Source organism: Pithys albifrons, chromosome 15 (assembly GCF_047495875.1).
Source record: "Pithys albifrons albifrons isolate INPA30051 chromosome 15, PitAlb_v1, whole genome shotgun sequence".
NCBI lineage: Eukaryota > Metazoa > Chordata > Aves > Passeriformes > Thamnophilidae > Pithys > Pithys albifrons.
Window position 1 is genome coordinate 18,975,099 of NC_092472.1, and position 115,334 is coordinate 19,090,432.

At 49.4% G+C, this 115,334-nt stretch overlaps 4 protein-coding genes across 8 annotated transcripts; 2 read left to right on the forward strand and 2 right to left on the reverse strand.

The window, feature by feature from the left end:
* The first annotated feature begins 7,833 nt into the window (after positions 1-7,833).
* Positions 7,834-26,901, forward strand: RAD50 (RAD50 double strand break repair protein). 3 transcript variants are annotated; one of them, XM_071570134.1, is made up of 26 exons: positions 7,834-7,937; positions 9,472-9,648; positions 10,051-10,134; positions 10,370-10,521; positions 11,298-11,486; positions 11,626-11,830; positions 12,183-12,311; positions 12,567-12,732; positions 13,388-13,581; positions 14,116-14,322; positions 15,166-15,348; positions 15,540-15,697; positions 16,254-16,429; positions 16,518-16,755; positions 17,239-17,428; positions 18,200-18,326; positions 18,558-18,751; positions 19,052-19,162; positions 19,696-19,788; positions 19,869-19,982; positions 20,722-20,849; positions 21,632-21,856; positions 23,986-24,071; positions 24,496-24,638; positions 25,979-26,112; positions 26,446-26,901. In XM_071570134.1, exons 2-26 carry the CDS (start codon positions 9,520-9,522, stop codon positions 26,633-26,635), a joined length of 3,945 nt encoding a protein of 1,314 aa, XP_071426235.1. In that variant the 5' UTR covers positions 7,834-7,937; positions 9,472-9,519; the 3' UTR covers positions 26,636-26,901. The 3 variants fall into 3 exon arrangements, with proteins under 3 accessions (XP_071426235.1, XP_071426236.1, XP_071426238.1); XM_071570135.1 differs by having other exon boundaries at positions 11,301-11,486; XM_071570137.1 differs by lacking the exon at positions 25,979-26,112 and having other exon boundaries at positions 26,446-26,607.
* A 15,545-nt stretch (positions 26,902-42,446) lies between these two features.
* KIF3A (kinesin family member 3A) lies at positions 42,447-62,414 on the reverse strand. 2 transcript variants are annotated; one of them, XM_071569950.1, is made up of 19 exons: positions 62,329-62,414; positions 60,805-61,087; positions 59,132-59,276; positions 58,806-58,890; positions 58,229-58,334; positions 57,344-57,483; positions 56,516-56,713; positions 56,004-56,178; positions 54,784-54,885; positions 53,133-53,204; positions 51,300-51,308; positions 49,553-49,709; positions 48,581-48,761; positions 48,199-48,309; positions 47,318-47,443; positions 46,622-46,675; positions 46,419-46,487; positions 46,092-46,216; positions 42,447-45,569 (listed from the first exon to the last, which is right to left on the reverse strand). In XM_071569950.1, exons 1-19 carry the CDS (start codon positions 62,332-62,334, stop codon positions 45,521-45,523), a joined length of 2,193 nt encoding a protein of 730 aa, XP_071426051.1. In that variant the 5' UTR covers positions 62,335-62,414; the 3' UTR covers positions 42,447-45,520. The 2 variants fall into 2 exon arrangements, with proteins under 2 accessions (XP_071426051.1, XP_071426050.1); XM_071569949.1 differs by lacking the exons at positions 51,300-51,308; positions 53,133-53,204.
* An 8,796-nt stretch (positions 62,415-71,210) lies between these two features.
* SEPTIN8 (septin 8) lies at positions 71,211-105,768 on the reverse strand. 2 transcript variants are annotated; one of them, XM_071570646.1, is made up of 10 exons: positions 105,605-105,768; positions 88,322-88,439; positions 86,225-86,420; positions 85,396-85,582; positions 81,608-81,769; positions 80,091-80,187; positions 79,604-79,772; positions 79,219-79,351; positions 78,436-78,626; positions 71,211-72,219 (listed from the first exon to the last, which is right to left on the reverse strand). In XM_071570646.1, the coding sequence occupies exons 1-10, from the start codon at positions 105,632-105,634 to the stop codon at positions 72,165-72,167; spliced, it is 1,338 nt and encodes a 445-aa protein (XP_071426747.1). In that variant the 5' UTR covers positions 105,635-105,768; the 3' UTR covers positions 71,211-72,164. The 2 variants fall into 2 exon arrangements, with proteins under 2 accessions (XP_071426747.1, XP_071426748.1); XM_071570647.1 differs by lacking the exon at positions 71,211-72,219 and adding an exon at positions 73,399-76,227 and having other exon boundaries at positions 105,605-105,760.
* A 6,016-nt stretch (positions 105,769-111,784) lies between these two features.
* On the forward strand, positions 111,785-114,325 carry SOWAHA (sosondowah ankyrin repeat domain family member A). The gene has a single exon (XM_071570091.1). The coding sequence runs from the start codon at positions 111,952-111,954 to the stop codon at positions 113,341-113,343; it is 1,392 nt and encodes a 463-aa protein (XP_071426192.1). The 5' UTR covers positions 111,785-111,951; the 3' UTR covers positions 113,344-114,325.
* Positions 114,326-115,334: the final 1,009 nt, after the last annotated feature.

Sequence of the window (115,334 nt, forward strand, 5' to 3'; positions counted from 1 at the left end):
ACAGATTTCCCTCTGTGGATGGACCCACTGCAAGGTACTGAGGAAGAATAGTGAAAGAATGCACTTGCACCTATGAGCTGAGCTGATGGAAAGTTGCATTAAAATATACCTTATATAGTGATGCCCTCTGCCCAGTTAGTTAATTTAGCTCCAGTGTGGTGATTTAAACAGTCAGTAACATTTTCTGCTCTTCTGATGAGGTTTAGCTTGGTGTGGGTGAGCAGCACTGTGCCCACAGCACACTAAAACTCACACTTTCAATGGGTTTTAGCATGGTTTGGAAGGACAGGTGAGTTCCTAGTGTGACTGTGGTAACAAGACAGTCACTCAGCAGTGGTTGGTGGAAAGAGGTTTGTCTTGATTAAGAGTGTAGAGTTTCTGCAAGCAGTGTTGTAAAATGCTGACTTCACTGCTACTTTTCCATTTTAAGCAGAAAGCTGGAATGAAACACAAAAATGATAGAAAAAAGGGGTGCTTTCCAGGCCTGTCTCAATTTTAGCAGCTGTGCATCATTTACAGTCCCTTGTGAAATCAGACGTGCAAGTATTTAATAGCTGCTCTGCATGGGGCAGGATTCCCAGTTTCCCACGTGTCCCAGGATGCGTTGTTGACTCCCTGGGAGATGTGTCAGAAAGGCACATCTGTTTAGAGAGACACCTTCTCATGTTTGCCCTTTAGAGATTTCACATTGTCTGGTCTCACCAAACCTCCGGCAGTGACTCATGGCACGGGCTTGGCTTGTGGGACAGTGGTCCTCCTGTCTCCCCTTCCCCACTGTAGCTGTTCCCTCTGGAGATGATTTATGAGTTTCAGGAGGGACAAGATTAGCCACTGTCGCTGCTACAACCGGTGTCTGGATGGATCCTGGCTGTTCACAGTCACCTAGCCAGGAATCTCTTTGCTGGACACCCTTCCCTTTCTTGGAAAATCTTGTCCGTCTGTTACAATGTGGTGGTTCCTTGGACATAATTATGCTCGATTACTTAATCCTGTTGTTTATTTCATCAGTGAGGGTCCATGACTTCCCAAAAATGTGTCTATGCCAAGCACTTCTGCCTTAATACTTACACAACGTCTGGCTGGGCAGGTCCTCCAAGTGCTTCATGGCCAGAGCCAGCTCAGTGGACCCACTGCACTTCAGCTGGAATCCAACATATGCTTCCATACATTAGCAAAGGTGTTGTTTGCCTCTGACACTTCAGATTTTTAAAAATGTAGTATTTTTATTTAGGAAAAGTAGCTTGTAGATCTGTTCTTCACTTCATGAAAAATACAGCTTAATGCAATCCAAAAACCCAAATCCAGCCTAAATTAGACTTTCTTTGCTACCACCACTGTTTCAGTTTACTGATTACCATTACCATATTTCTATGGAAATAACCCAGAGACCTCCTTAAAGTTTCATTTTGTCCTGTCACTCAGCCAACAAATGCTAATTCCTCACTCTTTGCTTCAAGATACCACAGGTATTAAAACAAGTATGATCTGCCCTCACACTAAATATATTAAATAAAGAAAGAATATGTATCATGCTGATATAGTGCACTGCAATTATGTTGTGGAATTTCAGGAAACCACATTGTTTTCAAACTTAATTAGGCACATATCTAAAAGACAGCCTTTTCTCCTTTTCTTCTCCTGCCTTCAGAAAATAAATATTTGACAATTTTGTAAGTGCCTGTAGGAGAGCACATCAATGGATCTGCCTCTTAATCTCTATTCCTTTAATTTCATTCACATAGACTTGGCTTATCCTCTAATTATTATAGTGCACAAACACAATAGAATTAGTAATTTCAAGTTCTTTTATTCGTGATCACTTTGAACATTAGGACTCTGTACAAATATAAAAGCTTTCTATAAATAAAATAAATATGTTAGTCCCTGCAATAAGACATAAATATCTGCTAATACACATATGAAACATTCGTGCTACTGTTGTGCTGTCTCTTCGTGGTGCTCTGGCAGTCCCAGCAGCAGCAGCAGCTCTAGTGTTGGGCAGGAGGTGTCTCTGGGCACGGGGTGCCAGCAGCTCTCACCAGGGCCCCGGGCACTCCTCGTGCCGCTTTTCAAAGTACTTCTGGAAGTGCCTCGGGACTGTCCTCCGGGGCAGCTCTGTCATGGGGCAGGAACTGTTCCCCTCGGGCTGCTGGAATAATGGGAATAACAACAGGGAATAGTGAGAATAAGGGGGGAAATAAGGAGAGCATATTGCTGAGAAGCTGTCTGTGGTTGGTCAAGGGGATCTTTAATCAAAAGGAAGGATAGATCTGCATGACTGTACAGACAGAAGACATTTGAGTATTGGGAATACTTGTTCCTGGCTGACTTCGCTTACTGAGATGTGGTTTAGGGCCTTTTCTGATTGATTTCCTGGCTAATGAAAAGTTCCAGGATTTGTCTACAGGGGATGCATCTTTCAGAAGACTCTAACTTCCACCCAGAGTCTATGAATTACAGGTATTTTCTGCAAAACCTTTGCAGAGCAGCAGCTACAATGCTCAGCAGTGCAAAATTAGGAGTGTTCAGAGGTGGCATCAAAATTTTGCTGTTGACTTTACTTGACCAGAATGCTGAGTTGCTCCATTTCATGGTTCAGAGTAATCTCACTTTTTTCCTGGAGTGTCCCTGCCCAAGGCAGGGGAATTGGAACTAGAAGAGATTTAAGGTCCCTTCCAACCCAAACCATTCCACGATTCTATGACTATAAATAATGGATGAGAAACTTACTGTATGTCCTTTATTTAAAGCTGATATTATGTGATTCAGGTTTTTCTCCAGCCGAGAAATGCGTATTCTGCATCTTCTCGTTTGATCATTCTTAAAAGAATCTTTCAGCCCTTCTATGGTTCTTTTCAGTTGACAGGGAACAAGGTTGCACTAAAAAAACCCCAACAAACAATCAAATAGCAGCAAAATTATATTCTCCCAAATGAGTCAACTTTTATCTTTCAATAAATGTCATAACTATCTACAAGCACAGCAGAAACAGAAAGCAGTTTTGTCTATTTCTATACAATCAGAGAAAGAGTTACTTTCTTAGTTATCTGGGGTTTGATAAAAAATCTAGAGCAGGAGAGGAAAAAAGCATATAACATTTTAAAAACTGTTAGAAAGGAAAAATAGGGGAAGAGTTGTAAAAGCAGATTGGAATCCATTGGAGTTGCAGTTTTGCCAAAACCACACTGGGTAGCCTGAGGAGGTGAGATCTGCCTATTCCCTCTCCCAGCTACATCTCCACACAGAAGGGCAGAACCACACACTGTCCTGTCTGTGAAGTGCTGCTCTTCACCTTCCTTAAAGCTGCAAACTCTAAACATTTTTTGCTCTAAAGACAAGACCTCCCAACAACAGGCTGCCTGTTCTTAGTTATTTTTCATTAACCTTTTTCAGTTCACAGAGCCCAGAAATCTGCAGAGCACAGGCTGAATGCACTGACCACCAGGGCTGTGGGCAATAATCCATGCCAGCATATTGCTTCCTTCAGACACAAACTCCACGATGCTTTATAACACTCAGCTCTGTTAGCCAAGAGGTGAGAAGGTTTTAGGGCTTCAAATAACAAACATATTCACCACCTTTGGTTCTAAGGGACAGCAGGTGATGTCCAGGATCTGTACCTCACAGAGGAACACTGAGAACAGCCTCAGTAGCAAACTCTCTGCAAAAGCTCCTGGGATTGCCTTGAGCAGGAGTCCAACCAAGTACCACAGACGGTGGCCACAGAATTGGTTATTTGTTGCCATAGCTTTCCATGCAGGGAAGTTCACTGCCCATGAACACGCCTTAGCAGATGTATCCCCTTTTAGTGAGATTCAGTCTTTTTTAATAATCTAACACTCTTTTCCTCAAGATCTGCTACAAAGCATCATCATTCTTCAAATAATTAACAACAACGGCAATAAAGAAGTTTAAAAGCCTTACCTGAAATTTCCCAGTGGGTACTTGAATCCAGGCCTAAAATTTTAAAAAAGAATATGCTGTTAGAAGGTATTTCTCCTCTGAGTGACTGCCACATTGTTAAACATTTCTAAGTACATATCATCTTCATCAGGTTAGCTATTTCTGAACTTCCTTTGGGGAAACAATTGCAGCACCAGCTGCTGAGGAGAGTTTGATACGCAGTGCCTTGAGCATCTCAGCTTTAACAAACAAAACACAGGACATGCAAACTAGAGCTGAAAAAAGCACAGGCTTCACATTTCCATTAAAAGAACTGCAGAAAATGAAGAAAAAGAGATAATGACCCACCTCCTTGTTCGTTAGAGCCAACAGAGCCTTGAGGTTTTCTTGAAATTCTTTTATTGCATCTCCCATTGAGCCAGGTAAGCACCAACTCATTAAGAAGATATAGAGCAACAGCATTTTGGCTTCAAGGAAGGCTGTGTTTGATTTATGCACTACACACTGCCTATATATACTCATGTACACCTTGAATATTAAATGAAAGGGAAAGTTTTCTCATATAGGAAAAGGCACAAGACCATAGTGCAAATTATCATAGGCACTGTGGGATGCCTCAGTGGGGACAGGGTGGGGGTTTCCTTCCTTCTGACATCAAGTAAGGGGAAAATACCTTTGTGGATAAGAGGTGTCATTTTCTTACACGATATCAAAATCTCATCACAGGAAATAGGAGCATTCCTTGTATAACACAGATCTTTATGTGGTTCTATTCTTACTTTTGCACCACATAATCAGAGAGATGGAGATCTGAAAAGCTCAGTAGTTTTTACATCCCACTCAGTAATATGCCATCCTTAGTTCAATGGGATTTTCTAACATGAACTGCAGTTCTAGGCAGAGTAAAACACAATAGCAATGTCTTAGACTTACACAGACTGTAACCCCACTTGTCCAACTCGAACTCTTCAGCCTTCCTCCCTCACTGCTGTGTGAAATTCAGCACAGAACACATGGCTGGGAAAGGCATGGGTTTCGCTGCCCCACAGTGCCCTCGTGGCCCCATGGGCATTCATGGCAGAAATTAGCTGTCCTGGCACCGAGGGAAAACCTCGTCCTTCAGCGTAAGTGGAAAAACTCTATCCACTGGAAAACACTGAAGCACTTAAAAATGGCTGAAATCTACTTTTAGATGCCTGCCAAAGGCTTGTGAGAGGGTAACAGTCACTCACTGAAAGGTTACAATTTTCCAGCAAAATTGGACAAATCATTCAACAATGTGAGAAGAGTCATCTGATTTTCCACAGCTACCTGCTCGAGAGTCAGAGACAGAGAAGACCTGGGGCACATCAAGTGATTAATTTCTCAACAAATAATTTTATGATCAGATCCGTGTAAGTTTTGTTGAAAGCACTGCTTAACTAAGGTTTTTGATTCTTTCTTTTCTAATTCTAATCCTAAAACTCCTCAAGAAAAGCATAACTACAGGTTAAAAAAGCCCTCTTGTAAGGATCTTCTGATCCTAACTGAAAAAGCTCATGGTAAAGCTTTTAACACCAGGCTTACGGAGCATCCTCTTGCAGGGCACATCCAAAGAAACACAAGAGATGCCCAGATGAAAATGTTTGGTTTCTAGAAGAGCATGTGGGAAATAACACAACATATACTTACATTCCTCAATAGAAATCAGCATTTGACTGCTCTTACAGTGGTTTAGGCTGCAAATACAGAAGTTTGTAACCCCTATTTGTTCATCTACCTAATGTTCCAGCCAGATTGACAGATTTCTAGAAGGCATGACACAATAAGATGCACTGCAGGAAACAGTGACTGAGGCAGTCCCTTCTGCTCCTCAGCCTTTCATGTTCACACTTTGCATTTGCAGATTCATAGACTCTGAAAGGGTGATAACTGTGTTGGTCAGAGGAGATGAATCACAGGGCAAGATATCATTCCCACTAAACCATCCCACATTAGTATAAACACACACACTCATCAGAGAATAGATTTCATATTGCAGGGGAAATGGTGAAACAGAAAACTCTTAATGGAAACAATGCCAATAAGTGTCTCCGGATCAACAGCTTCTAGAGAACATTCCAGAGGTCAGACTGGCCACAGAGTCAGGGTGTGGTCTGGGCATCATCTCAAAAGCAATGTGGAAAAGTGCTGCAGTAGAGAAAGCAGTGCCAGCAGAGCCTGATGGCAACTGTGCTGCTGAACAACCGAGTCATGTCGAGGCAGACACAGGGCAGGAGGTAACAAGAAAAATGGAGCACAGTCTGGTACCAGACCTCCAGAGGAGTTGTGTTTGCTTCTGAGAGACAGGTGTGGGTTTTATCTTTGACTTTGGCAATATTTTTACAGCCTGTCGTGCCAATATGGACATTAACTTCTTCTTGTTTCAAAGCCTGATGTGGCCACAGTTCATGCTTTGTGAACCTTTCTCTCACTCATAAAAAGCAGGGTTATCACCCGAGCACAATTGTAGAGTGAAAGCTTGAACTGTTGGCCACAAAACCACCTGCTGGCTGCCAGCTCTTGATAAGGCCCGGACCTACTTCAGCTATCATCTCTGTTACTCAGTTAATTACAGATGACGCTGACAGTGAGCACAAAGGGCTGCTTTCCAAGGGTTGCCTCTGTTACATAACCAGCTTGATCTGATACAAGACTAGCTGTGTTGTTTCCCTTCACAGAGGATGCACTGAAATATGGTGGTGATGTTATTGATCAGTTTTGGAGCAGCCTGAGAGGGTAGACAAATTGGATTCCCAAGAGTTTTGACTCATACAGTGACTCTGAGACAGCTCCTGCCTGGCCGGGACTGCCGGGTTGGGGCAAGGGTGTTCAGGGCACCCAGAAATCGGGTCCTGGGGGCACTGCTGGTCCTCGGGAGCAGGATGGGAGAGCTCTGGAGAAGGGGAGGAAGGGGCAGTCCTGTGGCTTGGACATTTGTCCAACTGGAAGGTTAGAGGTGGCTATGAGCAAGGAGGAACAGGATGTGGAAAGACTGGGGTGAGGAGATGAGGGCTTTGCTGGCCCAGGGGACAATCAGAGATGGGGTGGGGGCTCTGCTGGCTCAGGGGAGAACTGGTGAGACTGGTATGGGGGCTCTGCTGGCCCAGGGGAGAACTGGTGAGACTGGTATGGGGGCTCTGCTGGCCCGGGACAAACCAGAGATGGGGTGGGGGCTCTCTGCCCCGGGGCAGAGCCAGAGATGGGGTGGGGGCTCTCTGGCCCGGGGCAGAGCCAGAGATGGGGTGGGGGCTCTCTGGCCCGGGGCAGAACCAGAGATGGGTTGGGGGCTCTCTGGCCCGGGGCAGAGCCAGAGATGGGGTGGGGGCTCTCTGGCCCGGGGCAGAACCAGAGATGGGTTGGGGGCTCTCTGGCCCGGGGCAGAGCCAGAGATGGGGTGGGGGCTCTCTGGCCCGGGGCAGAGCTCGGGCAGCGCTGCCCTCCCCGCAGGCCCAGCAGCAGCTTCCGCGCTGGGAGTTCATCCCTCCTCAGTGTCTGGCTGATGTTGTGGGGTTTTCAGGCGTGTTTATCCCAAGCCAGGCGGGTTTTGTTGTGCCTCCTGCTGTGCCAGCGGGGTGCAGGAGGGATGCGGAGGGTGAACCAGGCCTGCCCGAGGGGTTCGTGGGTCACTGCGGGGCTCGGGCCGGATCGCACCGCGGGGCTGCCACCGCTCTCCGCGGGGAGCCATTCACTGTGCATCGGCTGCTCGGGGCTTTTCGGTCCCTTTTTATTACTCTCACCAATATTAGTTACCATTATTACTGCATTCTAGCGTGATCCCAGCCCTCAGCCCGCTCTCCCCCAGCCCAACCCCGCAGGCCGGGGCGGGGCGGGCCCGACATGGGCGGGGCGGGCGCGGGGGATGCCGGGCCGGGAGTGGGACCGGGCGGGATCGGGATCGGGATCGGGATCGGGGCGGGACTGCGGCGGCTGCAGGTGACCGGGGCGGGATCGGGAACGGGAAACGGGAACGAGAACACGAACACGGGAACGGGGCGGGACTGCGGCGGCTGCAGGTGACCGGGGCGGGCGGGGGCACCGGGGAGGGGAATGGCCAGGCCGGGGAATGGCCGGGCCGGGGGCGGCGGGTTCGGCTGGGTCCGGGCGGGGGGAAGGAGAGGGACAGGGGAAGGGGAAGGGCCGGGGCCGCCTCAGGGCCTGTCCATGGAAAACGCCCGCCCCCGGCGCGGCTCCGGGCGGGAAAGCCCCGCTGCCCCCGCTGCCTCCGCAGGAAATGCCCGGCCCCGCCGGGCACCCCCCGAGCCGCCCCGGCACGGCCGAGCCCCGGCCAAGGCACGGGGGAGCCCGCGGGGCAGCGCCGAGCACGGGCCGGGGGCGCGGGAGCATCCCTGGGGGACACGGCCATAGACACCCCTGGGGGACACGGCCCGGCGCATCCCTGGGATACACGGCCCGGAGCATCCCTGGGATACACGGCCGGGAGCATCCCTGGGATACACGGGCCGAAGCATCCCTGGGATACACGGCCCGGAGCATCCCTGGGATACACGGGCCGGAGCATCCCTGGGATACACGGGCCGGCGCATCCCTGGGATACACGGCCCGGCGCATCCCTGGGATACACGGCCCGGCGCATCCCTGGGATACACGACCTGGCGCATCCCTGGGGGACACGGGCTGGAGCATCCCTGGGATACACGGCCGGGAGCATCCCTGGGATACACGGCCCGGAGCATCCCTGGGGGACACGGGCCGGAGCATCCCTGGGATACACGGCCCGGCGCATCCCTGGGATACACGGCCTGGAACACCCTTGGGATACACGGCCGGGAGCATCCCTGGGGTACACGGCCTGGAGCATCCCTGGGGTACACGGCCTGGAACACCCTTGGGATACACGGCCGGGAGCATCCCTGGGGTACACGGCCTGGAGCATCCCTGGGGTACACGGCCTGGAGCATCCCTGGGGTACACGGCCATGGACACCCCTGGGATACACGGCCGGGAGCATCCCTGGGGTACACGGCCTGGAGCATCCCTGGTGTACACGGCATGGACACCCCTGGAATACACAGCCAAACACTCGTGGGACACTCCTGGAATACACATCCATACACACATGACACAGACGTGTTTGCCGTGGGGCAGGGATGGGCTTTGGGGTCAGAGTTGCCTGCCCTAGACCAGGGCACAGCCCCATGAGCTGCTCCTGCCCCATGGCCCAGGAATGCTCCCAAAGGTTCCCCCTCCCAGCAGGAATCAGGACAAGGTGATGCTGGATGTACCTGTGGGAAACCACTGGCAGTGGCAGAGCTTGCATGGTGTTGGGGATTGCAGTACAACAGTGGGTATTAAAGGGAAAAATATTGGGTCTCTCTCATGTTTGGGGTGTTCTAAAAGCATGGGCATGGCTTTGGAATTTAAATAAGAGTTTTCTCTCCATATGCTTTATGCCTTAGACAATAACTGAAGACCTCAGTTGTGTTTTTAAGTATATTCATCATATATTGTGCTTGTATAGGTGCTTAGTCAGCTCTCAGTGATCTTGATTTCTGCCTGCTGGCTTTTTCATAAAGCTCTGTCTTACAGGATTTACATTTGCACCTCTGACTTTGGAAGAGAAAACATTCAGCAAAAATGTCGAAGATTGAGAAAATGAGTATCCTCGGAGTGAGGAGTTTTGGGTTAGAGGATAAAGACAAGCAAATTATCACTTTCTTTAGTCCATTAACTATTTTGGTGGGACCAAATGGTGCAGGAAAAACGGTAAGGCTTGCTCTGGGTTTGGGTTTGAGCTGTAAATAGGTCTGGAAGGCCTCAACATTTGCATAATGATCTCTACAGAAAGGTATTAATAATATTGCAGAAGTTGTGCTGTTTACTGCACATACTGTGTTTGGCATTATTAGAGACCTGCTTTCATGCCTGGATTTTGCAGGGTCCTTGTTGATATTTTTCACAGGAAATTGATTCAGATCCTTATTAAAACATTTTTCAAAGTACCATATTTTCATGATACTCAAAAAACAAAATGTTATTTCTTATTTCTCTCTCCCCACATCATTAACTCATTGGTAAATATTTGGGCTATTACTGTGGTATTGCCTGTAGTCCATCTTGGTTACTCTAAATTGCCATTATAACTATGTATTTATTTCTGTTTCCTAGACCATCATTGAATGCCTTAAATATATATGCACTGGAGATTTTCCTCCTGGCACCAAAGGGAAAACATTTGTTCACGATCCAAAGGTAAAAGTCACAGTAACTAAATTTAATGTGTATTTACTCCTAAAAAAAATACTTTGCAGCACTCAGGGTTGTGATGGAAACAGGAATGGTGAAGTTGTAGGCAGATTTGAGCTGACTGTTATTTCAGGAGAAGCAGAGAGCTGGGGAGAGTGGAACATTCCCCACAGCTGCAGAGGCACGTGCTCATTAGGACCTTGAGGAGAATTTTCCTTACTCAGGTTTTGTTTGGCTCAAGGTTGCCAATGAAACAGATGTTCGAGCTCAGATCCGGCTGCAGTTCCGAGACGTGAACGGGGAGGTCTTGGCTGTGCAGCGCTCCATGGTCTGCACCCAGAAAGGCAAGACCCCGGAATTTAAAACTCTGGAATCTGTCATCACAAGAACCAAGTAAGTTTTCAAGTTCTTTTTCTTACTTTGGCATGAAGATCAGTTTGGGTTTGGTGTATTTTTATGCATAAGACCAAACTTCATAATGTATTCCTTGAAGTAGCTACCAGTGCTTTTAGACTGAAGGTGTGTAGTTTCACCACCTTGTCTGTTAGGTGATTGAAACATCTGACATTTGATAACCTCTACATCAAGGAATCTTTGTAACTATTAATTTGAATTTATTGTAAAATTGTATTAACAATGGTAGTGGTGAGGCCCTGGCACAGGATGCCCAGAGGAACTGTGGATGCCCCATCCCTGGAATTGTCCCAGGCCAGGTTGGACAGGGCTTGGAGCAGCCTGGCCTGGTGGCATCCCTGATTATGGCAGAGGTTTGGAAGAACATGAGCTTTAAGGTCCCTTCCACCTAAAACCATTCCATGATTCTATGATTGTGTGATACACTTCAAACGTAATATGGAGTGTGTAGGCTTTACTCCCTTTAGAACATTTGCAGGTCGTTTTCAGCCTGTGTTTGACTCCCATCTCCACTGTTTTAAGTGTATTCTCTTTACTCAAGAGGGTTTTGCTCCCTCTGGTGGTTCCACAGAATTTTAAAATGTGAAACAGTCAATCTACAGTCTGTTGAACATGGTAATGATGGGCTTAAAAATTGTTACTTCTGAAATTTTTGAATCATTATGTTACAGCGAGATTATGCTGTTAAAAGTGCAGTTTGCTTTTAAAAGAACTTGTCAGTAACTTCCTTGGGGGTTTTCTTTGTCTGTGTTTAGCAGGCACGGCGAGAAGGTCAGTGTGAGCTCCAAGTGTGCAGAGATAGACCGGGAGATGATCAGCGCCCTCGGCGTTTCCAAGTCTGTGCTGAGCAATGTCATCTTCTGCCACCAGGAAGAGTCCAACTGGCCCTTAAGTGAAGGAAAGGCCCTGAAACAAAAATTTGATGAGATCTTTTCCGCAACAAGGTTTTTCTTTTTACTCTAATTAAATAAAAAACAAGTAAGAAAATGTCTTCTCTAATAATGTAGGTGTTAATGAGAATGTCTGAGCATTTTTTGTGCATCAGTGTTGCCAAAGGATCTGAAATTTTGTCTTTTTTTAAAGGTATATTAAAGCACTCGAAGCTCTGCGTCAGGTACGGCTGAAACAAAGCCTGAAAGTGAAAGAGTGTCAGACAGAACTGAAATACCTAAAACAGAATAAAGAGAAAGCACAGGAAATCCAGGGTCATCTTAGCAACAGAGAGGCTCAACTGGCTGCTTCTAAGGAGAATGTGAAAACAATTGAGAGCCAGCTTGAACCTCTGAAGGTAACTTGCATGATGATTATGTTAATACTTTAATATGAAACAATAAAAGATCTTGCAGTTTTATATCTAATCCTTTGCCCTGAAGCAAACTCAAACATACCTAAACTCACCTGACAGAGGCTGCTCTAATCTGTAAATCTCATTGGAGATTTAAGAACATGGAATTCTTGTGGCAGCATTGGCTTTTTGTTGCTTGATTGAAAATCTCTCTCAAATTTAGCTGATATCTGAAACTAAAATGAAAACTATATTAAAACTTAGCACACCCTATTTTTTAAAAATATTTTATAACACTGAAGGGTGATTGTGGGATTCATGAGATGTTTTACTTCCAGCATTCTTTCTTTTGCAGAGTTCCCTGGCAGCAGTTGAACAGAACCTCACCAAAGTAATGAGGCTGGACAATGATGTGAAGGCCTTAGAGAGCAGGAAGCAGCAGATGGAGAAAGATAATGAAGATTTGCAACAGAAAATGGAAAAGGTTGCCTTTGTGACAAAAATTTAGATAAATTTGTTTTATCAACTTAAGATAAATAGATATTTTTTTATCTACTTTTGATTATAGCATATTAATTTTTTCTCCTTATATGTCTTAGAGAAATTCTGAATGGGAGATGTTTATCTGTTATTTCTTAAATTCTGTTATGGTAAAAACTGTACATTTAATAAACATCAATAACTGACTTATAAATGTAATTAATACAGAGTAAAGTGAGCCTTTGTGTTTGCTGCACAGGTTTTCCAAGGAACAGATGAACAACTAAGGGATAGATACCAGAACCACCAGAGGATAGTGAAGGAGAAGGAGAAGAGATTGCTGGACTATAAACGTGAGCTGGACAAAGCCACTAAAGAGTGCCAGAGATTCAACAGTGAGAAATCAGAGCTGCTTGTGGAACGAGGTATTTCAGACTTCTTCTATAATCTTGTGTTTATTTTTTAATGTTTTACAATCTGATACGAAACTACTGATAATAATTGAAGGGATCTGAACTGGACAAAACTCCTAAAATGTGTATTAGTTTGAGATCAGCTGCACACTGGGGTAGGAGCATCTCACACGTGGCAAGGTGTTGGTGTTTTAATCCAGGAGTTTCTCATGTCACTTGTTCTGAGCTCTAATTACAACATGTAGTACATCTTGTCTTAGAAGCAAAGAAGACATGAAAGCTGAAAGCTCTGTGTCTCACCTGGGGAATGGGGATGAGTCAGGGGGCTTTAGGGTAGTGTTCTTTCGTATATTGTGGATTATGGGAATTTCAGCAAAGCTGTAGTAGTTGAGGCACAGAATATGCACTTGCATAAAATACATTTGGACTTTGTTTTGTTATCAGAATAATATTTTCTCTGTTTTAAGAGGCTTGCTTTTAAATCTCTAATTTATTTAAGTAATAAAAATTTAGTTACCTGCAGTAGCAATCTAGCACAGTTTGTTTTTACTCTGTAGCTGTTTGAGTTGTTTAAAATGCTTCAGTTTCAAAGGCTTTAATAGTAGCAACTGCCTTTGATCCTAATTGTATCTTCTGCCTGGGGTTTGGAACATTCCTGTCACTCCAGGTCGGCTGCAGCTGCAGGCAGATCGTCACCAGGAGCACATCATGACAAGGGACTCCTTGATCCAGGCCTTGGCAGCACAGCTGGAATTGGATGGCTTTGAGCGAGCACCTTTCAGTGAGAGGCACATTACCAGTTTTCACAGGCTGGTGAAGGAGAGGCAGGAGAGAGATACAGAAGCTGCAAATCATTTGATGGTAAGAGTTTTGTTGTTTCTGTATTGCCCACTAGTGTGTTATTGGTCCATCCATGTCTTTAAGGTGCTGGGAGGAAGTGTTGAGGGGGGAACTGAAGCCATTTTCCTTCTAGAATTCTTCCTTGTGGGTTGCCTGAGTCTTTCCCTGGAAAGTGGTTTTGGAGCTGGGAATGGTCATCAAGGCTGTTGGACAGGCAGTTTGTCAGACAGGTCTTTCCAGCAGCCCTCATGGTGGGTCACTGACAAGCTCAAAAGCCTGAGGCAGAATTACTGTGGGCAGCTGGTTTAAAAACAAGCAACTTTCTGTTGGAGTCACGTTAAACACAGAGTTCCTCTCACAGAACACAACTGCTATGATGCATCTGCATTTTCCTATCAGAAACATTGCAGCAGAAAATTTTGGACAAATTCTAGTTTTCTCAATATTTCAATGTCTTGTATTGCAGTGGTGAGTGTTTGCAAACTAGTGTGAAAAAGTGTTTTTCAATATTTTTTGTGAAAATAACGAGTATATTGTCACTGCCTTTTTTTCTAGAGAGAATTTACACGAAAGGAAGCAATGAAACAAAAACAGATAGATGATATAAGAGACAGAAAAACCGGATTAGAAAGAACCATTGACCTGAAATCAGACATTCAAAATAAGAAACAAGATGAGCTGAAGAATGTCAAATGTGAATTGCAGCAGTTGGAGGGGTTTTCAGACAGAATTAGTGAGTTGGATGAGGAGATTGGCAAGACGGTAAGTTAATGTGTAACAAAAAATTATAGAGGCTTGAAGTGAAAACTTTGGGCTTTATCATTAAAAACACTGATAAAACCAAAAATAAAATAAAACCCCCTTGGTCTTTACTCTGTCAGCTGTGGGTTTGCCCTTTTAATACCCTCTGTTCTTTGTCTAAATAGTGCACCCTCTGGGGCAGGGTCTGTTCCCTGCCTTGTTCTTGCACAGTGACACACAGAATATGCTGCTTCTGCTTGGTGAGTTGTAAATACAGTGATAGGAGATTAGTCACTCTGAAATGATTGGGCCAGAAACTTTGATTCAAAGTGCCACACTGCCTCCACTTTTCAAGATAATTTGTCTGTGAGATGGACTCGTTGGTTAGAAGTGTTTTACCTGATGAAGTATCGTAAAGTTACAAGAATTTTATGTTCCAGCTGACCAGCTGGTTCTGCCTTTGTAACCAAATATGTTTGTTAGCAGGACATGAATTCAGTGCTTGATTTTTTCTGGCCTCCTCACGAGGGTAACTCCAAATTTAATATACAGTAGAGGTTAAAATACAAAAAATGAAACTAAACTGAGGGAGCTTCCTGAAGCTCCATTATGTGGTTATGGCTTCTGGTGAAAGCAGGAGAGAGCTGGGGCAGCACTGCATTCCAGAGCAGCATCCAGTGTCTGCCTGGGGCTTCCCTTGCCCCACACCAGCACCACAGCCTTGGTCCTTTTACGTGTATTCCTACAAATCCTGTGTCATTCCAGTAACAGCTACTGAGCTGAAGAGCTTTCTGCTATTTCCTTTAGTGAGAACATCATTGACTGTCATTGTTTATGTTTTCTGGTCATTTATTTTTTGTGTAGGAACATGAGCTGGAGAAGGCTGAGAGCACCAGCAGTGTAGAAACACTTGAACAGGAAGTACAGACTCTGCAGAATGAGAAAATAAGCCTGGACAAAGCTCTTAGGAAATTGGATCAAGAGATGGAGCAGTTGAACCTACACACCACAACAATCACCCAGATGGACATGCTGAAGAAAGACAAAGTAATTTTTATACCAATATCTCCTGAGAGAGGGACATAACATTGGTACAGTCCCTCCAAGATTTGTGTATTTCAGGTGTTATCAACAGTCATCTGTAAGGCTTTCAGAGAAGCCACTGGCTTCATGAGTGCACTGACTGTTGCAAACCTGGAGATAGGAAAAATTTAATTTAAAATGCTTTATTTCTTCAGGCAGAGAAAGAAGAGCAGATTAGAAAAGTAAAATCAAGACATTCTGAGGAACTAACATCACTGTTGGGATACTTCCCAAATAAAAAACAACTTGAAGACTGGCTTCATGGTAAAAATAAAAAGATTAATCAGACAAGAGATACTCTTGCGAACCTTAAGTAGGTATTAATTTAATGGATTATATCTCCATAAGTATTTATGGTTTTAAGTGTTGGAAAGTTTAAATATGCTCAGCATACTTTTTACCTTAATTGAGTATTGTTTATTTAGCTATCTGCCAAATCAGAGAAAGCATCCTGCAGAGTTCCTGTAATGTGGAGCTGATAGAGTTTGTGCTGGTTAATAAAATCACATTTGTAGAGTGTCAAAGAGTGCCAGCAACCTTTGCTGGGGAGGTTCAGTAGTATCTGATAAGCAGTAGTTGCTGTAGAGGGAGAAAGTTGATATTCTGTATGTTTTGTAGGGTTTTATTTGTTAGAAATGAGTTTATCATCATAAGCACATAGAAAATTAAAAGGGTATAAAATAAAGTTCTTATGCTCTCCTTTGACAAATAAAAAGTTGATGCTATAGATTGTCTGAAAAATCATTAAAGAACTGGTGAACAGCTCTGTGATACCTTTTTCAGAGTAACTTCCCATGGTTTTGTTTCTGCTTAAGCAGTTTAAATCTTTGGGTTTGGGTAATAAAAGAGTTTCTGCATTGATATTTCAGCAAGAGACTGGCATTGGTAGAAAATGATAAAACCTATGCCAGTAATGAGCTCAAAAGAAAAGAAGAACAGTTGTCCCAGCATGAAGCAAAACTTTTTGATGTTTGTGGAAGTCAAGATTTTGACAGTGATCTGAGCAAACTTCAAGATGACATTGAAAAAAGCTCCAAACAGCGAGGTAAATTCATATTTAGCTTTACTTTTTTCCCCTAAAACCCTGATTATGAGCTGTTTATTCAACATAAGTCTGCTTGTTTCTCACCCAGCTGTGCTTGCTGGAGCCACTGCAGTGTATTCCCAGTTCATTACCCAACTGACAGAGGAGAGCCAGTCCTGCTGCCCCGTTTGCCAGAGAGTCTTCCAGACAGAGGCTGAGCTGCAGGACGTGATCAATGACCTGCAGTCCAAGCTGCGCCTCGCCCCAGACAAGCTCAAGTCAACAGAGACTGAGCTCAAAAGGAAGCAGAAAAAACGTGATGAGATGATGAGTCTTAAACCACTGAGGTAAAGTACTAAGCAAACCACATTGCTGCAAGCTGTTCTCTTGCAAATGCTTGGGGTTTGATGATTAAAAGCTGTGCAGATATCAAGGAGGCTTTATTTTAGGAGTAGTTAATTAGTTTAAAAAATCCCATTGTTAAGATAAATATTTTGAGAGAATTTGAAAATACCTGAGGATGGAGCTTTCCTTCACAAGAGGGCACTCTTGTGCAGTGGATTATACATTCTCATGGGCACTTGATGTAAGTTAGAAACCAAAAGAGATTTTGTTTGCTTGTTTATCTCCCCTGTCCAAAATGAGGGATGTATTACCCAGCTGGGTAGGTAATATAATAGGTGAGTAGTAACATAAGCTTAGTTAAAAGTGGGCAAGGTTTAGGGGATACTTAATCTTCCATTATTAAATCATAGCACAGATTTTGTGATCTTGAATGTCTTCAATTTATTTTGACAAAGGAAATGTTATGTATTCGTATTTTATTTAAGGCAAACTGTAGTTGAGCTGCAAGATAAGGAAATTCCAAACCTCAGGAACAAGATCCAGAATGCAAACAGAGATTTAACAGGCCTGAAGGGTGAGATAGAAGAACATGAATCATTCCTGCAGACAGCTTTGTCTGAGGAGGGAGGTGCTAAAGCCTGTTTACAGGATATAACCCTGATGGAAAGGTACCAGGTATGCTTTGGTAATTTTTTAATATATCAAATGACATTCACTTGCTATTAGTTAAATATATAGTTATTCAGTAATATAACTGTCAATAGACAGTATAACATAGATGATCTTGGTACTGATAAAACTTCACATTTTACATCATAATTTTTCATTTGAAGGATCACAGATTGCATTAAGTTCTGGTTTAATTCTGTAGTAACTGGAAAAAGAGGTATAATCCAGCCCATGAGAATGACCACAAGTACACCAAAGTGCTTCCATTCAGATGGTTCTGTGCCATCCCAATATATGGGAAAGAGAAATCCTACACTTCCTCTTATCCTGGTATAGAAGATTGTTTTGAGCAGTCATCATGCCTTTATTACCAACACCAAGTCTTTGCTCAACAAACAACCTTCAGAGAAACAATCAGGCAGAGCCCCTGGGGCCAGGCAGAGGCCTGAGAGCATTTCCCCAGAGGGAGAAGGCAGCAGCTCCTGAGGCTCCAGCAGTTCTGGTGTCAGAGGGACAGGCTGCACATGTGACTGTCCTGGGGTGGGCTGGGAATATTGGCTGATTTCCTCCACATTTAGGAATTCCAGTTTCTAGCAGCCTGTGGCTGACAGAACCCTACTGCTGACAATGGGACATGGCTCCAGAAGAGGAGGTGAATGTGGAGCTCTTGAGTCACGTGTGCCTCAAGCCCTGAGCTTGCTCTTATGTGCCAAGGATTAAAAAATGCACTGTTAAGCACTAATACCACAGCAATGATACTTTTCCTCATACTTTCAGACTGATATTAGGGATGTTGAACGAAGAATTGCTCAGCAGGAGGCTAAGCTGCTGGGGGTTGATGTGAGTAGAACTGTTCTACAAGTAAGCCAAGAGAAAAAAGAGAAAAAGCACTTGTGGGATACAGGTAGGTCTTACAAAACTAGTATTTCACTTTTATACTGAAAATAATGTTCCAAACTTCCTACCATTAACATTTTAGTTTACTTACTTGACATTTTGAAATAACTGTATTCTCCTAGTTTGTTGTTAGAGGTTTTTGGACTCATTCTGTCTTAATTTAGAGTTACATTTTCATAAGGAAGGCAGTAGGAGTTTTAATAGCAGACTGACCATTTCACTCTGCTTTGATCTGCAGTTACAGGCAAAATTGAGTTCAAACAAAAACTCAGGCAGGACCAGCAGAGTCAGATCCAGCAGCTGAAGAGCACAGTGAACGAGCTGAGGGCAGAGAGGCTGCAGCTGGTGAGCAGGATGCAGCGCCGGCGGCAGCTGGAGGAGCAGAGCGTGGAGCTGAGCACTGAGGTGCAGAACTTGGGCAGAGACATCAAGGTGGGAAAGACTCTGAACTGATTAACCCTTAGCTCTGTTGTGCTTGAAATCAAAAATAATGATCTTGTCATGTTTGACATTGTCTCTAATCCTACCCAGTGAGGTGCATTTTTAAATGTTCGTCCTGTGCTGCTGTTGTGTCTCTTTGGCAGTATCCAGAAATTTATTAGTACATATTTTCCCTTCTGAATACACCCAAAAATGAAAGAAAGAACCACATTACTCTTTTTAGCACTTGAAAAATTATTGATCTTTAACAGAATGTGAAAATAAAAAGGACTTTTTCCTACTGCTTTTCAGGAAGCAAAAGAACAGGTATTTCCATTGGATGCAACTTTAGAGAAACTGCAGCAGGAGAAGGAGGATCTAGTGAATAAAAGGACTGCAAGTAACAAAGAAACACAAGAGAAGGTTTGTTTGCTCTTGGCACAGCTGGGAGACAGGATTAGACTGTTTTTCAGGCATGGTGGAAGTCGTGGTGATGAGTTTTCTTTCAGATGCTTTAGGCTGGTGGAGTGTTTAGGGAAGAAAAGGAACATAAGTCAGTCAGGACATGAACTCGGTAGTAATTAACCTTTGGCAGTGTTGGCAAAAGGTTTCTTGGGACATTTGGCAATATTTGGTGGCTGGTGGCATTCCAAAGCCCTTCCTGACAGCCCTAAGAGGAATGGCAAGGGTGGCTGTCACCTGTCAGTGCTTTTCCCAGGTGAAGGGCCCTCTTGTGTAAGCACAAATGAGCCATTCACCATTTGTTCTGGGAAACATTTTCATGGTTATAAGGATCATGTGGATTTCAAACCTGAAGTCTTTATTAGAAAATTAAAGGGAGTTATGATAAGGAATTGTACTTTGGCAGTAGTGTGATCCAGTGTCTCACCTTTGATGCAGAGAATGTCTGTTCTTGGACATAAGACCACATTTCATTTGAAATCTTTTCCCTGCAGATAAATGGCATAAATGAGAAAGTTAAAGATATAAACAAGTATGTGAAAGAAATTGAAAACTATATTCAACAAGGAAAAGAAGACTATAAAAAGGTAATCTAAAAACCAGTCAATAAAAAGTTAGCATCAAAAGTACTTCTGTGCTTAAATCATATCCCATTTTATTTCTGTAGCAAAAGGAGGCTGAGCTTGATGAAGTAAATTCTCATTTGGCTGCCTGTGAGAAACAAAAAGAAAAGATAAATAAAGAGATGGAAATAACTCGACAAGATATTGACACTCAAAAGGTGAATGTATTGTTTAAAGTTTACTTTTCATAGTTGAAATAATTCCTGGTTTTGGTTTAAGTCTGCTTAGGTCTATAGTGGTGCAAAATTTGTTTCCTCCTGATTTATTTAATCAGAATAGATGCTATACATGCATTAGGCTGATAAAAGTCTTGAGATTTGTGCATGCAAATTTAAAAACCATTTACCTCTAACTACCATCTTACAGTATGTCCAAAAGGGTTAAGTCTTTGGGATAGTAGCCAGCATTTTCAGGAGTATCTTTGTGTGGGGACAACGTGCCTTTGTAAGTAAAATACCAAAAGCTGCTTGTTGCTCCAGAATTTATCATGTACTTTAAATTTTATATTTTATATATCTTGAATACTGTTTACATTCTTCATAGGAAATGTGTCTTTCCCCATTCTACCCCTCCACTTACTGCAGAGGTGAGATACAGGACGTGGTCAGATCTCATCCTAAACTACTTGCCCTGTTGGAAACCTTGGTCAATACTCACACACAGAGTCACTCTTGTGTTCACCTGTGGCAGCAAATACTGTGTTATTCCAGATGAAATAATGCTGCTGATTTCCATTTACTCCCTTTCTAGCACAGGATGAGTTCTCACTGTGATGGTTTTTGTTGTTGTTGATTATTTTACACTTGCAGCATGTTTAGAGTTGTGCAGAACTCACACAGGGTAATTGAGAACCAACATACTGAGCCATGACACCCCTTCTTGCTTTCTGTGGGCCAGATACAGGAAAGGTGGCTGGAGGACAATCTTACCTGGAGGAACCGGAATGAGGAGCTAAAAAAAGTTGAAGACAAGATAAAACAACTTATGAAGGAGATGGGAGAAATGAAAGTGCCCCAAATGAAAAAGTAAGCCCCTTCCAAACAGAGTGGGATGCTCTGCACAAGGATTCATGGAATACCTGGGTGCTGTACTCACTGTGCTTTGGTGTGTCCTGCTCCTCTCTCCTCCCCATTCATGTAAACCACTTCCTTCACACCTTTGTTTGCTTCGTGTCCCTGTGGCAACACCATAAATGAGTCAGGGAAATTGCCCACTGCTTCTGGCTGCAAGTAGAGGTGTGTGCTCATGCCTGCTCCAGTCTAGTCCTTTGTCATGATGTTCACAGCTAAATCCACATTTAAATAATTCATGCCTCTGCATAAGAGCATTTAGTTTTCATTTGCAGTCTATTCCCTTAGGTCCCAGGACCAAATTTCATGTTTACTTCAGTAGTTAAATACTAATTGCTCAGATAAGAAACACTTTTGAAAAGTAGTTATCCCTATGCTGGTTCTTGCATGTGAACTATTTAATAAGCTTGCTAGAGCTTACACAATAATTCTTCTTATTTTGCACAGTGTCCTACTTTAATTCCACCTATGAAATTAATTATTTTAGTTAATTATATTAATAGCACTTTAGCATTTGAACTTGATAAATTGCTTCTCCCTCTCAGAATAGTGATTTGAGTATGTTCTTAAAAAGCTTAAAAATATTTTAATTTCAATTATGTCTTTGTTTCAGTACTATAATTGTAACTTTAGAAGTACAATATAATGAGCTACTGCCTATCATAAATGAGAACCCTGATTAAAAAACTGTGCAACACTAAATTGAAAAGACTTGTGTATCAATTGTGGTTTCACAGTGAACAAAAGCAGTTAGAGGAGCAAATTGAATGTCTGAAGAGGAACCACCACGTTGCCCTGGGGCGCCAGCGAGGGTTTGAGGAGGAGATTGTTCGGTTCAGGAAGGAGCTTCGGGAGCCACAGTTCAGAGATGCAGAGGACAAGTACAGGGACATGATGATTGTTATGAGGACAACAGAGCTAGTCAACAAAGATCTGGACCTTTATTACAAGGCTCTTGATAAGTAAGTATTGTCATGGGAGGGTAATTTTGATGTGTTTTCATCTTTATTGATAACCTTGGTTCAAAAGCAGCTTTCAATTTCAGCCCTCTGGGATAACTTAAATGAGTAAATTGATATAATTCTTTGAGATATATAAAAATTTCTCATTAGACATTCTGGCATTTAAATATTAAGATAACAAGGTACAACTTTTTAAGTAAATTAATGAAACTACACTAAAAACTGCACAGGACTGGTATGATGTAGGATATTTGTAAGTCAATGTCGACAGTGTAAATACAGTAAATGTATTTGGTAATAATTGGATTTTTCTGACAGTCATAGATAAATCTGATGATCATTGTAAGTTTATTCCCAGTTCTCTGTAGGCCTTACTTGTATGGCTGTACATGTTAGGACTCACAGTTGCAGTGCAACATTTGGAGAGAGAGATGGAAAGGTGAAATCCATGTTTAAATCCTTTGTTATTGATCTGGGCCTTTCTACTTTCATTTCTAAAGCAGGACATTTTAGCATCTTCTGGTCATATCTTAGCATGAATAAGATATGCCAGGTAGGTTTCTTGTTTCCCATGATCATCTGCTGAGATAAATAATTGTGTTTTAATGAAGAGTATTACAATGTAGAGGTGCTTTCTCCCCTTCTCCATGTGGGTGGTTTTGTGCTTATATCAAAGAGGGCAAGACCATAAGAAACACGTCTGGCATTTGATGGAAAGTGTAGCAAACTTTGGGATTGTTTCTGTTTCCATGCAAGCTTATTTGCTGGTCCTGGACTGAGGCCAAAAAGGGCATCTCAGAATTTGTGCCCATACACAAAATAAACCAGGTGGCTCCCTAAACCCCTGTTTGTTCAGGTGCAGTGGGGGAATAGCTCTGAGCTGTGTATAATTCTTCCCTTTCAGCTGTAATGGAAATGCACTCCAAGAATTTCCTTTTCAGAATGTAGACTCTTTTTGTATGCTATCAAATCATCTATTGTTTCTATTTAAGGCTAAACAGGAAAACAGCCTTGTAATTTCAAGAAAAATAGATAAGCATCACTTATGGGTAATCGTCTGAAAAATCGGTGAGACGAAATGCGAACTGCAGTGGCCAGAGCTGGGACAGGCTGGGAAAGCCACCCCTGTGGGTGTTCTCTGCTATCAGCTGATCTCGATTGACTTTATTTAGAGGCTTGTGAGAAATATTGATGAGGAATGCATTCTTGGGGTTAATTAAGTAAATGGTTGAAAGCACTTCTTTTTGAACTTAACAAATTCCTACTAGAGTTGATACCCCCCGGTATTCCCCAGAACAGGTGGAAGAGCAGAGGTGGGAAAAGTACATGTAAAGTCCATTTCAGAAGGATATTTTATTTCCACCAAGGTTTTTGAAAGCAGACCTTGCCATAAAGTGATCAAGCAGTTTATTACACAGTAGGTTTTCTTTAAAAAGCCAAGTTAGAAATGCAGAGTCCTGTCCTGTCCTTCCCTGAATGCTTTGTGGGGTTCATCTGTTAATGAACTAGAGTCATGCTGATACATTAACCAGGGAAATTAAATTCAAAATTATTAATGACATCCTCTGTCACTCTTGCTGCTGAAGAGAAAGGCAGTTCTAGTCATGATGCCTGTTTGGGTAGTTATAAAATTATATTCTCAATAAGAATTCTCTGCTCTGGGTTTTGGGTTCTCCTCTCCTGCTGCTGTTGGCACTGTTGGAACTGCTGTTGGCACAGCTGGTGCCAACTGTTGGGGGACTGTGCCAAAGGGTGGCACCACTGCTGTGCTGGAAGGCTTAACATCAGATTCAATTTGTTGGTGTCAGTTTGCAAATATACCCACACATAAATTATAAACCTCTTAAAAAGTCAGGTAAAGTCTCTCTCTGCTGAGTGGCTGCAAATAACTTTGTCTGCATTACTTTCCTCCTTCTTGAGGCTGAGCTATTTCTGAGACCAGAATTACTTACACAACAGAGTCTTGTTAGTCTGTAGATGCATTCAAGCTGAACTAGTATTTACCCTAATTTTAGTAAAAGTAATTAGGGATTGGAGAGGGAGCTGCTGCCTGCCCTAAAGCCCCTGTAGTCCATGGCAGTCCCTGGCTGCATCTCTAACATTTTGTGGGTTTTATTGCTGTTCTTTAGAGCAATAATGACATTTCATAGCATGAAGATGGAAGAAATCAACAAAATAATTCGTGACCTGTGGCGAAACATTTACAGAGGACAAGGTATGTAAATTTTTTATTAATTTACCCCATATGTATCCATTTGATATTGAGAACTGCATATGGAACAGTGTTCACAAGATGGAGAATCCAGAATCTGAAAATAGTTGGTGTTGTTTTAAAGGCTACCTCTGTTCCTCACCACTATAATCTGTTTAATTGCACATTATACAGTAAGTTGCAGGAGAAATGGAATTAATTTTTATTTTTCTATGTTTTCAAAAGGTAAGGTTTCCTTGAGGCAGAGGAAATGCATGAGCTCCTTCTTCGTATTTTGGAAGAATTAATTTCAAAGATGTATCTATTAATGGGAGTTCTGAACCGAATTTTTGTTGTTGCTGCATATTACACCTTTCATCTCCTGTTAATCCTATGATACTTTTAAAGATTTTTGATAATGTACAAACTGTCTCCTCGTCGTTTCCAGATATTGAATATATAGAAATTCGTTCTGATGCAGACGAGAACGTCTCAGCTGCTGATAAAAGAAGAAACTACAATTACAGGGTGGTGATGGTGAAGGGAGACACGGCCCTGGATATGCGAGGGAGGTGCAGTGCTGGGCAGAAGGTAATGGCTTTGGGGTTCAGGGCCAGGGATTCTGGACACTGATCCTGTGAGTGCAGGGGAGTCATGTCCAGAACTGACCCAAGCACAGGAGGCTCCAGCTCTGGTGGATAATTGTGAACAACTTTCCCCCACTGTGTCTGGGTGTTGCTGACAATGCAGTACATGATTCTGAACATCTGGGCCCTACTTTGGGCTGCCAGAATCCATTGTTTCAGTTGGGCACTGGACTCATTCCCTGCAGCAGTGAAGGCTTTGGCTTCCCACTCTCCTCAAGTTCAAGTTCCTCCCAGTCTGTCTCTTGCTTGTTGCCAGTTTCAGGTCACTTCATTTGCTCCCTTGTTTTTTGTCTCCCTGAGCCTTTGGTCTTCTTTTTGCAACTCCATCTGCCTCTAAGTTGATAGAACCTCTTTTCCTCCACGTTTTGTTTCTCTCTCCTACTGCTGACTGTACCCTTTCAGTTCATGTCACCAACATCACATCGAGCCATCCTTCCAGGTACTGTGTTTCCTTCTGTGCTGTCAGCTCACACTCAGCCTGCCCATTCGGGTCTCAGGGCTTTAATGACACTCTGGCCTGCTGTCACCAGCCACGACAGGCCCTGTGGTCAGAAGCTCATCACACCTAACCACACCCACACAGGCTGGGGCTGGAGGGTTGTTTCCACCTGTCACCTTCAGTGTGTTGTCTCCTGGAGCAGTTTGGGCTGTTGCACTGCAGTCCTATGTAAGTGAGAGTGAAACTGGTGCGGGTTTCTGAGCTGATCTTCTGAGAATTCTTTGATCACGAACTGTGGTGCCAGCAGTCGTGATAGCTGGAAAATATTTTGGGCAGCACAGTTTCCATTGAGTGATCTGTAATTTGCACCAGTTCAGGAGATCTTGTAAGTATGATTAAGCATGTTGATGCAAAACTAACATGTCAGGTGGTAAATCCTACTGTCTTCAGTTTTAGTAAGTAGTTGGGAATTCAGTAACTCAGACTTAGTGATGTGGACAAATTTCCACCCTCCCTGTGCAGCAGGATGGGCCTGACCAGAGCTTGGAGGGAATGCAGATGGCAGTCTTGTAGCTTCTTTACCACAGATTAGAATTCTTGCTTCCAATATCTCCTGAATTTTGAGTGCTTGACTGCTTTGTGGAGTCGATCTTTCAATTCAAACTTGAGAGTTTTAATGTAGTTTTTCAGTAACTAATTAGTTATTACCATTTTGTGAGCTACCAGCACATTGTTCTGTAAACTTCAGTAGCAGTTTGTAATGGAATTAAAAACAGCTCAGTACATGTAGGTGCTCTTTATTTGAAGAGTGAGATTTGGTGTTGTGCTTTCCTTCTCTCCATTAGGTGCTTGCTTCTCTCATTATTCGCCTTGCTCTGGCAGAAACATTCTGCCTCAACTGTGGCATCCTGGCCCTGGATGAGCCCACGACCAACCTCGACCGAGAAAACATCGAGTCTCTGGCACATGCCCTCATGGAGTGAGTGAGCTCCTGGTGACACCTGAAGATGGGTGTTGTTCACATCTCCAGAGTAATTGCCAGTGGAGAATCATATTTAAGATGGCACATCTTGGCATCTGCAGATACACAGCAAAGCAGTAGCAGTCCTATCTGGAAAAGAAAAAATATTATTTAAATAATTTGTTGGGATTTTTTTAATGTGGGTAAAAGGAGTGGCTGATCAGCATTAGATTGGTTGATGGGTCGTGTCATCCATTACTGATAGTTTGGTTTTTGTGCTCTGTGCTCACAAGTTCTCTAAAACTGGCACGTGGTTTAGATAAACACACACTAAGTAAAATCTCCCTGCAGGATCATAAAGAGCCGCTCCCAGCAGAGGAACTTCCAGCTCCTGGTGATCACTCACGACGAAGACTTTGTTGAGCTTCTGGGCCGTTCGGAGTATGTGGAGACGTTCTACAGGATCAGGAAGAACGTTGACCAGTGCTCTGAGATCATGAAATGCAGTGCCAGCTCCCTGGGCACCTCACAGACAGCCTGACCTGAGACATTCTCACTGCCTGCCCTGTTAGGGCTCAGGTGAAGGGGCCTGACAATGTAGTTCCTTCCTACCATATTCTGTTGCAGATTTGGAACAAGTTTAGCCAGAGTCTAAAGCTCTAAGACTTTGAAACTTCAAATCTTTCTACATAGTCCTGTGCCTGGGCATGGGAATCACCATGAGTTGAAAGAATTTAAATGAATACCATGAAGTTCCATTTAGATGTATTTTATCCTTAAAAGTGGAAATAAAGTTGTGATATTCTTTGTGTGTGTCCTGTTGGGGTCATCCAGTTGCAGATTCTGTGGCACAGCTGCAGGTCTGTCAGTGGAACAGGGTTTGTTCTCCATGCAGCATCAGCCTGGATGGGTCTCTGGTTCCAGGCATAGGCACAGCCACCCACCTGGTCTACCCAAAATTCACAAGCTCCAAAGACAACCTTTACTACTTTCTCCACAAGTTAATCTAACTCTCACAATCTTCCCCATGTCTAACTGCTTGTTTTAGAATAAAGCCAAGCTGCACCTCTAACTAGAGGAGTGAGTGAATTCTCTGAGCTCAGTGAGAGTTATGTCATGTTGTGACTCTTGGTGGCAGTGCATGTGAATGTGAAAATGGTACATAAACCCCTCAGGGTGTTAATTTGTGTGGATGCTGAGCTTCACCTGCCCCCTCCGAGTTCTGAAGCTCGTTTCCTTGGTGTGGCAATACCCCAGGGCCCTGCAGCAGGGCAGGCCCAGGGGAACCTGCTGCTCAGTTGAAGTGACACTGGAAAGCCAGAGGGATGTCCTGTTTCAAAATGCAAAGGGCCTGACCCTCACAAGTCCCGGGACTGCAAACGAGCTCCTCACAACGTGCCATCCAAGCCCTGAGGGAAGGGACATCCAGGTCTGTGTTTCTTTGTACCCAGGTCGGGGGTCACCTCTTCTGCCTTGAACTCTTTGTATGAGTTCACAGGCAGAAGCTGGACTTGCAATTGTTTAAATCCTTGCAATCAGCAGTGACCACCTGAAGCTCCTCAGCAAACTGTATTCAGAGGAAGACTCTTTAAACCTCATGAAAAAAACATTAATTTCTGTAACATCAGAATATTTCTCTCTGGCTGAGAACACTGCCCATTGTTTTCCTCCTCTTCCAGGGTACAGGACTGCCCTTACTCTGTGGGGCAGGAGCAGCTGGCAGGGATGGGGGTGCAGGCAGACCTGGCATGTGTGGGCAGTGCCCGGGGCTGGCTGAGCCACAGGCCGAGGTCCTTGCCCCGGGAATGGCACAGCATGGCCCTGCCTGCCCAGGACGCTCTGCTGGGGCTCCTGCCTGGCCCAGCTGAGCCCCTCATGTCACATCAACAGCCCCAACACCACCTGCTGAAGGGTCTGGACACCTGCCCGGGAAAGGACGGGACCCACCATGGCCCAGCTCTGGCTCATCTCCATGGCAGAGGCTCCCCAGCCTTGGCTGCCCTAGAGGGTACTGGCAGAAACCAAGCTCTTCAGCTAAGGACTATTTCCACCTAAATTTTCTGAAATGCAAATCACTGGGGTCAGGGTGGCCTCAGTCAGGGGAAACTACTCAAAGATAAGGGACTGAATGAATGGGACTTCCGAGCAATTGCGTTTTCACCAATTCCCCCCAAAAGCAGTGAACGCACAAGTGGGGAGGGAGGGGGAGAGTAGGCAAAGGAAAATGCTACTAACATGCATTATGTTTGCAGTTTGAAATAAGAATCTTCACTGACTCTAGTACTACTTCCTGAAGGGAAATTTTTTTAAAGATACAATCAACAGAAAAAAAAAAACCTTTGAAATTTCAAGTTTTCCTGTGCAACCTGTTTGCTGTGGCATGACATGTACACCCCAGCTCTGCACTGCCTTCAGAAGCAACTCCCCAACCTTTGTGTGTTCTGTGCTGCTTTTTCCCCCAAGCCAAAACCATGACTTGCAGTTCATGAAGTATTTGGCCACATTTTTGCCTAAATCAGCCTTTCTCTGTTCATTGGCTGCAAAGTTTATCTTCACACATGCATTAAACATTTCTCCAGATATTGGAAAAAATACAGAAAACATGGTTGGAAACCAACCTCTCCCATGTCAAGTAAATGAAAACAATAAAAAATAATTCACTTAATGATATAAATAATCTGTAGGCCACTTGGTATCCAACAACAGGGGAAGAGATTCCATCAGTCCCGTGGCTTTTATATGGACTTGAAAACAAAAGGAAAAGTACTTGGGTAGATCAAGTGTAGAGGAAACTTTAAACACTTCTCATGTTCTGCTGGTCGTGAGCACTTGGGAGAGTGAGGACAGAAGAGCCAAGCTGTGCCAGGCCCTGTGGGAGCCACCCCAGTGCCCACAGGCACCCCAGTGCCACACTAGGGAATTCCAGTGCCACATCAGGGCATCCCTGCCTGGGCACACGGGGACAGAGCCTGTGGGCCCAGCCACCCCTCCAGAGGGCAGAGGGGAGGGTGGCAGGGGGAGCAGGACACCCCAGAGAGGAGCTGTTGGCCCTACGTGATGCTGCCCAAGGTGCAGAACCAAACAGAGACTTCTCAAGGCAAACAAGGCACAGATTTACTGTGGTAACTCACTGGGCAGGTGAGAAAGTGGTGAAGAAAATCTGCCCACTTGTCATGTTGGTTGGAGTTGGGGTGGGTTTCCAGCAGAGAAACCCCAGCACAGGATGCTCTGCAAGCAATCCATGCTCACAACTTCACAGGAATAGGCACACACTCAGATACAACATGATTAAGAGCCAAAACAAACAACTACAAAAATAATAAAAATAGAAAGTGAGTGGAATTGCCATAGGATCAGGAACTGGGCAGTTGGCTGGGATGGTGTTTGCAAAGCAGGCAGGCACCCAGCACCTCTCAGAGCACCAAATACCTCCCATGTCAGTGCATGTTGGCCTGGAGGGGCTGGTTGGGTGTAAACCCCACCCAAGGGATTTGGGTCTGGCTGCAGCCTCAGCCCTGGGACCTGCCATGGATGGATGGAGGGTCTGCCATGCACAGCTCAGGCAAGAGACTCTCCCCCTTCTCTGTGCTTCTCCAGTAGCAGGGTTTGTTTTCAGTTTATCTGCACTTAGTGAGCAAGGTGCCAACGACTTTCACTAGGGAAAATACCCAGAGGCCTCTAAGACATCCCTGTCTGAACACCTTGTTCTAAGTGGCATTTAGGTCAGCAATAGCAAACCAGTAGTTCCATTTTCTGATGCTTCCTTCAGTGGAACTTCTGCACTCCAGCTCTGCTTGCAAACTGCTGCAGCACCTGCCCAAAAGTACTTTGGGTTTACAAACTTCAGAAAAGAGAATTTTTATTTTTTTAAACCCAAACTGCTCTCTGACCTGCCTGAAGTAAAAAACTTCCAGACACGTATCTCACTTCTCCGCAGTTTCCTCCTACATGGTGTGTTTTAGCCTAAAAACTTCTGCATGCCCTAAAAACTACATTAAAAAGCCCAAAGAGGTACGATTATCTACAAATAAACACCACAAACCGAAGCAGTAAATACAGATGATGCTTTCAAAAGCTTAATCATTTGTTGTCTCCCTGCAACTCTGCATTTAAATGTCAGCCGGGTATCGGCTCATCTCTCTCGGTATGACGGGTTTGCTGCCCCCGGGCCAGGTGCCAGGAGCCAGCGCTGCTCCCTCCCTGCTGCTGCTGCGGGACCCACCCTGGGAAAGCCCTGCAATCCCCTGGGTCCCCTTGCCTGGCTCCAGCCTACCTGTGCCACTTGATTTATGGAGGAGGAATGGAGTGCTGAGCTGGAGTGCCCCTTTCCCTCCCGCTGCAGGGCAGGGGGAAGCAGGTTGGCTCCAGCGCAGGACAACACTCAGTGTTTGTAAACCCAACCACTGATTCAAGAGATACCACATGTGCTGATGCTACACGTTGCACCATGACCCACATTTGGGCTTTTTTTCATGTTATAAAGTGTTTTATTGAATTTTTCTGTTGTCTTCTGAAAATAAGGAACAGCGCCCAGGAGTGAAGGGCCTGGAAAACGTGTGGTGGCTTCTCCATAAGGATTTGGTAAAAGGCGAGGCTGGAATAGTGTTGGAAATGAGAAAGTGGTTGGGAGGGTCGTCCAAAATCAGGCCCTGAAGAACAACCTGAAGTTATTTTTATCACCTCAGTTTAAGCATCCACTGGACTTCTTGAGTTCTGACACTGTTTCTCAACGCCACAATCCCATCCTGTCCGCCCACAAACCCTCCACCTGCCACAGGGATGAATTTGGTTGCCAAAGCAAAGGTGAGGGGGTGACTCCATTGCCTCCCTTTGCTCAAAGTGCCAGGGAGAGGCAGCTGGGCACGAGGAGACCGTGGGGGAAGGAAAGGCCCCTGGAAGAACCAGGTGCCCTCCCTGCCAGCAATGCCAGGGTCCTCTCCCCATCCTGAGCCAGGGTGGCCAAAGCAGCCCCTGGGAACTGCCACCTACCACTGTGGTGGCCCAGTGCCAAGATGAAGCTGCTGCCTGTTCATCTGGGGATGCACAAATTCAGCCCAGCTAAAATCATGGACTGGTGTTCCCCTATTTCCTACAGAGCCAGGGCAGAGGAGGGGATGCTGCCACAGGGAGCTGTAGCCCCTGCAAACCCAACAGCCATTGGTCATACCTGTTTCTTTCCACTCAATTCCATCCATTCCAGTATCTTGGCTCTGGGGACCCAGAGACACTGGGTTTGGGCAGGCAGACATACACACACTTTGAAAGAAAAGGTTTAAACTTAAATGTTTCAACATTTTCTAAAATAATTCAACAGTTTACACTATTTATAAACCTGTAAGTAGGTACCAGGTGAAGCCAGACTGCCCTGGATGGGGTCAGCAGGACCACAGGGAGCTGACAACAGCAGAGCCATGAGGTGCTTCTTCACCTCTGTGTGCAGGACCATGAGGCAAAAGGCATTTGAGCATTTGGGGAACAACTGAGCCATTTGACAAGTCCATTTTTCCCCCCAGAAAAGTCCTGATGACAACACAGCTCAGTCATGGTGGGATATAATTATGGTTTTGTGCCTATTCTTTTGCCCAAGAATGTGGTGGTTTGAATCTCTGAGCTACTGTTGGTTTCCTGATGTTCCCTGGGGTGGTGTGGGGCAACATGGGATGGCATAGGATGGTGTGGGATGGCATGGGATGATGTGGAACTTCGAGCTGGGCACTGCAGGAGTCGTCCTCACACACTTCCACAGAGCTGAGGAAGTCCTGGTTAGAACCAAACACCCACATGCCAGAAAACCCCACCACAGCTACATCTTCCTTTACATGCAAGAGCATTTTTTTTGTCTTTGCAGATGTTTAACATCTTGATAAAAGTTTTGAGGTTTTCCTTTCTTTCCAATCTTTGGCTATGTGAGCTTGCTCAGGCTCCTCAAGGCCAAAGGATGTGAAGTTTTCTGACACAGGATTCAGCTCCTCTCCAAGAGCAGCTCCTTCCCTGAAGTGCTGCCACCATCCATGATGTCCTTTTCCTGTGGTGATGGCCAAGCTGCACCACAGGGCTCTGTGGACCCAGCATGGCCCCAGGGCCACCACTGGAAAGAAGGAGCCTTGCAGGAAGAGGGATCCAGATCCTTGCTGGGGTCACATCAATCCCCTTGAGACATCAACACCCAGGGCAGGTGGCTGGCAGGCACCCAGCCATGCACATTCCAGAGCCAGTCCTTACCATAACTCTTTGTCTTTTCCATCATGGAGGCCAGGAAAGCACCCATGGGTGTTTCTCTGCCCATAAGATTGAGCCTTGACTTTACTCAAAACTTGCAACGTGCTCAGTTGGGTCCTGAACATGGTCATGGTTTTCCACACACAGCACGATACAAATGTGTGTAAATAGATCCTCAGACATCAAAGAGAAATTCTCAGATTCTCATCCCAGTATCTCCTCATCCGTCAGTTGGGAGATTAAAATCTGCATGTAGGTGAACAAGAGATAACAGTATTCAACGTATAGAAAAGTCTCCCATCATTACGTAACGTCCCTCCTTGGGGTGTCACTTTCCACTGCCAGCAACACAGGAAGACACCTATATTTGGCAGTCCATGGAGATGCAGGTCCTTCTTCAGGCTATAAAAATGGTGCTGTGCCGAGCAGCGAGGCAGAGAGGCCCTGGCCAGGCAGCCCGGGACGTGCAGGGACAGCGGTGGCAGGATGGTCCCCTCCCTGAAGGCTCTGGTGGCTCTGCTCTCACTGCTGCAGCTCATCTCCTCCACCTCTGTGACCCACCTGCACATGCAGACGCTGAAGGAGATCACCCACCAGGTCCGGCTGCTCAACTCCAGAGTGCAGGTAAAGTGCTGCTCGTCTGCCTTTGCTCTGTTACCGACCACAGGAGCTTCACTGAGGAGGAGGAGGATGATGTTCCTCAGTGTCTGGGGCCAGGCACTGGCACTGTCACCTAAGGGACCCACCTGGGCCTGCAGGAGCCCTTCCCACTGCTCAGTGCCCCCCGTCCCATCTCCAGCCTGGGGCACCCTGGCCCACCTCAGCCCAGACTTTGGGTGATCAGCACTTCACTTGGTACCAGCAGCTGCTGGGGTTGGGTCAGGTGGTTTTCCACCTAACATTGGGCACATTGCAGGCAAAAGTGCTGAGGAACAAGAAAACCTGCTGTGTGAGGGTGACCCAGGCAGCTTGGAGATGTGGACATGGTGGGCTGGGGCAGTGTGGGCTGCCAGGGGGTCCCTGCTCTGCTCCCACTGAGCACCCAGGGACCATCCTGCTCCTTCCCAAACAACTGATGAAAGTGCTGTGCAAAGTCAGGTCCTGTGTCCAGGAGCCTGTTTGAAAACAATTTGCTGAAAGGTGGATCTCAGTGGTGGCAGCACCAAGGGGGGATCCCCACCATTGCCTGCTGGAGAGAGAAGGAGACACAGTGCCCTTTTTCCTGATGATGTCTTGGGGATGATATCATGATGATGGTCTTGTAATGCTGATTCTCTCCTGTGTCACCTCTCCAGGTCCCCTGCAATGACACCCGAGTGGCACAGGTCGACTTCATGGATCCAAAGGTAAACACCCGTGGAGACACAGGCAGAAAATGCAGTTATGACAAACCCAGACACAGCCAGTGCCCTCCTCCCCCCGAGCACAGCCCGTGGTAGCTTTATTAGTCACCCAAGAGCTGCTCAGGTGTCAGTCCCTGGGCCAGGCTGTGCCTCCATCCAGTGTCTGCCCTCCCAGCCCCAGCCTGGGACCACAGCCCAGGGCCCGAGTCACACAGGGGGCTGAGATTACATGAGAGCAGGTTAGGAACTCACTGTGAAACCTCCTGCCAGTCCTGCACATCTGGATAAGCAGCTTCAATTTAAATGGGCCACTTGGTTCTAATCCCTCCCTCTGTGTCCGGCAGCTGTCGGAGCAGGAGCTGCTGTGCCAGGCTGCCAAGGCGCTCACCAGCGTCACCAGGTGCCAGAAGGACTACGAGCCACTTGTCAGCAACCTGAGGAGGCTGCAGGGCAGGACGGTAAGGAGGGGAACCCACCCGCGGGTACCACGGGCTCACCACGCCAGCATTTGCCCTCTTGGATGGCACCAGAGCTGGGCAGTGCAGGATAATCTGTCTCCCTGGGAGGAGGGTGATGGTCCCGGCCATCCCCGAGCAGTGGCCGTGGGGGTCCCACCAGTGGCCGTGGAGGTCACATCAGTGGCCGTGGGGGTCACATCAGTGGCCGTGGGGGTCACACCAGCGGCCGTGGGGGTCACACCGGTGGCCATGGAGGTCACACCACGGGGTACAGGGAGTGGGTGTTTGTTCTGAGCAAAATACAAACTCCCACCCCCCGGGGCAGCATCCTCACCGCTCTGAATTATTTGCTGAATTATTTATATGACGATGGAGGCAAACAGCCCATGTGTGTGGGCTGGGAACTCGGCTCTCCATGGTCCTTGCCGGCTCTAATGTACTCACGCTTTTCCTCCTCCAGAACTGCTCTGCCAGCAACGAAACCGAGCTCTACCTGCTCCACTTCTTGCCGGCGCTGGGGAACTTCACGCAGGGGCTGTACCGGCGGCGCTCGGTGGTGCCCGCCCAGTGAGGCGCTGCCAGCCCGGGGCTCTCCCCGCCGGGAGACCCAAAATAGGGTTTGCAGAGTGGGGTTTATTTTGCTCCTCGTCGCATGCACTTCGCCTGCCCTGCCCCAGCCCCCTAAACCAAATTCAGCCCTTCCAAACCCAGCCCAGCCCTCCCAGCGCGGCTCGGAGGGAGCGCCGGGCTGGCCCGGCGGCGGTGGGACATGTCACCTGCCCGGGGTGGGCTGGGTCGGGTGTGACCAGCCTTGGCAGCCTTGGCAGGAGCTCTCATGGCTCGGACAGGCTGCGCTCGGCTCTCCCTTCAGCCCTGCGGCTCCTCGGCCGGGATGCTGCGCCCGCTGCCCGGGAGAGATGCGATCCCCAGGCCGGGCTGTGCCAGGGTTTGCCCAGCCCGGGGCAGCAGAGCATCCGGGAGGGCATCCTGGAGAGCATCCTGGAGAGCATCCTGGAGAGCATCCCGGACCGGCTGCTCCTGACTCATTCATCTTCTCCTGCAGCACCTGCCAAAACCAAACCCAGACGGTCTGCTTCCTGTTCCCCTCAGTGAAGAGGGGTTTCTTCGCAGTCATCTTCCCTTCCTAAAAAGATCAAAATCTAGTCCGAAATGATGCATTTTTCGCTAACGTGTTGCTAAGCAGCTGAGGGGGGACGAATTCTGGGGGCAGAGCAGGGGAAGTGCAGCTTTCGGGAGCAAAGGTGGGAGGGGAGACAGGGGGGGACGGGGCTGGAACTGTTCCTGCAACTTCAGTGTGTGTCTTCTGTTGTCTGTGGCTTTTAAGTTATTATTAGTGAAGACAGGAGAGTCTGTAGCATAACTTTGGATCTAATAGGTGGTCATCAGCATCATGCTCCTGGAGTTTATTTATTATTATATGTTATTTAAATAACTTATTTTTGTAGTGTGTAATCTAAAGATTCAAGAACAAAAAGTGCAGTCTGTTTAAAGCTTTTCTTTGCTTGGAACGAACCCAAAATAAAAAGGAAAAGCCAGTATTCAGATGACTTGTTTTTAATTTATAGAACAGTTCTGTGGAGTAGAGTCATATTTACACAACTGCTACCTCATTTTAGGGAACCTTTACTGCCTGATTGCCTTTGCACAACAACAAATGAACATGAGCTGATCCATAATTTATTGTTTTTCCCTCTATTTAAAACATTTGTATTATGAGAGTTAATATATTCAAAGTATCCTGTATTTGAATGTCTTCATTTTGATTTTTGTCCATATTAACTATGCACAGATGTTATTAAAGTGTCTCAGGGCTTAAGCAATAAATGACTGAAAAAGGAGCTCTTACTGTCCATGGTTTATGTGTTGATTCCCTCTTACCTTCAGCAGTTAATGAGGAGCCTTAGGGGGTGTTGCCCCTTTGGTCAGTTGGCATGGAGGGATGTTCTGGGGAATACTGGGGTGTTTTGGGGCAATTTACAGCAAATTTCCCCAGTCTGCCACTGAGAGCAAGGCTTCAAGAAAGCAAAAGGCACCGAAGAACCCACCTGACTTGTGGCACAGGAAATCCAGAGGGACAGGAAGGGCTGGAGGAGGAAGGTGAGAGCCCTTGTTTGGGAAGAGAGCCCTGTGTTGTGGGGCAGACTGTGGTCTGGGGGCAGGGGGGACTGGGAGGGGAGCCAGGGCAGCTGCAGGCAGGGAAAAGCTGTCCCAGGGCAAGGGCAGGAACGGGGCTGGCTCAAGAGCCAGAGCCTGCTTGATGCCAGGGACATATGTAGGAAATAAATCCACAAAATAACAGCTGGAAATTGTTAGAAATGCAGGAAGTTGCTCTAAGTGCATGTGATGGGGGCTCAAGAGCATCCTTGGGATTTGCTCTGGATTAACCCATCACTGTGAGCACCAGCATGGCAGCAGCAGGAGAGCAGAACATCCCTGCTGCCAGCACCCACCCTGGGCAAACCCCCCTGGGCCTGTCAGGGGCTGCCCCGGCACCACCCCAGTCCAGGCCAGAGAGGGGAGAGCTGAGCCAGTGCCTGGGGCTCTGGGTGGGGCCTGGGCTCAGTGGCCACAGGGACGCTGGTGCTGGGAGCCCAGGCAGCATCCCTGTGGGGTGAGAGATGCTCCAACTCAGGGACCAAGGGGCAGAAAGCAGAGGAGGAAAGCTGAGGACACATTTCTGAATCGAGCACCCTCTTTTGGTAGGGAAAATGGGCAGGTTCATCCCTCCTGGATGGTGGCTGGGCTGAAGGCACAGCCCAGGTTCCAGAGACAGGGGGGACACCCTGGGGCTGGAGCTGTCCCTGAGCTGAGTGATCCATCACTGCCAGCAGCTGCATTCCACCTTTGGGAAAGGACATGGGAATTTTTTCCTTCACTGTTATGTTGGACTGACCCCAGATGGACACCAGGGTCCCACCAAAGCCACCCTGTCACCCTCAGCTGGGCAGTGGGAAGAAAATAAAACCTTGTGGGTGGGGTTAAGGACAGGGAGAAAGTACTGAGAAATTACTGTCATGGGCAAAACAGATTCAATTTGGGGGAAAAAAATTTTATTAATGAATTAAATTAATTGCCAATCAAATCAGAGTAGGATGATGAGAAATAAAAACTGAATCTTAAAACAATTTTGTCCCACTTCTCCCATCTTCCCAGGCTTGGCTTCACTCCTGATTTTCTCTCCCTCCTCCTCCAGCTGCAGTTTTGCATGGTTTTCCCTGTTTGAAATACATTATCCCTTATCCCTCAGTGGGTCCTTCTTGGAGGGAACAGAGGAAGCTTCTCACAAAACTGACCCTGGAGCCTCCTACTTCCAAAACGTTGCCACGCAAACCCAGCACAACTGGTGACCCTCCCATCACACAGTGATGCACTTTTCCCCCATGATTCAGCCTGCGTAGATCAAAGGTTAACTTTTTTTGTGATTTGAGCATTTTCTGTGATTTGAGCTTTTTGATACCCTGGGATTAGCTCAGTTGGTCAACACTTGGTTGTAATAACACCAAGGTCATGGGTCAATCCCCTGTGTGGGCCATTGACTGAAGAGTTGGACTCGATGATCCTTCTGGGTCCCTCCCAGCTCAGAATAGTCTGTGATTCTGTGATTCTGCTCACTTACTCCAGCTTTAGAGAGTCCCACCATGATCACTGGGGAAATCACTGCATCTGCAGGATGGGGCTACTGACTCCATCCCCTTTAGGCAGGGATCCTCCCACCACCACTCAGCCCAGAGCAGTGGGACATCCCAGTGAGGACCCACCCTCCAGGGAGCCCAGGGATGCAGCCCTGTAGGCAGAGCTCCCTCAGCTGCCCTCCAGCTCAGGCAGGGCAGGCAGGAAACAGCTCAGCTCCACTGGCAAATCCCTCACAGAGGTCTTTCTGAGTCAGTGGCTTTGTCTAACCTCATCTGGGGCATGTTGGAATTAGACAAACAAAACTATTCTCAGTGTGGCTGCTCCTGGATTCATCGAGTGCTCACAAGCTCTTATCAAGCATCTGATGGCGAGTTGCTGTTTGAGTTAGAAAAATCCCTATTAGTTATTACAAAACTCGGAAGTTTCTCAGCTCAGCTTGTTTCTCAGTGCAGTTTCCTGGGGCAGCACTGGAGGGTTGGGGGGGCCCAGCACCCAAAGCTGAGGCTGTTTCCCAGCAGGGCAGGATGGACAGGGCAGCCTCCAGCTCTCTGAGGTGCTGCTGGTGCTGGAGCAGGGCCACAAAATCTTGTTTTTCCAGCTCTGACAGCACAAAACCACCCCTGCCAGCTCCCTGTCCCTTGCACACATCCTCACAGGGTTCCATGTGGTTTTGGGGGGGGCTGCCTGGTCAGGAGGGTCCCAGCTGCCCACAAACCCCCCAGGGTGATGCCCTGCTCCTGCCCAGGTGGGTTTGCCCCCACATGGCTCTGCCACACTTTCTGTCCCTGCCAGGGACAGAAACCACTCTGCAAACAAAGGATGCTTTCTGTGATCTGGAGATATTCAAATGAAATGTGGTGAAAGCACATGCAGGATACTGAGAGGAAAACAAAAAGCAAAGCTCCATTATTGGTGTGTCAGAGCATCACCTTCTCCAGTTCAGCCACTTCTAGCTCGTGGAGCAGAGCAAGCCCTGGGGATGGAGGGGTGGAGAAGCCCCAGAGCAGCAGCTCTCACACTCCTGGGTGTGACCTGACTCCTACCACCGTTATCTTACGGTGGAAATTTCCTACATTGAAACATAATGCAAGATCAGAAGAAAATTTTGACTTGCACAAAAAAGACCTGTTGGGTCCCCCTAATTGGGAGCAACTTTGGAAAGTGCAGATAAGGGAAAAATAAATTTTTTCCTTCTTGTTCAGCAATTTTTACAGCCATAAATTGAGGTGTTTCCTCCAGAAATGCACACACAGGTACAGATCACCAAAATATCCAGAGACTGTGAGCTGAGAGGGTTCAGCCAATGCAGGCCATGAGCATCCTGGGCCGGGTCCTGCTGTCCTTCCTGGTGCTGGTGGCCTGCCAGGGTGCCATGGTCACTCCATCAGCACACCCACTGCGGACCAACATGCTGAAGGAGAGCATCAGGCTGCTGGAGCAGCTCCAGCAGACAGAGGTAGGGCTGGCTGTGCTTCCTCTGCTGCTGGGAGGGCCAGGGAGGCTCAGCAGGATGGGCAGAGCTGCTGAGTCAGAGCAGGGGCTGAGCTCCCAGCGTGTCTGGGTGTGCATGTGGCGGGAGGGACCTGGGCAGGGCTGCCTCGAGCCTCACTGCTCCTCTCTTTGTCTCTTGGTAAAGGTTTCCTGTAACCAGATGAATGTGACAAATATTTTTGCAGACTATGAGGTAAGAAAGAGAACCTACCTTGTCCTTGTTCAAAGTCAATCATACAAGCCTGATGGCCACGGGGGGAGGATGTTTGGGGCAGCAGGGGGCAGGTAGGAAGCCCAGGGTGCTGTCTGCCCTGGTGTGTTGCTGTGGAGGAGCAAGGAGCCCACTGTGAGCCCCCAGCACCCATGCTGGGCTGCCCAGTTGGTCCTTGCCACTCCCAGTGCCCTGCACAGGTGCCCTCACCCTCCCACAGCCACCTCCAGCCAAAGCAGCATCTGTGGCTTCTGGGCGCTCTGGGGACAGGGAGAGGGATGGGCCTGTGTTGAGGGGCTTCACCTTTCCAGAAAGGCAGGGAGGGAGGTGTCCTGTGCCTTGGAGTGCTGTGGCACAGCTCAGACACCCACAGCCTATCGCAGCATCTCCAGTGCTGGTGAGACACTGCCCCCCTTTAGCCCCTTATCTGGGGGAAGGCTCTTCAGTTAGCAAAGATTTAATAGCAGATAACGGAGCTCTGAAAACGCTGCCTAAGCCCAGCTCTGCAGCCCGAGTTGCTGTTTGCACAGAAAGCCCAGGCAGTGGAATCTCAGGGCTACAGGAGCCTGTCCTGGGGCTGGGGCTGAGCCCCTCGGGGTCCACACACTCCTCCCGCTGCAGAGAGAGAAAAGAGATGCCCAAAATGCCACACAGCCTCACACACAGACCTGCCCGTGCCCACAGGGTCAGTGGTTTGAAGGTGCTGCTCAGGTGAAAGCTGAGGAGGTGGAGCAGGCAGAGCTCCCAGGGACCTGCCCCTGAGGCAGCACCAAGAACATCCCACGGGGAGGAAAGCCAAAAGGCTTTCTTACTGCCACCAGCACTTCACTGATTAGCTCCTCATCTTCCTTGTCTCTGCTTCAGGACTTCCCAAAGCCCCTAATGAAGGCAACCCTCTTTCCAGGCACTTCTGTTCCTCCTGTAGCTCCTTTGCCCACTCAGCCCAGCTTCACTCCCAGGGAAGGGACAGGGAGCAGCTCCCAGCACAGGATCCCACAGATGCTCCCTCCCAGGGTGCTCCCGGCAGTGCCAGGCTGTGCCACAGCTCCTGCCAGGGGTGCCAGCACCCTCCTCACCAGCAAAGGGCAGGGAGCAGAGCCAGGTGTGCACAGATGGGCTGGGAAGCTTCAGGGAGGCTTTGGCAACTCACAGTAAACTTTGCCCCCCTCCTGTAAAACAGAAATACACTACTTGGAGTGTTTTAATCTGTTGCTAATGAAGCTGGGACTGTACTGAAGAGCTTCTTTTGCCCAGGGAGGTGACACCACGGAGATCCTGTGCAAAGCTGCCACGGTGGCTCGGGAGTCCAGGAGCTGCCACAGGCGCCTCGAGGGCATCTCTGACAACCTGCTGGGGCTGCTCTGGGGGCACAGGATGGAGCTCAAGGTGAGGCACAGCTGCCCCTGCACTGCCCTCACTCACCCTCACCCTTCTCCCTGGTCACTGCTCTTGTTTTACTCTCCCCTCACCATTAACAGCCAAACCCCTCCCCAGCAAACTTCCCACCAGCCCTTCTTCCCTTTCCAGGGGCTGTGTCCTGTGGCTCCAGGAAGCACCACCTCCCTGAAGAACTTCCTCAAGGAATTACACCAAGTCCTTCAAAAAGAATTTAAGAGTCCAAAGTGAAAAGACCACCATTTGGTTCTTTTGTTTTTAAACTATGAGTCTATTTTTCAAATACTATTTATAATAATACTTTAAATAAATGTATTTTTGGACTAAATTTGCTGGCATTGCATAGGAGCAACAGTTAGGAGAGTCTGACGTAGTGCTGTAAGGAGTTGCCAAGGAACTTGTCCTGCAATGGAATTAAGGCTTGTGCCAACATAAGAAACACAGGTTTAAGCAGAGGGAAAAGCCCAGGAGAAGGCAGAGGGGAAAAGCCAGGCCACAAATGGGACCTGCTGCTGAAAACTGTGAGCTCAGAAGGGCACACTGCAAGCAAGCCCTTAGTTCTCCCTTCACTTTACTTACAGCCTATAATATAACTCCATATTTACACATATATGGCACTTATACATGGCACAGCCCTTTGTGGCCCAGGAGTAAAGAGGCTCCAGCAGGACCAGCAGTGAAACAGCAACGAGGAGCCAAACCTCTGGCCTGGGGAGGGTTCCAGCCTGGAGCAGACCTGGGTGGTGGTCAAAGTTCCTCTAGGAGGGACTGGAGCCTTCCAGGTATTCAGGTGTCCCCCACTTTGGCACAGCCTGGGAGAGCCCTTGGGAAAGTGCCAGGGCTGAGCAGGGTTTGGTTTGTGCACCAGCTGAGCCCCAGGCCCTGGGGGAGCTGCAGCATTTGCAGACACAGCAAACCTGTTCCTGACAGTCTGGGGAGCTACAGGCACTGAGAGCACCAACACAGCTCCTGCAGCAACACAAACACAGCTGGACATGCCCCATCCCCACGGGCAGATTGACCCTGTGAGCACCCTCTGCAGGGCACACACCCAGGGCAGGCAGAGCATCCATGGGGCCAGAAGCTGCTCCCGCAGTGCTCTGGCTCAGCTCAGGCCCACCCAGAAAAGGATGGGCATAAAGAGGGCTCAGCAGCTCCTCAGGCACATCTCCTGACCTGCACACTGCCCTCACTCCACTGGTTTTCTCTGTACTCTTGCAAAGCATCCTCTCGTTCTGCCCTGTGCCCTCCACCACAGGGTCACACTGCCCCATGCACTGGGCTTGGCAACGGGGTCCCCACACCCCCACACTCCCCGCTCCGGCCCCTCCACCCTGCCCCGCTCCGGCCCCTCCTCGCCCTGCCCCGCTCCGGCCCCTCCTCGCCCTGCCCCGCTCCGGCCCCTCCTCGCCCTGCCCCGCTCCGGCCCCTCCTCGCCCTGCCCCGCTCCGGCCCCTCCAGAGTGCTGTGCATCCCAGGGCTACACAGCCCCTCCTACCCACCCCTCCTCACCCAGCTGCTGACACAACTGACTTAGAAAGAGGTTGTGTATAACGTTATTTGTAAGGACATGTACAGAGGTGGAATTAGGAATCGAGGATTTTATTTCATGGTATGAACATGCTCCAGGGACACAATACTGATATTTACAGTATAATGAATTAACTTGAATCATAAAAGAAAGAATATTCAGAAATAAAGAGTTAGAAAACCAATAAATAGGAAGACAAATTATACAAACAGACTACCAGTTTTTCCCTCTATACAGGCCTGGCTAAGCAGAACTGTGGAGAAAGGTGAAAGCTGGACATGTGCAGACAGTGTAGTCAGTGAAAGGCACTAAGGACCATTTCCCCTTCTCTTAAAGGATCAAGAACAAGTTAAATACAAAATAATTCATTTACACAACATTAAACAACATAAAGCAGAAACCTCAATTAAGGTCAGTGTTCTGGAACGAGGGAAATCTCATAGCAAGATGCAAAGTTGAGCACACAGCATATGTTAGATAATACAAGTTTTGATAAGTACTATAGAGCACAGACTGACCTGGGATCACAAGGGCTGTACCGAGCTCTTAAAAACCCCACACAAACCAAATCCCTCATTAAAACACCTTGTGGGCCCATTAGACATTCACAGATTGCCCAGGGCTAAGAAAGGGCCCACGTGTAAACCTGCAAGCCACTCCCTGGTTTTACAGGAAACTTCCCAGGACTCCAACAAAACACCAGTTAGAGGGCAAGCCAAGCTGACAGGGCACAGGACCACGAGAGTGTCCCACTGTAAATAATGTCCTCTTAAAGAGCAGCAAATTTGTTCTTCAAGCCTCAGTAACAGGATATAACAACCAATTTCTCCAACTGGCCAATTCAAGGTGTGCAAGCAATTATTTTATTTCTCTGCCTCAAGGCTCACTTAAATATGCAGAGTACTGTTGTTTTTAGCAGCAGGACTGTAACATTAATTGCAAAGAATAAGCCTCTATAGTTAAGTTCTAAGTATTTTAAATGCAGTGCCATGGTCCACAGTGGCATCTTTAAGCCACTGATGTCTGTCAGGTAAAAGAATTTTCAATGGTCTTTTTGAAAGCACAATTCAGGAGAAACTCCCTTAAAACCAGATCGTTTAATAAATGTTAGCACAGGATGTATTGTAACACAAAAAAGAAACACAAGTTATCCCTGGCTCTGAGAACCAGCACAGGTCACAGCTGTGCTTCCATCTGCTTGGACTCAGGACTGACAGAAGAGTGAAAAGAGCATTTAAGCCATTTCAGTCTGTTTTGTTTGAGAAGTACAGAACACGAGATAACCCAGCTCTGTTCAAGCACATTCAAGATACAGTCAGCTCTTCACAAGCACAACCAGCTGCAGCTCAGATCCAGAATGTTCTGAGCATTCACCTCCAAGTGCTGTGCTAGAGGAATCAAATGCCAGTGCTGTGTGAACAAAGTCACACCTTATATGAACTCAGGTGACACTCCCTCCCCACAAGAGAGGGCAGTATCTTCTTCCAGGTCATGACCCTGAAAAAACACATTGAAAAAACAGGGAAAAGCTTACAGCTCGTTTAGAATAGCAGTGACTACATCCTCCAGAGTAAAATATGCCCTTACAAGACCAGTTTTAAACACTACAGACCCTGCCACAGACCTGTTACAGAGCTCCGAGGCATCACGACAGCAAGAAAGGGCTACTGACTTTTAATTACTCTCAGTGTACAAGAACATTCTGGCAATTGAAGAGGTGGCTGCTAGCAAGGACTCAGGACACCTGAGGAACTGTCCTGTGTTCTGTCACACTGAAGGATCCCATTTCTCCTGTCAGTAATCACAGCTTTTCATCCCCCAGGTACCCCAAGAGGCCAGGGAGGTCACAGCTCACCCCCCTCCATGGCACAGGGGCTGCTGAGGTGCCACAGCTGATGGCATCAGTTATAGAGCACATCCAGTCCAAAGGAGATGCATTTTCTCAGTGACACAAAAGCAATGTATCAAAATGATATGTGTCTATTAGCAGCAAAAACATCAACGAAAAAGAGCAGCCATCACAAATAAATGGTTATTATCAAAGACCAGAATTTTTCTCCTCTCATCAGAGCACAGCCAGAGACCTGACAGTTTACACAGGAACAGAGACAGCAGCAGCTCTTTCAGGGGATGTTACTGTTCTTGGAAACTGAGCAATTCATCCTGTTTTACTCTAGAAGAGTCAAATTCATCCTCAGTGTAGAGCACTGGCCCAGTGCCTGTAGCCAGGGCTGAGAGAAGGGACCCACAGTGCTCACAGCACAACAGCTGACACCCCTCCTGGTGCTCCACACCCCCTTCCATCCCCTCTGCTGCTCAGGTCACAAAACTGCTCATTTAGAAATTCCAGTCCTGAAGCACAGGGAGCAGCCAAAGCAATGCTGCAACACAGCCTTAAAAGAAGGAGAAAAGCTCTCTTTGCCTTCACATCCAAGGTCTCGTTCTCCACAGTGCCAGCAGATCTCACACAAACTGATAAAAGCACTACTAGACACACTTTGTTTCTGCTGCACTTCAACAGAGCATGGTCCCTTCTCAGACGTCTCAGGTTTTTAGTACATGTTTCTCCTGCCCAGCTACTTCCTCTGTACAGCAAGACAGCAAAAAGGGAAAAAGACTGTGTGTTTGATACACAAGACTATCAGGTTAACAGCCACAGTGAGGAATATTAAATAAAAACATTTGATGTTCTCACAGGTTTGCAGCAGCCACGTTCAAACACAGCTCAGTGCACCAGGGGACGGCAGTGAGAGGGCCAGGAATGTGCAAAGCAGGGCATGAATCAGGTTTACCAGCCTTAACTTTAGGATTTTACTAACTCTTTAAACTAACATGTCTAGCACTTAAACACACATCTAGAACCCTTATTTTCTATACATTCCAACAAGGATAGCCAACAAGTTTCCCTGCACAACACGTTTAACTCATGGAATTTCACAACCATCATATATACCAGCTTAATATTATGTTAATATAACATATAATATACAGGCAACTAAAGAAAAATACATTTTTTAAAATAAAAAAATGATAGCCATGTCAAATTGTGCCGTCTGTTGAATCCCATATTCTGGCCAAAGCACATACACTCACTGACTTTTACAGGAACTCTGACCAGGTCACACTACTGCAGCAGGGAGTCAATGACAGCTCCTGGCTTGGCCGAGCGTTTTCTGTTTGGAGAGCAGAAAGGAGAGGGAGAAACAACACCACACACACATCATTATGCTGTCTAGGAAAGACAGGGACCAGCCACATTGCAAGTCAAAAACTACACAATGTTACTCTTTCACAAGCAAAACCAACCAAACAAAAATCAGCAAGAAAGCCCAGGCTGAAATCTCCCCCACAGGACTCTCCTCTCCAGCAACACCAGTCTGTGCCCTGCCAAGGCGTCACACTGTGTCAAACTGGAACATGGAACACAGTCAAAGAAAGCAAGAGGCTGGAAGAGGGGAATGCAGCAAAAGAGCAGCAGAAAAATCACCAGACAAGTCTTTCTGGACAGGATTTACTGCAGTAAAGAGATCTCAGCTTGGTTCTGTCACACTAGTAAACTACACCATGCAAAATTTTAGTACTTTGCCTTCTAATTAAGGAAACGTTTGAAGACTTAGGGTAAGTTTGCATAAACAAACTAAAGCCTTCCCCTGGGTAAGTCCCTCATTACATTCAGATACCCCTGAGTTCTTCACCTTCTCCCTGTCTTGGGCCTGGATCTTCCTTTTGCAGTCCTTGGCCTCTCCAGCTTCATCAGGGATTGCCTCAGGCTTTCTTCAGTGTAAGCTAAGTAAACGTGGGAAAGGTCCACTTCAAAGGGCTACAAAAAACACCAAAAAACCCACAGGACAAAACCATCAGAATCATGTTATACACTGATCAGTGGTGCTTTTGTAACAGCAGACAGACTCATCTCAAAAGAGAAGAAAACTGCACAGTTTGGCTGTAAGCAGTGAGTGGCAGGCACAGGCAGCAGCACTGGGACCTGTGCAGCTCAACACATCAATTCAAGAGTAACTCACATCTTTCTCTTTTTTATCCAGGACAGGTGTCTGCTTCCTCATATTGTTTCCTGTATATGCGACACATTTCTGTAAGAACAAAGAAAGGTCTCTTAGTAAAGTCTGCTGTGCACAGTAAAATGGCTGCAGCTTTGTGAGGTTCTTGCTGGGCTCAGCTGAGCTCCTCAGAAGCTCATGCTGACACTGACCACAGCCACTCTTACCAGCTGCCACTCCCCTATGTCTTCGTTCCAGTGCACGTAGTTTTCAATCATTTCCTAGAAAGAAATCAGGACAGGAATTGTCAGATTGCACAATCTGCCCTCCAGGTGCAGTTTCTGGAACTTGCATCCCTCAGGCCTGGACAAGCTGCTTAAGAACAGTCTTGACCATTCCAAGTTGTTTATCAGGACAGCAATACCACGTGCAAAACACTATTTATACCCTGAAGACTGCAGAAGAGAAAATACCACTCCCAAACTGCATGTCTTGGAGTGCCCACTAAAGCCTGGTGTGCCCCTTATGCCAACACCATCAGGACAGCAATAAACACACACTGCAGCAACATGGAAAAATAAAAATTAAGGGGAATTGTTTATGTATTTTCTATTAAATGGTGTGCATTATATTTAAGCTCATGAATTTTCTGTATAATGGAGTCTAAGAAAACGAGATGTGCAGAGTTCCAAATTCAGCTTTACTAGTTTGTGTTAATGTCAGACATCAGCAAGCACAACTTCAAGTACAGCGAAAAAAGACATTTTGAACAGATCCAGAACATGGGCACACAGTGAATATACCAGTTCAATACACGGTGAATGTGACTCCATGAGTTTCAGACCATTAGGAAAACAGGCTGCAAGAGAACAGAGATTAGCAGGGCACAGCCCCTGTGCCAGGCTCAGGTGCCCTGCCCTTACCTGGTAGTCCTGAGGAATGAAGTTGTCTATGATGAGCATCTGCAGACGAAGCTCCCGGCTCAGCTGCCGGATATTCTCCAGTAACCCTTCAATCTCCCTCTGATGCTCTTGCTGCAGATCTGCCATCTGAAAACAAACCAGGCATCTCAGAGGCATCACAGCTTAAGACATGGCAACACCCTAAAAGACAACAGTCCTCTGTCTGAACAAGGTTTTTGGGAAACAAAAGCAAACTCTGGTTTTAAGTACTAGAATATTTATCTCTGAAGAATAAACCATCTGAAATGTTCCAGCTCAGAGATGGCTGAAAACAGCATTAAGTTCTCAGTTTCATAAACCCAAAACTGGCCTTCTGCCAATCCCAGCTCCAGCTAAGAGCAGATGAAGAGCATGCAGACAAGTTACATCCCTGGCGAGGTTTCAAGGAAAACCTCTGATCTTCAAGACCAAATGCATTTTTCATGCAACAGGAACTCCAGCTACCAGCCAAAGGACACGCTCATCCAGTGACTGAGGAAGAGGTAACAAGGGCACTGCTCAGAAAGGACAGACAGCTCAGAGCAGAGGAGCCTTTGGGCTGCAGCAAAGCAGGAGCCAGCAAACAATGAAAAAGAATAAAATTCTATTTTATTTCAGAAATAATCAAAGTTTTTCCTTGGAGTTGTGGGTATCTTAGGGGCTCTCACAACCCTCCTCACATGCCACTGTGAAACTCCACCACCAGACTTTATTAGATGTTTTTCAATTATGTGACCCAAGTAGACAGCACAGAAAGACATTTCTAAACATGTGGCACTTTTTCCAGCATTACAAAGCTGATGGTTTACCCTTCCCAGCTCCAGTCCCTCACAAATCACTGGCTGAGAACTTCAGACACTAACCTCTGATTTTGCAGCCATAAGCATGGTCCAAACTTTCTTCAGCTTTTTGGTCTTGCCCTGTGCTTCCTCCTGGAGGTTGGTGTACTTCTCCTCAATGTCCAGGCGTTCTTGCTGTGTGCAACATTGAGCACAGACACCCACACATTAACACAACCACAGAACTCTCTGCAGCAGTATGAGCAGGAGGAGAAACTGCTTGAACAAACAAAGTGTTTGCCAAGAGCAGAGCCCTGGCATAGCCAGGCTGGCTCAGCCCCACAGTGGTCACAGTGGCCTCTGAAGGGGGTGGCTTCTGCAGTGTTTGCAGAGCAGAGCACACCAAGGAGCACCCCACGGTTGTGCTGCCATTGCTGAGCACTCCCAGCAGCAGCACAGAACCCACCTCCTTCTCCTCGAGCTCCTTGCGAAGCTGTTCTGCTCTCTTCCTTCGTTCTTCCAGCTCCATGTTTGATTCTTCCAGAAGCTTTTCCTGCTCCTCTGCTTTGGCCAGCAAGTCCACTCCTCCTACAATCACCTTCTTCTCCAGTGCAGACAGTTTCTCCAACAGAGACTGGTGCTCTTGCCTACACAGACAAGTAGGTGTGAGAATTCCTACTGCTCACCAGGCAGCAGGTCCAGCCTGGTTTTATAGCCCAGACAGCACCCACAGGGCTGGAAAAACTTGCCGTGCTGTAAAGGTTTAAGTGGGGGTGAGGCACTGCAAGGGAACACGGGGAGTTTCCCAAGGCCCAACTCCCATCACTGTCTCTCAAGCAAAACCAGGTCAGCAGAGAAGTGTCTTCTGCTGTAGGTCACCCCTGCAGGGGCTGCAAGGCAGGGACAGCACTCGGGGCACCCCCTGCCAGCACAGCAGTACCCAGAGGGAGCTGCTGAAATGGAAGGGAATGAAGAGAGATCAAGGCAGAGCAGCTGAGATGCAAACTGGGAATGCTGGGGCAGCCTCTTGGCAGCAGGACTGTCCCACCTGCACGGGCACAGTGTGACCTCAGCAGCCTTTTGGCTTCAGAGTGGAGAGGCCCTGCACCCAACAGGACATGGAAACCTGGCCTGCCACACAGCAGTGCTGCTGCTCCTCACAGGTCTTGAACATTCTGTTATGTTTCCAGGCTACCTTGCACAAATAGGTAAAATTAAGAAAATAAAGAAGTGGTCAAAGGGTGGAAGTTTGTCTTTTGCATCTGCTCCAAACTCTGAAAGCAGACCAAGTTCCTCTTTCTCCCTGACAACAGCAAGGGCTGGTGTTCACTTTCTACACAGTCTGACAGACATCTCATCATGCACCTCCAGATATTCCAATGGTTAAGTAAGGAAAAATCCACACAACCACACAAACGACTCAGAGCACGGTACTCACTGAGCTTTAAGCAAGTCTTTTTCTCTCTTCTCTAGTTCAGCTCTGGCTTTATTTCTTTCTTCTTCTTCCATATCAAGCTTAGTTTCAAGAGCTTTTCTCTCCTCTTCAATCTTTGCTTGCATCTCCACCATCTTATCAGGGGAAACCTTCTTTTTGCCTTTTGGAAGAGAAGAAGAAAACAAATTAGTTCACTGAAAAATAAGACAGTCTGTGTATCACAGCTTTTTTTTGGAGTTCAGATTCAATATCTGAATTTAGCAAATATTTCATCAGATGTCAGGTTCAAAATAGGCACAACTCAGTCTTTCACATCTCAATTGAACATTGACCAGTTGTCACCAGTTCCTACAGAGAAGCAATGCTGCATATCTGACACTAGAACACAACGACCCCAAAAGAGAAAACATACAAAGAACCCTGGAGAAGGAGCACTGCCTAAAGAGATGCCTGAGCTGGAAACTCAGATATTCAAACTATGCAGATTAGGCCAGAGGAAGGAACACACAAGACTGCCTTGACCTACAGCTACAAGAGCTCAGCTACCAAGAGTCACATACTCAAGTTTCAGATTAGCATCTCCACCACTGCCCTTGTTCACTGCCCTCCTTACAGGTTTACCTGTCCCAGAGTGAGCACAGAGATGTTTTTAAGAACACACTACTGTGGAAATAGATTAGAGAAATTCAGAACAGCCCATGAAAACCAGGCAAATAAAAGAGACTTCTTGATGGTTACTTGTCTATGGAACAGTGACTACCCACAGACTGGAAAGCAGCAAGGTTTGCTGTGACTTACCAGCTGTGTGTTTACAACAGAACGACTACAGCAGCACACCAGGGCCACAGAGAGCAGCCAGAACAACTCACTGAACTTACTGACCTCAAGGGCTGGTGTCAAACATGCCAAGTTTGAAACAAAGTGAGGCTGCTGCTCCTAAAGTCACTCTGCAAGTCTGGAGTCAACTTCCACTGTAATCCCAGGAGTACCCAAGGCAAGTGAACAGAGATCCCTGGGGGTTATGTGGAGTGAGAATGCCCAGCCTACACGCATTTCCTCAAATCCACAAGTCCTAAATCTCCCTTTCTTCACAAGTGAATCCTTCGTTTTCTTGCTTTACTCTTCTCCAGTCATGAAAAAACCCCACCCTGGAGAATCCAGCTGCCTTGTGACTACCAGGAGCCCTGACTGCCAAGGGACTGGTTTGCACAGTGCTCAAGGAGCTGTGCAGAAAAGGCTTCTCTCCCTTCAGTCTTCCTGGCATTCAGCTTCATTTACATGCACATATGATATGCATTTTATTTACATACACACACATATATTATAGACACACATACTCCAGCACAGACAAAATGCACAGCATGTGTGAACATGCATGTACATGTCACACCCACATACGTGTTTGTTCATGTGCACAAGAGCATTAATTAGTTCTGTGGCAAGGCAAGGACTTCAGCACCACAGCAAACCATCTGCATTTCCATCTGCTAAACTTTAGAATCAGATAAGTACTTCTTTCTGGGTTTGTGGTGCAAAAATCTCTCACTAATTAGTCCTTGAGTAGGAAGCTTTCTGGAAATGCTCTACAGAGCTCATTGTAAGAGATGAGCCAGATAAAGGTTTCTGACTGTCAGGACATAGCCCTGTATGGTCTCAGTTTAGGAGAAAAGGGTGAACTGAAGGCAGTGCTATGATCCTTCCACAAGCCCTGCAGTTGTACTGTAAGGAGGTGAAAATCAATTACACCAACCTGCTTGATCTTGCATTAAGAGGAAGTAGAAAGCAAATCGCAGAGAGGCAGCAAACACATGAAAAGAGGAGGAAAGAAAATAGGTTATTGCTTTGATCACTTTGGACAAAGATCATTAGCACCAGAACAAACATTAATTTTATATGCATGTTTCTAGACTAGAAAACACGGGATAATCATCCCTAAAACCCCCTCCATTAGAGCAAACACTAATGAGATTTTATGCTAAAGCAGAGAAGGTTTCTGTACTTCAGAGTGCTTTGCACACCCAGGGTAATGTTGAGCTGACTCTGGCATTCTCCTGCCCGCTCAGTGCGATGCTGATCTGAGCACAACACTCGGGGCCTGCCGCAAGGATCATGCCCTAAGGAACAGCTCAAGGGGGGATTTCTCCTTCAGGTACAAACTTAATGCTCCCCCCACTCCAAAGAGCCAATTCTGTCATGTTACCTGTACAATATTAGCAGACAGAATACATGTTCTGAGTTTTAACCAAGTTTCCAAGCCAATTCTTTGCAAGGTACATGAGAGTTGCACACAGGGAGTCTCAGCACAAGATTTCTCCATTTAATTACACAGGGGATTAGTAGGTTAATTTGCAGTAACTGGTGCTTCCATAGAGGTGTAGAGCCACTTCCAGTTATTCAAGCAAGTGCAGCAAAAAAGGCAGAACAGGAGAGGGATAATGAGACACCACATGCAGAAGGGTCACGCTTGAGGACAGTTAATATCCCAAACCACAGAAAGCCACACTTCTCCTGATTGCCAAAAGCCCAGCACAACTTGCCCGGCAGAGCAGCCTCCAGACGTGCAGGAGGTGGACTCATCCACCCACTGACACAGCAGCAGTTTGCTATTAACTGTCCTCACCCAAATAAAAGACTCTGGTTCTGAGCAAGCTTTGAAAGAGCAAGACTGAAGCAAGCAGATTCCCAGGCTACCATCCTGTGTTCCTTCTAAACCTGCTGCCACTTCTCTCTGTGCTGGTGCTTTCCAAATGTGGGCAATTCCTTCTACACTCTCTCCACACAGGGAGGAGACTGGACTGCATCTATCCAGGATAACCACAACAGTGGATGAAGTGCCCACGAGCCAAGTCCCGAGATGTGATTTGTTTCTCCAATCCTCACTTACTGTAGGGATTTTACAGGCACAGAGCCCTCTCTGACCAGGGGCAGCCCAGACTTTCCTCACCACTAGATCAAAATTTGGATCTCTTGTTCCTCTGAACTCTCTGAACAGAGATCAAGAACTTAATGTCATGGGGCAGTTAAACCCCAAGCACCAAGGATATTTAAGCATCTGCCAAAATAAAGGCAATCAACCAAGTGTTGCCACATTTTCTTTGCCAGTGTAAACCTCGTGCTGTTTGACTCTTGACTGCTCCATTCATTTTCTCCATAACAAATTTTGAGAAGGCAGAGTCCAGTATAACATAGCACATTTCACATGTCTAGCTGTCCTTTTGATGAACTCTTACTGCAGCAATTCCCACAAAAACTCTGCCTTAGATTTTTCCCCATGTTTTAGAAGGTGCATTTAGTACAAGTCACAATCTGGGATTTTTAACCTATTATTTTTCAATTGCCTTTAAATCTTGCTCAAGCAGCACACCACACTGCTCCCTGTTCTCTCACAGATCTGGCTAACAGTGTGCACATTGAACAACTGTTTCAAGCATGGAAGCAGCAAAGGAAGGGCATGCTTTAGCAGAGTTACAGCTTCAGGTTCATCTTTCCAACACACAAAGCAGGGAAGAGTGCAACATTGCAAAATGGAGTGTGCAGATCATGGAAAGGCCAAAGCTTAAAGGACTTAAGAGCTCCCACTCACTAGTGAAGGACTTATCCAGAGGTTTCTCTATGACAGAGCATGTGGAGTCTGAACTACTGCTGCTGCTACTGCCTGGAAAACAGAAATGCATCCCACAGGAAAACCCAGAGAGGAAGAAACATGCAGATGGGAAGTTAGTTCTAAAGGAAAGAAACCCAGAAGAGCCAGCAACCTAGTTCAGAAAAGCACAAGTTCCCATTAGGAAGCATTTGCTAGGATCCCTCCCAGATTCAGCTTGCAAAGCCACCATTTCCCAGCACAAAACTGCATGCTCAGAAAGACACTTGAGTTAAAACCCATCTTAACCAGACTACAGCTTAAAACCACATGCCAAGGCAGCTTCCATTTCAAGCAACAACAGCACAGAACACCAGGTCACAGTGGAGAAGGCTGTGGGGATCTGCCATGGCAGAGGATTCGGTGCCCAGGAATCCTTTCCAGTCTCAGGTACATGGCAATGTACCTCTGGAAGGCAGAATGAGCTCACACAGGGACAGTCACTGTGCACACCCCTGCTGAGCAGCTCCCTCAGAGAACTTAACCAGAGCAGCTTGTCTGGGAGTTGAGTCAGGCAGTTATTTGCCCTTCACTGCTTTTTGAAGCTGGTCTCCTCTTGGGAGGGCATGTGGGCACCACTTGGATCTTGGACACAGTGGTCAATCTTTGCACTTCTAGAGATAACCAAAAGGTGAAAAATTAAGTAAAACTTGTTACAACTATCACCAAAGGTATGACAAAGGTCACTTATGACTACTTGGACAGGCACCAAAATGAAGTGAGTGCATCTAAAAGCAGGAGTGCTTAAAAAGGATTTTTCCCAACAGATGTGGCTCCCTCAGGACAGGAAGGCACTTTGCCAAAATGAGTTTACTAGAAAAGCTGGAAGTTGGGGTGTAGAACTGGGCTTGACTTCTCTCTGCCCATGAGGAATATCAGCCAGGTTCCAGGAGCACAGCAAGCTCCCAGGGAGCCACAGCATCCCACAGTACAGTGACCTGCAGTTCCAGGGTCACCGACTCCCCCTGGGGTTCAGATGTTACACAGCAGTTGAACACTGATGTACGACCAAGAAGCCTTGGGGAAATCATGGGATTTCCAGAGTGCTTCCAAACAAGGGATGTGCAGCTCCCTTTTCAGCTAGCACAAAGACACCCAAAGGTCAAGTTTTCTCTCTATCAACATAAAATAGGACACCAGAAGAGTCAGTTACTGAAGTTACTGTCCATAAGACAGATGAATCCTTTGCCTAAACCACAGCCAGAATTCCCCTTCAAACATATAGTTTATAAAACCCACATCTGCCTACAAACGATCTTTGGTGTCTCCTTCCTCCCACCGCTGTGAGCAGGGGAAGTTCCACACCACCAGTCACAAGCCATACACAGCCACCTTGTGGCCACCAGGGAGCCACCACAAAGGAGGATGTCACCACAAGCACAGCCACCCGAGTGGAAGCAGGTACTACACAGGTTGGAGCTATCCATGTACAGAGAGGGCACCAAAGGCTTTGTTTCTGGGAGAGGCATGATAATTGCAGCGGCACAGGGCAGCTCTACAGCTCCACTCGTCCCTGCCTGCCTCTGCCTGCAGTTCCTACACCAGCTCCTGGGCAGGAGGCTGGGGGCACTGCCAGGACTCTCTGCAGCCTTACCCCGTCGCTTCTTCCGCTTCTCCCCATCCTCTCCAATCTCCCCATCGTCATCTTCATCCTCCTCTTCAGAGTCGCTGCTCTCAGAACCAGATATCTCCTCCCCTAGAACAGAAGAGGGTGCTTTGTGATGTGCTTTCCTTCACCTCCTACCAGTTTGTTACTGTGACAGCAGCATTTGTCCAGACCCAGCAGTGCCTGACATCGGCCTAGGAGCACCTGCACAAGTCCCGAACTGTTGAGCAGACAGAGAGCTCACCATGGCTCAGGAAACTTAAGAACAATCAGGATAAGCAGCTGAATGTTGTAATGTCAGTGTATATGGGTTAGGGCTCACAAGGCTGTTTTTCATGGAAAATAAAGCATCTTTGCACAGCTGAAGCTGCAGTTTGTCTAGCAGCATCCCATCACACCTCCTCTTCCATCCCAGACTTCTATCTCCCAGGAAAGAAAAGAAGCATTTCTGATCATTTCCTGCTTCTCCTGAATGGGGCAGATGCCAAACAGCAAGTCATGTTGGAGTTACTGCCACAGCTGTTCTGTGCTGTATCTCTGAAGAAAGCTGTGCCAAGGTCACAGTTTAGCAAGCATCCCACTGGCAGGGTCACTCCATGTTGAAGGACTCATAGAGACAAAAGGCTATGAAGTTATAGAGCTTAAAGAAGCTTCTTGATTCTCTATACAGTGTTAGAAAGTCAGCCCCAGTTGTAGCTCCACAAATCTGATGCATTTTTCCTCCCAACAAATGCATCTCTCTCCTCCTCAGTCAGGGAAAATGCCTGACCTACTGCAAAGATCCCTTTTAATTCCCCACACTGTGTGAGCCGTGCCCAGAGGCCCCTGCTCGCCAGGGAGCCCGGGCACACCCACCCCAGCCCCGAGGTCACAGCTCACCCCAGTGCCAAGTGACACCTGGTGGGCACGGCCGGGCCACCCCCAGCACCCTGGGACACCCTCCTGGCACCCAGCACTGCAGACAAACCCTGGGACACCCTCCTGGCACCCAGCACTGCAGACAAACCCTGGGACACCCTCCTGGCACCCAGCACTGCAGACATACCCTGGGACACCCTCCTGGCACCCAGCACTGCAGACAAACCCAGGACAGCCCCTGCACCAGCAGCCAGCCTCATGGGACAACCTTCAAGCAGCAAAGAACATTCCTGCTCAAACAGAACAAGTGCTGGTGCAGAAAGGAACACGAGGGGGAAGGAGAGTCTCACCTTCTTCCAGTTTTTTCTTAAGCTCCTCGATTTCCTTTTGGAACTGGCGGAGCATGGCGTCCTTGGGATCCTCGTTGATCCTGGCCTTGTTCTTGATGTTCTTGGCTCGGTTTGCATACCTGAGGGTGCTGATGGTCTCATCATAGTTGTAGTCTGCCGGGCCGATGTTTGCACACTGCAACACAGGGACAGGTCAGAGCCCAGGACAAGGCCCCATAGGGACCACCCAGCCCTGAGGCTCACACTGCCACTCTCTCCCAAAGCCTTCCTGCTGCTTCCACACTGGGGCTGCTCTTGGCTACCTAAGCACAGCTTCTATTTGATCTTATACATGTGTGTACACACCTCTGTCCAGAAGCAAAGGGAAAAGGAAGAGAAACAGACAGGAGGTTCCCTAAGCTGCAAACAGCTCAGAATGAGAGAGGTAAATTCCAGGCAGTTCAAGTCACTCTGCTATCCCTGTAAAAATGCAGCTCCACAGCTGGCCCTGGCGAGGGCAGGTCTCAGCTCACCATCATGGTTTTGGAGTTGCCCCCCAGGGAGTCCTGCAGGAGCCGTGTCAGTTTGGAGTTGCGGTACGGCACGTGGGTGCTCTTGCCATCCACCAGCGCAGAGATGACGTTCCCCAGGGTGGACAGAGACAGGTTGATCTTGGTGGCTTCCTTCAGTCGCTGCCCTGTGGCGCCAGTTTTGGTCTGTCTTTCAGAGCCCTACAAAGGGAACAGCGAGCTGGAGTTAAATTCCCTGATACATCTTCTTCCTCCAAACAGAATCAGCTACCCCTGAAGTCTTGCTGGAAGCCGTGCCAGTAACCACCTGATCTGTTTTTAGAGAACCTGGGTAAGTACCTCAGGCATTGCTAAAGAGAACAGTCAAGCCTTCAGTGCCAGCAAAATCTGCATTTTTCAGACTAATGCAGCTGGAGAAAATGGAGGTTTTGCCCTCATGAACAAGAATGTCATGGTAAGTCAGTCAGCAGTTAAAGGCACCTTGGCAGGAGCTGCTGACCACCACCTACAGATCCTACTATCAGCAGATCAAGGGAGGACAGCAACACTGCAATTATTCTAAAGAGTTTCATAAAGCATCCTATCCACACACCATGTAAATAAGTTAAGACTGAATGCCTTTAGTCTTGCTTCTCCTGCATCCTCTCCAGGGAAAAGCACCCCAGTGTAAATCTTGGGCTACAGACTCATTTTACCAGCACGATTACATTGGTTCACAGGGAGGAGACAGGGAGAGAACCTGCAAGTGATGAACTGCATGGCCACAGCCCCCCAGAAACACTCAACAAGCAAAGCCAAGCCTGGTGCAAAGCCCCTGTGGGTCCCACTCACAGCCAGATCCACGAGGTGCAGCTTGCCCATGCGCACGTGCATGTTCCCGTCCACGCCCTTCTCGCTGCACTCGATGGTGATGGTGAAGATGGCGTGGGAGCGAGAGCTGTGCTCGTTCATGTTGGTGGCACCCACAGAGCCTTTGCAGAGAGAAACAGCAATGACATCTCCAGAATAAATCACACACTCCTCTAACCCTTCCTGCTCTCAGAGAAAACTCATCCCCACCTCTTTACCCAACCCTGTATTTCAGAAGATGGCAGAGGGATGCTCAGACTCAGCACAAAGTGTGTTCTTGGGCACTGAAACTTCAGTACACACCCAACCTGGACTAGCAGAAGTGTTACAGCTGCTGCAGCCCCAAGCCAACCACAGACTCCCCAGAGCAGCAGTTGTCCTCATCTCTTTCTTTAAGGCTACAAAGACCAGTAGCCTGAGGTGTTCAGAGCTGATCCCAGAAAACAGCTGCATTTTGAGAAATAAGAACACAGCAATCCATGCCAAGAGCAACAGTAGTCAGAACTTTAAGTCATTAAATAATCTGAGCTTAATTAAGAAGTCTTCCAGAACACTTAAATCACATCTCCACTCACAGCCCAGAGCTAATGTTCATCTTGATCAGAAGTGGAGCTCAGGAGACACTGTAGCAGTTCTGACAGCACTGCCTGCCCTCACCACACCCTCCCTTTGCTGGCAGAGGCCAATGAAGGAGGCACAGCCTTCCTTACCTGCTCCTGCACAACAGGGGTTCGGGAGGAGAAACCCTTTCTGTCCTGCTCAGCTAAACAACCCTCTCAGCAACAGGACTGGGATCTCTTACTGTGGTCTGTCACCAGCCCTTTGCTCTGCCTGAGCTGTAAACCTGCCCACAGCAAGCCTACGTACGGTTCTTGTGGCCCAGAGTCATGATCCTGTCCATGTCGTCTGCATTGTTCACGACGTAAGCTGAGAGGTCTTTGATATAAACTCCCACATCAGGTCTCTCTTTAACCTAAGAGAGAAACAGTTCAGACTGAGCACCCCCAAGAGACCCCAACAGCAATTCTCAGTGGTTCTGTAACAGTGCAGTGAGTCTCCTCTCCAGGTCCTGGTTTGCACATAAAACCCTCCCCTCACAATCAGAGCAGATAAGGCACAAACACTCATAGGTGATAACATTCCATGGTTTGCCCCTGGGGGCAGGACATGACTTCAAATCTCACTCTCCAGTTCCTGAACTGCTGAGGGGCCTTTGGGGCAGCACTGCAGGTACAAAACTGGCTGGATGGAACAACCAGTTTCTCACTATGCAGCTGACCCAGTGGAAGAGATTTGGAGAAGCCAGTACTGATATCCAGCCAAAAGGAAAGAGGATTGCTGAGGAACCCAACTACCCCTTCCCTTCAAGTCCTTCTCTGGTCTTCAGAAGAAAATATTGCTCTCCGAGTCCACGCAAACACCACGTTCAGAAGAGCAGGCTCACCTCCAACCTCTGTGTCTGGTCCTTTCCCAGCAGGTCCCTCACCTCCTCATTGTAAATCTCCAGGTAAGAGACACGAACCAAAAACCTGAACACGAACAGTTTGTTTAGCAAGACATTTGCTCAGGTCCCACAACCCCAATCACAGAGGGCAAAAGAAATGAGTGAAATACAAACACAGTCCTGCTGCCCCCCCCGCCCCCAGAACTGCCTAAGTGGGAGCCTTTCAGTCCAGGCCAGAGGTGCCACTTCAGCTGTCACTGTCCAGGTCAGGCTCCTGTGACATGGACACACACACAGGACAGAAACAGGGAAGAGAAGCTGCTTACCTTGTGTCCCCCTCTGCCTTGGCAATGTGACCAAATATATGAGCAAAGGAGTTGGGAATGATGCCTCTGAGCTCAGGAACTGCTCTGACTCCTTCCATGGTGAAAGTCTTGCCTGTTCCAGTCTGCCCATAAGCAAAAATAGTACCTGAAGGATAAGATAAATGAAAAAACCCTAAGAAATTGCAAACTGTGGTTTTACTTCATCCCTTCTTAGCCTGATAGCACTAAACTTCTCTATCCCTATGGAGCTGAAATTTTCCACCCACTCCAGCAGGTACTGACAAGGCTTGAGCCACAGGCATGCTGGGCCAACACAGCAAACAGGGCTCAGCCACTGTTCAATCTGGCCTGCAAGGTGCCTAATAAAAAGTCAGCTGGTTTTAATTGTGCAGAGTGATTAAAGCATGGAGTGCTGTACATTTAGGTTCCACATACAAACAATGCAGGCAAGCCCAATTAATAGCATGGCCAATTAGCAGAAGATGAGTGTGTACCAACTGCAAATGCAACTATTGCTGGCACTCCAAGCCACGGCAGGAATGGTGTGAGGCTCCTACAGCACAGCCACAGACAAGCCCAGCTCTGAACCTGCAGCTGCAATTTAGACCAGACAGTCAGCCTGCACAGGAAGGCATCCACAAACATTACTGAGATCTTTGACTCTGAAACTGCAGCAAATATAACAGTTCTTAGCTTTAGAACAGCACTGCTGAAAACTCAAGTTTTCATTGTCAAGCCAATGACGTTACAGATTGGAAAAATGAAAGGAATATTTCAGGAGGAGGGGACCTACAATGATCATCCATCCAGTCCAACTGCCCAACCAACTCAGGGCTGACTAAAAATTAAGGATGTTGTTAAGGGCATTGTTCAAATAAACACTGACAGGCCTGGGGCATCAACCACCTCTCCAGGAAGTCTGTTCCAGTGCCCCAGTAAAGACACACTTCCTGATGTCCAGCCCAAGCCTCCTGAGGCACAGCCTTGAACCACTCATTTGGGAACCCCGAATTTTAATCAGCTGACACTCCTGTGTGTGAGCACAAGAGCTCATTGGGCATTTCACAAACACTCTGCAAACTGCTGTTGTTTGTGCCACACTGCTGAGCAAAGCAGAAATCTGCCTTCCTTCACATAACACATTTACATGCATCACACCCCCCAAACCATGGCCAAACTCCTCCCAGCTGCAGGAAGCAACAGACCATCTGTGAGGTAGGGCAGAAATGTTTAAATAATCATCTTAGTTCCAACCAGCAAAGTTCAGAGGCAGAGAAGCAGCAGCTCCTGCAGAGGTGTGTGCACACCCAGCACCTCCAGGGCCGTGGCAGCTGCCTGGGCACCAACACTGCACAGGGAGGAGCTGCTCAGAGTTCTGATAATGACATAAAGTGCATATTTTTGCAAAGAGATGCAGGACAAAACATACAGCCCACTGACCTCAGCTGAGTCTTGTTCATCACCAATCTCCCACTGCTAATGACTGCAGTGGGTACTGAGCACTCAGAACAGCAAGTCCCTTCAGGCTATTTTAAGTTCAAGGCCACAACAGAAACAATACAGGGCCACAGCCCTGAGAGGGTGAAACTCCCTCAAACAAGATCAGCAGGAACCCCAACAATGCAAAGAACAGGAGATGGGATGGGATCCTTCACTTAAAACACAGGACTCACCATTGTACCCCTCTAGGACAGAGTCAATAATAGGTCTTGCAGTTAAATTATAGACATCCAGCTGTTTACTCTCTGGTCCAAACACTGTGTCAAAGGTAAATGTCTTGGGAGGCTCATTGGAGGAGTCTGTTTTATGCACAGTTATAGTTCCTCTCATCTCATCCACGTTCACAGCCATCCTGTAGCCCGTGGCTCTCTCCCTGTCGTTGAGAGGCCGACACCGAACCACCACCTTGACATTGTCACAGCTCTCTGGCCTGTCTGGCTTCTCAGGCTTGTTGATCTGGAGGGGTTTAAAAAAGGAAAAAAACACAGGCTGTAACACTGTTGTGAACACAGAATGACAGAAAGGTTTGGGTTCAAAGGGACCTCAAAGCTCACCCAGTCCCATCCCTGCCATGGGCAGGGACACCTCCCACTGTCCCAGGCTGCTCCAAGCCCTGTCCAGCCTGGCCTTGGACACTCCCAGGGCTGGGGCAGCCACAGCTTCTCTGGGCACCTGTGCCAGGGCCTGCCCACCCTCCCAGGGAAGGATTTCTTCCCAATATCCCATCTCACTCTGCCCTCTGGCAATATAAAACCACTGTGTGTTTAAGCACAAACTCTGTTGAATTGGCTCGAGCAGCTGCACACACAGCCACAGATCATGAACTGGGGGACTTAAAACCTGAGCCATTGTACAGTTAAAGCTGAGAGAATAAGACACATTTACTCAGTCACTGCAATCTCTTGTTTTCCACTGTAGAAACTGAACGAGTAAACCTTCTTTTTCATCCAACGTGATCTAAGAATTTCTTCAGACACACTTTGATGCCTCAAGCAGCCTGCAGGCAGTTTGCTGGAACTTCTTCTACATTAACACTGACCACACACTGCCAAACCCCACAGATAACGCCAGTGGACACCAGGGAGCACTGGCTGAAGGGAATTAATTTCAGTTACAACCTTCAGTGTATGTAACTGAAAAGTAATAGTTGAGAAATGTTGCATTATAAAACCTCACCAGCCTTTTCTCCCATGTAGTTACCAAAACAAACCCTGACGCACGGCTGATGAGTCTGATGCCACACGCCGCTGCTGATTAAATAAATCTAAGCCCATTTGCTGTGGTTAAGCCTCAGACACTCCCCTCGCGAGAGGAGCTGCGGCGGAGCAGTTCCCTGCTCCTGGAGCAGCCCTGCCGGACACCAACCCGAACCAAGCCCCGTCTCCAAGCGCCTGTGCCCCCGCCCGGACCCCTCGCAGGCCTCAGCAGAGGCTGCGGCCGCCGGCGGGGCGGCTCAGCCCGGCCCGGGCGGGACAGGCACCGCACACCAGGGGCGGCCAGCACCGGGGCGGGATTCAGGAGCCACCACGAGCCCCCGTGATGGGCAGAGAGCCCCTGGGCGAGGCGGGGCCTCCCCGCCCGCAGCCCCGCATCGCTGCCGGCCCCGCACGGAGCGAAGGCGGCGGGGCCTGTGCGCCCCTCCCGGCCCACAGCGAGCGCGTGTCCGGTGTCCCGCGAGCCGTGCCCCCCGGTCTCACCGGCATGGTGGCGGTGGCGGTGGCGGTGACGGTGGCGGCGATGGCGGCGGCGGCAGCACCGCCCGGGCGGCGGCCCCGCGGCACAATGACCGCACTGCGCCTGCGCGCGCCCCGCCCCGCCGCCAATGCCCGTGCGCTGCGGGACCCTCTGGCCAATGGCGAGCGAGGGGAGGCGGGGTCAGAGGGACTCAGCCAATGGCGAGGCGGGAGCGTCTGGGGCAGGCGGGGCGTCCTGTCGCCATGGGAACGGCGGGGGGGCGGGCCCGGACCCGCCCGGGCTATGCGGGGGGAGTGAGGGGGGAGAGGGGGGGGCTGAGGGGGCTGAGGGGGAAATGAGGGGGAAATGAGGGGTCTGAGGGGGAAATGAGGGGGCTGAGGGGGAAATGAGGGGGATCTGAGGGGGAAATGAGGGGGAAATGAGGGGTCTGAGGGGGATCTGAGGGGGGGCTGAGGGGGGGCTGAGGGGGAAATGAGGGGGATATGAGGGGTCTGAGGGGGATCTGAGGGGGGGCTGAGGGGGCTGAGGGGGAAATGAGGGGGATATGAGGGGTCTGAGGGGGGGCTGAGGGGGCTGAGGGGGAAATGAGGGGGATATGAGGGGTCTGAGGGGGATCTGAGGGGGCTGAGGGGGAAATGAGGGGGGTCTGAGTGGGATCTGAGGGGGGTCTGAGGGATCTGAGGGGGATCTGAGGGGGGCCTGAGGGGGCTGAGGGGGAAATGAGGGGGGGCTGAGGGGCTGAGGGGGAAATGAGGGGGATCTGAGGGGTCTGAGGGGGATCTGAGGGGGGGGTCTGAGGGGGCTGAGGGAGAAATGAGGGGGATCTGAGGGGTCTGAGGGGGATCTGAGGGGGCTGAGGGGGAAATGAGGGGGCTGAGGAGATCTGAGGGGGATCTAAGGGGGCTCTGAGGGGGATGAGGGGGAAATGAGGGGGATCTGAGTGGGATCTGAGAGGGCTGAGGGGATCTGAGGGGGCTGAGGGGGCTCTGAGGCGGTTGAGGGGATATGAGGGGGCTCTGAGGGTCTCTGAGGGGGCTGAGGGGGATCTGAGGGGGCTAATCAGGGCCCAGGGGTCTGAGGGGGCTCTGAGGGGATCTGAGGGGGCTGAGGGGGATCTGAGGGGGCTGAGGAGGATCTGAGGGGGCTCTGAGGGGATCTGAGGGGGCTGAGGGGGATCTGAGGGGGCTCTGAGGGGATCTGAGGGGGCTGAGGGGGATCTGAGGGGGCTCTGAGGGGGGCTGAGGGGGGTCTGAGGGGTCTAAGGGAACTCTGACTAATCACCACCTTGTCAACTAAACCAGAGCACTGACTGCTGCATCCAGTCATTTCTTCAACATTTCCAGACAGTGACATCTCCACCTCCCCGGGCAGCCCCTTCCGGGAAGAAATTCTTCCTAAAGTCCAATCTGAGCCAGTATCTGAGGAGTAACATTGCATTGTAAATACTGTGGCTTTGCACAGTCTAAAAATTGCACCAATAAGAGGATTTATTCTGCTTCACTTTGGATTTCTTCTATTTGTAGCTTCTATAGCTAAACTAATTCAGAAGCAGCTGTAACTTAAATGAAAGTTTGAAACATGTGTCATAGAATGCAATTATTTCCCCCAAGACTCTTCTTTACTCAGTGTTTTCTTCTCCCTTCAGGCCAAATTAAAATACCTGCAGTGCTTTGCAACTCCCTGCCTTGTCCTTGCACAAAAACCAGTGAAAAAGACGAGGTCTGTATGTTTCATTTCAGATACACTAAAAGCTGTTTGTGTTTTCAAGTCTTTCAACAACTTGGACATAATGAAAGTGTTTATTTGTTTACCCTAAGTAGTCGTTAAGAGGTGGCAGTAACATTTTCAGTCCTGTTTCATCACTGCTTGGAAGAACTGTGACCTTTACAGGTGAAGGACTTGTTTTTGTTTGTCATGGATGTTTCCTCCTCCTGTCTCTAAACCTCTCTCCTCTCTTCAAAGTCCAGAGTTCACAACAGAGTTTAGTCTGGGGGGACAATAAAGATGCACACCCAACATCAGAGGGCAATAATTCCCTTGTTACAGCTCCTGGGAGGGCAAGGCAGGCGTGACACAGCAGAGGGTCTTCAGAGGAAGCTTTAAACAGGTGAGTTTCCTTGGAGTAAAATGGTTTCTGGACCTGGAGAGGAACTGACTCAGGTCTGCACCCCAGGATAAGCAAGGAAAATCAGCAACTAGTGAGAAATTACACAGGGCAGCTCTTACAGCAGAAATGCAGTGATAGACTTCTTCAGGCTTTTACAAACATCTGCCAAAAGCATTTCAGGTTGCATTCCTCCTTTTCCCTTCATTCTGTTTTGAAATGGAACAGGAATCCCAGGAGCTGGAGTCGCAGGTCCATGTCTGTCCAATCAGGGGCTGCTGCAGGGAGTGCATCTCACAGCCCCCCTCAGGCTGCTGCACTGAAGTGACTCTGCTTTTCCTCTCGGCTACAAAGAAGCCGAGTCAAAGACCACAGGAAACAACCACAGCAAGCCCTGTAGAACAGGCTGATAGGAAACCTCCTCTGAGCCTGTCAGAGCAAATTAATGAGGGAAGGTGCAGCCTCAGGGGGTCACAGTGACCCAACAGGGCCATGGCATCACTGGTGCAGCACTCAGGGGGTCACAGTGACCCAACAGGGCCATGGCATCACTGGTGCAGCACTCGGGGGGTCACAGTGATCCAGAGGGGGCATCACTGGTGCAGCACTCAGGGGGTCACAGTGACCCAGGATGCAGCACTCAGGGGGTCACAGTGACCCAGGGGGCATCACTGGTGCAGCACTCGGGGGGTCACAGTGACCAGGGGGGCATCACTGGTGCAGCACTCGGAGGATCACAGTGACCCAACAGGGCCATGGCATCACTGGTGCAGCACTCGGGGGGTCACAGTGACCCAGGGGGGGCATCACTGGTGCAGCACTTGGGGGGTCACAGTGACCCAGGGGGTCACAGTGACCCAGAGGGCATCACTGGTCCAGCACTCGGGGGGTCACAGTGACCCAGGGGGCATCACTGGTGCAGCACTCGGGGGGTCACAGTGATCCAGAGGGGGCATCACTGGTGCAGCACTCAGGGGGTCACAGTGACCCAGGATGCAGCACTCAGGGGGTCACAGTGACCCAGGGGGCATCACTGGTGCAGCACTCGGGGGGTCACAGTGACCAGGGGGGCATCACTGGTGCAGCACTCGGAGGATCACAGTGACCCAACAGGGCCATGGCATCACTGGTGCAGCACTCGGGGGGTCACAGTGACCCAGGGGGGGCATCACTGGTGCAGCACTCAGGGGGTCACAGTGACCAGGGGGGCATCACTGGTGCAGCACTCGGAGGATCACAGTGACCCAACAGGGCCATGGCATCACTGGTGCAGCACTCGGGGGGTCACAGTGACCCAGGGGGGGCATCACTGGTGCAGCACTCAGGACACTCACATAGACATAAACTTGTTTAGCCTTGTCAGAGCCCTTCACAATACACAGAAGCACACACAGCACTGTGTAGGATGTTGGCTTCTTTATTTTTTGAAGGTTTTTATGCTTTTTTACAGGTAATCCCATCGGTGCAGACGCTGGCAGTGCAGAGAGGCTGTAAACGCTCTCCAGCTGAGATCTTGAGAATGGAAAGGATTATCCTGGATAAGCTTCAGTGGGATCTTTACACAGCAACACCAGTGGATTTCTGTAACATTGTCAGCACTATGTTCTGCAATTTTTTTCTTTAAAGAAACAACTTATCAAAGAAGACTAGAAAACATAGATGCGCACACACACACACACACACACACACACGCACACACACACATCCTTCCCAAGATGCTTGGCAAACTACCTGCTCCTACCTATCTGCAAGTCTTTTAAAGAATATTACAGTAATTTTCTTTTTAAATTAATTTTTAAAATTTTCTACTATTTAAAACCTTTCCTTTTGCTCAAAAAAATGTACTCCCATCTTTAAAGGACAACTGAAATGGACATTAAAAAGATTCTTATAATGCACAACTATATGCCATTTTTATTTTTTTAAATACACGCTGCAAAAATATTTCTAACTATTTCCCTTCTATTAATACTGTACATAGAAAGCTGTCAGAGTTTTGCTACATTTCACACACAGGTTTTTTCTAAAACCATTTTCCTTTTCATCCCACTAATTATTCATTTATGCAATGAGACTACCCTGATCTGGCACTTGGTTCACATTGCAGTTACTAATCATTTGTTAGAAACAATTAAACTTTGTCTTCAAGAAACGATCATGTGCTAGTAAGGCAAAATTCATGTGATATGAACACATCCTGGATCCCTTTTTCAAGGTTATGTGCAAATATTAAGCCATTTTAGGCTGCTGATTGTGAAAACTGCCTTTCGTAGGTGCTTGTTTCCTCGGTGAATTCAGAGTGCACTTGGTATTTCTGGTTTTGCTGGATCTGGAGCTGCTGGCCTGAACTGAACCTCCTGGGCAGCAATCTGGGCAACGTAGAAACTTCAGAGATTGTTGGGAAACACAGACCTCGTACATTCATTAGCAGTTCAATGATTGGCAAGTACAGACACGAAACACAAAGTAAAAGGTGGGGGAAGCCTTCAGGTTTCCTGATAATGAGATGAGATTTGTATTTCTGGGTGATGACATATGAAAACATACAAACTTCACTGACCTCTGCTTTTCTTTATATATATATTTATATATATATCTGTACACTTTCTCTTCCCTCCAGTCCATGCCGTGGTGATGTCCAGCCGGCCCCGTGTCCTGCCCAGCCTCCCTCAGAGGAACCCTTCCCTCCACGTGGCACTCTTGACCAGGCAGCTGCAGCACTGGATGGCCTGCCACCAGCTCGTGCAGTTCAGGGGCTCCACGCTGGCCTTGGTGATCAGCACCTTGGAGCTGGACAGGCTGACTCCTGGCTGGGTTCCTATTACTGATCTGCTAAAAAAGCACAGGTAGGAAGCAAAATGGCCCTTGGTCACATATCCTGAGGGCAGGACATGATAAATTAACAAAGCCACGTGTATTTACAGCCAACATTGCACTTCAGCAGCTCCTGAAACTTGTGTCCATGTTCTGCCTTTGCTGCAGACCTTGGTGGTGACAACAAAAGGGAACAAAACTGCAGCTCATGTGTAGGACTGGGGAGAGAGACATCCCTCTGGCAGAGAAGGAAGGCTTCCAAATTCTTGGCCACAGACCCTGAGCCAGGAGAGATTCTCCCATGATGGGAGAGTCTAAGAGCACTTAGAAACCTGCCCAGTGTGCCCAGCCTTCCACTGAGCACTGCAAACACTTCTAAGGACAGTCACATTGCTCTTAAAATACAGTCAGTTTGACTTCTAATGGTTAAAGGTGAGCTCTGGGGTTTTTGTGGGACTAGTGGAGCACTGCAGGTCCCAGCAGAGGGAGCAGCCAAAACAACAGGGCAAATTGTCACTGTGCTTCTCAGAGCATAAAGACAGTGGGTATTATCTCTCTAATTTTTATGTCCTTCCTAAGCAGCATGTGCTACCCCTCACTTTCTGTCAATCCAGAAAGCAGGGGACAGGAGGGACTCAGTGACAATCCTTCAACTCAGAGATCCAGCTGGCAGCCACCTACAAACTGCAGGGAAAACCAAATGCTTTTGAGTTTATTTTTGAAATAGCCATGATGAAGTTTGACAGACTGAGCCTTTCATGCAGCTCTCACCATTGTCCTCTCATTAGAGCTGAGCTGGCTCACCCCGTGGGAGTGAGAGCAGGAGCTGCTGTCGAGGAACAGAACAGGGAGCCCCCACTGCTGCCTCTGGAAGAGCTCTTGGATGGAGCCAAGGATTTCAGGCAGCAGTGAGAAGCCTCAGTCAGACCTCCAGTTTTCCTTAAGGCCTTACCCTGGAACCCAGGGGCTGGGATCTGTGCTTCTTCCTGGTTAAGTCATTAAAGACCCCAACACAGTTCCTACGAAATGTAGGAAATCACTTCTTGCCCACCATCTCCATTGCCTTGGGCCCTCCCCAGCCATGTCCTGGTCAGGGTTCTGTAAGTTTATTCTGTCTTAGCAGACTGGACAATACAAAATGCCCTGAATTAATTCCACCACAACTTATTAACTGCTTACCTCCATAGCACAGCAGTTTAACAAAGGTCAGATTAAACCTCTCATGCACTTCTGAAAACCAGCCTCACACATTATTTTAAAATAATTGGGGGGGTTGATTTTGTTTTAAATAATAAGGCCAGCATTTTCAGGTGATTGTTGCCCTGGTTTGAAGGTACAATCCAGCCAGTACAGGATGGGTAACACTAAACCTGCAATCCTGCCACAGAATGGGAAGGGGTTTCAAATGGACTGACACAGGCTGAATACTGGGCAGGAGTCTCATGGAATGACATGGGATAAATAATTTGGGGACAGGGATGGGAGAGGAGCAAGGGACCTTCATGATGTGTAACAGCAGAACTCATCAGTGCAGGAGGAAAGTTTCTGGCCTTCCTCCCCTTCCTCACGGTCTTACCTTGTAGGAGAGGAATTCCTGAGCCCCCACCTCGAAGGGCTGATGTGCTGAGCAGCTGTTCACACTTTCTCAAGTGTTAAATCTGCCAGAGCTCTCTCTAAGAGCACAGAGAGGTCTCTGTGTGTGCACGACAAACTCACACTGCTCTTCAAACTGCCAAGAAACTGCCCAAGTGTTCCAGAAACTTCCAGTACTGGAGACTTAGTGCAAATGACACGTGTGCAGAGACATGCCCTGCACCAGGAGGGAGCTGCTCTTGCAACAGGACCGTTCTTGTAACAGCAAGGCATTTTGGACAGTGAGAGCTGCCTGATTCCCTTCTCTCTGGCAGCAGGGGGCAGAGGCTGCCAATGCCTTTCCCCTCCCTGCCTGGACAAGCAATGAGTGACAAGGTGAACATCCCCACAGAGGTGACAGCAGTGGCAGGAACAATCCTTTTGCCCAGCTGAGGTGCAATGACCATGACCCCTCTGTGCCTGCCTGTTTGCAGTGTGTGCACCAAACACTCCAGACCCAGGTTTATCCCACCTGCAGCTGAGCTCCCTGCTGTGGCTCCCATTTGCCACACCCCAGTTACTGCTGGGAACGTGCCCCATTCAGCGAGTGCTGGTGCAGGTTTGATGTGGTTGTGGCTGTTTCTGTGAGGATTGCTGTTCTGGGGAATGTTCAGTCCCAGGAAGAACTCCAGAGAATGTTTATAGAGTATTTTCAAAGAGCTCTTATGGTGCCCCATCCTGACCCAGTAGGTCCCATCCCTGTGGGGTCTCAGCCCAGCTCCCAAACCCAGACTCACTTCAGGCCAGATTTTCAGGTGCCTGAAGGTGCCACCACTTTGCAAACAAAGCTGCAACTGCACCTGAAATCCCCCATGGTGAGCACCCTGAGAAATATTTTCTGTGGCTGCTTTAAACCACCTACAGAAACAACAAGGCAATTGTGAGCCCCCCATCCATCACCACTGCCCCCATTCATGAACCCTCCCCGGGAAGGGACCCTGTCCCAGCTCACAGACACCCAGGAACCAGGACAGGGGAGGAGGGAGCTGCCCCTCTGCCAGCCAGGCTGGGTGTCACTGCTCACAGGGGGCTTGCGATGACCTAGAGAAGAGTTCATACACACATTTACATAAATAAAGAAACTCCTGTGGTCAGAGGATTGATCAAGAAACAAGAAAATTGCAGAGAGAAGAGTAATGCAATAGTTATACCTCATTTGTGAGGTTGTGTCTATACAGTTTGGAGGGTTTTTCCTGCTAATTGGCTTTAGTGCATTAAATTCAATTTGACCAGTACTTACAGTTCAGTTCTGTAGGAAGGCAGAAGAGTGCACTGAGATGGAATGATGCATTAACTCCTGGCTGGCCCCAGAGCTCCCCCTGCTCCTCCTCAGCAAGATGTGGAACTGGAGCCCCTCTGTGACCAAACTATGGTCACGACAAACAGAACTTAATCAAATCTGCTGAGCAATTTGGAAAAAGAACAAAAAGCTTTTATTCCCAATCCACCTATCCAGCTGGGAATCCAACCTGACAATAGCTCCAAAACGGATGAAAGCTTTGCCAAAGAAATTAGACTGGTTGGCCTCAAAAGAACACAGGCAAGTTTCAAACAGTCATCAAAGCAGCAGCAAAGGCTGTTTCATGGCTCAGCTCAGCTTCCCCCTGTTCTGTCCAGGGCAGCACAAGATGTGAAGACAGACAGAGCCCTCCTAAGCTCTGAATTCCTGGCCCCTCAGACACAGCTAGGGCAGAGCCTGGTGCCTCATCCCTGCCCACCATGGCATGGGATGAACAACATGGGGGGAACAGGTTTGCCAGGGGGCTTTGTCCCTACTGCCTGCACGTGGCAGGAGCCCCCAGACCTCCTCCATGTGCCCAGTGGGGTCATTTTCAGGCCACGTAGCTGTTACAGCTGAGATTTATTTCCAAGTTCTAATTTATGCCAAGGGCATCAGCCTCTCTGTCTTGGGAAACTCTTGAGGGTTACAGAGACACAAGTGCTCAGTGGGAGCCTTGGGGGGCTCCTGCCACACTCACCCACTCCCTGTTCGCAGCTGCCTCTCACCCCTCTGGTCTCACCATCCAGCAGGAGGCAGAGGCACAAGGTGAAGCTTCCCTCAAACCTGCCAAGGGCTGTATTTTGGCAGCAGGGAAAGGAGCAGCAGCAGCCTGGAGATGCAGAGAGAGGCTGGGGCAGCAGCTGCTCCAGCACAGGGGGGCACAGGGACATCACCCTTCAATCACAGATACACAGGACAACGGGGTAAGAAGGAGAAGTGGGGATCATGTGAGGGTTGTGAATTTGGACACAGCATCTTGTTGTTGCAGGGGCTATACCTGTACAAATCATGGTTTTAACAGATGTTTGTTAAACAAGTCAGTTTTGTTTTTATTAAACCCAGCTTTGGTACAAGTAGGTCATTCCTGAGATTCATTTACAAGGTTGTTTAAAACAAAGGTAAACTGGGGCCTCTCCCTGTTCCTGTGTGAAGTTACTGGGGCACAGACATCACACTTTGTTTTTCCCCCTTCCTTTTTTTTAAACAAGTATTTGTGTAAGGGGAAGTCAGTCTGTAACAAACACAGAACTCCCACCAGGAACACCGAGTCTCCAGCTTGAAACCATTTCCCCTCCATTAACATGTAACATTTAGTTGTCCTTTGAAAGGGTTCCCTCCTCACCCATCACATCCCAGTGGGATGAGTGGCCTGGACTGGCCAGGAGGGTTGCCCAGCCCCAGGCAGCAGATGGGAGGTGGGCAGGGAGCTCTGGGGAGGGGTTATGGGAGAGGCAGCACGTGCTGCCCTCAGAAAACTGAACAGATGAAGGTTGGGGGGTTTTGGTTACAGAACCTGTAAGTACAGAGAAGTTACTGCTGAAAGGTGAGTCCAGCTGAAAGATTAGGAATGTCAGACTAAGAATGTCAGGTTAGGGACATCAGGTTCTGCAGTTACACCCCAAAACCAGACCAAGCAGAGGACCCAAAGGACCCTGTTACTGTGGCAGCTCAAGCAGCAAAGCCAAAAGCTCCTCCACTCCTCCAGTTTTATCCCCTGTCTCTCTGGAGTCAATCTGTGTTAACTGCTTTGGAGGGGCTCACCCCAAAATTAGCACTCTGGGTTTAGTGCCAGCCATGCAGCAGCCTGAATTAGCAGTTTACCTTCTGGCAAGTACCTTGGACTTCACCTTTACCAAGAAACCTGATCAAGCAACTGTTCCCAATCAAAAGACACGGTGCATTTAGTGCTTGCTACATATTCTCTTCTGTGCAACATACTGCAAGCTTAAAGGTGAAAGCACCAATTGATTTCTTCTGCATGAGATGTTTTGGCCTTAATAAATCTTCTAATTAACATATCTTCCTGTAGTTATGGAGTACGCACTGGGAAGACTAAAAAAGCTACAGAAAGAACAAAAGAGAATATTGTATAAGTTTCAGTTATTTACATTAAGCAAAGAGCACCAAAGGTCAAAGTACCACTTTAACCCACACTGGGGCTGGGCACAGACATCTGAGTTTAACTTGGAGAAGCTCTCACAGCCGCCAACAGCTTGTCTGGAACTGGCAATCAGAGGATTGATTTAAACTTTTCATGAGGAAAGACTGATGCTGGAACACCTGGGAAGTTCCACGTGATGGAGACCAAGGATGGGAGAGGTGAGGAGCTGTCCCCAGCCTGGCCAGGACTGTGGGCACTGCCAGGCACACGCAGACACTGCCAGGCACACACACAGCTGGGGCACTGGCTTTGCACAGCCCTTGCCTCCTTACACCCCCCCCAGCTGCAGTTCTCCCCATGGAGCAGCTGAGCACAAGGAGACAAGGTGGAGTTTGGTTGTGCCCTGAGGGAAAGCACCAGCACATCACAGGGCCTGGCACTGGGCTGGGGCTCTGGAACTGCAGGACAAGGGCAGCACCCACCTCACTGCTGAGCTGCTGCTCCACCAAACCCACCTGGGTTTGTTCTGCCAGCTGGGGCTGCAGGAAAACCTCCCACCAGAAGTCACAGCACTGGTCTCAGTCCAACCCCAAATAAACCCCAGAGGGACCCAGCATTAACTGAATGTAACTTTGTGTGTAGCAATGGCCAGAAAAGACACCGAGAACAGGCAGAGCTGACTGAAGCTGTGCCCTTTTGTTGGCCTCAACACAAACATTTGATGTGCTCCTCCAGAAAAGGCACAGCTTTGGAAGCAGCACCAGGAAACCCTCCAGTTCTGCTCCCTGTTCATCCTGCCCTTACATCCCCCTTTGGGCACCAGCACAGCAGCTGAGCTGGGTCACCAGATCCCACAAAGCAGATGCACCAACAAGCCCCTCCTGCCCAAACAGGGATGCCCTTTGCATTAATATCTTAGAATTTCTCCCCACATTACAGATGAGGTGCATTTCTGCATGCTCTATGATTAGCTAGTTGTTATTAATTAGCCAGTTATATTTTTGAATGTTCCCAGTAGTCACAGACAGCCTGTGCCTGGTAAGCTTGCAATCACAACACATTATTGTTTTGACAGATGATACAGACAATGACCAGATAGCACAGCAAGAGCACCACGAAATAAACGACACCACAAAAACTCAAAATACGTGTGAGATTTAATAAAAGAAAAAAGTACAAAGTGAGTGGAAAGAAATGAAAGTAAAAAAACCAAACAAACCACAAACCCAAACACGCTGGGAATGACAAAGCAAAGGGATGCAGCACGTCCCAGAGGGTTGTGTCCCCCAGGAAGGTCCCCAAGGGCCTCCCCTGCTCCAAACCAGCCACCCCATCTCCACCTGGGGCACCCACCACAGCCAGAGACCCACAAAACACAATTTAAATTAGAAAGCAGACAACATACAGGATGGTAAATGTTTAAATGATAAAAAATTGAGAGTTTTTGCCATTAACACCAGTCGTGTACAGATAAATGTATAGCACAGCAGAAGGATGTGTCACTGAATAGTTTCAGTCACTTCCGAAGGGGTTTTCTTTCACTCCTTCCAGTCTACAAGACCTAAGTCTTCAGACTGGATGGGATTGGCATCACCAGGCATTTGTAACTTGTTAAATAAAAATAAGATACAGAACTACCCTATATACCACAATGCTTAAATCTTGTCTCAGCCAAATGGAAAAAAAACAAGTACTGGGAAAAAAATGACAGTCTCATTGGAGAGATTGTGACGTTGAACAAGCAACTACAAGGACAAGGGATGTCCACCACAACATAAAGTCAAATAATATAATAATCATCATCATTAAAATATTGTTACATACATTCTGAATGTCTTCTTCAGAAAAAGCTGTAAATATCTCCACAATGCCCATGGATTGGAAGGTTTTTACTCTTTGTTATCATCATTTTTCTCAACTACCTGTTATTCTGGGAAAAAAGAACTGATCTCTGATGAGCCAGGGCAGAGAGAAACCATTTGCATAGATCTTGCTGGCAGCAGCACGAGATCAGGAGAGAACTATTGACTGGGAACACACTGGGGGGGCAGCTGTACCACCAGTACCACCACTGGTGCCCACCAGTACCACCAGTCTCTGCTCTGTGCCACCATTGGCCTTGAGAAGCAAACACTGAACCAAATAGGCAATTAGTGCACCAGAGTTTCTCTCATTAGGAAAAATCAATAACAAATAATTTGCTACATGATTGGACTGTAGTCAGAGGTGAGCTGGAATTGTCTTCCTGCACGAAACAGAGGGTTGGGTTCCTTGTGTGTGTTTGAGATAACCACACTAATCCTCCCCACATGTGACAGTTGCTCTTTAAAATACACCTAACCTGGAGGCACAGCCTTAAAAGTTAAATGTTCAGCTTTCAGCAGACTCCCAACAAGTGCAGAATTTTTACTCTTTGAACAACAGCTTGTTCTAAAAGGTACCAGTGAGATCTTTGTGAGGTTCTTTCCTACAAGCATCAAGTAACTGACACGACTGTCAGTGTGTCCACAAAAAGGCCAAGAGGGAAACAGTTTAACACCTGAGCATGTATTTAGAGAGGGGAAAAAAGAGCTGCTTTAATGGGATATGCAGGTTAAAGAACCTCAGATCCAGCCAAATGCTGCCCCCCAGCACCCAGGGACAGCCCAGCCCCTGCACCTCCCTCTGCAGCATGTCAGGAGCCTGCTGAGAGCTTAAAGACAAATCTGCAATAAAAACATCAGAAAAATCCTGTAACAGTAAAGAAAAACACACACTCACAACTAACACTTAGCCAGCCAGTGTTTTCATAAACTCTAAAGACACGATGTGAGGGTTAATATAAAATATTTCTTTTTGTTTAGCCTCGGATCTGATGGATGGATGGAATTGGGTCCAACTGTTTTTCCATGACAACATAACTCTCTGTTCAGTTATTGTCCTGACTGGTCACAAAATGGTCTGAGTGGAAAAAATTAATATTGATCCTAATTATTGCTCTAAGCTCAGTTGCCCAGGAAACAAGGCTGTGATTTCTAGGCATGAGGAGTGTCAAAGGAAGCACCTTCTAAGAGGACCAGAGCCTGTCAGCATCAACACAGTGCTCAGGGGCAGGGGATTCTCCCTACAGGCACATGGTAAGCTTAAGGTTAAAGAGTAAAAGTTCAGCTGATGGCTTAAATAGCTTCCACAACAGTAAATACATTGGTAAGTGACAACTGGAAAGTCACACTAATCCTGCAGTTCCACATTATACAACAAACTCTCATCAAAAATCTTTTTCTATAAATTTTCTAATTTAGCAGTAAAGAAAATTCAAAACATTGTCCCACAAATTTTATTAACCATTCTCTCTCTCTCCTTATATATATATATATATATCTATAATAAATGATGTAGAAACTGTTTAGAGTAATTCAGGATTAAATACAGAATTACTGGGACGAGGGTTACTCTGACTAAGAATCCCAGGGCAGAAAGCCTCAGCTTTGGGGTTTTCTACCCGTTTTAAAAACTTATTTGAGAATTTTGTTAGAAAAATAAATGTCTCAGCATTTCTCATACCACTCCTCTCACTGTGCATGCACAGGGGAAGGTCAATGAGCCTCGAGCAGTCACCTTAGCCAATTAACAAAAACATAAATGTAGGAAGCAATTATTTAGCTGGTGGGTAAGATGAGCTCAGACAAACAGTTATGGGCAGGTCACACCAGGGTGCTCAGTCACTGGGTTCAGAACAAAACGTCTTGCTTGAGGGATTAGTTGGCTTTGTTTAACCAAATGTGCATGTCAGGTCACTTCCTGCCAACCTCCTGCTAACTGTGCACAGATAACAGCAGGTCTTTACTGCAACCACCGGAGATGCTCAGTTTCTCTCCCTTTGGTCCACTCACACAGTTATGAGAAGGGTCACGGGGTGGGACACTCAAGCAACTTAACACATGAAAGCACCAAGTCCACTCTTGGCCTGAAAGTCTGTGTGTGATTAACTGAAAGAAACAAAACATAAAAAAGCATGAATTAAAGTTATGAAAATTAAACAAAAGCAAAGTGTAGTGAAATATGTTAAAATCAAGAGAGGAGGAGGAGGAGGAGGAGGAGGAGGAGGACAAATGTTGCTGGGGCAGCTGAAGGCGTCGGGTGGGAGCAGCCCCACAAACACTCTTCTTCCCCAACACCTGCAATCCTTCCATCATCAGAGCTGCCAAACCCATTGCCCTGAGCCAGGAGATGGCAAAGGGTTCAACCAGCTCTCCTGAATGAAGAAGCAAGAAAACACATCCCTTCTGCAGCTCACAGTTCCTGCAAGGTCCTCATGCCTCACCCACAAACCCTGGACACTCCTCCACTCCCATCCCATCCCTGGGGAGCATGAGGGCTCTCCTGGCAGTGATGCCCCCCAAGGACCCCCTCAGGGTCCCACTCCCCTCACGCTGCCCTGGGTCAGCACCTTTTGCTGGCCAAAGCCGTGGCACAGTCCCAACCAGGGGCTGAGGGAAAGCACAGCCAGGCACCAGCTCCCAAAAACACTCTGAACCAGCTCCCAGGGATGCAAAGGAACCCACCCCAGAGCCATCCTGGCCATGGTTCTCCTTGTCCAGCCCTGCTCTGGAGCTGCAGAGCCCCCACCGTGGGTACCCCTCAGACCTGGGCACACCACTGGGCTGCTCCCCTGGCCCTGCTCCTGACCATGGCTGGTTTATGATGCCCACCCAGAAGAGGAAGGGTCCAGGCTCCCACCTGCAGGTGGGCTAAGCCCAGCCAAGCCCAGCACACCCATTTCTGTGGCACCAGGAGCAGCCAAGGGGGAGCTGCACCCCCTGCACAGGCACAGCTGGGGCTCAGGGTGCTCCCCCTGCCCAGAGCAGTGCCCAGCTGCCCCAGGGCTCAGCCCCCCACTCACATGGCATTAAACCCTGTTTTCAGCAAACTCTCCTACAAACCATTTGGACTCTGTGTGAGTTGGGCCATGCCCAGAGCACGTGGAAAGGTCTGCAGAACAGAGAGATGTGCTTTTAACACCAACACATTTACACTCCAAGGAACGACTTCAATAATCTCCCCTGTTATCTAACACAGGAAGAAACAAATTGCCGGGATGTCAGTACACAGAAGGAGCTCCTCTGGTGCTGCAGTTGACAGCAGGGAAATGACAGAGCACAAGATCTCCTCGCAACGTGAAGCCAAAGGCTGTGCTCTCAGGCACAAACTGGGGTGTTACTACTCTCTGTGGTCCTTTTTTCTTGCCATCATTAAGAGGCTTAGAAAGCCTTGCCACCAGTCTGTTCTGGGGTTGACAGAATGCAGTTCAGACACTTGAGATCCTTCAGGCAAAGGGAAGAAACAAAAGCTGCTGGAATGGCAGAATTACCAGCTTGCATGAGGGTGCATCTCATTTTGCTCCCTGGCCACAGTTCCTCAGAGACTGCCTGGAATGGAACCAGGATCACCTCCTACCACCTTTTCTTTTTCAATCTGTTTGTCCCACTCCTGCTCTATCATTACACACCCAGGTGCTTGAACAGCATTATTGCCATGTCCTCACTCCTCCTGGCTTCAGCAATGCCAATTAACTTGGAGCAAGCTAAGATAAGAATCCTGCCTTTAGGGGAAAAAATTTTCTTGTAATCAGAACTGTCTTGGGGCCTCGTTTCACATGGAGCCCTAATGAACTTCCTAAGCATCTTCACTCTAAGCTGCTGTTTCCTTCTTTACAGCTCTGCCTCTAAAAATAAAGCAAGTGCACAGTCAGAAGAGAGCCCAAGCCCAGAGACTGCAGCCAGGCAGTGCCTGGTGGGGGCCTGCAGCCAGGAGACCCTGGGGCTCTGCCAGGGCTGTTCCCACTCCTCTCTGCTGGGGAGGAGATGCAGATTATTTCCAGTCACCTTCCCCCCTGTCTCCAGGAGCAGACAGCTCCCAGGACCCCTGAGCTGGCTGTCCCAGAGACCCAGGGGACCACCAGCCTTCAGAGAACAGCCCCACACTGCAAGCTCCTCCCACCTTCTCCTGGGCAGTGCCCAGACATAGGGGGCCCCATCTCTCCTCTGCTTTAAGCAAAGACTCAGAAGGATGGGAATTAGGATTCCAAACCCCCCTTCTGTGTGTGCTGCCCAAGCAATGGACCAAACATTAAAGCAGCTGAGCAGACCTCCAGCTTCCCAGTGGCAGAGGAGGAAGACCCCAGTTCAGACACTTACTTTTTCTTGTCTTTGTCCTTCTTCAGAGCCTGCTGTGAGGTAGCCTGCAGGGACTGGGACTGCAAGGTTTCCACTGCGACTTTCCTCCTGTTGAAGGCATTCATCTCCTCCTCCAGCTCCCTCCTCTTCTCCTCCACCTTCCTTTTCTCTTCCTGGTGTATCCTTTTTAAGTGCTCAAATTTCTCATGCAGCTGGTAGGAGACAGATCCCTCAGCATCATATCCAGCAGGACATTGGCCTGTGCTGCCCCAGGAGCCCCTCACACCTCCCACCCCACAGGGTGCTGGGCACCCAGTGCCCACCAAAAGCAGGGAGGACACAAATCCAGCTCTGCCTGACACCCCAGAGCAAACCAGGAGGAAGTGTGAGCCCTGGACATGTGCCCAGAGGATCTCTGCTCAGCCTGCAGCCCTGCATGGGGTTGGGGACATTGTGGCTTCCTTTGTTCCTCACTGGTTCTGAGGATGGCCAGGCCCAGCTGCCCAGGGAGCTTTGCTGTCCAGGGAGCCCCAGGAGCAAATCTGCCTGACATGGGTGCTCCCCTAAACACTCTGCCATTGCCTTTCTCTGCCCAGACAGCAGCCACACGTGGTTCCTACACATGGCACAGGGGAGGGAAGGCTGCATTCTGAGGCACCTAACCCAGTGATACACACGTGTGTTCGTGCCTTGGCTGGTGAGTTCTGCTCCACAGCTGCCTGTGCTGCCAGGATTCACACTGCCCAGACCCACATTCCCTCTGGGCTGTGCTTTGGGCTCCTCACAGGTTTTTGGCACACCCACCTCTCTCTCCTTCTCCTTCAGCTCTGCCTCTGTCTCCTTGACTTTGTTAACAAACATTTGTCTCATTTCTTCCTCTTTCCTCTGGAGCTCGCCCAAAAACTCTTTCCTTTTGGTCTCGTACGTTTCTTGGAGGCTGAGGAAGAAAGTAAATGAGATCCAGACTCTTGGACACCGATGAGTTAGGGATGGGGAAATGCATGCCTGTCTGTGTTGCTTAAAGACAAACAGGCAGGGAAGGGAACATCCAAGTCAGCTGCAAAGTTCAAACCCAGGCCTACTATTTTCCAGCCCAGCACTGTGGATACCACCTACAGAGCAACCATTTTTGGGGCTGTCAGTCCCAAACTATGGCTGTGAATTGCTGCTGGCTGGGCAGGCTGCTCACCTGAAGGGCTGGCTGTCTGGATCTGTGTCCTTGAAGCCCATCTCCTCCAGCTTGCACCTCCTGTACAGCTCGTAGTGGCGGGTGTGGGTCTGCTCCCGCAGGTCCTCCATGTTCACCCGGATCAGCATCTCCCGCAGCTTCACAAAGTCACAGTGACTTTCATTCTCCACTGAGGGAGGGGAGGGACAGGTCAGCAAACTGCAGACATGGTGGGGAGCACAGAGGCACATACAGACTGACTCCAGACCCTCCCAGCCCAAGGAACTCTGCCTGCCCCCTGCCCATGGCACACACAGCCCCTTGGCTGCAGGGACCCCCACTGACCCTCCCACCTGCTGCAGGAATGGGAATTCAAAGGGAGGACTGGCCAACCCAGCACAGGCTGCACAGGACAGATCTGCACCGTTCAGCCACCAGAGGTGCTGGCAGGGCCAGTGTGAGCAGGGGCACCCCGGGAGGTTTGGGGTACCCACTCTCAGCCCCTCACCTTGCACCACTCCCCACGGGTACTGCCGAGCCCGCACCAGCTTGTTCCCAACCTTCACCTCCTCCGTGCTCCCGATCACAGCAAAGGGCAGATGAGCCTGAAACAGAGCCAAGGGCAGGGACTCAGAGCATGGGGGAACCCTTGGAGATCAGCCTGACCTCACCCCCTCACCCAGGCACAGGGTCTGCTTCCCAGAGTCCTCCCCCTGAACCTCACGATCTCTGATACTCGGAGAATCTCCGCTCTGAACTGGGATGTTACAGAGGAGGGCAGAGCCACAGCACAGCTCCCCACAGTGCTGGCTGGGCTGAGCCAGCTGGGGACACACTGTGGGAACACTGTGGGCATCCCTGCCCTCCCCTGCCCGTTTGCCAGGCTGCTCTTGCACGTGCCAGGAGCGGGGCACTCCCTGCCTTGCCTCAAGCACAACCAAGGGCATCCCAAACAGGCCTTGGCACAGCTCGGAGTGTGGGCACTGCCAGGGACATGTGCAGGATACAACGTGTGCTCACTGCTCTCCAAGTCTGCAAAGCACCAGGCACAGCAGGAAACGGGGCCCCCTCCATGGACTGCAGGGAAGGAGCTCTGGAGTGGGCACCAGGGGAGGGCAAGGCTGCCAAAACCCTTCCCACTGAAGGGGAGATGGATCCAGCAGAGTGGAACTGCTGCAGAAGGGGCCAGAAATATTTCCACTGGGGGAAGGAAGGAGAAAAAGAAAAGCCAAGCAAGCATGACTCCTGTTTTTCTCTCCAGTGCATACAGCTTGCAATTATTATAAAAGAGTGAATCCTCCACATTTTTCATAATTCAGAGAAAAAGAACTATTACAGTGAAAATACATATCTAGTTGACCCAGAAATCAACTGGTGACTGAATTTAAAAAAAAGAAAAAGAAAAGGGAGGGTGGGAAGGTGAAAATAAAAATGAAGCATTTAATAAGAAACAGCTATGCAGGAAAAAGTTTATTTTGACAAAAAAGATACTTTTGATTTATAAAATTAACATGGAAACATTTCAGCTGTTTCTACTGCAATAGCTGCACTCTAATTTGGGAGACAGGAAGCTTGAAAGTGTTCTGCACATGCTTCAGCCAGCTCTGAATCTGATCCTTGAATTTCAAGAAAGACAAAATAGAAACCAACAATTTTTCCTCTTTACTTTAATTGGATTTTCTCTGCTCAGCCTCCTTAAGTCAGAAGGCCAATACAAATCTCAACTGTCACATTTTTACTCAAAACTTCTCCTTCCTCAAATGTAAAGTAGCCTAAGAGCAGACAGAAAGCATTTTCCAAAAATTCAATAAAACAGATTTTAGAGCTGAGTTTCTCCAGAGAGGCCCCAGATTAAACACGAGCCACATTTGAATTAATTCTGTGTGCAACAGCCTTCTGTCAGACCCACAGCTTGGCTTTCCCACAGTTCAGTGTCGGGACATTCCCAGTGAAACTTGCCTTTCAGATGCATTTTTGGGCAGCAGTTGCAGCTGTCCCAGCTCTTGGCTGGCCAGTGTTACTCACGTTCATCACAGAGTTGATCTCAGCCACCGCCTCGTCGTCCGTGGGGAACTGGTAGATCTGCACCCCGTTGCTGACCAGCTCGCTCATGATCTTGATCTTGAACTTGTGCAACTCGCTCTTGGAGATGGTGTCTGCTTTGGCAATGATGGGGATGATGTTCACCTGCAGCAGCAGCAGGGAAGGAAGGACAAACCCCCGGGTCAGCAGCGGCTGGGGGTGCCCCAGGTCCTGCTTCACCCTCCCACAGCTCTGCCGTTGGCACAGCAGCTGCAGCCCAGCCCAGCTGAACACTAGAGGGAACAGTTTTCCAGCACTCCTTCGGCTACAAGACTTCAGATAAACCAAACACTAAGTACACAAGGAGCAGATCAAAGCCCCTGCTCTGGCAGATGTATTTTGTTGCACACGTCAGGGAGGCAGAGACTCACATCCTGCTGTCACCCACCCCCTCTGGCTGTGCTGACAGGCCCTTTTGCACGACACAAAGCATGAAACGCTCACTGAGCTGGGGAAACCTTCCTGTGCTGAAGCAGGGGCTCCTCAAGACACCCTGACAGCAGCTGTGGATCCTCTCCAAGGGCTCCCTGAGCCCCTTGGGGGGGTCACAACCTGGGGATGCCATGAGGGTTACACGGGCACCCAGCAGAGGTGCAGGGGGCCCCAGAGCACACAGATTTGCCTTCCTGCTGTTCTTGCTCAGCTTTGGCTTCACATCAGCCAGCAGTGCCCACACCCCACACAGCTCCATCAGCCCAGGCTCCACAGCCACCCACAGGCTGCAGGTGGGGAGGGGCCCCTGTGCCCAGTACCCCCCAAGATCAGGAGTAAACGAGGGCCACATCCCACATCCCTCAGCAGGGATGGGGCTCACTATGGCCTCGTGCTTGGGAGAGCTGCAGCAGGGCCAGGTCTGTCACAGGAGCCTCTGACAGATAATGCTGCTGTGCCCAGAAATGCCAGGTGTGGTACTGCCACACAAACAGCACCAGAACTTGTCTGTCTGAACAGCAGCCAAACTCAGAGCAGTAAAACACAGGAATTCAGACAAATAAGGGCAAGGTCTGATCTCCCATCTACCATTTCCCAACAGCCAATGCTTATTGTCCTACAGAGCTGAAATTTGTAGCAGCCAGTTGGTCTGCAGCGGGTGCCCATTACAATAAATGGCCTTGCTTTCCCAGCTCAAGTTCTCTTTGTAGCTCAGTGTTTTTTCCATTCTCCTTGGGCTCCCCACCCCCTTCTCTGGTTTAGCACTCAGTAAACACAAGAGCATTTACTCACTGCAAATGAAGACAGTCTTAATTTCCTCGTTGCAAATTTATCTGATAGAATAAATTCCTCTTTTTCTCAGCCACTGACCTGACCTCTTTTACCAAGGGCCACAAACCCTCACAGAACAAGGTCTGCTGCTCCCTGCACTGCTCAGCAGGTCCATGTCCTCATTACAGAGGTGAAAGGGCCACGAGCACAGCTGGGTGTCTCGCTGATCTGCCTGGAGCAGCAACAGCTCCAACAGCACATGCTGATGGAAACCACGCAGGGATGAGCAGGGAGCCCCAGGACACCCACAGCAGACACACTGTGCCACCACTTCCCAGGACAGGGCTGGATTTTAAATCAATAAATCACCTTCTCATCTGATACAAATGCAGTTTTATTTATCTCCTCTTTTCCCAGGTTAAACCCAATGGAAAGCCAAGCCCTGCCAGGTCCTACGTGCTTCCCACAAGGCACATTCCATCTACCTACAAGCACTTCTGAGGATGCTTCTGCTCTCTGCCTGAAACTAAACATCCCAAACAACAGCTGGCCATGAGCTCAGCCAAACAGATATTGTTTTACAGTACAATGGAAGATTTTGTTTACAAAACAGCTTTAGCCAGAAGGCATTTGTAAATTTTACACTAAAAGCAAGATCTGTTCCAGAAATCATCACACAGATTGCAAAGCCTGCCCAGCACCTGATGCAATGCCACTGGTGGGCTGAGGCAAAGGTGTCCCACAAACCCCACTCGCTGGCCCTGTGTGGAGAGCTCAGAACTGCCTGGGGAATGCTGACACCCAGCTCACTGCCCACACACTGCCCCCAGCACCAGGGAAAGGGGCTGCCATGCACAAACCTTCAGGAATGCCAGGGAAGCCCCCTGATGGCCTGGGATGACACCAGTGCAGAAATGCAACGTGAATCCCTGATGCCCAGAAAGTGTCAATGGGCTCTACTTGCTCATTCCCTGCCATGTGCCTGCCTGAGCGAGGCCACCACAGCATGAAATCCAGGATGTTCTCATGCCTGGCAAGAAAGGAGATGAGAGCAAAGGGATAAAATGCCTCCAGAGAGGACTATTTAAGTGGAAGTTTAGAAATATAAAAAGCTCGTGTGTGCAGAAAGTTTTCATCTCTCCACAAGTACAAAGAATTTATTTTGGTACTACCCAAGGACCACATAAAAGGCAGCCACAAATGTGAAAAGTAGGGAATGCAGAAGGAAAAAGAAGAGAAATGCTTTGTGGGACCACCAGCACCAAGGGGAATCGTGCAAATCTTTCCTCCAAACATATTTCTGGGAACATGTAATGCTGGCACTGCACCAAGAGACAAGACTTTATTAAGGGAAAGTTTTCAGATTCCTGATGAAGTCAGTGTAACAGGCACTAAGGTTACAAACAGCCCACTGCAATGGGAAGCCAGAGCCTGCTCTGGACTGGGGCCAAGGAAAAGCAGGCCATGAGCCCTGGGTGGTGAGGGCAAGGAGCAGGGACTGCACAAGGGGGAACTCAACCCGCCAGGGAGGAGATAGAGCTGCATGTGAACAGTAGCAGAGAAGAGAGTGCTCCCTCCTGTAATCCAGGGGATCCCAGCTCCTGTGGGGTCCCAGCTGCCCTGCCTGCCCCTCTGCAGGCTGGTCAGCATCTGCCACCTGAAAGGAACCACCTTCCTGCTACAACACTGCTCTGAAAGACAGGAAGTCCTTGTGAAGAAAAGAAGAGATGCTGCTGCCACCAGTGACCTTTGGAGCCTCCTGCAGCTCCCTGGAAGGCAGCTGGAGCTCCCAAAAGTGTGTCAGAAACTTGCTCTGAGCTGCAGGAGTATCAGCAAGTCACTGGTTAGGTATCCCACTGCCCACTAAGGCAGAACAGCTTATGGACAAAGAAACAACTCCCAGCGAGACCCTCTCATGACCTACTTTTAGGATTCCTATGACCCTGAGAATTCTTCACCATAATTACACTTTCAGAGACACTGTGACCTCCTCCCCACATCACCTGGTGCTGCCAGCAGTGACAGCAGTGACAGCTCACTGCACCAGCACACACAACCAAACCTTCTCCCCAGCACTGACCACCACCTTAGGGCTGTACAGCTTTGCTGGCTCTCAGCCCCTCTGTCCTTGCTGACAGGTTGGGACAGCAAAGGTGGCCCCACAGTTTTCACAGTTCAGCTGCTGGAGCTGGAAGGTTTCCTCACCTGCACAGCTAATAAAGCTGCAGCCAATGGCTTTATAAATATCAACTCATCTAGGCAAGGTTGTCACAATGAGGGACACTCTAGAATTTACACAGCTGTAAAATAGGATTTTCCTGTCATTTTTCAGGAAAGTCAGTGAGAAAACAAGCACAGGACCTCAGCAATCACCAGGGCAGATGAAGCTTTACCAGAGTCCTAAAAATTCCCAGCTGCCATGCAGGAAGGAGCCCAGCACTTACATGAAAGGAACAAAACCTTGCACATGACAATCAGTATCACCAGAAGCATTCCAGAAAGAGGGACCATGGTCTGCACTGCCTTACCTTGCTGTCCAGCTTCTTCATTGTCACCAGGTCCAGGGACTTGAGGGAGTGGCCAGTGGGGGTGATGAAGTACAGGCAGACGTGGATCCTCGTGTCGTGGTAGTTGAAGAGGGACCGGCGGATCTTCAGCTCTTCTTGCAAATAGTTTTCAAACTGCGTATCAATGTACTCTACTATCGGCCTGTAACTAAAACCATCCCATTAGCAACCCAGGGACTGCACACCAAACTTCAGCAGGTTAAAGGCTTAAGTTCTCCGAGACATTCCAGGCTACCCCTTGAAATGGAGCTACAAGACTCAAACAATTTAGCCTTACAACAGGAAATGTGTGGCATTTACACAGAGACCTTATAACCCAAAGGCTGCTGGAGATTCCTGAGGTTGCACTGAAAAGCCTAAGGACAGCAGAGCATGGAAAGACAACTCCTTCCCCAGACCAGGGCTGAGCCATCTGGCTGTAGCAATGCAACAGGACCAAGGAGAGACCTTGGAGTCCCACAGCCTTTACCTGGGGCTTGAACAAGACATCTGTGTAATTAAATGAGACAAGTCCAGAAACACCAACCACTGCCAGAACAGACAATTCCTGACTGCACTGAGGACAGCTTGCTAACTGCTCACGCTGCTGGAGGACACCACTCCCTGCTGGAAAGACCTCCTGTGACCTCTCTTTTTGGCTCTTCACCCAATTCCCTCTACACTCAGTCCCCAGAACCGGAGCCACCACTACTCCATTGCCAGAAACACGGACACCCCTGCAACGCTGCAGGCAGAGCTGCAGGCAGCTCGTGCCCAAGCCTCAGGGGGCAGCAGATGGCACGAGACCTGCCTTTCGTCCTTGTTGATCTGGTCCCCGAAGCCCACGGCGTCCACGATGGTGAGCTTGAGGTGCACGTTGCTCTCCTGCAGGTCGTAGGTGCGCGGCCGCAGCCGCACGGCGCTCTCGTAGTGACTCGCCTCCTCCGTCTCGAAGGTGGTGTTGAACAGGGTGTTCATCAGCGTGGATTTCCCAATGCCAGTCTCACCTAGGAAGGACAAACCCTCAGCTCACTGCAGCACGGATTTGTCAGAGGTACTTCAAAGCACACTAATTAGAGAGCAGAGCTAAATCACACTGCGAAAGGTCACTACAAATTGCTCGTGGACAGACACGTAATTGCCACCCAGGTATCTGCCTTCCTGAAGGCCTCCCATGCTTAATGCAAAGCCAACACTTGGGTCCCATTTCCCAGAGACTGTCACAGAGCACAGCAAAACACACCATCTTCCTTTCCATGTCCCCTGACTCTGCTTGGGATTCTGCACCAGAGAAGCTGAGCAGAGCACCATTTTAGTAGCCCCTGAGGGACGCCTGGGATGCATCACAAAAAGCTCCATCCCAGAATACTTGGCTGACAAGCTGTTTGCAAGCCAGAAGGGGTTTGAACTCTCCCTCCTGGTAATGAAACAAGACTCTGATAATTTCCAGACTGGCCTACTAGGGACCCCATGTGAACTGCTCATTCACTACACACAGCACTATTGGCCATGGGAGAGGACAGAGGCAAAACCCAAGGAGATCACCTGCTGCTCCCTGCTCATTTCCCAGGCAGTCTGTCCTGCTGCCACTTCAGCAGAGGCAGGCACTGCTGAGGAGCCCTGCAGCAGATACACTGGTGGGAGAGCAGGAGGGGGAGCAAGGTTGTGTTCCAGGGAGATGCCGTGCCTGCTGCCAAGGGCTTGGGACTCTTTCTCTCTTCCAGCACCACAGGCTCTGCTCTTCACAGGAGAACAAACACCTCTCGGTGCTCAGAGTAGGGCAGAAGCACATCCTGCTTCCTACCAGCTGTGCCTAAGAGCTGTGCAAGGAAATAAAGCCAGCTGGTGCTCTAGATGAATCTGAAAGGAGACACATATAGAACTCACTCTTGATGTCAGCTGCATTCTCCTCTTCATTTGTGGGCACTGTTGGGAGTAGGAACTAGGAACAGGGTGGGGCTTTTGCTCATTTGTCAAAAAAACCCACAGGCCAGATGAGAATGGGGGAGTATCCATTCTGGTACCCCCAAGAACAACATGAAGTAAAACCATATTGCAAATAGTTACCTCTGCTGCAGTTCCCCTTCTGCTAAGGAATGCTCCTTACTTATGGTGTGGATATGCAAAAGTGACTTGGGGATGGCACAGGAACCTTGTCAAAGTTGTCAGGTTGTCACTGCACAGTCTATTCAAAGCCAGAGGAGCTGCTGCCTCTGGTGTATTTTTGCTGGTCTAGCAGGTCACAATACTCCAGACCTCATACACCATACACTAGTACTCCAGCCAGACTGCCTGCTGGATCACATCAATACCAAAATTAAACCCCACAAATATAATGAGGTTATTTTCAAGTCAGTCCCTTGCACCTGCTCACAACCTCCAAGACAAATACTCTCCAGTCAATAAGAAGAGGAACACTCCCCCTTCCCTTCCCTAGCAGAGATGACCCTGTTCAAGCCCCCTGACTCACCTGGGAATGCACTGACCAGGCACAGCTCAGACACCAACCTCCTATCCCCAGGTTTGGGGTGCAGGTTTACACTCAGAAATGACCAAGTTCTCACCAGCAGCTCTCAGCTAACCCACGGTGCACCTGACTGCATCTCCCTGGACAGGATACTCACCAAGAGCTGCTGTGCCAGCCACCCCAGTTTGCAAATGGGAACCCTTAACTTGCCATGCACAGTCTTCCCTTAGTCCTTCCTCTTGCAAAGCCACTGCAGGGGAAGGGATGAGCAATTCCCCACTGAGCATGGAAATTCTCCTGGTTTGACTCAATGTGTTTTTTGAGAGAGTCTGGCATTTCTGACTGGCTTAAAGTCACTGCCAAGGCTTGTGGCACAGCAGGACACATGAGAACCCCTGGCCCCAACCTGAGCCCACGTCTGTTAGCAGGGACAGTGCTCACCCACACAGAGGATGTTGAAGCTGAAGCCTTGTGTGACAGACTTGCTGACCAGCTGATCAGGGAGGCTGTCGAAGCCCACATGGCCCCCCAGGGAAAGGTTCCTCTTCTCTTCATTCTGCTAAGGAGAAGAAGCTGGATTAGCAAACTGCACTGAGGTGGCAAATCAGATTGATGAGATGCAAGACCATGACTGCCCACCCTCCTGGGCACTGCAGAGCCACCCACACAGCCCCAGCACTGCCCTCAGGAGCTCATGGTCTGGCACAACCCTCTGAAGTCACCAACAGCAGGAAGGAGAGGAGCTGGGAGAACTGAGCTACCAGGCTCCAAAGAAAAGCAAACACTAATGTGAGCTCCAGCCCCATGGAGCTGGGAGGGATTAGCCAGGCAAGATCCACCACTGTGTATTTTAGCACTCATTTCTCCTGCACCTTTTTGATTTCATTTTCTTAAACCTTCCAGCACTGAATTCAGTTGGACAGACCCTGCATTTTCCCCCAAGAGCTTCTCTCTTTTCCTCTGCTGTTGCCACCAGCAGGGTGGTTTGTGTGCTCAGGCACTGGGGGTGCTGGTCCTGCAGGCAGGGCGAGGCACCCTCTTGCTTTGCCATCTGTGACCACACAGCTTCCCACTGTTCCTCTGCTGTTCCTGTTCCTGCCTCCCCCGTGTGCACTTTGTCCTCCCTTCTGTCTCCTCCCTCCCCCAGATCACCTGTAGGAGCTTTGCTCAGCAACTAAGACAATAAAATCCTAGGAGACAACTGCTCTATGACCTGTGCTATAGGGAAAGGCAGAGCAGCTGTAAGTCCAGCAAAAAGAAGGTGACAGAAGGATGGTATCTATTTCTAGTGGTTAAAACCAGGGAAGTTTAGATTTGCACAAATAGTTCACCAGAAGTGCCACCCCTGCACAACCAAGCAATGCTGTCTGACCCCAGGGGCCAGACCACCCTCCCTGCAGCCCCTCAGGCACTCGTACCCATCCCTGGAGGAGCAAGGAGACAGCATTTCAGGGCCCCAGTCATTCACCCTCACAGTTCCTTTGCTAAATGTCTGTTTTTCTTAATCACCAGCACACACAGAAGATGGGGATGGAACAAATGTCTGCCCTTGGCCTGGCTCTGTTTCTTCTGTCTGTTCCTGACAACTGGAACTTAACGTTTCAGAACTAAGTCTGTGAGACAGGAGCATCCCTGAGAAGAGCTAAGCTGCCAGTCAAACTTTAAATTAAGTCAAGAGGAAAATAAAAGAACTGACGTGATAAGCTTTGTGTATTGCTCTGTGCCTGCAGTGAGATTGTTAAACAAAACACAGACCTTTGTTAAACTGCATCTTGAGTCAAAGCCTTCCTTAGCTCTGCCTTTGGTAGAACAAATATTCTCAGCTTTGTAAAATAAACCATTAAATCACAAGAACAACTTGTGAACAGCTGAAGCAGCTCCTGTGCCTCACATACAAACCTTCTGGCTGTCCTGGTGAGCATTTGGGACACACTTTCAGATGATTTTAGCCCAGTGCTCTCCTGACAGAAACACAACCAAATCACAGCTGGGCTCCTGTGATCCACCCTGTTTCATCCCACCAGGATCCATCACACTCACTAAGCAGAAACAGCAAGCAGTTAAAAAGTCCCTGTGTAACCTATGGCAGTACTAAAGGTTTAAAGGTAGCCATGAGTTTAGGTGAATTAAAAATAGAAAATGTCCCCTAAACCAGAGAGATCTCCAAGTTTAACTTTCTCCCATTCATCCCTCAGCACATGGAGATGCTAAAGATCAGACCCCAAAACAATGGGGGGAAAGTGAGTCTCCAGGCAGCCAAATGCTGAGCTGTGGGTCTGGCATGGGATGGTGCAACCCCCCAGGCAAGGGGAACTGGGCACACGTGTGTGCTGGGAAGGGACTCACAGCTGCTCAGCTTTGCTTTTCCCCTGAAGGAAGAGGCTGTCACAAGGTGCAAGAAGCACCAGCAGAGCTCGGGGGCTTCCTCTCAGCACCCCCCTCCTCCTGCCCGTGTCCCTCTGAGCCACCACCTCGCAGAGCCTGAAATGCCAGTTCCCACCACTGCAATGCGGTGCCAGCCGGGAGAGCTGTTCCCACAGCCAGTCACCCGGTCTGATGGTGACACTTTGTGTCTTTTCCTTTTAAATAATAAACAAAAACAAGCAAACAAAAACACAAACCAGAAGCCTGGGATGACATTTTGGATGGGAAATAAATAAAGGCTGCCGATGGCTATGATTAGGCTGAAAGTGCCCGAGGCTGGGAGGAGGTTTCCAGGCAACAGGCAGCACCACTGCTCGGGATTTTAAAATAGGCTCCGGCTCAGCAAGGCTGCATTTAAATAGGCTCCAGCCAGGCAGGGCTGCATTGAGAACTCAGTCATGCTTTGGCTGCTGGAAACCCAAACGTGGCCACACAGGGCTCCTTCTCTTCTTTTCTTGGCTTTTGGTCGCTGTTCATTACAGGACAGGAATACACTTAACCAGAACTGCTCCCATCTCTCCAAGCTGCTGAACCAACGAGACAGATTTCAGTGGAATATCTTTTACCAGTGACCTTGAGATGCAGTTTCCTTCTATTTCTGTAAGCAGCAATAATAATCTGGTTCAAGTTCAAGGCACTGCCGACACCAGAGCAGAAACCCATTTGCTGTGCTTGCTGTTCAGCTGCCATTCAGCTCCAAGGGGATTTTGCTGTGTTAGGACAAACAATGCTAACAGCTGCTGGGAAGTAATGAGATTAAGAAAAGAAAGAAAGGGAAAAAAGTTTTCCCTGTTTTATTCTTTCCCTCCAACCCATCGAGCTGACAAACCTGCCAGCCCTGGGAACACAACCACCACTCCTGCTCACTTGTGGAGTTTGGTGTGTTGTCCTGCCCTGGAGAGGAGCCTGCCCACCTCCCTGAGGATAACCCCAAATAACCTGCCCTTTGGCAGCTCCCACACAGCCAGGGTGGCTCAAGGACAGCTTGACACAGTTCACCTGCTGGTTAAGGCAAGGTCACCTCCACACTGAATCCTTTCCAGCAGGAGCAGCCAGGCTGCAAGGCTCAGCATAAATAATCAATCCAGAACACAAATGCTGCAATAAATGAGGGCAGCAGTCATGCAGCAAAGGATTTCAGTAGGAGTTTTTCCAGACTTCGTGCCAGTGATGAGACTGCCCTGCAGGACTGGAGCTGGCAGGCTCTGTGGCAGAGCCAGATGGGATCAGCCCTGCCCTTTCCAGTTGCACTGGTCCCTGCACCCTCCCCAGCACCAGGGGAGAACCAGGTCCCTCATCTCACAGCCAGGAGAGACCACTCTCCTGCTTCTCACTGAGCAGGACCCCATCCTGCAGCTGCAAATAACCACAAGGCAGCCAACCTTTCCCAAAGCCCATTTCATCATTACACAACATGATAATTAAGAGTTTGCAATGGCTCTGAGTGGGAACTCCCACCACAACCAGCCACTGCAGCCCTGAACATCATTTCTCGGGTGACTAATGGTATCCTATGATGGGCAACTACCAGGGTTTAACTTGCACCCTTTGAACGTGCTCTTCAAAGATTTCTGTGCCTTGAGCTGATCTTCAGGCTTGAAGCAGAGAGCCAAGGGGATAATTCATATTTTGAATCTGGAAGTTTGTGGGAAATGAAAGATTTGTCATGAGGTCAGAGCAGAATTTATGTATTTTCAAATCCAAAGTCCTTTAAACAGTTTCACAGATGCTCTGCCCAGGCAGCAGGCACAGGAATTGCATCTGTGGGCACAGCCCCAGGAACAACAGCCATCCCAGAGGGGCATTGATCTTTAGCTCTGGTTTGACAGAGCATCACAGAACCCTTTCCTTGGCATGCAGCAGAAAGGCAGACATGCCCGTGGTAGCACAGATGGACACCCTTAGCTGAGCAGCACAGGAACTGAACAAAACCCCCAAACACAGTGTTCCACATCAGCTGCAAGGCACAGACACCCCAGCCCCCCGACACGCTCCACTGGAGGCCAGTGATGCCTTTGGGATGCCCAGGGGCACACCAGCCCGTTCCTGTGGCATCACCAGCACAAAGCTGCCCAGGAACCAAAAAGTGCACTTCAAACCCACACCAGCCTCCCAAGCCCATGCCCAGCAGGGTCCCCCAGGCCATGCCAGGCAGCAGGACTGCAGGGCTGGGAGCAGATGGAGCACTGCTGTGGGCAGCTGCCCACAAACCACATCCACAGTAGATGGTGTGTTATTTGGCCCTTTATTGCAAGGCAGAATCAGAGAGAACGAATCCAGATCCCCATAAGAAGGTCAGCACAGTATCACATACTAATTAGGCTCTTCCTCATAGGCAGAGTGATTAAAGAAACCTGTGAGGAGAAGTGCACAGGGTACAGCATCAAACTGTGTGCCTACGACTCTTCAAAAAACCAAACCCGCTCACAGTTTCTCTTCATGCTTCACCTCCCAACTGGCGCCACTTCCAATCTGCGTCATTGCATTTTTCAGTAGCTTCTTCCAGGAAAAGTGGGTTTGTCACTGCCTGCACAGCCCAGGGGGGATGGCAGTGGTGGCACCAGCTCTGTGCCAGCTGCCCCTCAGTGCTTTCAGATGTGCTGCTCCTGCTCCCCTTGGTTTCACCAGGAGCACTGTGAACAGGCTGGACCTTGCATAGAAAAGGCCATTCTGACATCAGTTGGTTAAATTAAAAATAAAAAATAGATCAGAAATATCATCTTCCAATCAATCCCACCCAGAAACCCTCCTTGGTGACATATGCTTGTGTTTCCTGCCTGAGACAACCCTCGGTTTGTTTTCCTGAGTGACGCAGGTGAAAGCATATGGGTAAACAAAAGTGTAAGTCAATGCCACAATCATAAATTGTGACTTTTTTTTTAAAATGGTAATATTTATTTTTAAGAACTTGGCATGATGGGAGCTGAAATGTAAACCCTGGGCCCTGCTACAGCAGACTCAGCGTAGAACCAACTGGTGAATAGAACCGCTGGGGAAAACCAAAAATCACATGTTTTAGCTGATAAACAGTGAAGACTCCTGGACTTTCACCCAGAGGGACAGCACAGCACCTTTCTGTGTCTGAGGTGCCCTTTCCCATTTCTACATCACAACAAAACATAAGTGACAAAAATGAACAGCTGACATTTTCCAAGGCCAAACAGCAAAAGCCTACAGGGAAACAGGAGGGAAATTTAGTTCTTTCTTCTTTCTGCTACATGAAAAGGGCTTATACTTGAGCAGTGCCCATCAACCCCAAGGTGGCTGCTGCTCCCAAACGCTCCCTGGGGCACCTCTGCACTGCCAGCTCGGTGTGTCCCTGACTGTGTCCCCCACCCAGGGGGAGGCACAGCAGTGCACAGAACTTTGGTCTGCCAAGAGCTCACAGACAGCTGTACTTCAGGTCCTTCTCTTCCCAGGCTTCTTCCATTTACAGTTTATACACACACTTAGAAAACAGCAAGAGACAACAACCCAATGTCTGCAGGGCACTTCTCCACAGTGCTTCAATTCCCACTCCCCAGGCACGCTGCTCTTCCTGAATTCCTCAATCCTGGATCACATCAAACCTCACACAGCACTAAATGCTCCAGCACTGCAGCACTGGTCCCCTCCACCCTGGGGACAGCTGTTACCCGTGTGGCACCAGTGCCTGCAGCAGGTCTGTGACACTGGGTATGCCCATGGATGCACCACTGCCCACCACAGCAGGACCTGGAGCCATGGATGGCTGTGCCAGGCACCTGGCAGAGTGCCAGGCACACACAGACCCTCTGCCCTCCGAGTGACAACCAGATCAGAACAGAGAGATGAGCCAGCTCCAGCAGACAGAATGCAGGGAAGGCTCCATGGCCCCAAGGGGCAGGGAAGGCTCTGTGGCCCCAGGAGGCAGGGAAGGCTCCATGGACCCTGAAGGACAGGGAAGGCTCCGTGGTCCCAAAGGGCAGGGAAGGCTCCGTGGCCCCAAAGGGCAGGGAAGGCTCCGTGGCCCCAAAGGGCAGGGAAGGCTCCGTGGCCCCTGAAGGGCAGGGAAGGCTCCATGAACCCTGAAGGGCAGGGAAGGCTCCGTGGTCCCTGAAGGACAGGGAAGGCTCCACGGACCCTGAAGGGCAGGGAAGGCTCCATGGACCCTGAAGGGCAGGGAAGGCTCCATGGACCCTGAAGGGCAGGGAAGGCTCCATGGACCCTGAAGGGCAGGGAAGGCTCCATGGCCCCCGATCCGCAGGGCCAGGGCGCCGCTGGCACAGCTCCCGCGCAGGACAGAGTGGGCAGCGCTCCCAGGGGCTGGCTCAGCACCCGGCACAGCTGGGACTGTGCTGGGCACAAAACAATGACTTCACCTTCTTCATAGCCCGGCCACAATCCACAACAGTGTGTGAAACACAGAGATTGATGCCTGCACCAGTGGGGTTTGGAGGATGCTGCTCCCTTGTCTTCCGAATGGAAATGCCTGGAATCAGGAAGTTACTCGGTCCTGATGCAGGGAGTCACACTCTGCAGCTGAGCAGGGAAAGGGCTGAGGGAGATGTGGCTGTTTATTCAGTCCAAGCAGAGCAAGCTGGTCCCATGTACAGGCTCATCTGTGCTGGCACTCAGCAGCTGCCCTGCCACCCACAGGCACTGCCTGGCCCCTCCTGGGCCGGGCACTCTGGGCTGCAGTTCCACAAACCATGGAACAGAGAGGGCTGCTGCAGGGCCCAGCACACGCAGGGTCCCCAGCCCAACCCAGATACCCACTGCAAGACTCCTTATAAAGCTGTTTGTAGTTTTATCATCCTTTCACAAGTACACTGAGTCACGGAGCAGTTGAGTACCTGCCCAGAAACCTTTGGGCAAACAGTGTCAGGAGCCAAATTCAGCTTCTCTGTCCAAGCAGGCACTCCCTGGGGCTTGGCCCAGCTTCTGGATCAATGCAGAAAAGTCTGACAAACCACCTCTCTCAGGAGATCCTCTCCATCCCTGAACACTGGCTCAACAAATGCCACTTGGCATTTGCAAAGCAGCAGCAGTGAGAACAGCCTCACATTTCCATGGGGAAAACACTCCTTTTGCCTCGCTCAGAGCTGAGGGGCAGTTAACAGCAACACCTCACCTGATGTTTGAAAAACACCTCCACAGTGCAAGCAGATGCCATCACACATTACAATATTATCTCTCTGGTCCTCACAGGCCAAGGACTGGCAGATGTGTAACAGCACCAGCAGATGAGCTTGCACTTTACTGAGCCAAAGAGATGGCCTGAGAGAGGCAATGAGACAGATTCGAGGCTGCCTAACAACAGTCAGAGGACTCTGAGCATAGTAAATCTTAACAGAGGGCTTAGGTGTAGTAGGCATGACCTCATGGGTGCCTTTGGCATGGGGGATGAAATGAAGCTCAGCTGGGGCTGCCCAGTGGAGCTCTGGGCACCTCTCAGGCTAAAGCTGTCACCTCTAAATGCCACCTAATCTCAAACAGTGGCAAAGTGCAAGCACACACTCCACTCTGAAGGCTTTTAGTTAATCTTAAGCATGTGCTTAAAATTTCAGATCCTCATTGTGGAGCACTTAATAATAGGCCAGGAGAAGAAGAAAGGAAGAAAAAATAAGCCCACAGAGAAAGTTTTAGGGTTTATGCTAATTTACCACTTGTCTTACAACAGCAACCCACTGTGCTTCAGGTCCTCTGCTGCCTCTTGCCCTGCCCACCCTGGTGGTGGTACATGGCCAGTCAAACAGGAACAGCTGAGAGTGTGAGGAGCCCTCCCTCCCCTCTGCCCTCCCTCCCCTGTGCCCATGCAGGGAGGGCACAGTGGTTTTCCCCTGCTGTGGCAGCCCTAAGGAGCTGTGATGCCCGACACTGCTCTTCCCTCCAGCAACGGCAGGGCAGAGCCCCAGCCCCTTCCCTTCCTTCTCTCCCCAGACAGAGCACACCCATCTGAGCCACTCTCCACACACGGGACACTGAGCCAACCATCTCCAGTTGCTGTGTGCTCACCACAAGCTCCCAGCCCACACTGAAGTCCCCCCCAAAACCACCACACTAAACCAACACAATTCCCAGCCCCCCCTTTAAACTGCTCTTCTAAGAATGCCAAGAATTTTCCCAGACACTCGAGCCTTTATTCACAGCCCTCCCGGCTCCCAGCTGCACTCCAGGCAGGCAAATCTCCACTGGAAAACCAGATATGGAGTCACCACCAAGACAAGCCAAGTAAAAATTAAAGCTATTTTACATTACAAAAGCAAGAAGGCTCAAGAGCTGAGGTTCTTGCCTTTAACTAAAGGTGATGTTCCTGATGTGATGCCTCTCTTGAAAGCTTTTAGAGCCATTTTTAAGAACTATTCATAAACTCCCAGAGCAGTGAGTGCATTGTGAAGAGCAATGCTCAGCACCAAGAGAAAGCAAAAATTTCCAAAACTCCCTGGTGTGGTGCCAACCTTTGCCAATGCCCCGTGTGCCCCAGGCCAGGCAGGGGCAGCCAACGCTCAGTGCACACCTGTGAAACCCCGAGTGGGCACACACTGCAGCTCCTCCCTGTGCCAGGGCGGGCAGGGAGCCAAGGGGAAAGCCTGGCACTGAAGGGAGGAAACTCCTTAACTGCTTTCCTGTATCCAAGGCACTGGTGCCAGTTTGGGTTTCTGGGGCACTCCCAGCAGCCAGCCAGGGGCAGGGACCTGCACACCCCACCTGGTCCCTCCTGCCCCAGCTCCTCCCTCCAATACCTGTGAGCACCAGCTGAGCTGCCCCACTGCCTGCCTTCCCTTCTGCCTCAGCCTGCAAAAAACCACAACAAACCACAAAACATAAAATAAAATCCTACACACATTGACACATCAAATGGCGCAGGCCTAAAAATTCAGTTTTTGCTGACTTTCAGAGCCAAGTTTAAAGGGAGAGTAAAGCTCATCTCTTCTCACACCACACACATCCAAGATAATCCATTTACAACCTGTGACTGCAACATCAGTTTTAATTTTCTGCAAACAAACTGACTGTTTCTGGCTTAAATTCCTCTCTGACTTTTTACACCACAAGCAAAATTCCCACATGCTTCCTTTTCTTAAGCTGTTATTTAGCAATTTCCCTATAACATTTACCAAGCCTAATTAATTAATTGTGAGGTCTTTCTTAATCAAGAAAGGATTAAACGTGCATTTTGTCCCTATCACAAGTCCTGGATGAGATTTTACAAAGGAGCAAAGCAGGATTTACTGAGCATTATACACACAGTGCTTTGCAAATGTGGATGTTGCCTTTGAGAATAAGGAAAGTTGGTTAAAACATAGAAAACTATGAAACCAAAAATGAAAGACATTTCCTCCAAAATGACCTTAAAGGATGAGAAAGTTCAGCTTCTCGGCAGCCTGTGAATTCCATCCCCCATGTGCTATTCAAAACCAAGCAAGGGCCAAAACACAAACACAACTTTTTAAACAGACTGAAGGAAAAGAACCTGAAGTACAGACAAACAACAACACCTCACACTACCCTCCTCTGTTTCTGTTTAAATTTATTCACAAGCTGCTGAGGTTTTGGATTTAATGGACTTCACAATTAACCCTGACAAGAGACTAATCTTAGCACCTTATCTAGCAGAGACTCTCCCAGGTTCACCCAAGGCAGCAGCTGCACTCCCAGATTACACTCAGCTGCTCTGACCAGCAGAATCTCTGCCCCTGCCCCTTCCCCACCATCCCTCCACGAGGAGGAGGAGACTTGGCAGACACCAATGGCTGTGGGGCCAAGCCAGGAGATACACTGAGTGCCTGCCCCTAAGGAGTGGAATGGAAAAGGTTTGGGGCAGTTTAAAAGAAGTGTTGAAGAGGAGAAAAAGGACCCAGATCCCCATCACACCAAACAAGCCACGCTGGATATCAGCCACCAAGATTATTTGTTTTAGTTACCACTTAAAATAAACATGGCTAATTCCCACATATATTTCCAGAATTTATTGCCCAATTACACTAAATGCTATTATGTAGTATATTTTTAGAGGAAGGAACAGAGATGTAATGGGAACCCAAGAGCTTAGGTCATCACTGTATGCTTTTTCCCAGTTTGCCTTATGCACCCATCCCACAGCACCTCCACAAACAGCTCTGCCCAAGTCTCCTTGTAACACTGCCTGGAAGACACCAGAAAGAGAAATCCCAGAACCCAGCACAGCCACAGCTCCAGGAGCTAAACCACAGTCATCATGCTAATAAAGCTGACTGCTCTACATCCTATTAGCACATGCCTCCAGAAAGCCTCCAAGTGTATTAGCACAGAATAGCTTTAACCTGAAGAACTAAGGTAATGGAAAAAAGAAGAGAAAACCCCTATTTGAAAAAATATGTGCAGCAAAAATATAACCTGAAAGAACTCTTCATTCTGCATGAAAATACAGAATAAATTTATATTCACAGATACGAGCTGGAAACACCTTTGCCGTGGCAGACAGGGAAGGGGAGCGTTGCTGGGAGGCAGCCTGGCAGCTCCTGCTCAGGCAGCCCTTTTCCCGTGGCAGAGCTGAAAGCCGGGATCAGTGTGGATTAGGATGGAAGGCCCAGCCCAGCCTGCTGTGAGCAGGGTCTGAAGCAGAGCCCTGGCGATGCCCCTCTGCCCCGAGCTGCCCCCACACCACGGGCACCCCAGGGACACAGCCAGTGTCTGACACAGCGTGGACCATCTCCTCTCCCAGCAACTGACCTGGCAGCCCTGGCTGCTGCCGGAGCTTTGGTTCCCTGGCACCACCTCGAGCTCAGGGAACACCCTCCACAGCAGCCCAGAGCCCAAGGGACACCTGCCCAGAGCCCAAGGGACACCTGCCCAGAGCCCAAAGGATACCCTGCCCAGAGCCCAAAGGATACCCTGCCCAGAGCCCAAGGGATACCCTGCCCAGAGCCCAAAGGATACCCTGCCCAGAGCCCAAGGGATACCCTGCCCAGAGCCCAAGGGATACCCTGCCCAGAGCCCAAAGGATACCCTGCCCAGAGCCCAAGGGACACCTGCCCAGAGCCCAAGGGACACCTGCCCAGAGCCCAAAGGATACCCTGCCCAGAGCCCAAGGGATACCCTGCCCAGAGCCCAAAGGATACCCTGCCCAGAGCCCAAGGGACACCTGCCCAGAGCCCAAGGGACACCTGCCCAGAGCCCAAGGGACACCTGCCCAGAGCCCAAAGGATACCCTGCCCAGAGCCCAAGGGATACCTGCCCAGAGCCCAAGGGACACCTGCCCAGAGCCCAAGGGACACCTGCCCAGAGCCCAAAGGATACCCTGCCCAGAGCCCAAGGGATACCCTGCCCAGAGCCCAAGGGATACCTGCCCAGAGCCCAAAGGATACCCTGCCCAGAGCCCAAGGGACACCTGCCCAGAGCCCAAGGGACACCTGCCCAGTCCTTCATGGGCAGACACGACCTCAGCTGAGCAGAACCAAGGGATGGTCCTGCCTCTGACAGCCCCAGGACTCCAGGGGCATTCTCTGCGTGTTTCCTTGCACACGGAATGGCACAGACTCATCACAGCACCTTGTGCCACGCTGAGGAGAGGATGGGAGAATCCCAGCCCCTCGATGGAAACCCAGCCAGGCTGGCAGGCTGCCCAGCTCCCTGGGACAGCCCGGTTTGGAGGGGTTGGAACCAGAGGGGGCACGAGCCCCGGGCCAGGGTGCTCCATGGGAACCTCACTCTAGTGTCTGACATCTCTGGAATTTCATGTGTGTGGGAGACAGACACTTCTGGGTTTCACAAAGGAATCTGGACATCTAAACAAAGTGGTGCCCCCACAGCCCTGACCCCACGAGCCCTGGGCAGACACAAGTCGCGAGCGGCGACCGGGGCTGTATCCAGGAATGCTGCGGTTCCCACCAACACCATCCTCCTCTGGAAATCTGCCCTGCCACCCCATTTCAGAGGGTGCTGAGTCCCTGCTTGGGCACACATTCTGCATCCAATGTCACAAGCTGGAGGTGAGCATGGCTGCTTATGCCAGAGGACAGGCTCTGGAAGGAAAGCACGTGGCTGGGACTGAGAACAAGCAGCACTTTCAGGAGGTTTTTCTTACTTGAGCTGGTCTGGGAGAAGAGATGGGCTCTCTTCGCCGTCTGACACTTTTATGATACAGTAACACAAATGCAAAGGTATAAACCCAGAGCTTGCTGCAGCTGTGCAGATGTGGGGAAGGGGAGAAACAAGCAGGCTCAGGCTTTGCATGAACATAAGGCCCACCTCAACAAAACACAAAGATGGGACAGGACAATGTTATTTCTAAAGGTTGCAGCTAATCTGGAACAAACAGGGCAGCTTCTCCCATCCACAACCTGAAGTGTCCAAGACACATTCAGAATAACCAAAGTTAATGCCATAAATGTGCCCCTGTCCCACAGAGGCGGGTGAGCCAGCATGCCCACACCCTGCATGTTTCCCTCAGTTCTATCACCTCCCAGATTCCTTCTCTTCATTGCACAACCTGGGAAAAGCCAATTCAGCACCATGCCAGTTCCTTCCCCTCCCAAGCTTGGAGCCAAAGGAGCATGAGAAGGAAAGGAGAGGAGTGTGACCATCCCTCCCGCAGATGGAACAGCCCAGCCCTGCAGCTCCTGCTCACACAGCAGTGCCTTGAGATGCCAGTGCTGGGGACAGCAGGGACACCTGCGGACAGGGCAGTGCCTCTCCCCACAGCTGGCCACAGCACGGGGATTCTGTACAGGAGATAATATTTAGGGAGCTTGTGGCCTTCCAGCAGTGCTGGAGACTGGCAGACAGCTGCCACCACAGTGCTGACAACAAGCCCTGGCACCGGGCTGGCCTCCTGAAAGGGAGTTATTCTTCAGGCTTTCACTTGTTGTGCCGATGCTGGGGACACACACACGGCCTCAGCCTCCCCAGCTCCCGTCCTTCCACCCACTGCTGCCGTTCCAGCAGCTCCGGAGCTCCCACGCTCAGCAACACGGAGCGTCTCTGCTGCAGGGGGAGAGCTCCGGAGTCACCACAGCACCAGGCAGGGAAGGGGAAAAATACAGAGGATCTTATTCTGGCAACATTTGTTCACAGCACAGACATTGAAAATAAGCGTTTAACTGTGGTGGGCTGTGGTTGAGCTAATTGGTCCTGTGGTTGAGGCAGTCAGAGGTGGCTTTGTGTGAGGACAAGCAAGTCTCCTGGGGAAGGACTGCAGGGCTTGGAGAGGCAACCACCAATCTGTCCCCTCCAGGGGAAGACCATTTTCTCCATCGCTCCTTCCCAAAAAAGCACAGGCTACGGGCAGAAGAGCTGGCCAGGGCAGCGAGGAGAGGGCTGCTCCTGCTGGGCTCTCTTCCTGGTGCCTGCCACCAGCCTGGACAAAAATCTGTCACTTGTGTTCCACTCTGCATGGGACAGCACTTCAGTTTTTCCAGGCTAAGGGTAAAGTAACTGAATGGCAAAAACAGACAAGAAAATTTAATCCTGAAAGTTCCAAAGAGTGCCACTGGCTGGATGAAAAATAGAGCAAGGGGAATGTCAGAATCTAAGTCAACCCCATTTTCCACTGGAATTGAGCCATGGAAAAGTTTTCCTTGAGAAATTGATTAAAAAGAAAATGTAAGCCTGTGCTTAGGACCTGCAGCGATAAGACTTCTGGCAGCTGCTCTGCCCTGGCCATGGTGCCCAGAGCTGTTCTCAGCTCCCTCCTCATGCCCATCTTTCACAGACTAAGGTGTCACACTGGCCCCTCACAGGAAGGAGCAGGTTTAGGCTGTACAGTCATTAAGTGAAACCCTGAGCTTACAGAAAACAGCAGCAATACATGAAGTTTACCACAACCCAGGCAGCTATGGCAGGAACAGGCTCTGTTCAAAGGCCCCTCTCCTCCCACAGAGCTGGAGCAGGTGACAAGGAGGCAGTGCTATGTCAACAGGTAATGCTCACACAGCTGCCAAACTGGCCAGACCCGCCCCAAGATCAGCAACTCCATGTGACAAAACAAATCCCATTGTCCGTTTCCAGCAAGGAAGATGCTGTTCAGCTTTCCTCTGTATAAAGTGGTGTTTGTTCTGCAAGATCTTCCAGGGGACAATAATTTATAGAAAAGCTGCCAGTACCAGCCAGCTGCCAATCACTTGGATGAAGGGAAATCTCAGGACTGCATGTGGACAGCTGCCCCACAACCACAGCTCACACACTGCGTGTACATGTGCCCAGTGCTCTCCTCACTGGGCATCACTGGCATCAATGTTCACAGCCCCTGTCCATGCAGCCACAGTGTGCACACAAAGCACTCAGCCACATCTTCCACAGCTTAACTTTTCATACTGAACTCTTATCTCAGCCCAACCTTGATGCTGAGGACACCTGCTCCCTCTCACACAACACAGCTGCTCAGTTGGGAGCCCAAGCAGCTGCCTTTGCACCTCCAGCTCAGGCTGTGGGTTAATGAAGATAGCTAAGCAACAGCATTTAGTGAGGTCGATGGGTTTATGTAAAAAGAGAGAAAGCAACATATTTGGGGGTTTTGAAAAAGCTTCTTAAAAGCCAAACAGTCACAGTCTCAGTCTCACGTCTCATCCCATTTACTCTCCTACGCACCTCCAGTTGCCTCTGTCACTCCTTCTCCTTCCAGCTTCTCTGGCTTCCTTCAGAGCTTCTGCATTTCCCTGCTGCATTTCACACACCTTCTGGCTCCCACTTGCACGCGGTGGTTGGGCTGTTTCCCACTCAGCATCCCAAGATCCCTGCTAATACTGCCGTGTCTGCCCCAGCACACAGTCCCTGCCTGTGCTAGCTCAGCACTGCCCAGGCCAGGCAATGGAGAAGCTCCGAGCTTTGATGACAAAGTATTTCATAACTGAACCAACTTCATCAGCTTTCTTTCAGTCTGCTGGTGAGTAGCCTTGGCTCTCCAGAAGCGCTGCCTGCAGACCCAGCCCCGAGCAAGGCAGTGGGTGAGCCACGTTCTCACAGCAGATCAGCAGAGAACTTCAGCCTCCAGGGGCTGAAAACAAACCTCTCTCACAACAGCACACTCACAGAAACAAAGGCAGTGTTGAGCACCGCTGGTGTGATCCTGCGCCTCAGAGGGAGCCTTCCACGGGCGAGCTTCCTTTCATTTGCTTTTGTTGGTCATTTCCAACAGCAGCACTTGAAGGGAACTTTATTGTGCTGGAGACAGAGCCATTCTGGAGGACTGTACAAGGGAAGCATCTGGGGAGTTTTCAAAACACTTTATCCAAACCTAAGGGTCATTACATTCCAGGATGTCAGTGTCAGCTGGACGCTTATAAATAGCTTCACCAATCTGAACAGCACGGCCTATTGTGTATCAAAACCCTCCTTCAGAGGCTTCTTGAATGTTACTTCCCACTGCAGATACAAACTACTGGTAAAAATAAATTAATTTCATCACCTTTGCTTGGCAGCAACAAGCTACTCCCACACAGTTTATGCTCAGGAAACTGAGGCACAGTGACACAAAGTGGCACCAAGAAAGCTGTGAGCTCTGCAGGAAGAACAACTCGGAACACCTGAATCATGAGGTTTCCATGGCAGTGCTGGAGAAACAGCATCAGAGCCCAGACACGTACTAAGGGTGAAGGGAACAGCAGCTGGGACAGATCTCTGCCCCACATCACATGGAAAAGAGACATTGCTTTCCCACCCACTGCTGCCAGATCTGTGGTTCCAGGCAAGAGGCAAACTAAGACCATCAGATCACCAGACCTGCTGGGTCTGTAGATGCCCATAAACTCATCCCAGCCCCTGCCCAAAGGAGCAGAGTTCCTCCTAATGGACCTGGGCACTCAAGCCATCCTGGAGCCCAGACATTTCCCTCTGGTGCCCAAAGGACAGCCAAGCACCTTCGGGAGCTTTTTCTTACCCCCCTTCCTGTTTTTAAAAGAAAAGTGACACAGTCCTGATGTAAGTACACCAAGCACTCACTACCCATGCCAAAGAATGCAAATTAAGCTTAATTTTCTCCAGAACTAGGCAATATTTTCCCATAACACCTATGAAAACCTGCACAGGCAGCAGCAGGCACACCAAATTAACATTAAAGTTATCTATATATGATATTAATTCAGTAAGAATTGCAGCGAGACAGTCATGGTGTTTCCATTCCCTGCCATTGGCTCTACCTTAATTCCCTCCTCCCAGAGCCTAGAAACACTACCTGTCTTAAATAAGAGCCCCAAATCAATTCTCCTTTATACAAGTTTTAAGTAAGGTACAGTCCTGCAAATTCATTCTTGAGCTGGAAACTTTTGGGCCAGGATTCAAAGAAATGAAGCAGAGTTTGAGATTCTTGGCAAAAAGCAGCTTACAAAGAAAACAGTAGCAGGGACTTGTTTGTGCTCAAGCTGCATGCCCATAAATCAGCCAGCCACCACTGCTGTTCCCGTTGCTTCAGCGGTATCACACCAGACTTTTTTACTTTGGAGAGCTGCGCTATTTAATGCGGTAAAAATGTTTGTAGCTCTGGAAGGCTACAAGACGCATCACTGAGCTATTTCACGAGAGCAGCCTTCCAACAACAACAAAAAATTCAAGCTCTAGACAAAGAATAGTTTTGAGCCGACACAGATTTTCGCCAGATTGACTTCCGAGAGCAGTTATACAACCCGCGGGCTGCGGAGAGGCGGCCGTGCCGGGTCACGCTCCGCGTTTGCCGAGCGGCGCTCCCTGCCCGGCTGCGGGACCAGCGGCCCCGGGGTTTGCTCTGCCCGCGTTCCAGCCGCGCATCCCCGCAGGGTCACGCACACACCGCTCAGTTACTGCCGCAGAGCGTTTGGATACCCGTGCTGTGTAAACAAGCCGCGGTTCCCAAGGTCTGACCCCGTTTCTTTCCGCCCCCCGTCGCGGGTGCTGCCCGCCCGCAGGCGCGCGGCGGGAGACGCTGCGGGAGCACCGCGGGCATCCCGGCGGGGGCATCCCGGCGGGGGCATCCCGGCGGGGGCATCCCGGCAGGAGCACCCCGGGCATCCCGGCAGGAGCCTCCGAGCGTGGCGGCACCGGACCCGGCTCCAGACCGGGACCTAGCCCCAGCCCCAGTCCCAGCTCCAGCCTCAGCTCCATTCCCAGCTCCAGCTCCAGCCTCAACTCCATTCACAGCTCCATCCCCAGTCCCATTCCAGTTCCAGCTCCATTCCCATTCCCATCCCCATTCCCAATCCCATTTCCATCCCCGGCTCCGCCGCCCGCCCTCCCCACCCGCCCCCGGCGCTGCGGGACCTTCCCCGCAAGGACCGTCCCCGCACCCGCGGGCACCGGCGCGGCCTCGCCCGCTCCCTGCCCGGTGTCCCCGCCAGTCTTCCCGTGCCGAGGGAGGCCGGGCCAGGCTGTGCCCCGAGCGGGGCCGCTCACCGAGAAGCGCTCCAGGTCGGTGGCGGCCATGGCCGGGCTGTCCGTGCCCGGCGCGGAGGATGCGGCTCCCCGATCCAATATGGCCACTTCCTGGAACTCCCTCCGCCCGCCGCAGGCGCCGCCCGCCCTCCGACCGACAGACACACCGACAGACAGACAGACACACCGACCGACCGCGGGCACGGGGGCCGGGCAGCGGCAGCGCCGGGGCGGGACCGGCACCGCCCTCGGCCGGGGGGAGCGGCCATGGGGCTGTGCGGGGCCAGGGAACCCCCCGGGGCTGTGCGGGACCGTGCAGGCTGTGCGGACCGGGGGGAGCGCCCCCGGGGCTGTGCGGAGCTGTGGGCAGCGCCCTCGCGGCTGTGCGGAGCTGTGCAGGGCCGAGGGAGCGCCCTCGGGGCTGTGCGGGGCCGGGGGGAGCGCCCTCGGGGCTGTGCGGAGCCGTGCGGGGGCCGGGGGGAGCGCCCTCGGGGCTGTGCGGGGCTGTGGGGGGCTGTGCGGGGCCGGGGAGCGCCCCCGGGGGCTCACTGCGGGGCCGGGGCGGGCACAGCGGCACAAGGAGCGGCTCTGAGCGCCCAGCGGTCTCCGCACGGGGCGGCTCCTGCCCGGTGTGGCTGTACCGGGGCCGAAATCATTCCCCATAGCCCCATGTGCCCATCTCGGGAAGCTCCTGCCCGGTGTGGCTGTACCGGGGCCGGGGCATCCCCCGCAGGGTCCCCACAGCCCCAGTGCCCACCTCGGGAAGGTCTCCAGCGTCCAGCACGATGGAAGGTATTGTCACACCACGGGGCAGCAGCGCCTCCGCCCCGAGCTGCCCCTGCCACCCACCCCAAAGCTGCAGCCACGGCGCGGGTTTGGGACACGAGAGCTCACTCACGCCCTTGGCTGCCCGTGTTCTGGGAAGTTAAAGTATGCGGCAAAGGACTGGCGAGTGTCTCTCCGTCATTCCTTCCCACATAACGCACAAAGCCAACCCCCTCAGCCCGTGGAACGGGACAGGCACTGGTGTTGCACGAGCTGTCAGCACAGAGCACTTTGTGCTGCTTTCTGGTGCCCTCTGCTGCAGGGCGGCTGCCCAGGCACAGCTCATCGGAGCCACGTGTCGTGCTGCTGGGTCACTGGGCCACACCTGCACCCCTAATCCCAATGGGGTTACCTTGGGGATTAGAAATTGTTCCCTTTGAGGGTGGTGAGGCACCAAACAGGTTACCCAGAGTGGTTGTGACTCCCCATCCCTGCAGGTGTTCAGGACCAGGCTGGATGGGGCTCTGAATAACCTGGGCTGGTGGAAGGTGTCCCTGCCCATGGCAGGGGTTTGGAACGAGAGCGTCTTTAAGGTCCCTTCCAACCCATGCCATTATTTGAGTCTGTTATGACATGGCTAAAGCTCCAACCCCCACCCCAATTACCAGGAAACAGTGAGCAACTGTGCTTAGGCCCTGCTTCCAGTTACTTCTCAAAAGCTTTGCCAAATTTCAACTTTTTCCCAAGCTAAGGAAAGATACCAAATATCCCAGTTCCTTTCACTCACTGCCCACAAAAGCACAGTCCCTGGAGTGCCCTACAGCAGGACTGAAGGATTCAAAGTCAACAAAATCTCAGCAAGCAAATTAAAACCAAATAAAAAGTTTTAATTACAGCACTCAATTAGCTGCTCTCCATATGAACTCCTGTGCTCCCTTATCCACTCTGTGATCCTAACAAAGGCCCCTTGCTCCCACAGTGGTATAAATAGCTGAGACCACGCTGTGCTGGTGGGCACCGAGTCCCCGTGTTACAGCAGGTGTGCAAGGGCATATTTGACAGCTCCACGTCTTGGATCCTTCCCAGGCCTCCTCGGGCTCCACCTGCCCTGTGCTGCAGGAGCTCTGGGAAGCACTGACCGTCCAGAAGGGGACTCTGTTTATGCTGAAGAAATAACACAGGATACAAACTTACATGTAGATAATTGACGGGAGTGCACAAGGATTATCAAATGTAATTAGAGGGATCAGAGATTAGGAAGAAGGTTGTGTTCTGCCTTTAAGCAATTTCAAGGCATTTTCTATCCAAGTAATCTGCTTTTTGAAATATGATAGAACAAGTGCAGGTCAGAGGAGCTGGTTTTCTGTCCCTCCTGAGCAGGCTGCCTACAGCCAAATTAATTCTGCCAATCCATGTTTTAGTTCTGGAAAAGACAGGTTTTAAAAAATGTTGTACTTCAAAAAATGTTGTACTTCTCTACAAAGGTCATTGCTGAACACCATCTGTTAATTTATTTTCACCACAAACGACCAAGACCTTTTCCTGTCACAGCCACAGCTCTGTGTTAACACTGCCAGGGACAGCAAGGCTGTCCTGCTGGTCCCTGGCACCTGGAGCTGACTCTCTCCACCCTCAGCAGTCCTGAACCTTTGATTCATTTATCTCTTGAGAGTGAGATGTTCCTGCAGATACTCATTTTGCCATCTTGTTTCTTTGGCCAGTTCCCAAAGGTTCTCCAGTTCTTCCTGGCTTCTTCAGTGAAAATGGGAAAGCAAAAATCTGGTATTTCTGGTGTACAGATGCAAGTGGAACAGTTTATATAGAAGCAGAGTGAATTTCCCAGGCTGCCTTTATATATCATGAAGAAGAAAAATAAACAGATAAAAAAACTAAAAGCTTCTTTTTTCTTTTTCTTTCCAGAGAGCTTTGTGAGCTCTGATTTAAGACAATGTAGAACTCTTGCTTAACACATGCCTGAATGCCATAATGGCAGGTACTGCAGGAGAAATAATTGGCTTTGATTCATCAAGAGCTCTTTTCCCTGCCAGTAAAGTGCACAGTATAACAAGACAAGGCTCACAAAAGCTGATTCCCAAACAGCTGCTGGTTTCTGTGAGCTGCAGGTTAGATACAAAGAATCGTGGCATAAAGGAAATGGTGAGACATTTCAACAGATCAAGGGCCAACCCTGCTGTCTCCTGGCTCCGAGCTGTGCTGCTCAGCCCTCCTGCAGCTGGAGCCCCCCTCCCTCTGCCCAGCAGCGCTGCCACCGGCGTGGGGCACAGCTTTGTGCCAGCAGAGCACAGTGCAGAAGGTCGCAATTATTTTTAAGCACCTTGTTATTTCAAAAAGCACACCATTTCTAATGCCAGCTCAAGAGAGGCCCTGCTAATTTCAAAAGGTTCAGTTGCATAAAAACGCCTTCAAGAGGAGCGAGTTGGATTTGGTGGCTCCTTGAACTCAATTGTTATGCAAATTATTCCTAATAGCTCCTTAATTAATAGTATATTGCAGTGCTGGATGCTCCTGCAAGGCTTTTAAACTCGGTGGAATATGTGTACCTGCTAAATCCACAGTGAATTTAGGGTAAACTGCCAATTTTCCACAGGTAAGAGCTGGCTCAGAGAGCACAAAGGGCTGGAGAGGCTCAAAGGTGTCCCTGGAAACTCTTTGTCCTGGGGAGAGGATGGCAAATTCCCATCTGTAGTCAATAGCACCTCACCTTCACCTTTCTGCAAAGCAGCAGCATCCGTCTGACGGGGACTATCCCCACATCCTGTTTTCTTCCTCTGCTGCTTCCAGCCTGGCACCTCATCTTCCCTGTGGCTCTGAGAATATCACGTGGGAAGGAGCAAGACCTGAGATACCACCTCTGTCAGTTTTGGTCAGCAGAAACTTCTCTGCTCTGACTACGTGCCCTGCTTGATCTCCCATTTTATTTCCTGGTTTTGTGTGCTGTGGGCAATTACAGTCACATAACTTTCACCTTCCTTCCCTGGGGGGTGGGAAAACCCCCCAGGCTCAGTATGCAGTTTACTTCACTGCAATAATGATAATTTGAAAATCTGAGAAACTTCTTCCCAAGAAAGGAAACTCCCCTCAGCCATATGGTTATAACTAGAGGCCAGCTCTCTACAGTCTGTGATGCAGAACTAGCACACTGCAATATCTGTGTTTAAAAAAGTAGTAGTAAATTAATTTAATCATGGGCTTCTGTACATTGTTTTTGTCCCAGCCAGTAAATTAAAAATATCAAGACAGTTGGCTTGAAATCTCCCATGAAACAGCCCACAGTATTCTGTAAATAGCCCCACAAAAAATACTTGCTTTGTAGGTTTTTGGTGACACAGAAGAAGAGGCAAAACTTCTCATGCTTTTTAAGTCTGGAAATTTCAGATGACTGATAAGCATAACACTCATAATGCTCCAGGGTTTTATAATCTATATTAATAAAATTCATTCAAACAGTTTAATTTCTGCTGCATAATCTGATCAGTGTGACCAGCACTCAGCAAACCGAAAGATGCTCACTGGGATGGTGCCCTGGTACTTGGCACTCATCCTGAAAGGTGGGGAACCAAAAGGCATTAACAGCCAAAGGGAAACGTTGGCAAACATGATGCACCCTGTGAAGTGGTCTGGAAATGGTACAGAGGATTAGCCACAAGTGTTGTTTTCTTCTCTATTACAGAACGTATGGGAGGTTGGTGTGATGTTCAGTTTCTAACACCCACTGAGAGAAAGAGTGTGAAAAAGCACAACCTCATGCTACAGGTTGGCCACAAGGCCAGTGCATGTGGCACAGTGGCCGTTGCATTGCCTGGGCAAAGAGGTCCTTGTGTCAGGGTGGTTAAACAAGAGCAACCAGCTGACACTTGGCATGGCACGAGGTGCACGTGCAGACATCCTGTCTCCTCTTCCATGACCTCCTGGCTATGTGTTCTCCTACTATGCAGCCACGAGGAAGGAATCCAGGACCTGCAGTGGGGAACAGTCTTGGTAATTCCCCTCTTTTTGGACCTTGGCCTGAAGCAAGGACACAGGGAGGTGATGGGAGCTCGGCCCCAGGCTTGGCCGCTGAGCAGTGAGGTGCCCTGGGAGCTGGTGCATGGGGATCCCCTGAGAATGGTGCCTGGCTGGGGATAAAGTGAGTGGGATGTGACAGCACCCTCGTGGGTCTCAAAGGGTACAGGGGTGCAGGGGTGTGATGCCTGTGCAGGCAGGGAGGGAGGGCAGAGAGGATGTACCTGCCAAACTTGAACCAGTTCAAGCAACAGGAGCAACCTCTCCCTGAACATCTGTAACATAAGAAAACGTTCTTTAAAAGAGCCTATTCTTCTGAGCTGTTTTCACTCCTCCTCTTGCTCATTTGCAGAAAATTCTAGGGCAGAGTTGAAAGTTTGCAATGCAGAAATCACAGACTGCTGAGATTTTCTTATGCCTGCACTGGATTCTTGCAAGGACATGAACAGTGGAAGCAAGGCACAATTAATATTTGGAGGCAGGCACATTGTTAGGTCTCCACACAGGCCACGAGCTGGACAGCATCGCTAACACGGCAGAGCCCTGCACAGGGGCTGCTCAGCGAGGGCGGCGCTGCTGGTGTGCCACGTGTGCCACAGCAACAGAGCTGTGCCAGTCACATGGAAACACACAATTACTACAGCAACATTGCACACTATTATGTGAAACAGCGTTAGAGCAGCAAAATGATTTTAAGGATCTGGCTTGGAACCAGCTCGTTAGCAAGAGATGAAACAGTTTTTCAGACATTTGCACAAAGATGGAGAGAGAAGGGGAAAGACTGACAAAGACTCTGAGCAATCTGTGGGAAGAGGCTCTTCCACCCTCAGTAAAAGGTGTGAAGGGTCAGCATGAGCAAGCAGGGAGAGAATGAGGGTATAAGAATATATATACAATATATATAGCATCACACAGAGGTGAGTGTTTCAAAAGACTGACCCACACACCCATCTTCTCACTAATTTTAAGGCATCAGACTCTAAGCTCGCAGGATCGCAGGTTCTGCAGGACACCAGAGGCTTCTCCAGGAACGGAGACCCGACTGCAGAGTGATTTCTACCTGAAGCTGCTCCACTAATTCGCTGCTGAAACAAACAAACAAACAATAGTCGGTTTAGGAAGCAGGAAGACGAGTGAACCGATGGGGCGTTCGCCCGTGCCCGGGGAGTCCCGGCAGAGCTGATACACTCGTGCCTCGCCCACACGCGACTCCTCAGCCCCCCGAGGGCATCAGTGCAGCGACTGCCCGGGGCCGGGGCTTGGTGCGGGGCCGGGGCTCGGTGCGGGGCCGGGGCTCGGTGCGGAGGTCAGTGCGGTGTTGGGTGCCGGGCTCGGTGCGTGGCCGGGCCCGCCCCGCTCCCTTTCCGGGCGGTGTCGCGGGCGGGGCGGGGCGGCCCCAGCACCTCCGTGCCCGCCGCCGCAGGTGCCGCCGCCTGCGAGCCCCGCGGGCGGCCGCGCTGCTCCGGCAGCGGCACCGGCAGCAGCACCGGCAGCACCGACACCAGCAGCGGCAGCGGCACCAGCAGCGACAGCGACAGCAGCACCGGCACCGGCGGCAGCAGCAGCACCTGTGGCGCGGGATGGCGGAGCTCGACATCAGCGCGGAGGCCGTGCTGGGCTTCCTGCGGGAGCGCGGCGGGCGGGTGCGCAACGCGGAGCTGGTGAGCGCCTTCCGGCCGCTGCTGGAGGCCAACGGGGCCGGGGCCGGGGCCGGGGCCGATGCCGGGACGGCGGCGGGGCGGGCGGAGCGGCGGGAGCGGTTCAAGGCGGCGGTGAACGCCGTGGCCACGGTGAAGGACATCGACGGCACCAAGTTCGTGGTGCTGAGGCGAGAGCTGCGGGCGGCCCCGCCTGCGGGCGGCGATGCCGCTGCCCCGGTGCCTGTTCCTGACCCCGCGCCCGACCCCGTCCCCGTCCCCATCCCCGTCCCTGCCGGGACGCCCCCCGAGGAGCCGCCGGGGCCGCGGGCGGTGGCCGAGCTGCGGGGCCTGTTCCAGGGCGGCGGCGGAGGGGTGCCCCTGCCCGGGGGCGCGGGGGGCTCCCGGCGAGAGCCGCCCCCCAAGCCCTGCATGCTGCCCGTGCGCTACCTGCCCGTCCCCGCCGCACCGCCGTCCGAGCCGCCCACACCGCCGTCCGAGCCGCCCACACCGCTGTCCGAGCTGTCCTCGCCGACCCCCGAGGACGAGCCCGGGTCCCGCTCGCCGGGGCTGCGGCGGGGGGCGAGGGCTCCGCGGGGCAGCGAGGACACGGTGGTGCCGCTGGAGCAGGCGGAGCACCAGTGGCTGGTGCTGGCGGCCGGCGGGCAGTGGACGCAGCAGCTGCACGGGCTGCTGTTGGGCGATGCCAGCCTGGCCGCCCGCAGGGACTTCGTGTCCGGCTTCACCGCCCTGCACTGGGCAGCCAAGAGCGGCAACTGCGACATGGTGACCAACATCATCCGCGCGGCCGAGAAGGGCGGCGCGAGGGTCAACGTGGACGCGCGGTCCCACGGCGGGTACACGGCCCTGCACCTCGCCGCCATCCACGGCCAGGAGAAGGTCATCACCATGCTGGTCTACAGCTACCACGCCAAGACCGACCTGAGGGACTACAGCGGGAAGAAGCCGCACCAGTACCTGAGGGAAGGGACCTCCCTCTCGGTGCGGCGCCTGCTGGGGGACCCGAGCCTTTCCCAACACACGGAGCACTCCGTGCCCATCAAGAAGTCCACAAAGCTTGCAGCTTCAATCTTGAGCTCCACCAGCACCGTCCTGGGAGTCATTTCCGATGACATGGCTTTCTACGATCTCACCAAGGGATTACGGAAGCCCTCGACTTTGAACAAGCTTCTGTCTGCCACTATGGGCCCGAGGAGGAAGCCAAAGACCAGAGGGGGCTTCCCTTCGTATTCCTCCCTCTCCGAGGTCATGGAGGAGGAGGAAGAGGTCCTCGTGAAACGCAGACCCGTTTCAGAGCTGTTCCTTGGCCGTTAGGCACTGCCTTACTGTGATCAGGATTGTTCAATAACCAGGCTGCTGTCTCAGTTTTCTCTCACAGAAGCACTTTGGGTTTCTTCTCTGCGTGTCTGTCCCTTTAGGTGTTTAACTAAACCACTGACAGGGTCTGGATCCAAAGTCCACAGGATGAAAACCCAGCTCCAGATGCCTTTGGGAAGGAACCTGCAGGGAAATGCTCTACCTGCTGTCTGTACCACCGTGCTGATGTTCTGGTGGAGACCACACACTTTACACTTGATGGTTGAAAAGCTGAAACAACCTGTGTGTGTGTAGATGGGTGGCAGTGCTTGAGGTCCAGCCTCCTTGACGAGTGCTGCTGGCTGGAGAGCAGAGGAAGGGTGAAGGATGGCATATTTTACACTGTGAACTGCAAGCTGGTGGCTGGCTACTTTAACATGGCTTGTTATCTAGCAGGCTTCAGTTATCAGAGGGAAGATGTGTAGTTTTCTATGAAGTTTCTGATTATTTTGGTAGAAGAAGAGGGATATTTCTATTTACAGAAATTGTGTACTTTTTTAAAGCAAAGTTTCTCACTATCAGAAATACTAACAACAATCTCAATTGCTGCCTGATGCATTTTATTAGATGAATGACTAAAAAAAATAGAACCCCAACCTTCAGCACTCAAGTCACCATGACTTGTCTACCTCAGTTTAAAAGCTTGGTTAGCATTTTAATTTTTTTTCTCTTCTTGAAAGACTTGTTGAGTGGGTGGTACTAACCACAAGTCTTGACACTGTGAACATTTAAACTTGACTATAGTTCAATCAACTTAGTCTGAATAAAACCTTGTTGATAGTTGATAGTGAAAAACTAAACTGACAAGCTGGAAATCGGAACCTGCAGAATTTCTGAGTAGCCAACTGCAAAGTTGGGCTTGTACGTCTGATTCTTTTTGTTTTGTTTAGAACTTGGCCTTTGATTTTGACCTATTTACAATAAATATTTATAAACATTGGGCTTTATGTTATGTTAGGTGTTTACCATGGTTGAATGTCTGCATGACGTCTTAGAGCGATGTTTATCTTAACAGCATGATTCACTGTCCTAAACCCAGCTCTTCTCCTGTATGATAAACATAATTGTTCTATATATAGAACCACACCTAGCTCCAAAAAGCATGCAAACTGCAGGTTAAGTAGTACATTTGCAGTGAGATTATTATTTCTTTAATTACTGTTTGGTTAAAGTTAACACAGAGAGGCAGAGCTGTGAGCAGGAACTGTCCGACTCCTGGGGCCAGTCTGCTAAAACAGCAGCTTTGCTCTCAAAATGGGACCAGAAACTGGTGTAAGTCAGAGAGGATGAGATAATTCAAGGTGAGAGCAGTGCTGTGCTGGCTCTGCTTTGCAGCCCCAATGAGTGTTTTGGTTTCCACACTGAAACACTTGTTTGCATGCTTTGCCTTTCCTTCCAAGTCAGTGACTTCAGGAGTGTTTTGGGTTTGTTGTTTTGGTTTTTTTTTCCACCTTGAATTAAGCCTAGTACTTGTAATTGGCTATAATTGGCTTGTCTCAAATGCTCACAAGGAATGCTGTAGGACTGAAGGTGGAGGCACTGCCCTCTTTCCTTCAGAATGCTCTCCCTGAAGTCCCTGGAGTTGGTGACGTTCCCTGGGAGTGTTGTCAGAGCTTGCAGGGGGATCTGATCCACCTGTTCTGGGGAGAGACTGGATTATGCTGCACCAGTCTGCTTCTGTATTGAACTAATTAAGTTGTTAAGCAAAGGTTAATGATCAAGCACCTCATGACTTCTATATCTGGAGTAGGGTTTAAAAAAAATAAAATCCAATTTGCTCCGTAGCTGTTGGTGTGACCATTGACCAGCGAGGTCCTTTGAAGCCTTGGTTTGTGCTGCAGTCTCAGCTCAGAGTTCCTGGCAAAAAAGGCTCTGTTTTAAAGTGTCTTTCCAAGTGTGCTGACATGAAACACTGTGTTTCTGCATTTCCTGGAACACAAACGTGTGTG

Bases quoted from the DNA above. Each gene is read 5' to 3' on its own strand.
- SEPTIN8 (XM_071570646.1), bottom strand. From the start codon at position 105,634: ATGGCCGCCACCGACCTGGAGCGCTTCTCG. The intron at 86,421-88,321 runs GTGAGCACTGTC...TGTCCTTCCTAG, and splicing joins CTTCAACATCCTCTGTGTGG to GTGAGACTGGCATTGGGAAA. The intron at 80,188-81,607 runs GTGAGTAACACT...GCTCTGTTTCAG, and splicing joins AGATCAACTCTGTGATGAAC to GCTCATCTGCCCTTTGCTGT.
- SOWAHA (XM_071570091.1), top strand. From the start codon at position 111,952: ATGGCGGAGCTCGACATCAGCGCGGAGGCCGTGCTGGGCTTCCTGCGG.
- RAD50 (XM_071570134.1), top strand. From the start codon at position 9,520: ATGTCGAAGATTGAGAAAATGAGTATCCTCGGAGTGAGGAGTTTTGGG. The intron at 18,752-19,051 runs GTGGGAAAGACT...ACTGCTTTTCAG, and splicing joins ACTTGGGCAGAGACATCAAG to GAAGCAAAAGAACAGGTATT. The intron at 19,163-19,695 runs GTTTGTTTGCTC...TTTTCCCTGCAG, and splicing joins ACAAAGAAACACAAGAGAAG to ATAAATGGCATAAATGAGAA.
- KIF3A (XM_071569950.1), bottom strand. The intron at 57,484-58,228 runs GTACGTAGGCTT...CTCTCTGCAAAG, and splicing joins GACTCTGGGCCACAAGAACC to GCTCTGTGGGTGCCACCAAC. The intron at 46,676-47,317 runs GTAAGGGCAGGG...ATTTCTTTCTAG, and splicing joins TCATTCCTCAGGACTACCAG to GAAATGATTGAAAACTACGT.